General features: G+C 48.6%; 1 protein-coding gene and 1 non-coding gene across 3 annotated transcripts; one reads left to right on the top strand and one right to left on the bottom strand.

Annotated features, from left to right (window-relative positions):
* Window positions 1-34,469: 34,469 nt before the first annotated feature.
* On the top strand, window positions 34,470-34,542 carry TRNAG-UCC (transfer RNA glycine (anticodon UCC)). Its single transcript has one exon. It is a non-coding gene; the product is annotated as a tRNA-Gly (tRNA).
* A 9,248-nt stretch (window positions 34,543-43,790) lies between these two features.
* Window positions 43,791-135,881, bottom strand: SCARB1 (scavenger receptor class B member 1). 2 transcript variants are annotated; one of them, XM_061384545.1, is made up of 13 exons: window positions 135,537-135,881; window positions 87,066-87,223; window positions 84,006-84,147; window positions 79,910-80,113; window positions 77,406-77,501; window positions 74,698-74,813; window positions 71,832-71,998; window positions 65,022-65,140; window positions 59,487-59,560; window positions 54,642-54,693; window positions 53,630-53,776; window positions 49,608-49,736; window positions 44,648-44,737 (listed from the first exon to the last, which is right to left on the bottom strand). In XM_061384545.1, exons 1-12 carry the CDS (start codon window positions 135,660-135,662, stop codon window positions 49,608-49,610), a joined length of 1,530 nt encoding a protein of 509 aa, XP_061240529.1. In that variant the 5' UTR covers window positions 135,663-135,881; the 3' UTR covers window positions 44,648-44,737. The 2 variants fall into 2 exon arrangements, with proteins under 2 accessions (XP_061240530.1, XP_061240529.1); XM_061384546.1 differs by lacking the exon at window positions 49,608-49,736 and having other exon boundaries at window positions 43,791-44,737.
* Window positions 135,882-144,179: the final 8,298 nt, after the last annotated feature.

Here is a 144,179-nt window from a genome sequence, read left to right as displayed (position 1 = left end):
AGTTTAATTCCTCAAAGCCAGCAGGGAGGGGTTCATCTCACTACTGTCTGCTACTATAAGATAGATTTTTATGTAACATAACTATGGGAGTGACTACGTGTGCACGAGTGCTACGTTGCTTCCGTCATGTCAGACTCTTTGCAACGCTATGGACTGTAGTCCACTAGGCTCCTCTGTCCATGGGATTCTCCAGGCAAGAATACTGGAGTAGGTTGCCATGCCCTCCTCCAGGGGATCTTCCTGACCCAACGACTGAACCCAAGTCTCCTGTGTCTCCTGCATTGCAGGCAGATTATTTGCCACTAAGCCACCAGAGAAGCCCCAGCTGTGACTATACCTTTACTTTCTTTTTTCATCTATAACACAACCTGATCAAGACAATGTCCGTCTCATCACATTCACATCCCAGCAGTGGGAATCACATGAGGCATTCACGCCAGAGGAGGGATGATCTTGGGCCTATCTTAGAATTCTGCCTACCTCAGAGGACAAAGCTTTTCACAGAGGCCTGGCCTGATACAGATGCCAAACCTCAAGTCCCAGGAGGGTGCAGAGATGATCCCCGCCCACCCCTCACCAACAAAGGGTGGTGTCTACAGTCTCACTGGGAATTCTCCACTGGCCAATTTCGAGCAAGAGATTGCTAACTCTTCACCCTGCATGACCCAGACACTCTTGAGTAATCCAGGAGAGGTTAAGGAAGGCAGGGAGAAGCCAGGAGAAAGCCAGGCTGAGGAGAGCCTCAAGAGAGGTGGAGAAGGCAGCCAGCAGGAACCACCTGTGGAACCAGAGGGCAAAGGACCAGAGAAAAGTCATGTTAGGAGTTAGAATTAGATTCGGTTGCATGCAATAGAAAATCTATTTACTGAGCAGGGTGGGGATCTGCAGGGAATTCCTAGTGGCTGTCGCCTGTATACATATTAATAGAAAACAAAACCAGCTGCCCACAGAAAGTTACCTCCATTTTGCAGATTAAGAAACTGACACTCGGAGAGATTAAGTAACTTGCCCAGTGTCACACAGCAATGAAGTGGCAGAATTTGGGATTTGAACCCATTTGATTTGGCTGATTATTATTTAAAAAAAAAAATCAGCCAGTAAGTCCTAATTAATAGATCATGCAACCCTTGACACACTCTGAGTCAAACCAGGGGGTGAGCTGGCCCTCTATGAGCCCCTTCATTCTCAACAAACAGGCCAAAGTCCCAACTTTCCTCTGACAGGAACCCCTGGCAAACAAAGATGGGCAGCTCCCATGCCAGCAAGAAAAACCTCCAGAGGGGTCAGGCATCATGAGACCACAAATGGAAAAAGCCACATTTCTTTCTCCCACACCATCAACAGACCAAGGAAGATTTGCCGACAAGTTCAATCTCCTTTGAAGTCTGAGTCACGAGATGAAGATTCCATTCTAAAGCTCTGATATAGCAAAAACCATTGAGACTGCTGAAGCTTGAGCACACCAACCATCCAGGACCCTGGGGTTGGTTTGACAGTAATTGAGGATGGATCAAAGCTGGCCTGTGACTCAAGAATGATCCCACCCCGAGGAAGTCACAAGGCGGTGGCAACCAGCTCCTGAGAAAACAGAGGACCAGAGAAGTTAGGCCACCTACCTGAAAGCGCACAGCTCATGAGACAGAAAACTGGGAATTTTAAAACCCAGGTCTCCCAATGCCCCCCAGTGCTCTTTCCTCTTACTTTAGAACTAGGTGAGAATTTCCCCTCCTCTGTTGTAGTGAAAGGTTGCTATTTTTAGCTATATTGCATTAATTCCCATTTCTAGCAGGAGTAGAATCTGAATTTCCTTCACCTCCCTAACCTGATTCTCAGTTCAGGATGTTGCTGTGGGGCTCCACCCCCTCAAGGGGAGGAGCCTTGACCCACACCTGGCCAATCAGAGCATTGCTTGCCAGGTGATTGGCTCAGAGATGGGGAAGTGACCCAAACTGATCTAATCAGAATAATGACTTCTGCAGGAGTTACCAGGAAGAAAGTGTTCCATCTTTTCTGCTAGACTTGAAGCCAAGGCAGATGTGAGTTTAAGCAACATAGACTGATTATCTTACAGTTCTGGAGCTCAGACGTCTGAAATGAATCTCACCAGGCTAAAATCAAGGTGTCAGCTGGGCTGCGTTCTTTCTGGCAGTTCTAGGAGAGAATCCATGGCTTGCCTTTCCCAGCCCCTTCTAGAGGCTGCCCACATTCGGCGCCTCACATCCTCTTCCAGAAATGGCATCACTCCTATCTGATCACTACTTCCATAGAGTCACATCTCCTCTCTGTGATAGATTCTCCTTCCTCTCTTTCACTGAAAAGGACCCTTCTGATAACTCATGTGATATTCCAAGATAATCTGCCCATCTCAAGATCCTAAACTGAAACACATTTGCCAAGTTTCTTTTACCATGTAAAGTAAGAGTCACAGGTTCACTGAAATTAGGGCATGGACATCTTTGGCGGGGGTGGGGAGGAGTCCATTATTCAGCCTGCCACAGAAATCAAAACCATGAGTTCTGAGCTGGAAAGAAAGTAAATCCTGGTAAAGGTTTCTAGCCCCTGAGTCAAGCTGTACCTGACCTCTCAGTTACATGATGACTGTCACCTTTCCTTTGCCTTGAATGCCTTTCCTTTGTGCGTAACCAAGTTTGAGGTTTTTGCTTTGTTTTATCACTTGCAAACAGAGCCTGACTAATCCAATTCTCAACCCATAAGAATGTCACAATGAGTAATTACCAGTTCCCGCGTCTCTCTCACGTGAGGCTGAGATTCTTTGAGAGCAGAAACAATACCTTATTTAACTTTGCATCCTCAGACCTCGCAACAGCGCCCGGCCCGGAAGAGGTCCTGAACAAGCGTTTGTTGATTGAATAACAATTTGCTGATTGAACGACTGAATAAACACCCTCCCACGTGCCCTCTCTCAGCAGCCATCGCTAAAACACGAGGATGGAGAGAAGCCTCAGCAGAATTTTCCAGGGGTGAATTGCAGGCCAGTCATTTCCTCTCTGAGGGTGGCAGCTTCCTCAGAGAGAGGCCCTGGGAGTGACCCAGACAGAAGGCTTGGAGAAGGCCTGACCTTTGTGGGCAGCCAGCAGCCCTGCCATCCTGAGGCAGCAGTTCCAAATTAATCCCAGGATGGCAGCTGCAGTCCTCCACCGACAAATCTATCTGAGTCATTTCTGGTCAGGAAGCGCCTCGCTCTTAAATGAGAATCACAGCAGGTCCCTTTGGGCAGCCGGAAAAGACAGACTCCTCGTTTTCCAGGGCTGCAGGGCCGGCCGGCCAAGGCCTGGTAAGAAGGGTTTTCATGAAAGGAGGAGGGAAGATGAGAGAATAAAAACCTACCTGGCTCTGTCGTCAGAACTGAACCATGTTTTTTTTTAAACTGTTTTTAAACAATTCATTTGGCTGCAACAGGTCTTAGTTGTGGCACTCAGGATATAGTTCTCTCTGACCAAGGATTGAACCCTGGGCCCCCTACATTGGGAGCACAGAGTCCTAACCATTGAACCTCCAGGGAAGTCCCTGAGCTATCATTTTAATCAACAAAGCCCCTGCCATTTTTGTTCCCCCCACATAGTTCTGAGAAATGAGGTCTGAGGGAGTGATCCTTCCCTGTCCTGCACCCCCATGCCAGACACATCTGCCTGTTCCTTTCCCATCTCACTTTAGAGGGTATGGTTTATCCCTCTAAAGGAATTATGGTGAACTCTTTATGGTGAATTCCAAAGGGCAGGGCTCAGCCTTTGCCGCACCTGCACTGGGCCACGTACTCAGTTCATTGCGCACTGAAGTGTAGCAATAATGCAAGTCTTCGCACACGCTGTTCTTGGGACACTGTTCCCCACACTGGTTATGCCTTTGACTGGCTAACGTCTTCCACGGATGCTTGAAGTCTGAGACGATATGTCACATTTGTTTATTTAATCAATTGGGATTGATGCAAATAATTAATGACATGCAAATAATTAATGACGCTTAGGGCTTCCCTGGTGACTCAGTGGTAAAGAACTGGCCTGCCAATCCAGCAGACGTGGTTCAATCCCTGGGTCAGGAAGATCCCCTGGAGAAAAGAATGGCAACCCACTTCAGTATTCTTGCCTGGGAAATCCCATGGACAGAGGAGCCTGGTGGGCAAGAGCCCATGGGATCACAAAAGAGTGAGATGCACCTTAGCAGCCAAACAGCAACAACAATACAGCACTTAGGATGTACCAGACTCTGCTCTATCTATTAGAGATGTGCGTGACTTACTTAATCTTCACCACAAGTCTAAGAGACGAGAAAACTGGCACAATTGGTGAGTGGCAGACAGACAGAGCTGTCCACAGAGACTGACTATTCAACCCCTGAGCTGTACCAAGCTGAACCCAAGGCCAAGTGCTCTGCTGTGTCCGCCCCCAGCCCCCATCAGATCCTGTGCTCCATGAGGACAAGAACTGCCACATTCACCTCTGACCCCCCAGCACCGCCACTGGATAGATGCGTAAATACATAAGTAACTGAGTATGCAGTCAAGCTACGTGACCTTGGGCACTTAACCTTTGTATGCCTCAGTTTCGCCTTTGTGAAATGGGAAGGATGATAGCACCCACCTTGACAAGGATGGACCTGGGTATCTCCTCTTAAGAGGGGCTCTCGGAAGGAATTCAAACAAGAGACTGGGGGTTGGTCTCGATACACCTTCAAGTCTGTGATTGAGGTCACACCGACCATAGAGGCCCAGGGGTGATGTTGTAAATATTTAACAGGTTCGTCAGCCTGGGCACCTACCATCAGAATGAAACCAGTCATAAACTGCTCTCAGGACAGTGGACTGGCACGGATCCAGGTACGTATGCCCCCAGCCAGCTCTGACAGGTGGGTGCTTCGGCCTCCGACTAGCCCACACTTGCACTGGGACAAGCCAAGGGGATCTTACAGGAGCGGGAACAGTGCCCAGCATGAGTGAGTCACGGGGGCCCTTTGCAGATTCCAGGGGTGGCGGCCAAGCCTGGAAAAAAACTGGAGAGGGGACCACTCCACTCTCCACCCAGGTTATCCTCCCCGCACCCAGGGGAAGCTCTGAGACCTGTCTGACTCTGATCCCCGCTGAGATCTGGCTTCTCCCCTTGGCTTAGGCAGTGGAGTGTAAGTGGCAAGGGGAGCCCTGTTGGAGGGTGTCATCAATGGCTTGGGATTTAGACATCCAGGCTGAGGACTTACCTAGTGGTCCAGTGTTCAATTCAGGGGGTGCAGGTTCAATCCCTGGTCAGGGAGCTAAGCTCCCACACGTGGTGCGCACAGCCAAAGAAAAGTCCAGGCTGCGGGAATTCACCAAGCCAGGAGTTCCCCAGAGAACTGGGCTCAGAGAAAACTTACAAACCCATGTGTTTCTCTGATTCTGCTTGACAAGTATAAGATCACAGGATAACTCCTGGCAGCCCCCCGATCCTAAAGAAGCAAGATCTGGATCTCGTCAAATGATAGCCAGGAGTTCTCAAGCAGGCCAGAATGTTGTGGGCATCCTCTAACAGAGGAGCAACCTACTTTGGGGGTTAGGGGTCACATCTGCAAGCTGGCCTTAGTGGGCAGCCAAGTTCCCCTTACATACCCCCAGGGACGGGGCGCTCACTCCTTTCTGTGTTCCTGATTCAGGATTATGAATTGGTGTTCGCCTCTGCAGAGAGGACTCCAGCAACCACCTGTCTTCCCCGCACTGTTTACACAGATGCCAGTATATCTCTGTACTTCTGTCAAGTTCACCATACATCTTTGCTCAACCCCACAGTCATTAAAATCAGTCTGAAATTGCCAGAACCCCCCAGGCCCTGGGCCTCCTGGGGCTCTCCTTGTTCATGGAGGTTATATTCTAGAATGAGGAAGCAGACACTCCAAAATAACCAAAGAAATAAATCTATAATTACAAACTGTGATAAGTTCCATAGAGAGAAGTGGCAGGCAAAGGAGACAGGGGTTACTTATAAATATGACTTTAGACACCAACATTTTAGAATGTCCAGGATAATTCCTGGCTTTGAAGAATGAGATTTTTTTTTTTTTAGTTTTTTTGATGTGGACCATTTTTGAAGTCTTTATTGAAGTTGTTACAATATTGCTTCTGTTTTATGTTTTGCTTTTTTGGCTGTGAGGCACATGGGATCTTAGCTCCCCAATTAGGGATCAAACCCACACCCCCTGCATTGGAAGACGAAGTCTTAACCACCAGGGAAGTCCCTGGATCCCCTTGGATGTAAGCTATCACGTGCCTATGTTCTTAACACTGTTTTCTCTTTTTTTTCTTCTCCATTTTTCAGTTTTCTTTTCAGATTCAGTTAGTCTTTTTTCAAGTCATTTCCCTAGACGGAGACCTGGAAGTTATATTCTCTGAATCCTCGACTATTCTCCTTTTGCTGCAAAAGATGGAAAGTACTGAAATCACTGTGGATGGTGACTGCAGCCATGAAATTAAAAGACGCTTGCTCTTTGGAAAGAAAGCTATGACTAACTTAGCATACAACAAAGGTTCATATAGTCAAAACTATGGTTTTTCCAGTAACCATGTACAGATATGAGCATTGGATCATAAAGAAGGGTGAGGGCCAAAGAACTGATGCTTTTGAACTGTGGTGTTAGAGAAGACTCTTGAGAGTCCTTGGACTGCATGGAGATCAAACCAATCAATCCTAAAGAAAATTAACCCTGAATATTCATTGGAAGGACTGACAGTGAAGCTGAAGCTCCAATACTTTGGCCACTTGTTGGGAAGAGCTAACTCATTGGAAATGACCTTGATGCTGAGAAAGATTGAAGGCAAGAGGAGAAGGGGATGGCAGAGCATGAGATGGTTAGACAGCATCACCGACTCAATGGACATGAATTGGAGCCAACTCTGACAGACAGTGGAGGACAGAGGAGCCTGGCATGCTGCAGTCCATGGAGTCCTAAGAGTCGGACATGATTTAGTGACTGAATAACAACAACAAAGTTTGAAAACTGGATAGAAGATTCTTGAGTTTGCATCCCTTCTCTCTCTTCTCTGTAGATACTGTTCCACTGTCCTCTTTCCATAGCTTAGATGAAAATCCAATTCCAGTCTGTTTTTTTTTCCTTCGTGAATATCTTCTGCTTTCCCTTTGACACTTGTAAGATATTTAAGAATTTTACCAATTAGGGATCCCCACATAGGACTCTTATCTCATCAGACCAGTCTGGAACTCAGTGAGCCCTTTTTTGAAAAAATTATTAATTGCTTAACTTCTTTTGGCAATGTCCCCCAGCATTCGGGATCTTAATTCCCTGGCCAGGGATCAAACCTGCGTCACCTGCAGTGGAAGCACAGAGTCTCAGAAGACTCTTGAGAGTCCCTTGGACTGCAAGGAGATCAAACCAGTCAGTCATAAAGGAAATCACCCTTGAATATTTATTGGAAGGGCTGTTGCTGAAGCTGAAGCTCCAATACTTTGGCCACCTGATAAGAAAAGCCAACTCATTGGAAGAGATGATGTTAGGAAAGAGTGAAGGCAAAAGGAGAAGCAGGTAGCAGAGAATGAGATGGTTAGACAGCATCACTGGCTCAGTGGACATGAATCTGAGCAAACTCCAGGAGACAGTGGAGGGCTAGACCACTGTCCCAGGAATGAGGATTTTTGTCCCAAAAAATAAAGAAAGAAAAGTGGTAAGGAGAGAGGGAAGAAGAGGGAAGGAGAGGAAAGGAAAAAAAATAAGGAAAGGAGAAAGAAGAGATATTCAGTCCCCATAACTATAATCTAATCCAGGAATCAACCAACTACAGCTGTGAGCCAAATCCAGCCTGTTTTTGTGCGTCCTGAGAACTAAGAATGATCTTTTTACATTTTTAAAGGGTCATAAAAAAAATCAATCAAAACAAGAGACAAAGAACACATAACAGACCTTGTGGCACACAATGCCTGAAACATTTTCTGTTTGGCCCTTCACAGAAAAAGTCTGCCGCCTCTGAATCCTACCAGTTTCCGCTCCTGTGAAACGTTCCCAGCCTGGACCAGCTGGGAAAGGCAGAATGAAGGGACAGACCAGACAGCAGAGAATTTTCCATTTCTGCCCACGAGGCCAAGCACGATCCATCATAAACCTTTCAAAGCCAAGGCCCAGAAGGTTAAGTGATTTCTGCTCCAGCTCAGTGAGGCGAGGTCAGGGGCCGCGGGAAAATGGATGTCCTCACACACCAAACAGAAAGGAGTGGTCAGGCAGCCTCCGCCATTACCCATTCCTCACCAGCTTTTTAGAAAGCAAGGAAATTAATTTTCCCTGTTCTGCACATGGGGAGGTGGCATTTCTGTTTTAGGAAACAAAGGAAGACAAAAGGCCTAGTTATGAGTCAGGACTCTTCCTTCCAAGTGATAAAATCCCAATTCAGAAGGACTGAAGCAACAAAGAGAGTTTATTGGACCATGTTACTGAAAAGTCCAGGAGTTGCACAAGCTTCAGGCATAGCTGTATCTAGGGGCTCAAAATGGCACCATCTATATTCATTCCCTCCATTTCTTCTGGGTTGGTTTTGTTCTCAGGAAGGCTCTCCCCTCATGAGGCAAGATAACACCACCACATTCCTTCCCTTCCACTTGCCATCCCCAGCCAAAAGAGGTTCTGTCTTTGATGTTCCAGAACCGAATCTCACTGGACCCTATCTGGATCATGTGAACCCTCCCAACCAATGATTGTGGTTGAGGGATGGGATGATCTGATGGCCAAGTTTGGTCATGTGCTCCTTTGGGAGTGGTGAAAGGGATCAGCCAGCCCCACCTGAACCACAGCCAAGAGAGGTGAGAAGAGAATTATTTCCCCCAACAAGACTGGGGCCATTATCAGAAGGAGACACAGGTGCTGAACCTTCAAAACCAACTCCTGTCCCTACAGAAGCCAACTGATCTTTTTTCTTTTTAAGCCACACCACACGGCTTGTAGGATCTTAGTTCCAGGACCAGGGATCGAACCTGGGCCTTTGGCAGTGAAAGCAGTGAGTTCTAACCACTAGACTGCCAGGGGATTTTCCAGACTGATATTCGCAGGCCCCTTTGCTAAGTTTCACCACCACCCATATGATAGTTGAAACATATCCTGGAGGTAAAGTCAGTCTCTCAAGGAGACAAACCTGGTTGATGCGGGAGACAGGATTCTAATCTTAATCTGAGCCTGACTCATAACACCTACTGCCCACATGGACCATCATGCATCTCCAATCCTGTCCTTAAAAAGCCTAAGAAGCCTACACATAGTTGGTGTGCAGTAAATGCACATCATATCCAACCATTGTTAAGTGACTGCCTCCCCTCTAGACCATAAGATACCTGAGGGCAGAGACCATGTCTGCTTGTTCACCCCAGCATCCCACCACCTGCACATAGTAGGTGGTCCACAGACACTTGGCAAATCTATGCATACAGCCTTAGCATTTAGCACATAGTAGGTGTTCCATAAGTAGTTGGTGAATAAATGAATGAATCTCAATAGAAATCAAGCTGCCCGGCACTTCAAACATTTCCAGATCATTAATAGATGATCAGTGAACGAAATGGATGGGAATTAGCAAATTTAATTCTGGTGACCATTATATCTACTACTGTGAGCAAGAACCCTTTAGAAGACATGGATTAATCCTCAGAGTCAACAAAATGCAGTACTTAGGTGCAATCTCAGAAACAACAGAATGATCTCGGTTTGTTTCCAAGGCAAACCATTCAATGTCACAATAATCCAAATCTATACCCCAACCACTGATGCCAAAGAAGCTGAAGTTAACCAGTTATATGAAGACCTACAACACATTCTGGAACTAACACCCAAAAAAGATGTCGTTTTTATCATGGGGATTGGAATGCAAAAGTGAGAAGTCGAAATACCTGGAATAATGTGCAAGTTTGGCCTTGGAGTACAAAATGAAGCAGGTAAAAGCTAACAGAATTTTGCCAAGAAAACATGCTGGTCATAGCAAACTTCCTTTTACAACAACACAAGAGACGACTCTACACATGGACATTGTCAGATGGTCAATTCCAAAATCAGATTGATTGTATTTGGAGAAGCTCTAGACAGTTAACAAAAACAAGACCCAGAGCTGACTGTGACTCAGATCATAAGCTCCTTATTGCAAAATTCAGGCTTAAATTGAAGAAAGTAGGGAAAACCATTAAGCCATTCAGGTATGACCTAAATCAAATCCCTTATGATTATACAATGGAGATGATGAATAAATTTAAGGGATTAGATCTGGTAGACAGAGTGCCTTAAGAACCAGGGCCAGAGGTTCATGACATTGTACAGGAGGCAGTGACCAAAACTAACCCAAAGAAAGAGAAATGCAAGAAAGTGAAGTGTTTGTCTGAGGAGGCCTTATAAATAGTTGAGGAAAGAAGAGAAGCTAAAGGCAAGGGAGAAAGGGAAAAATATACCCAACTGAATGCAGAGTTCCAGAAAATAGCAAAGAGAGATAAGAAGGCCTTCTTAAATGAACAATGCAAAGATACAAAAGAAAACAATAGAATGGGAAAGACTAAAGATGTCTTCAAGAAAATTGGAGATATCAAGGGAAGATTTCATGGTAGGATAGGCACCAAAAAGGGAAGAAATGGTAAGGACCTAACAGAAGCAGAAAAGATAAAGAAGAGGTGGCAGGAATACACAGAACTATACAAGAAAGGTCTTAATGACCCGGATGACCACAATAGTGTGGTCACCACCTAGAGCCAGATGTCCTGGAGTATGAAGTCGAGTGGGTGAACTCTTACTATGAACAAAGTTAGTGGAGGTGACGAATTCTAGCTGAGCTATTTAAAATCCTAAAAGATGATGCTATTAAAGTATTGCACTCAATATGTCAGCAACTTTGGAAAAGTCAGTCCAGTTCAGTTGCTCAGTCATGTCTAACTCCGTGACCCCATGTACTGCAGCACATCAGGCCTCCCTGTCCATTACCAACTCCCGGAGCTTACTCAAACTCATGTCCATCGAGTAGGTGATGCCATCCAACCATCTCATTAGTGGCCACAGAGTTGGAAAAGGTCAGTTTTCATTCCAATCCCAAAGAAAGGCAAGGCCAAAGAATGTTCAAACTACCCTACAGTGGTGCTCATTTCACATGCTAGCAAGGTTATGCTCAAAACCCTTCAATCTAGGCTTCAGCAGTATGTGAACCAAGAACTTCCAGGTGTACAAGCTAGATTTAGAAAAGGCAGAGGAACGAGAGATCAAATTGACAACATTCATTGGATGGTGGAGAAACCAAAGAAATTTCAGGAAAACAGCTACTTCTGCTTCATTGACTAAGCTGAAGCCTTTGTGTGGATCACAACAAACTGTGGAAATTCTTAAAGAGATGGGAATACCAGACCTCCTTACCTGCCTCCTGAGAAATCTGTATGCAGGTCAAGAAGCAATAGTTAGAACTGGACATGGAACAACAGACTGGTTCCAAATTGGGAAAGGAGTACATCAAGGCTGTATATTGCCACCCTGCTTATTTGACTTATATGCAGAGTACATCATGCAAAATGAAGGGCTGGACAAGACACAAGCTGGAATCAAGATTGAAGGGAGAAATATCACAACCTCAGATATGAAGATGATAGCACTCTAATTCCAGAAAACAAGTGAAAGTCGCTCAGTCATGTCTTACCCTTTGTGACCCCATGGGCTGTATAGTCCATGGAATTCTCCAGGCCAGAATACTGGAGTAGGTAGTCTTTCCCTTCTCCAGGGGATCTTCCCTACCCAGAATCGAACCCAGGTCTCCCACATTGCAGGCGGATTCTTTACCAGCTGAGTTGCAAGGGAAGCCCAGAACTAAATCTTAATGAGGGTGAAAGAGGAGAGTGAAAAAGTTGGTTTAAAACTCAACATTAAAAGAACTAAAATCATGGTATCTGGTCTCATTACATCATGGGAAATAGAAGGGGAAAGTGTGGAAGCAGTGACAGATTTTATTTTCTCCGGCTCCAAAATCACTGCGGATGGTGACTGCAGCCATGATATTAAAATGCTTGTTCCTTGAAAGGAAAGCTATGTTAAACCTAGACAGGTATTAAAAAGCAGAGAAATCACTTTGCCAACAAAAGTCCAAATATAGTCAAAGTTATGGTTTGTCCAGCAGTCATTTACGGATGTGAGAGTTGGACCATAAGGAAGGCCTAGCGCCAAAGAATTGATGCTTTCAAACAGACTTAAGAATCCCTTGGACTGCAAGGAGATCAAACCAGTCAATTCTAAAGGAAATCAACCCTGAATATTCATTGAAAGGACAGATGCTGAAAGTCAAGCTCCAATACTTCGGCCACCTGATGCGAAGAGCTGACTCATTGAAAAAGACCCTAATTCTGGGAAAGATTGAAGGCAGGAGGAGAAGGGAATGAAAGAGGATGAGATGGTTGGATGGCATCACCAACTCAATGGACATGGATTTGAGCAGACTCTGGGAGATCATGGTAGACAGAGGAGCCTGGCATGCTGCATGCAGTCCATGGGATCGCAGAGTCGGACACAACTTAGCGACTGAACAACAACAACGGAGAGATGCAAGGACTTCCCTGATGGTCCAGAGGCTAAGACTCTGCACTCCCGATGCGGGACGCCTGGGCTCAGTCCCTGGTCAGGGGACTAGATCCTGCATGCCACAGTTAAGAGTTGGCATATGGCAACTAAAGATTTCGAATGCCGCAAGTGAGAAAATCCCTCCTGCCATTGCAAAGATGGAAGACCCTGCATGTCAAACCTAAGACCTCATGCACCCAAAACCATTAATTATTTTTAAAAAGATAGATACAGATAAGGAGATGAAGGAGAGGTGGGAAGGATGAATGAATGACAGTCTTCTAGAGTCTGGAACGCTCAGAGCAGAATCCATAGATCTTGTCCTAGACAATGAGAATGTCAAGGTTATTTGGAGAGCGTAACCAAGTTTTCATAGGGACGCTGAGTCTTTTCATAGGGACGCTGAGTCTTTGTGAGGCAGGAGAGGGGGTGGTGGGGCTGGTAGGAGGAAGCCAGGTCAGCCAAGACCCAGCCAACCGGCTGTGCCAAGGACACTGTGCCCCGGGCAGGGCCAGAGCCCCGCCCCATTGCCCCTGACCTTGCCTCATCCCACAATAGAGCATCCATTGTAAGTGGATAACTGGGTTCCGGCGTATCCCCTCCCCAGGCGGGGGGTGGAAGTGAAGGGAAATGCAATCTGTTTTCTATTTGTCACAGCTGCCAAGATGCCACTCCCTCCTCTACTGCCCACCCTCGCCCCGCTGTGTGACAGCCACTGTGACATTCCTTGGCCAGGGCTGAGTGTGGAATAGAGCTGCCGCCTGGGCCGACTACCCCAGGAGAAACGCGACAGAAACCTAAAAGCAGCCTAACAAGCCTCGTGGCCTTGGTTTGTATCCTGACCTATGGGGAGCTTAAATGTTACCCTAATGGGAGTCTCTCCATCCAAAGGAGGGAGTTCACATCTCCTTTTCTTTGTGGCTATGTGACCTTGAGCCAGCCACCTGACTTCTCTGTGCCACGGTTTCCTCAACTGTAAAAAGCAGGTGATGGTGATAATACTAGGAAAGACTGTAAGTTGTCTTGAATGTGTTCATCCATCAGGGTGCTGGGCGTTGTAATGTTTGGTAACTGCTGGTAGTCACTGGATTTACTGTTTAGGAAGTTGAAGCCTCCCTGTTTCAATTTAGTTTGCGAAGTTCAACATCTCTGACCCAGACCACTCGGGTGAGGGAGTAAAGGGCGAATAGCTCAGAGAGGGTCCTTCCTCTGTGTGAGCCCCAGGGCGCCACCTCCTTGCTCCACACACTTATATCCAGATTTAAGTGGGTGGATTGCATTGTATGTGAATTACGTCTCAATAAAATTGCTATTAAAAATAATAATTAGGGGGACTTACTTGGCGGTACAGCGGATAAGAATCCACCTGCCAATGTAGGAGACACGGGTTCGATACCTGGTCTGGGAAGAGTCCACACGCCGAGGAGCAACTAAGTCCATGTGCCACACCCACTGAGCCCACAAGCTGTAACTAGCTGTAGCCCACGTGCTACAACCACTGAGGCCCACATGCTCCAGGTTCTGTGCTCTGCAACTAGAGAAGCCACCACGATGAGAAATCCATGCACCACACCTAGAGAGCAGCCCCTGGTCACCACACCTTGAGAAAGCCCACGAGCAGCAACGAAGACCCAGTGTAACCCATAAAGAAATAAATAATAATGAGGGACTTACAGTCTATGGGGTCGCAAAGAGTTGGACACGACTGAGCGACTTCACTTTCACTTTCACTATCCCCAGTGCTCCAGTGGCTAAGACTCTGTGCCTCCACTGCAGGGGACGTGGGTTCAATTCCTGGTTAGGGAACTAAGATCTCACGTGCCACATGGTCAAAAATAGAAAATATTAATCATAATAATGAGAAAAATGTCACTAGTGTCAGAGTTGAGAAATTCTGCCATACACTGTTACTAAGATTCACCCTGTGCGGGCCTGGAATTGCTACCCGTTCATTTTCACTGCTGTATAATACTCCACAGTGTGAATACATGACACTGTAGTTGTCCTTCTTCCTGCCAATGAGTACTTGGGTTGGTTTCAGGTTTTGCCGCAGTGAACAGAGCTGCCGTGCACCTCCTTGTACCCATCACTCAGGGGGCACATGCGAGAGTTTCATTTTGGCGTGGATGTAAGAGAAAAATGACTAAGTCACGAGGAACGTATACCAGAAAATTCCAGCCATTTTATTATTTCTAACTCACGCCAGGCAGGCTTCTCCGGTGGCTCAGTGGTAAAGAATCCGTCTGCCCTCTTGCACTGTTGGTGAGAATGCAAACTGACACAGCAACTATGTAGAATAGTATGGAGATTCTTTAAAAAACAAAAAACTAGGAATAAAACTACCATATGACCCAGCAATCCCACTGCTGGGCATATACCCTAAGGAAACCAGAGTTGAACAAGATCCATGTACCCCAGTGTTCATTGCAACGTTATTTACAATAGCTAGGACATGGGCTAAACAGTCTACCTGTTTTCTCACCCATTTTCAAGAAAAAGACACTGAGGCTCAGAGAGGTGAATGAACTGGCCTGGCCCAGGATGAGCAGATCAGACATAAGCTGTCAGCCACACTTTCTACAGTGAACTCCCCTGCACGCCTGAGTGACAGGCTTCCCCAAGCTCCATGCTTCCAGCAGCATTGGGGGCGGGGAATGGGGGACTTGCACAGAAGCCACTTTGAATAATTCACCAGCCGCTCCCAGCTCAGCCTGGATACAGAGATGACAGCAGGAGACAACTTGTTTAGAAAACAGCCCACTGCTTCCGAGACATGCATATGGAAGAGCCTCCAAGAGGCTTCCCAGGCTGGGGCCTGCTGAACTTTCTAGATGGTGCTGGCAAACCCACATCACACATCACAGCCCTCTCCTCAGGCACCCAGAATCCACACGACAATCTCAACACAAATGTTCATCATAGCATTATTCACAATAGTCAAAAAGTTTGAGCAACCCAGATGTCCATATATAGATGAATAAACAGAATATGGTCCCTTCATACAATAGAACATCATTCAGCCATAGAAAGGAATGAGGCCCTGACACCTGCTACAATGTAGATGAACCTTGAAAACATGACGCTGAGTGAAAGAAACCAAACACAAAAGATCACATATCTGCAATCACATATCGCGTGATGCCACCACCCCCATGCCTCTCTCCTGTCCTGTGTCTTAACTCCAAACAGCACTTGCACACCAAGCAGAATAGGAGGGTGTAGCGGTGATGCCCATGGGGTCTGCTAACCTCATTCCAAATCCCGCTTTTACCACGACTTGCTGTGTGACCAGGGGACAGTGACTTGACATCTCTGAGCCCGTCTCCAATAAAATGGGGACATTGATGCAGGCGGTGGCATCATTGGTATACATCCCAAATCCGAGTCTGCAAGATGGAACCAATTTTACTTCTTTCTGATCTACATAGAGCCAATTCCAAGCCCATATCCTCCTAAGATGGTAAAATAGATAGATAGATGTAGATATATTCTCAGTCTCAAGATTGGAGTTCCTCCATGCTGGCTCATGTCAGAGACCAAATCTGAGAGTCCATCTGGCCACTGGCTCCCACTGAGAATCCAGGAGATCCAGGACGTGCAGCCTCTTCTGATGGGAAATTCTTCAGCATCCCTGTGGTGGGGATGGGGGGAGGGAGCTTGTCTGCACTAGGACCTCTTCACTCAGGGTGCCCTCTTCCTGGTACACAATGCAGCTTCTAGATTCTGACACCTCCCAAGAGCACTGCCACCAAATGAAGTCTCCAGGCCGGCCTCCCTGCTGCCAACTCCAGCCTGTGCAAATTTCCCGCCATCGCTCGCTCTCCCTCCAGAATCAGGGAGTTTTCAGCCAGTTCCAGGATGACTGCTGTCCTCCAGGAAGAGAACTTCCGCTGGGATCTGGCTGCTGAGCCAGAAACACCATCTTCCAGCCCCTCTTGCTCCCCTTTGAGGCCGAGCAGGAATGGTTTGTGTGGCTTGCACACCACTTGCTTAACAGGAAGTTGCCTGCCTCCACTTTTTCTCTCTCTCCCCATTTCTGAGAGCTGGCACATGGATCTGGTTTTGCTTCTGCTTCAGCCGTGCTTTGAGGGAGCATCCATAGCCTTTGTTGTTGTTCAGTCACTCAGTCGGGTCTGGCTCTTTGCGACCCCACGGACTGCAGCACGCCAGGCTTCCTGTCCTTCACTATCTCCCGGAGGTTTCTCAGACTCATGTCCATTGAGTCAGTGATGCCATCCAACCATCTCATCCCCTGTCACCCCCTTCTCTTCCTGCCCTCAGTCTTTCCCAGGATCAGGGTCTTTTCCAGTGAGTCAGCTCTTCACCATCAGGTGGCCAAAGTATTGGAGCCTCAGCTTCAGCATCAGTCCTCACAATGAATATTCAGGGTTGATTTCCTTTAGGACTGACTGGTTTGATCTCCTTGGCATCCAAGGGATTCTTGAGAGTCTTCACCAGCACCATAGTTTGAAAGCATCCGTTCTTCGATGCTCACCCTTCTTTATGGTCCAACTCTCACATCTGTACATGACTACTGGAGAAACCATAGTTTTGACTATATGGACTTTGTTGGCAAAGTGATGTCTCTGCTTTTTAATACACTGTCTAGGTTTGTCATAGGTTTTCTTCCAAGGAGCAAACGTCTTTTAATTTCATGGGGGCCGTCACCATCCACAGAACAAAACCGAAGGGTCTGGGACCCTGATGGCTGCAGAGCTGAGCCCCTAGCCCTCCTGGCATATCCCCTACCCTCAGACCTCTTACATCAGAGATATATAAACTTCAGTTTTGTTTTAATCTATGTGGGTTTTTTGAGGGGAATGGGGCCTATGTTACACAGGCTGAGCTTATATCCTAATACACAAAGTTTTCACAAAAGACTTGTGATGATTAATTTTACATGTCAATTTGACTGGACCATGGGCTGTGCAGATATTTGGTTAAATGTTATTCTGGGTGTGTCCATGAGGATATTTCCAGTGGAAATTGACATTTGAGTCAGTAGACTGAGTAAAGCAGATTGCCCTCCTCAATGTGGGTTCAGTTCAGTCAGTTCAGTCGCTCAGTCATGTCCGACTCTTTGTTACCCCACGGACTGCAGCATGCCAGGCTTCCCTGTCCTTCACCAACTCCCAGAGTTGCTCAAACTCATGTCCATTGAGTAGGTGATGCCATCCAACCATCTCATCCTCTGTCGTCCCCTTCTTCTCAATGTGGGTGGGCCTTGTTAAATCAGTTGAAGGCTTGAGTAGAACAAAAAGATGTGGAAGGGAGAATTCACTCTCTCTGCCTTATTGTCTTCAAGCTGGGACACTGATCTCCTGTCTTGGAACTCAGACTTGAGCTGGAACTCAAACCATCAGCTCTCCTGGGTGTCCTGCTTGCAGACGGCAGATTGTGAGACTTCTCAGCCTCCATTACCATGTGAACGAATTCTTTATAATACATCTCTTTGGACTTCCCTGGTGGTCCAGTGGTTAAGACTGTGCTCCCAACACAGGGGGCACGGGTTTGATCCCTAATCAGGGAACTAAGATCCTGCATGCCTCACAGCAAAGCCAGATGAAAAAAGAAAACTCTTTGTAAGTAGATAAATAGAGATGATAAGGATAGAAACACGCTATATCCTATTAGTCTCTGTCTCTAGAGAGCCCAGATTAATACAAAGCAAGTAAACTATCTTCCAGAAACTTCTACCCTCTGCTTGGGGGGAGAAACATAAATTAAGAAAATACAAAGGGCTGAAGTCTGTCTTGGAATCCAATGAAACAAAATTACAGGGTGAATAAATATGAATGAATAGCTCCATAAAGAGTCCTGCTCATTGTTAACAATATCATATATTTGAAAGTTGCTAAGACAGTAGATCTTAAAAGTTCTCATCACAAGAAATAAAAAGTTGTAACTATGTGAGGTGATGGATGTTAACGAAATTTACTGTGGGGAACATTTCACAATGTCTGTGTGTGTATGTGCGTGTGCTTCGTCACTCAGTCGTGTCCGACTCTTTGCAACCCCGTGGACTGTAGCCTGCCAGGCTCCTCTGTCCATGGAGTTCTCCAGGCAAGAATACTGGAGTGGGTAGCCATTCCCTTCTCCAGGGGATCTTCCCAACCCAAGGACTGAACCCAGGTCTCCTGTGTTGCAGGCAGATTCTTTACCATCTGAGCCGCCAGGGAAGCCCTTCACAATGTGTACATATATCAAATCATCATGGCATGTGCCTAAAACAAACACAGTGTTGCATGTCTATCATATTTCAGTGAAACTTGGGGAGAGGAGTTAAAATTTCAAATAAAGAATCCTGTCACAGTAATGCCTACTGTGGGGTTGGGGGTGGGGGTTGCTTGAAAGATGAAAGGGATCATGCCTGCACTCAGGGCAATTGGCTCATGAGGCCTGGCCCTCAGCTAGTACCCAGTAAGTGGCAATGACCCCTGGGGCACCAAGCACGTAGGATTCTGCCTTTGACGTTTTCCAGGGCATGTGATGTCCAGTACATCATTTCACAATTGCAACGAGTAATCATTGAACACTTGCTGTGGGCCAGGCACTGTGGTAGATTCTGGGGCTACAGTGGGGGTGGGTAAGAAATAGCTAGCCCCAGTTCTCTCTAAGCTATATTTGGGGCCCTTGAGAGATGCCAGCCTTAGGGGTTCTTAAATGTCAGGCTGCCCAGCTTTAATGTTCAGCAATAGACATGGAGGTTCACGGCAGATGGAGTGACATGGCAGAAACTGGGGGGGAGGGTGACGAAGCTGGCCAGAAAAAGCATAATGGATTAGACTCAGATAATTAGCATCTCCAGAAGGGAGAAGAAAATTCCTGACTTCTATGATAGCTCAGCAGAACAGCTTTCACTAATAAATACTAACCCTTCTGGCTTTCCAGCTAATAGTAAGGTCTCTCTTCTCCACTCCCACCACCCCACCAGGAGTTAAGCATGGCCACATGACTTGCCTGGACCAACTCAATATGAGTGGAAGTGATGTAAGTTGCTCATGGGAAGAATCTTTAAGAACCATTGCACGACTTCCCTGATGGCCCAGTGGTTAAGAATCCTCCTGCCAATGCAGGGGACATGGGTTCAATCCGTGGTCCGGGAGGATCTCATAAGCCCCGGAGCAACTAAGCCCATGTGCCACAACAAAGAGTAGCACCAACTCTCCACAACTAGAGAAAGCCCAGGCATAGCAACAAAGACTGAGCACAGCCAAAAACAAATAAATAAATTTGAAAAAACAAACCAACCAGTGCACAATTTCCCCCATGCCCAATGATGGTCATGCTGCAGATGGCACATTCCATTAATCTGACTCCCACAGTGAGGAGGTGTGGCAAAGAGTCACCAGCCAACCCACCATAGCCATGGAGCATCAGTGAGATACAAACTGGTTGTTTTAAGCCATGAGGTTTGGAGGGGGCTGTTTGTTACTGCAGCATAACTAAGATGATGCTGACACATACCTCTCCATTTCACAGATGGGGAAACAAAGTCTGGAAGAGGTCATGGACCTTACCCAAAGTCAAACTTGTGGGCACAGCCGAGACTCAAAGCCAGGCCTGCCCTTCACTGTGACCTTTCCAGACGTGGGGTGTCTCTGCTCTCAACAGATCCGGTCAAATCCCTCACTTCTAACCCCTTCGATTAAAGCCAATTTCAAGGTCTTCTGTTTTCTAAATAAACAGCCCTGATCATGTTCGTTAAAGGCCCTGTCTGCTCAGGCTGCTCATTTTATCAGAAGCCGCCAACAAGATAAATGGCCCTGTAACTTATTGTTCTGCTGCAAAGCACCTCACAGCCAGTGGCAGCACAGATGCCAGGAATAAATCACATCTGATCTTCTGAGAGTCAGGCCTAGCTCCCGCGAGGGATGTTGGAGACAGGGGAGTGGCCTGGAGCAGCTGCAGACTCTGGGGGACTTCACCAAGGACCACAGAGCTGCTGGGAGGTCTTCATCTGGACCCCAGAGGTCTGGGGTGAGCATCATTTTTTTTTTAATCTTCCCAGCATCTGTTTCCTCTTCTTAAAGTTTAATAGCAACACTTTTTCTTTAGAGAAAGTCCTCTCTCCTCCACTCTGAGTCCATATGGGTCAGGTGGGGTCATCACTCCCCTCCAGCCACAGAGAGTGAACATGAGATCTAGCCTTGGCTGTTCACAGCCCACGTCCTGTCGCTGCCATGAGTGGTTCACAGTGAGGATATACCCTGGGGTGATGGGACTTGATTTTCAGACTTTTGTTGAAATCCTCAGAAAAAGAGAAGTTCCCTTTTAACAGACATTGCTCACAGAAGGAATATCTTTTTCATTGAACTGTCTCTAGCTGCTACCACAATTCCACATGTGTAGTCGATGCTCGATAAACATGGGTTGAATGGGTGAGTAAGCAAGCTGGAGTCAAGATGGCAGGGTTCTTGTCTGGACTCAGCCACATCAACTCTGTAACCTCTAAACGCTCTCTTCACCTCTTTGTGCCTCAGTTTCCTAGACTATGGAATGAAGTTAATAATTACACTTACCAATTGGTTGTATTGGTTAGCTATTGCCACCAATATGCTGCATAACAAATAACCCCTAAATTCTGTGTCTTAAAACAACAATCATGCTTTATCATTCACACATCTGTCAGTTGCATCTTGGTGGGGGAGTTACCTGATCCAGAGTGGGGTTTGACTGGTTAGCTCTGCTCCACCAGAATTTCATTCTCTTGAATTAGCAGACTAATCCAGGGTGTTTGTCACACACCATGGCAAAGGTGCAGAAAAGCACAAAGCCTCTCAAGGGACAGGAGTAGCCCAGCATCACTTCCATTTCATTTTTTGGCCAAAGCAAGCCACACAAGTTGAAGTTCAGGGTCAACTCTATGGCAAAGAACATAGATGCAGGGAGAGGTGAAAAACGGAGCCCACGTGTGCATTCTCCCACACAGATGTGACCATTTTTGTTTACCTGTTTCCTTGTTCAAAGTCAGCTGCTCTACTGGAATATAACTTCCCCCAACATGTGGCTCTTAACTTGCTCTGCTCCGGGTGGTGGTGGTAGCTCCAGGCCCCTAGAACAGGGCCTGGGACTGCGTCAGTGTTCAGCAAACTTTTGTTGAAAAGCTGAGAGGATGTCCTCCTCTCCCTACGCTGTCACAAAGACTAAACCAGGTCAGAAACACAAGCAACACTCTGGGATTTATAGAAGCCCTCCCAGGGACTTTCCTGGTGATCTAGTGCCTAAGACTCTGCCTTCCAATGCAGGGGACATGGGTTCGATCCCTGGTTGGAAAACTAAGACCCCACATGTCCCAGGCCAACTAAGACCATATGCCATTGACTTCTGAGCCTGTGTGCCACAACTAGAGAGCCCATGCACTGCAACAAAGACACAGCACAGCCAAAAAAAAAAGAAGCAGTCCCAGGGTGGTGATTCTCACTCCACCTGCATGTTGAGTCTCCTCAGGGAACACGGGTAACTGTCCCATCTCTCCCCCTGATAAACAACAGAGTCAGGGCTCCAATTATGGGTGGGGGCGTCACACCCACCCTTGGTTAGTCTGTATCTCTCAGTCTGCCCTGGTGGTCCTGGAGAGGCCCCTCCACCTTAGATCAGGAAGTTCAGGTTCAACTCTGGGCTGAGAACACAGATCTCTCTGGGCTGAGAAGGAAGTGGCCCCAACAGCCCCAGGAGAGACAGCCCGCTGTGGCCTCGTGCTTGGCCCGGAGCCCCTGAGGCCACGGTGCCGCCCTGTGTGGTTTCCCTCCAGCCCTCCCTCCTGTCTGCTGGAAACAGCAAAGTCAAGGACCCTCTGCCCACTCTGGGTCTGCCCTCTCCTGGGGGAGCTGCCCGCCCCTCGTGTCCATCTGGCCCTCAGCACCTCCATCCCACCGGGCAGAATGGGCTCCCCCAAACCCCACACACCGGCAGCGTCTCCAGTCTGCCCCCGCGCTGCACACTTCAGCACAAAACCCTTCTCCAGGCCCAGCCCGAAAGAACCAAATGTTCCTCTATTATGCAAGCTCATTTCTCTCTTCCTGCTGGGCCCAAATTGCAATCTGCGCCAGGGGAAGAGAGGGAGACGGAGGCCTGAATTGGGGAGCTGAACAGCTCTGGCAGGAAACCTCTTCCCCACCACTATCCTGCCCAAGGCCCCAACCCCTTACCCTGTAGCAACACTGGCCCCCTCAGCCCCCCAGGTCTGAGCCCAACACCCCAGCAGAGGGGAGCTGTGTCAGTGCCTGTCACCCAGAATTAACACAGCTGTTCCTGGGGTCTGCCCAGGACAGATAACCCCTGGTTGTGTTCAGAAAGGGCAGAAAATCATCGCTTTGTTTGTTTTTGACAGCTCTGGGTCTTCGTTGCTGTGCTCAGCTTTCTCTAGTTGGGACAAGTAGAGGCTACTCTCTAGTTGAGGCTCACTGCAGTAGCTTCTCTGTTGCAGAGCATGGGCTCTAGAGCACATGGGCTCAGTAGCTGTGTCACACGAGCTCAGTTTCCCTGAGGCACGTGGAATCTTCCCGGACCAGGGATCGAACCCACGTCCCCTGCCTTGGCAGGCAGATTCTTAACCACTTGACCACCAGGGAAGTCCCAGAAAAGCATCACTACAAGCCGTCCACCAGGGCGGGGTCAAAAGCAGGATCTAGGGCAAGAACTTTGCATAAAACAACAGGTGGGTATTATTTACTCTGTGTCAGGCTCTTCTCTAAATACCTTCTCATGTAATCTTGCTCTCTGAATAGATGCTCATATTACTGCAATTTTGCAGAGGAGGAAACTGAGGCTCAGAAAGAGTGATTCAGCTGAGAAAACAGTTAGGAAGCAGCAGAGCTGGGATCCAAACCAAACAGTCAGGCCGCAGGATAAAGCTTGTCCAATCAACTGCTGCTCTGTAAATGTGTGGATCTTTGTTCCCAAAGGGTTTGCCCACCAGGCTAAAAGGCATACCACTTGTGGGACTTCCCTGGTGGTCCAGTGGTTGAGACTCCATGCTGCCAATGCAGGGAGTGAGGGGTTTGATCCCTGGTCAGGGAACTAAGATCCCACATGCCATGAAATGTGGACAAAAATAAATAAATAAATAATTTAAAAAGTCACACTACTTGTGATCCAGCCATCCCACTTCTGGGTATATAGCTGACCTTGAACGACATGGGTTTGAAATACACAAGTCCACTTATATGTCTGTTCTTTTTTTTTTCAATAAATGTATCATGTATACTGGGCTTCCCAGGGGGCGCTAGTGGTAAAGATCCCATTTGCCAATGCAGGAGACATAAGAGATGCGGGTTCGATCCCTGGGTCGGGAAGATCTCCTGGAGGAGGGCATGGCAGCCCACTCCAGTATTCCTGCCTGGAGAATCCCATGGACAGAGGAGCCTGGCGGGCTACCGTCCATGGGGTCACAAACAGACACGACGGAAGCAACTTACACGCACGCACCGTGTATACCACTAGGTTATTCAGTCTGAGGTTGACTGAATCCATGGATACAGGTTTGAATCTTAGATACAGAGAACTGACTGCAAAGTTATACTAAGATTTAAGACTGGGTGTGGGGGTCCACCCCTATCACCCCCACATTGTTCAATGGTCAACTGTATGCCCAAAAAGATTGAAAGCAGGGTTTTGAAAGATTAACTACACACCCATGGTCCTGGCAGCATTATTCACAATTGCCAAAAGGTGCAAGCAATCCAAATCTCCATCAATGGATGAGTGGATAAACAAAATGTGGTCTATCCATATAATGGAATATTATTCAGCCTTAACAGGGGGAGGAGATCCTGTCACACTAGAGCATGGATTCCTAAGTGAAATAATAAAAGCCAATCCCCAAAAGATAATTCCACTCCTATCAGGCCCTGGAGGAGTCAGATTCACAGAGATAGAAAATAAAAGAGTGGTTGCCAGGGCCTGAAGGAGGAGGAAGGGGAGGCAGGGTTGATCGGGTACAGAGTTCCAGTTTTGTGAGATGAACAGGTTCCCGCTTGCCCTCCTGCCCCTCTGCCCTCACCATGGGTCACGCCTGGGCTAGCCTTCTGGAGGAGACACATGTGACACAGAGCTCACCCAACAATCCCAGCTGAGGCTCCCCAAGATCAGCCAATAGCCACTGGCCCCTAGATGTGTGTCTGAGCCCAGCTGAGCCAGAAGAACCATGTCCACCCCAGCCAAGCCTAGCCCCAACCTCTGACCTGCAGACTCATGAGCCACATAAATTCTTACTGATGAAGGTCATCCATATTTGGGTGCATTGTTATGCATTTGTTATGCATTATTCTGCCAATAGGTGACTGATACAAACTCACGTAAAAGGCCTCTAGCCCTTCAGTCACTTATTCAGCTGCTTCAACACATAAGTACTAAGCCCCTATTCTGTATCCAGTAACAGAACAGCTGGCAAGTTCCTCTTGGAGACCATAGTTGAGAGAGGGGAGACAGACTATAATCCAAGTACTTCATTCTTGTTGTTCAGTCAGTCATGTCTGACTCTTTGAACGCCGTGGACTGCAGCATGCCAGGCTTCCCTGTCCTTCACTATCTCCTGGAGTTTGCTGAAACTCTTCTCCATTGAGTCAGTGACGCCATCCAGTCATCTCCTTCTCTGTCGCCCCCATCTCCTCCTGCCCTCAGTCTTTCCCAGCATCAGGGTCTTTTCCAGTGAGTTGGCTCTTCGCATTAGGTGGCCAATGTGCTTACAGTGGCATAATTAAGTGCTGTGAAGGGCCTAAGTATAGGGACTGTGGGAGAAGCACATGAGAAGGGCTTGGGAGGTCAGGGAAGGCTTCCTGGAAGAGGAGTTGTTGAAATGGAGGCCTGAAGAAGTAGGAGATGGCCAGGTGAGGGTTATGTTAAGGCAAGAGCAGAGAAGGGTGTCCCAGGCAGAAGGAACAAGAGTAAAGGCCCGGGCTGGTTGCGGAGACAGAGCCTGGCTGCTTGGGAGAAAGGCAGGAATGCTGAGGAAGCTGTGCTGGAGCCAATTCTGAGCAGGGACTTTATCCTGAGGGCCTGGGGCAGGGCTGTGGTGGCTGGGGTAGGGGGGGTGGGGATTTCAGCCATATTGCTGCGTGATCAGAAGTGCACTTAAGAAAGATCACTCAGGCAGCCGCGCGGAAGGGACGTTCACATGCAGTTAAACCCGGCAGTGAAGGCTGCCTGGAGAGTCAGAGGTCCCTGTGCCAAAATGTGGTGCAGATGGTGCCCGGATCATCAGGAGTCGCCAGCGCTCGGCTGTTTTAGCTGCCCATTGCCCGGGCTGGCTCCCTCTGGGGTAAACGCGATGCAGAAACTGAGGTTGTCCCCAGGGACGATGCCGAGTCAGAGAAGAGGCCTTCTGCCAAATGTCCGCCCTCTCCCCACCCAATCAGCAAGCCACCACCAGCTGCAGAAGATGCCCTGTCCAATCGGGAGCTAGGACACCCCCACAGGCCACCTCCAGTGCATCCTTGGGGAGTGAATTGGCTGATTCTGGGCAGAGACAGAGCAGCCAGAAGCCTCCCGCCAACCCCATCCCAATGTGGCCACCTGGCCCCGCCACGGGCACCCCTGCCCCAGCTGGCCTCCCCCCTGTACCGGCAAGATCCCACATCCGTCAAACACCGCCATCCGCTGGCATCCATCATCATCGGAGAAAAGAAATAAAGACGTTACCCTCTCGTGGTCCCAGGATTAATGTCCCTGCTGTGAAAACAAACGTCGCGTCTTCCCGCCAACATTTATTTTTGATAAATGCTGTGACTTTGCCTTGACATTTCGGAAGCAGCGGGAGACCATTACCCGGTGACAATGTTCTATTCCACTGACATTATCTCTTAATTATAATATGCAAGTAATGCTGAAAAAAATGGCCCATAAATAGCTCGTTTGGAGCTGCTGCATTCTCCTGTCGGGGAAACGCTGAAGGATTTCATTCAGCTCTTGCAAATGAGGAGAGACAAATGGATATGGGGGCTCTGTGTGTGTCCTGCCTCGTCAATGACAAAGCTCCCAGGGTGGCGGGAGGTGGCAGGGAGGTGACGATTTAAGGGCATCAGCTGGGCTTTCGCCTCCCCCCACTGCCCCCTCCCATCCATCTCCATCCCCCCAAATCAGAGGGCGCTTCACCTCATCACAATTAATAAGCCTTCAACTCTAGTCCTGCAAAACGATTTGCTATGTCACATAAAGGAGACAGGCAGTGCTTTTTTTTTTTTTTTTTCCCCAGGAAATTAATTCCGTTCAGGGGCAGGGAGGTCAAGGGAAGAGCTTCTGGAGGAAATCCCATTTTGCAACTCCTCTGGGTCCTCAAGAGCGGAAGAAACATCTGCCAAAGTTCAGAGTGAACAGGGTTCTCGGGGGGAGGGGTTGCTTGGGGACAGGGCAAGCAGAGGCTTTGAGATGGCTCAGGAAAGCAATCTGGACACCCTTTTGGAAGTAGTGGACAGTGGAGAGGGGTCAACCAAAAGTCAGAGTCATAACATTAACATTTATGCGAATCTGACACTTTGGGAGCAAGAGGGGCCAACTGAATTCACGCTTTGAAAGCCTCAGTGCTCCAAACCCAAACCGGTGAATACTCAAAGTCTAAACCAGTGGCTCTCAATCAGAAGTGATTTAGCTCCCCCGCTCTGGGTGGGGGGTCATTTGGCACAGTCTGGAAACCAAGGGCTGGACACTACTGGCATCCAGCGAGTAGAGACCAAGGATGCTGCCAAATGTCCTCCAATGACCAGAAAGGCCCCCACCACAGGGAATCATCCAGCCCAAAGGTCAACAGTGAGGCTTGTGAGAGGGGAAGGGGTTGGTGAGTTTGTTGGAGAAGGCAAAAGGCCTTGATGTGGTTGAGAAGAATCTAGAAATACTGCATAGTTGCCCACTTTGCGAAGAAGATATACAGATATGTAGCTTAAACACCCAGGGGTAGCCAGTCAAAGGATGGATTCCAACCTACAGTGAAAGCCTATCTGGGGACTTCCCTAGCGGTCCAGCGGTTAAGGCTCGCTGCGCAGCTTTTGCCAGCTCACTCAACCTCTCTCTGAGCCTCGGTTTCTTCATCTGTAACCTAGGGTGAATTCCTTCTTGTAGGAAGAATTTGTAGGAACAGATGAGCATAAGATAAAGCAAGCAAATGAAGAGGCACTTGGTGGTTGCTCCCTGGCAGCCCAGTGGTTGGGACTCTACCCTTCCACTGCAGGGGGCACAGTTTCGATCCCTGGCTGAGGAACTAAAATCCTGCTTGCTTCACAGCACACCCAAAAAAAAAGCCTATCCTGGAGTATAACCACAAAAACCACCCCTGTCTCAGTTAGGATTTCCCATCTGCCCTTTGAGAACATTATTATGTTTCCTCTTTATTTTACAGACCAGGAAGTAGAGTTCCTGGGGTAGGCTGCCCAGTCACAATAGCAGTTAGGGAGACAAAGGGGTCAGGGAAGAGGGTGGCCTGGGCTCAGAACCTGGCCTCATCCTTTGCCAGCTGGTCATGTTACATGAACAACTCGACCACTCAGGGCCTTTGTTTCCACATCTGTAAAATGGGCTCATAAACCCACCCCACGAGGTTGCCCCGGGAATGAGCTGGATAGCCCTTGCTGTGTGCTGTGCTTAGTCGCTGTCGTGTCCAACTCTTTGTGACCCTGTGGACTATAGCCCATCAGGCTCCTCTGTCCATGGGGATTTTCCAGGCAAGAATACTGGCATAGGTTGCCATGCCCTTCTCCAGGGAATCTTCCCAATCCAGGGATCGAACCCAGCTCTCCCATATTGCAGGTGGGTTCTTCTCCATCTAAGCCAAGAGGCAAGAATACTGGAGTGGGTAGCCTATCCTTTCACCAGAGGATCTTCCCAACCCAAGGTCTCCTGCCTTGCAGGCTGATTCTTTATCAGCTGAGTTACCAGGGAAGCCTGAGTTAGCCCTTAGATGTAAGGAAATAGAATCCAAACCCAGTGGCTTAAGGGATTTTAATCAAAGGAAGTATGGACAGAGATGTGGGCAATGCTGGGCAAGGGCACTGAGGTACCCAGGGGTGGGCACCAGTGCGAAACTGTTGCCAGAATAATAGGGGAAGGGGCTGAGGAAGAAATATTATGCCTGGAGGCAGGGGACTGACCAAGCCAGGCTCTGGGAATAAGGACGTGGACATCAGTGGCCAGGGGAGGGAGGGGCACAGTCTTCATTGTTACCATCCCCCATCTTCATTTGGTTTGCTTCCTGCTGTTCCACGCTGCTTCTCAAGAGAAAACCTGGAACATCGAGGGGTCACTTGCAAGGTGGCAGCAGAATGGAAATGAGGGACTGCCAGGCCGTGGGTCCACACACCACTGACGGGCTCTTCAGAATGTGTTCCGGAGTTCTGGACAGCCCTCGGCCAGCTTCAAGAAGTCTGTTCCAGGAGTTCAGGTTCAGTGCAAGGTTGCCGGCTCAGATGCCACCAGGGCACGTCAGCATTTATTGAGCGTGGCTGACCTGGGTAGTGACGTGGAGAATGAGTGTCCCTGCTCGGAGCAGCCACCACCCCGGGGGAAGGGGTGGGGACAGCTGCCAGGCAGGCATGAGGGCTCAGTGTGGCCAGATGCTCAGATTTTTGCGAAAGTAGCTGAAGTACAGATTTTTCCATGAAATCCCTTGATTTTTCAATATTGGCCACTAATTCAGGTTTTTCTTCCCCCTTCAAACACTGTGTAAGCCAAAGTCAACAAGTCTATAGGCCACTGGTTTGCACCCTCTGGTCTGGTCCACAGCCATTCCTCTCCTTTGGGAGATGATGTCACGCCTGCCTGGAGTTATCCTAGAGTTCACCCTGCTCAGGGTCACAGCCAGAGACACAGCCACGGCGCCTCCTGGCCAACGGGCTGCAGGGGACGTGCACCTGAAGCCTGGGGACCCTTCAGCTGTCCCTGACTCCTCCCTTTGCCCCCAGAGCTCTGCACCAAATCATTTCCACAGACACCCTAGGCCAGCTGGCCACATGGCTAAATCAGGTCCCTGAGCCTCGGCAGCCCCATCTGTATAATGGGCCTCTGTGGAGCCTTGTGAGTGTGGAGAGAGAGTCCAGATGGAGCACTTGGCAAGGCCTATCACAGTGGTTCTCAGTCGTCAGGGCAAAAATTATCAAAACCAAAAAGAACAATAAAAGATGGCCTTGGCTGGATTCTCCTGGAGAAAGGGGCCCAAGACTGTCTTGTCTGTATTTTCCTCTCGTTCCCAAGAATATCATGAGAGGTTAGCATAGGAACTGGGGTCAGAAGACCTGGGTTTGGATACCACCCACCCTATTACGTCGCTGTGCAGCTCTTGCCTGCTTACTCAACCTCTCTGAGTCTTGGTTACCTCACTTGTAATCTGGGGTGAATTTCTCCTTGTAGGAGAAATTTGTAGGGACTGAAAGCATAAGATAAGGCAAGCGCTGTGCTGTGCTTAGTCACTCAGTTGTGTCCAACTCTGTGCAACCCCATGGACTGTAGCCCATAAGGCTCCTCTGTCCATAGGGATTCTCTAGGCAGGAATACTGGAGTGGGTTGCCATGCCCTTCTCCAGGGGATCTTCCCAAAACAGGGATCAAACCCAGGTCTCCTGCATTGCAGGCAGATTTTCTACCACTGAGCCAACAGGGAAGAAAGCCAAACACTAAGTACATGAAAAGGCACTTGATGGGAATTCCCTTGTGATCCAGTTGTTGGGACTCTGCCCTTCCATTACAGTGGGCCCAGGTTCAATTCCTGGTCAGGGAACTAGGAATGTGATTTCAAAAAAAAAAATTAGTGTCCTTTCAGAAACTCCCCGCACCCTCTTTTCACCCACTTCCTGGTTTAGGTGTCGAAGGGAGCGGAGCTTGAACAGAAAGCTTTTACACCTTCAGGTTTTCTAAGATGTGCGGTGCCTTCCTCCCCAACCCGGGGCGGATGTGTCTTGTACCAGCTCTGTGTCTCCTGCTTCCCAGGGAAAGTCAACACTGACCTCTGCCCAAGGCCTGGCTGTTACTGACGTCACCGTGGGCAGGCTGCGGTGGCCTGGCCTGAAACGTTCATGATTGCCACAGCCTGCCTGCTACCTCCTCCAAACAGAGAGTTTGCCTGCCACCAATGCTATCTTCTCCCAGCCCCTGTTTGCCTGCCACCAATGGTATCTACAGGCCTGCTTTCGGTCATTCTGAGACCCGAGCCGATGGAGCACCCAAAAGCTCAGACATTGCCTGTCACCAGAGAGTATACAACCTCAGAGAGGTTAAGTGACCTCTCTTAGAGAAAAGGGAGATTCTCACCCCTGCAATTAAATGCTGCAGCCCAAGAAGTGATACAGTGATACTCTGCCCTCATCTCATCGGCCAGAGTGATCCCAACCAACCACGTGGGGTTGGAAATATTTTCCACCCAAATGCCCAGAAGGTGAAAGTTTAAAAGATCTGGTGTACAGACCACTAATGGCTACCACAGTCGTATTTTTGTTATCTCCATTTTTATAGATGAGGCTATCAAGGCTCAGAGAAGTTAAGTGACTTGCCTGAGATCACAAAGCTAAGAAATAGCAGATCTGGGATTTACACCCAGTTCTATCTAACTCTGGAAACTAATATATCAGCCATTACCACTTATAAACCCTGAAGTATGACCTGTTCAACCATAAATTTGTACCTAAGACAAACACATTCTGGGAGTTCCCTGGTGGCCTACTGGTTAGGATTCCAGGCTTTCACTGCCATGGGCCTGGGTTCAATCCCTGGTTGGGGAACTAAGATCCTATAAGCTACTTGGTGTGGCCAAAAATAAAAGTTAAAAAAAAACATATTCAGGGAATTAGGCTGATAAAAGACATCTTTCTGAGGGGCTTCCCTGGCGGTTCACACAGTAAAGAATCCACCTGCAATGCAGGTGACCAGGTTTGATCCCTGGGTCAGGAAAATCCCTTGGAGAAGGAAATGGCAGCCCACTCCAGTATTCTTGCCTGGAGAATCCCATGGACAGAGGATCCTCGTGGGCTACAGTCCATGGGGTCGCAAAGAGCTGGACACGATTGAGTGATTTAGCACGTACACGCAAGACACCTCTTTACACACCTCCAGAAAGGGGGGGCATATCACCACAGTCACTTATACTTAAATTACACAAATAACAAGCAAAGGCAAATACTGAGCAAAAACAAATAGACCAAGTCCTATTCAAGACACATTTGCTTCGGCCCACACAGTATTTTATTTAATTGGAATATGTTGCCAATAATTAAAAATCAGGAGATTTCACTTTTTAAAAAATTCTCTTGAAATTTAAAAAAAAAACAAGAACAACACTGAAAGACCTGGTAACAAGAGCCTGCATTCCCATCAGATCAGGCAATCATCAGCGTGACTGAAGACAAAGCCAGGTTCTCAGATGACAGAGAGGCAGCCTGGACTGGAGTCTGCAAGGCAAGGTGTCAAATAACCCAGAACCCCAGATACAAAATGACGCTCTCTTTAACTACAGGTGTAACAGCCTCACTTTCACACTTTAACGTAATTTCATCAAAGTCTTAGCAATAACGGTGTCATCTGTACTTTTAAAAAGTGTTGAGAAGGTGTCACTTTGGAAATGCATATACCCACTAGCTCTCTTGTGAAGTTTTGGGCAGATAAAACCTTCTACCACTAGCTACCCTACCACTCAGAGACCAAACACCAGGCCTTCTGGGCCTATTGACATTGCTGCCTGGTTCTGTGGGCATTTTAGTCAAGGCTATAGTTTTTCCAGTGGTCATGTATGGATGTGAGAGTTGGACTGTGAAGAAGGCTGAGCACCAAAGAATTGATGCTTTTGAACTGTGGTGTTGGAGAAGACTCTTGAGAGTCCCTTGGACTGCCAGGAGATCCAAACAGTCCATTCTGAAGGAGATCAGCCCTGGGATTTCTTTGGAAGGAATGATGCTAAAGCTGAAACTCCAGTACTTTGGCCACCTCATGTGAAGAGTTGACTCATTGGAAGAGACTCTGATGCTGGGAGGGATTGGGGGTAGGAGGAGAAGGGGACGACAGAGGATGAGATGGCTGAATGGCATCACTGACTTGATGGACGTGAGTCTGAGTGAACTCCGGGAGTTGGTGATGGACAGGAAGGCCTGGCGTGCTGCGATTCATGGAGTCACAGAGAGTCGGACACGACTGAGCGACTGAACTGAACTGAACTGAACTGGTGGCTCAGACAGTAAAGAGTCTGCCTGCGACTCAGGAGACCTGGGTTCGGCCCCTAGGTCGGGAAGATCCCCTGGAGAAGGGAACAACTATCCACTCCAGTAGTCTTGCCTTGAGAATTCCAAGGACGGAAGAGTCTGACAGGCTACAGTCCACAGGGTCCCAAAGAGTCAGACACGACTGAATGACTAACACTTCCACTGATCTACACATACCATTTAAAGAAGCTAGTTTTACACAGAAGATATCCATCCAGTGATTCACCTGGGAGAACGCCCTCACCATGTGTGACAGCAACGCCTCCTGGGGATGTATGGTTTCACAGCTCACCTCTACTAGACATTACAGATACTTAGGTAAACTGCATCCTGAATGTTTGATCCAAGAGTACTTTGTGACCCGTTTGACAGTCTTTTCAGGACTTCCCTGGAGGTCTAGTGGCTAAGATGTGCTTCTACTGCAGGGGGCAAGGGTTCAATCTCTGATCAGGGCACTAAGATCCTGTATGGCATGTAGCGCAGCCAAAGAAAGAAAGGAAAGTCCTCTGTGTGACCATCATGAGGACCTATGAAATCAATGCAACAGGAATTGGAGTGTCTTTTGGAGAGAGGAGAGCAGGGGCACCAAGGGGTCAAAGTGACTTGCCTGCAGAACACAGCATGTCAGGGCCTCTTTGCAAACAGCTCTGGCTTCCAAACCTCCCTGGCTGCCTAATCTCTAGGTCTGATATCATGGAAGAAACCATGTCCTTCCCCCAAACAGTTGCAGCTGCCACAGCCAGAGACCACAGGGGCTGGGTCACCACCCTGTGACCAGAGACTCTTCGTGTCTTCTCTGGGAGTTCCTGTCCCCTAAAATGGAAGAAATTCCAGCAGCCCAGGGAAGAGCAGATGGGGCGGGCCATGGGCACAGATGGAAGATGCCAGAGACCAGAGCAACGTTCCACAGTTCTGAGAACCTGCCACAGGCCGGGCCACCACAAGGATGCTTTCCACGCCACACTATTCCAGCCCATCTGCTGAGATGTCTTCCCCGGAGGAACGGAAGTCCCATTTCATCATGGAAGTTGAGGGGGTGGATGAGAGTCAGTGTGCAGAAATGTGCATCGTGACTGATGTTGCTCAAACATCTGTCACTTAAAGTTGAAAACAAATATCTCCATCTCAAAGGACCCCCTTCGTCTTCAGCTGAGGACCTCTGGATGTTGTCAAGTTTGCTGCGGCTCGGGCCTCATGGCCAAAGTGCCTGTGAGATCTGGGAACGTTCACAACTCCAGACTCCAAGACACGGCCACTTGGCCTTCACCCTCTGGGGAGGCATGCCAGGCCTGGAACCCTCAGAAGCTGGCACCCGAGCCCTGGGAGAGAACAGTCTGAGAAACAGCCCCCACTGAAGCAGTGGCCCTTAGCCCTCCCTCTGGCAAAAGTCCTGGGCGGCTTCCTCCAGTCTCCTCTGCCCTCCCTTTGCAGTCTTGTTGTGGGTGTGAGAGAGCCAAGCACTATTTTTAGCATGTTTATTCTTACTCTTCTCCTTCCCTCCCGTTCTCAACCTCTCTGGAACGAGCCTAGATGTTCCCCCGCTAAGGGTTTTTCTGGCATCACAGGGCATGTGCTGGTGTGCGGGACCTCTTTCTGGATGGAGCTGGGATTGAGTTGGGAGTAAACAAACTTTTCAATCTCAGATGCTCCAGAATCAGGACCCATCTGTATATTTGCTTGAAAATGACGTTCCTCAAAGCTGGTTTCCCCAGCATGATTTCCAGAAAGGACACAAGACAGCAGGAGTCTCTGGACTTCCCTGATGGTCCAATGGTTAAGACTACACACTTCCAATGTAGGGGACCCAGGTTCAATCCCTGCTCAGGGAAGTTCCACATGTCACACAGTGCAACCGAAAAAATAAATAAAATAAAAATAAAGATGCACATACCTTTAAAAGGGGCTTCCCTGGTGGCTCAGATGGTAAAGAATCTGCCCACAATGTTGGACACCTGGAGTCAATCAGTGGGTCAGGAAGATCCTCTGGAGAAGGGAATGGCTACCCACTTCAGTATTCTTGCCTGGAGGATTCCATGGACAGAGGAGCCTGGCGGGCTACAGTCCCTGGGGTCGCAAAGAGTTGGACCCAACTGAGCAACTGACACTTTCAATTTACTTTCATACCTTTAAAGGTGGGGCGTAGCGGGGGCAGTATTTTCCTGGTGATCCAGTGATTAAGACTCTGATCTTCCAATGCAGGGTTCCCAGGTTTGATCCCTGCTCAGAGAACTAAGATCCTGCATGCCACATGGTACCACCAAAAATATATATGTATACATATATTTTTTAATTAAAAAAGAGAGAGTAGGAGTCTCTGACAAACAACAGTCATGAGTCCTGGTTAACTGGACCACGAGGAGATGCTCTGGGTGACAGATGAGCACGCATGCCCTGGACCCAGCTACTGAGCCTAAAATCTGGACTCTGACACTTAGCAGCCATAAGACCTTGGGTGTTTACTTGTCCTCTCTGCACCTGTCTCATCTGTAAAAAGATGGTGATGATAAGAATGTTCACCTGGGTTATGAGGGAAATGAGACGCCCTCGTACGAAGAGTTTAAAGCAGGGCATGGTACATAGGAAGCATTCAGTTCATGTTAGCAGCAGCCTGTTTCAGGAGATGAAACCAGTCCACCAGAGCCCGGCTCTGGGCCAAGAGTCCCCAGCATCTGCGATTTGAGTGAGGCTCAGGCCCGTCTCTGGTGGGGCGGGGTGGGGCTGGGGGGGTGGTCAGCCATGAGGCCTGGAGCCACCAGGAGCCACTCTCCAGACCAGGTTGAAGGCACTGTCCTGGAACCCGGGCCACCCAGATTGAAAGAATCATAGTTATTACCCGTCAGCCAATCCGGCCCTCTGTGGACATTGCTAATTAATAACTTTACAGACCCTGTAACTTCACACGAGAATACTGCAGAGCATTTTTTATGTGTAGAAACTCTTAATATGTACAATGGAGAAACACAAGGAGCACAGGTTATGCAGCGCTGATCTGTCGATCTTTCTTCTTTTTTTTTTTTCCACTCTTGAATGAAAAAAAAAAAACAAAAACAAAAAACAAAAAACGGACGTGGCTCAGGCCCCTCTCGACTGCCAGAAAGGCCCAAGTTGAGCCCACGTCTTTGAATACATAACCAGGAGCTGCCCTTCAGAGGGCGGGCCCATGGCGCCCCCTGGTGGCCAACGTCTGCACTTCCAGCATCTGGCGGGGCCCTGGGCGGGCTCTGGGGCTTCAACACAAGGTGGGGATGGGAGAGAGAAGGGAGGGGTGCAGAGCGAGGCAGCTGGGCGTGCGCGGGCTCTGCACTCTGCCCTCCTTCAATCACATCTCTTACGTTCACCACTCCCCCATCATTCGTTCGTTTATTCCACAAAGCCTTTGCGCACCCACTTTCCTGCCAGGCACTGTGCCAGACTCCAGGAATACAGCTGGTACCCCCTACAGACCAAGTACATGCCCTCAGGAGCTTAGAGTCTAAGGAGGGAGGCAGAGCGTGATTAAATGCTTACACACACACAAAAAGATCAAACTGCAAGGGCAAGACCTTGAGAGTGAAGAGCCAAAGGCAGACGGCCTCCCCTCAAGGGATCACCCAGGAAGCAAAAAAGACGAAGTAAGGAATGTGTTTCAGTTTCCCCACTGGTAAATCCGGCCTGATTCTCCTGCCCCGGCCACTCCACGAGTGCTCTGAGTGTTCCATGGCAAGGGCAGGGGGGAAAGGGAGGTTTTATAAACTGTAGCGTGCCTCCTGCCACCTATCTCTTCACCCACCTGTGCCCCCACCGTAATTCCCCACACAGCCAATCAGCGATCACCTTGCTGCCCAGCTTAAAACGCTCCAATGACTCCCACTATACTTAAAATCCAAACTCCAGGGCCCTGCCGGATTTAGCCCCCGCCCAGTTCTACAGCCTCCTCTGCCTCTGTGTTGGGTACACTCCAGCCACGCCCCATTCATTTCCTGTCTGTCTGCTGCTACCTCAGGACCTTTGCACGTGCAGACCTTCTCGATTCTTAAAGGGCTCTTTTTCCTTCAAATCCTTTGGGAAACAGCATAAATAGCCCTTCTCAGAGCATATCTAAGTAGCACCCTTCTCATCTAAGTAGCACTCCTGCCCCCCCCCCCCCACAACAAACACTTCCTCTCCTCATGTCATCTGTTTTACTTCTTTCCTGGCACCTGTCACTTCTGGTGTTATCTTACTCACTTACTTGTTCACTGTTGCCCCCATTAGAATATAAACCACGGGGCAGGGACCTCTCCTGCTTTGTCCACCACCATACACACACACACACACACACACACAGTTTGTGATTGGCCTGGGTCTTCCTCGCTGGCTTTCTCTAGTCGCAGGCGAGCAGGGCTTCTCTTTGCAGAGCACAGGCTCTAGGGTGCAGGGACTCAGTAGTCGTGGTGCGTGTGCTTATTTGCCGCACAGCAGGTGGAATCTTCCCGACCAGGTGTCACACCTGTGTCCCCTGCATTGGCAGGTGGATTCTTATCTATTTACCGCTAGGGAAGCCCCCAACCGCTGTGTTTCTGAGGCAGATAGCACTGGTACTCTCACAGATCCAAACAGATCCCTTTTGACTGTTTCTGTGTTCCCCCTGGCTTCTGGGTACTTTCCCCCCAAAGCCCAGTGCCTGCTGGTCTTCCTTGAAAAACTACCCTCTCTGGCTGCTGGACCCCAGTTTGCCTTCCTGGGACACCCCTTGGCCAGGAGTCTCTGTGTCAGCATCTCCAAGCAAGACAACTCCCAATGTGTGTACTCAAGCACCTGACACACAGTTAGCACCCAGAAAATATTAGCTGAATGAATGTATCCATCTACATAGCCCTTTGAGAGAGACTCCCTCTCAGTGCCCGCCCAGTGCTCTGCACACAGTAGGTATCTAATAAATGCTTGCTGGAGGCTCAGTAGCTGAGATCTTTCACAATAGTCCTGGACCCTGTATGTTCACACATTCATTTCTATTCCACCTTCATAAGGCTTCTCAGGAATTCATAGAGCAACAATCTTTACTCACAAGGGCAGGAAACTCAAGGTTCAGAGAGGTTACAGTTCTCCAAGGCTGCCCAGCAACGGGTACAACTGAACTCGTGTGCGGGTGACCTGCCTCCAAGATCAGAGCCCTTTCCTCTTCATGTTAAGGAAGCATGAATATCCCATGAACCTAGTTTTATTTTAGGAGTCTCACTCTTGCTCAGAGGAAACTTGGAGGTCAAGACCCCTTTGAAAATCTGAAGAATATTAAGGAATCGCTTCCCAGAAAATATGGTTTTTCCAGTTGTCTTGTATGATGTGAGTTGGACCATAAAGAAGGCTCAGTGATGAAGAATTGATGCTTTTGAACTGTGGTGTTGGAGAAGACTCTTGAGAGTCCCTTGGACTACAAGGAGATCCAACCAGTCAATCCTAAAGGAAATCAACCCTGAATATTCATTGGAAGGACTGATGCTGAAGCTGAAACTCCAATACTTTGACCACCTGATGCAAAGAACTGACTCACTGGAAAAGACCCTGATGCTGGAAAAGATTGAAGGTAGGAGGAGAAGGGGACGACAGAGGATGAGATGGTTGGATGGCATCACCGACTCCATGGACATGAGTTTGAGCAAGCTCCAGGAGCTGGTGATGGACAGGGATGCCTGGCATGCTGCAGACCATGGGGTCACAGAGTCGGACACGACTGAGCGACTGAAACTGAGGCATAAAATGAAATTTCTGGAGGTTGCAAGTTTCTGAAGCCAGACTGTGACCTGCCGAGGTCCAGCCCCGGCTGATCCAGGGTATTCGAAGCAGGGATGGCGTCGGCGACCTATTTATTTATAAATATTTATCAAAGATATAAAGAGTAATAGAATGAGGATAGCTCAGTAGGAAAATTCAGTGGAGAAAAGAGGCTGAGTAGCTTGGTTTATGTGGGAGACCAATAAAACTTCAAGACAAGAAGTTTGCACCACTTACGTAGGCCGCAGGCGTCCTTCCGTTCTCCCGAAGGAGAGGAGACACTGAGGCCTCCCTGGTCAGATCTTAGAAGCCCAGGCATAATTAGCAAGCATGGTGGGTTCCGCGCTCCAGATGGAGACTCAGCCAGAATTTGAGAAAGAGAGCAACATGGGGAGACCAAGTTTCGGTGAACAAGGCCCGCACTTTATTTTCCACAGTAGTTTTTATACCTTAAGTTGTGCATAGAGGATAATGGGGGAAGGGGTGGAGTCATGCAAGGACAGCAGTTCCTGGTTCTACTCGAAGCCAGGCTTTCAAACTTATCATATGCAAAAGTTCAGGTGATTTACATCATCTTCTGGCCAGGAGGCCTGTTAACATTTTAAGAAACTTATTTTTCTCTAAAGGTGATTATTCCAAAGTCAGGCACCAGCCTCCAAAAAGCATTGGACAAAGCTGCATTCCTATAGGGCAAAGGTGAGGTGGGCTCAATCAAGAAAAGAATTAACTCAAGGGTCCAAGGTTATAAACATTGAGGCTACTACTTACATTTCTATACACCCATTGTATCAATCAATACACTGCCAAGGACACAGTAGGCAAGGAGTATGGAGACTTAGCAGCAAACATTGGCCCAATAAGTGAAAAACCCTTCACCAATACAATTTCTAATCAATCTTTTAACTACTCAAAGGAATCTGTGTTTAGACAGTTTAGAACATCTCCTGCCTCTCACAGTTGGGAGGCTCTGAACAATCACATCTGGCCGGAAAAACCTATTCAGGCAGGCTAGAGGATTGCCAAAGGAGTTTGTAGGTTAAACACTGTCACACCCAGGAATTATTAACTGGAGCTGTAAGCTAACTCTTTTTTCAGAGAGAGGTCATGGGGGACAGCCCCCCGTAAAGTCAGAGGTGTAGGTGAAAGCACAAAGCAGAAAGTAGGCAGACTCTGGTTTTGGGGGTAGATTCTCAAGAACTTCCAGGGGGACTCCTGAGGCTCGAGCCCGCCTTTGCGTAGGCCGAGCCTCCTTCCTCATGACCTTTGCCATGGGCGGAGCTCCTCACGCTGGCTCCTGGCAGTGATAGACTTCCAGCTGAGCTATTCCAGATCCTGAAAGATGATGCTGTGGAAAGTGCTGCACTCAATATGCAATATGCAGTCAATATGCAATATGCCGGCTCCCGGCAGTGACCCCTGCATTTCTCCCCTTTCATTGTAAGGAATTTAAGAGGTGATCTCAGCACCTCTGAGAATGAGAACCCAGACCTCCTAACCACCTGTGTGCGCAGCTCGCCCTCCAGTGGCCAAACCTGTAATTGCCCAGAAGCCCAGCATCACAGCCTGAAAAGGGGAAGGATTTTCCTATCAGCCTGCGAGAAGGGGATTGACCCTCCAGGTGGGGAAAAACCCAGTAAGGATTTAAACAAAAGATGAGTGTGGTGATAGTTTACATTTCAGGAGGGCCTCTCAGGGCTTGCTTGAGGAAGGGACCGCACAGGACAAGCGTGGTACCCAGATGGACCAGGCTGCCACAGCCTCCTCCAGGCGAGAGACCCCAGGGGCTCTGGAATTGGAGGGTTGAACGCAGGGTCCCCAGCCCTGAACCCACAAATCGGGTCCACCCGTTTTTTTGAGCTCCGCACTGACTTTGCCAAGAAGGTATTCTTCTTCTTCTTTTTTTAAATACTAGGAAAACCACCCTAATAGCTTCATTCTCAGTGTGTAGCAAACACTCCATAAATATTGGTTGAAAGAGTGACCATCTGAATGAGCAAAGGAATACATGGGAATGTGAGTAACCATCTTGGTTAAAACTAGTTTCTGGTGAGGTGGCAGGGCTTACATTACAGGCTCTCGGGGTTTAGGGACTCCAGTAACTGGGGTTAGGACTTCCAGTATTCTAGAACATTCTAGTATCGTCTAAGGTACAGACACAGCAACTCAGGAATCCCAAGCAGGGGGTTGAGGGGGGAGCTGAGTGAGCACAAGAGATCAGGGAGGCTTCCTGGAAGAGGGGACATGGCTGGAATTGAGTCTTTGATGATGGCCAGGACTGAGCCAGACACTTATTCCTCAGGCAGAGTGAGTGGTAAGAGGAGGAAGTGGAGGACACAATAAGGCACAGTATAGAGTTCCTGAATTAGGCAGGTCTGGTGGTACCCGGATGAACACCTTTAAGCTTTAATAGTTAAGTATTTTTTAATATATTTTCCGATTGTGGTGCTGTTGATGTACAATATTATGTAAGCTTTAGGTGTACAACACAGTGGTTCACAATTTTTAAAGGTTATATTCCATTTATAGTTATTATCAAATATTGGCTATATTATCAAATATTGGCTATATGTACAGTATATCGTTGCAGCTAGTTTTTTTATACATAATAGTTTGTACCTCCTAGCTCCCTAACCCTATCATGCCCCTCCCCCGCTTCCCTTTCCCCACTGGTAACCACTGGCTTGTTCTCCACATCTAAGAGTCTGTTTCTTTTTTGTTATATTCACTAGTTTGCTTTATTTTTTAGATTCCACGCAGTTACGTCTTTGTTGGTGGCTCAGAAAGTGAAGAGTCGGCCTGCAATGCAGGGGACCCGGGTTCGATCCCTGGGTCAGAAGCTCCCCTGGAGAAGGGAATGGCAACCCAACTCCAGTACTCTTGCCTGGAGAATTCCACAGACGAGGAGCCTGGCGGGCTAAGGTCCATGGGGTCGCAAAGGGTTGGACACGACTAAGCTACTAACAACAACAACAAGAAAAATGTAACTTGCCTGTTGGACCCACAAGTTCAGATAAAACTTTTTAAAAGAACAAATTTTTTTAAAGAAAATTTCTTTTAAGTCAAAAAGTGGATCAAATTGAAGAAAAATATTGTTAGCCAAGTCATATTGTAGGCGGGGTGGGGTTACAGTGTAAAGTGAGAGGGTAGGAATAAAGCCTGAGTCAAAGGCACTCCAAGAACTCCCGAGGCCCTGGCCGTGTTAAAGCCTGATGCCGTGTCTCTTAAGGTGGCCTCGAAGCCCATCCTCCCCCTGTGAGGCCAGAGGGCAATTCCTCTCTGAATCCTCAATGAAGTCAGTGGCTGGGTTTAAGGACCAAGCTTGTACCAAAAAAACAAATTAGCTTGAACTTTACCAAGATATTCAGAAGCAAGACGTTCACATAATGATATGCCTGGAGGCTAATTCACCTCTTCCATCCTGTGATCACTTGGGGACACACACACACACACACACACACACACACACGGCAGAATGGTTTGTGGAGACTGTCTCTTTTTTCCTTCATGAGCATGCAGGGCTGAACGCAAAAGTTGCAAGTGTCTGTGATGAGGCTTGGACACGGGGAAGTCAGCAGTCTTCTCAGTGGTCCTCAAACTCAAGCTGAGGAACACTTGTCACCTGTGAGTCTCCCCAGAAGCAGGCAGCAAGCTCTCTTCCCTGGGCCCCTTCACAAGCTCCTCACTCTGAAGCAGGCAGGTGCAGCCCTTCCCGGCCATTCAGCCCCCACCAGAGGCACACTCTCAAATACTGGTTTCGAGAACTGATCTAAAAGACTGTGTAACCCTTTTGCAAGTCGGTGGTTTCCACTTTGTAGCCTTCTACGAATGTGAAGAAAGGTCAGATGGAGGTGTCAGTTGATAGATCACTAAAAATACTTTTTGGATGATAGATCACCACCCTATTTTTGCCCATTACTCAGCAGTCTAAAAATTGAGTGAAGGACCTCCTGTATAGCATGAGGAACTCTGCTCAATACTCTTAATGATCTACATGGAAAAATAATTTGGGGAAAAAAAATGCGTGTATGTGTGTGTATAACTGAATCACTGTGCTGTACACCTGAAACTAACACAGCATTGCTAATCAACTGTGCTCTAATCTAAAATAAAAATACCCTCATCTTTTAAAAATAAAAAAATGTAAATAAAAGAATTGAGTGACTCTGCTATCAGAATATTCCTTCTACTTCCAGCTATTTATTCATGTAAACAAGGCTTCTCTGCACTTATGCAAAACAAGAATAGGATTGATGACAAAATTGGTCCCATTCTGGCAGTCGCAGTCATTCATGGATACATAAATTAGCTGAGAGTGAAGAGGAAACCACCATCTCATTAGCAAATGTACTTCCATGCAAATAAAAATCACAAAAAAATGTGATACCACTACAAATGATAATGATTTTTTAAAAACCCAGAAGTACCAAGGTATACCTAGATGGTGGGAATGTAGAACGGCGCAGCTACTGTGAAAAAGGTTAAACACAAACTTATGTGTTACCATGTGACCTAGCACTCTCATGCCTACCTATTTTCCTTAAGAGAAATGAAAATCGGGAATTCCCGGGTGGTCCAGTAGTTAGGACTCTGTGCTTCCCCTGCTGTGGGCCCCAGTTCAATCCCTGGTTGGGGAACTAAGATCACAAGAGCAAAAAAAAAAAAAAAAAAAAGGAAAAGAACAAATATATGTTCACACAAAAACCTGTATTTTCGTGTTTGTAGCAGCATTCTATGCATAATCACCAAAAACAGGACATATGTGAAATGTCCTTCAACTCACAAATGGTTGGAAACCTGTGGTACGTACCTATGAGGGAATTCTACTCAAAAATCAAAAGGTGGGTCAAAAGATGGGGTGGGGATAATGGTTCACATGGATGCTATTCTTTCTTAAGGGGAACTGAATTCATGCAGAATTTATATAAAATGTTAAATATACACAAGTTGGAATTCTTAAAACAGTGGAAAGGCAGGCCTGCAGCCCAGTCTCTGAGAGGCACTCATGGCAGTAACGAGAAATGAGATACTGGCTAAAAAGAGCCTGGGGCTTCCCAGATGGCGCTAGTGGTAAAGAACCCGCCTGCCAAAGCAGGGGATGCAAGAGATGCAGGTTCAATCCCTGGGTTGGGAAGACCTCCTGGAGGAGGAGATGGCAAGCCGCTCTAGTATTCTTGCCTGGGAAGCCCCATGGGCCAGAGGAGCCTGGCAGGCCACAGTCCATAGGATCGCACAGAGTCAGACACAACTGAAGTGACTTAGCACTCGAGAAGAGCCTAGAACTTCCAAAGGAACCGCACCCCCTCGCCAACCCAGCCTCCCATAAACAGGCTGTTACAGACTCAGGCAATCACTTTTTAAAAAGGTTTATTACTTCAATTGTGAATTATTTTTAAAAGATGATATTCAGTTTTTCTTCCAGTAGAAAAGAGACAGAGGCTTGTCCCAGAGACCAGGAGTCCCAGACAGATGGGTCTCCTGACCAGACACCCAGGCTGACGTCCCAGACGGAGCCTCTCTACCTCTGCCCTGGCACCTGGTAGCTGCAGACCTTGGTGGGGGGCAGCTCAGGGCACAGCTTCCTGCCACCCCAGTCAGGAAGTGACCAGCTCAGTATACAGGATGATGTCAGTTTAGGCTGGAGGGAAGGGACCCGCACACCCAAACCCATGATCCTGCAGGGGGTTTAGGATGCATCTCCGTTTCTGAGGCCCAGATGGCTGTCCAGTGGCTACAGCTTTGGTCCGGGCTGGGTGCTGAACCACAAAACCTTGCCCACCAGGTTCAGGCACAAGAAGTCAGCACTCCTAGGCTGGATTTGGGGACAGTGGCGGCCTCTCAGGGCAAATGCCCTGTCCTGCATGGATGAGCCACCAGGAAGGGGCTGCAGTGTTTCACAGATGGAGCGGGCCGCTGGGGAGAGGTGACGTGAGTCACTAAGAGCCTGGGCTAGGGGACCCCGTGCCCATAGCACCTACGGTCAGGCCTGTGGATTACTTGGAGAGAAGTTTCCAGAACAGCCCTTGTTGACCAGTCTTTCCCCCAAGTCTCTCAGCAGCGGCTCCATCCCTGAGTATCTGCACACACCTGTGCACACGTGTGGACACGTGCCAGGGGCATGTGTGTGTGTGTGTGTGTGTGCGCGTGCGTGCGTGCAATGTGCAGGAGGTGGGGGGCTCAGACTTTGGGACTGGTGGGCTGTCCACGGAGCGAGTCCTGAAGAAGCGGGGTGTAGGGGCTGGGAAGTTGGTCTGGCTGAGTGGCCAGACAGGGCTGGCTGATGGCATCTTTGGAACCCTGTGGAGAAAAGGCAGGGCACGCTGCATCACTAAGGCCGGCCACCAAGCCCCGCCCATGCCAAGCCCCGCCCACAACCCACCCCGCCCCTTCACATCCTCCACCAGAATGGAAACCCCCCTGGGAGTCCCCATCAGCAGTCCCCACCAATCAAGCCTGAGATGAGAAAAGACTGGAGTGACCTACAGACTCCTGGGCCGCAACTGCAAGGGTCTCCCCATCTCATGAAACACCATCCCGCCCTGCCCTCACCCCATTTTAGAGATGGGGAAACTGAGGTCCAAAGGGACTCGCCTAATACAGAGAAAAGGGCAGAGCAAGGTATTCAGGGCTTATATAAGCAATACTGTCGACACAGGAAAATTGGAAACCGCCTAAACGTCCACTGATATCATAATGCATCAAAAACATAGAGTCGCAAAGTGGTAGTCAACCTACACAGCTGTCACAAACAGAAAATCGAGAAAGGGAAAGCCAGCTGCAGAGTGATTCACATAGCATGTCCTCCAGAGATGTTTCAAAAACTGATCTGTTGCTCATGGATACAGATTTAGAAGGGGAAAACAGGCACACACCAAATTCCTAGAAATGACTGTCTTGGGATAGGGGGAGGGGCTGTGGGGCTTGGTGGGGTGGGGGCAAAGGGCACACAGTGAAATGGAGAACTGGGACAAGATGTGAACAATTAATGCTGCTGAGTCTGGGTGAGAGGGAACTCGGTGTCGTTCATCTAGCTTTACTTTTTTTTTTTAATTTCACAATTTAAGGAAATTTCATGAAATTAAAGAGACATGGATGGACCTAGAGCTGGTTATACAGAGTGAAGTAAGTCAGAGAGAAAAACAAATATCGTATATGAACGCATGTATGTAGAATCTAGAAAAAAAATGGAACAGATGAACGTATTTGCAGGGCAAGAATAGAGAAGCAGATGCAGGGAGCAGACATGCGGACCCAGGGGAAGGGGAGGGCGGGCCGAGCTGGGACACCAGGACCGATGTGGGCACTGCCATATGTAAAACAGATAGCCAGTGGGAAGCTGCTGCATAACACAGAGAGCTCAGTTCGGGGCTCTGTGCTGACCTAGACGGGTGAGATGGGGGTGTGGGAAGGAAGCTCAGGAGGGAGGGGATATATGCATGCATATAGATGAGTCACTTGGTTGTACAGCAGATACTGGCACAACATAGTAAAGCAATCATACTCCAACAAAAAAAAAAAAATTAAAGGTAAGCTGTGATAATAAAAACTGGGGTAACTTTTCATCCCCCTAAGCCTTCTATCTTCATTCGCCTTGAAGAATGGAGAGAGATGCCTTCTTGCCCAGCAGCTGTGGCTGGAAAACCCCCAAAACCCCTGCCCGCTTGGACCTTGCGCACAAAGCCCAGAGGTCTGCTTCACTGCGGGGTGGGGAAAAATCAAACTCCACTCTGGGCAGGACCAAGGGGAAGGTGAAACTCCCGGCTCCTCTCCTGTGGGACTGATCTCAGGCTACCCACACTGAGCCACATTCCAGCCAGGAGCAAGGAGGGGAGGTGGTGGGGGTATGGTGTCAGAACAAGACCAGTGCCCCCCGCTGACCCACACTCCCACATACAGGCAGCACGCGACAGTCGGGGTGGTGGGTGGAGGGCAGATTCTCAGCAATGTGGATCCAAAGAACTAAGACTGGAGACAGCCTCGCTCAAAAGTGATCAGTTCTAATGAGGTGGATGAAACTGGAGCCTATTATACAGAGTGAAGTAAGTCAGAAAGAAAAACACCAATACAGTATATTAACCCATATATATGTAATTTAGAAAGATGGTAACGATGACCCTATATGCAAGACAGCAAAAGAGACACAGATGTAAAGAACAGACTGTTGGACTCTGTGGGAGAAGGCAAGGGTGGGATGATTTGAGAGAATAGCACTGAAACATGTATACTATCATATGTGAAACAGATCGCCAGTCCAGGTTCAATGCATGAGGCAGGGTGCTCGGAGCTGGTGCACTGGGATGACCCTGAGAGATGGGATGGGGAGGGAGGTGGGAGGGAGGGTCAGGATGGGGAACACATGTACACCTATGGGTGATTCATGTGAATGTATGGCAAAACCCACCACAACACTGTAAAGTAATTAGCTTCCAATTAATTTTTTTTTTAAGTGAAAAGGGGAAACTGCTTTTTCAAGAAAGACACATGTAACAAACCCTCAAGGAAGCAGAACCTGAGACAGATTCCTCCTCCTCCTCCTGTTCCCTAACACTGTCCTTTAACTGAGGAATGAGGACTTGGAAATAATGAGACTCATAAGAAGGTAAGAAAGATCCAGGAACATGCCCTGCAGGGCTGCCTAGTACAGTTGTCCAGGTTGATCACTGTACAAAGGCACTCAGCCAAGGGGGCTATACATGGGTTGTATTCTGTGTTCTAAACCTTCAGTCCTAAAGCAGGCCATGTCTGCGCAGAGGGGCTGTATTTTTCTTACTCACATAAAGACATCTTTCTGGGCTAGCAGCTAAAGGCCACCCCATGCCCAAGTGCAAGGCAAGGTGTGGGATCTCCCCCAGGTGTTCAAAAAAGGTTAGAGGCTTCCCTGAAGGGATTCTAGGTCTTCTGGACCACTAGCAACTTCTCAGGTGCCTGCCTGGCCCCCTAAAACAGCATGAACAGGACACTGCCTTCCCCAAGCACACATGACTGGGGATAGGGGTCTCATCTGGGCTCAGCCTTCCAGAAGGCAAGGCAATAGAACCTCTTTAATCAAAAACTTCTCTGGGACTTCCCTGGTGGTCCATAAGACCATACTGCCAATGTAGGGGGCGCAGGTTCGATTCCTGGTCAGGGAACTAAGATCCCACATGCTGTGTGGTATGGGCAAAAGATTAAAAAAAAAAAAAAAAAGCCTTCCCTGATAACTTGAAGCTTGAATTCTGTTGGTAAAGTCAAGAGGAGACTCCAATGTTTGGTGTGGATTTTTTTTGGAGGGGGGCGGGGCAGGGAGTGGTGGGCAGGATATCCTGGCTGCGTCCAGGGAGGCATAGCCACAGGGCTGAGACCTCACAATCACCAGCTCTATCTTTGCTAAAAGCCAGTAACACCCTTCTAGGAAGACCTCACCCTTACACCCCCAGAACACGAAACAAGTTTCTGCAGAAGGGAATTTTGGCTGGAAGGGGGAGGGGTATCCAAGGGGCCAAACTGTACCTAAGAAGGCGTCCCAGAGGAATTCTGGGAGAGAGGAAGGAAAGCGGGGTACCCATCTCTGGCTAGGATGTCCTGCTCCCAAGCTCAGGAGGACACCCCCTTAACACTCAGCCCTGACGTGGTCGGGCTCTCTTATCCCCAGATCGGCAGGAGGAGCCCCCCAGAATCTGGCTGGGGACACAGCTGTCCCTCCCTTCTGCTCCTCGCAGGGACTGGCAGCGCCTGCCAGCAAACACACCCACGCCAGCACTTGGCGTGTTCCGTTTTCTCTCCTCCTCCAACCCTGGCAGTCGAAGCAAACTGGAGCAGCCAACTGGCCCCAAAGAGAAGGGCTGTCGACTCGTCCTCAGGCTTAGCTCTGAAGAAAGCTATTTAAACCCGGGCAGGCACAGCCCAAGAAGCTGGCGAGGGCGGCACATTTTTCAGAAACCAAAATAACAGCTATGATCAGAGGCACAACCATAGTGCGACTGACTCACTCCTGCCCAAACCCCAACAGTAGGGCTAAGAGCTCTGCCTGTCACCTCCCCTGGCTGGACTTAGCTCTCCTAAGACCTCAGACCTAAAGGAACACAGCCCAGAGGAAGGTGAACCCACAAGGCACCAGCCTACTTCTTCTGCAGGTAGGTTGTCAGATACAGGGAGGGCAGCTCGTTAAATGTGAATTTCAGGTAACCAACGAACAGGTTTTCAATATAAGCGTGTCCCGACAATTGCATGGGACACACTTAGGCAAAAAATCATTCACTGTTTACCTAAAATTCACATTTAACTGAGCATCTCTTTGCTGCTGTTATTTCTTGGGAGTTTTTTTGGTTTGTTTTTGCTCAATCTGGCAATCCTACCTTCAGACTGAGTCCTGGATATATACTGGGTGCCCAGGTGATGTCTAAATTGTTTCTTCCTTGGTCAGTCATCCCAGATTCACTTAAACCAATCTATATCAGGGACTTCCCTGGCAGTCCAGTGGCTAAGACTCCACGCCTCCAATACAGGGACGTGGGTTCGATTTCTGGTTGGGGAACTAAGATCCTACACTCCGCAGGGCGCAGCCAAAAATAAATAAATAGACCAATCTACTCATAATCCCCTTGGTTCGTGTGCGCTTAGTCGTGTCTAACTCTTTGCGGCCCCATGGACGGTAGCCCACCAGGCTCCTCTGTCCATGGGGTTTTCCCAGGCAAGAATGCTGGAGCAGGATGCCATTTCCTTCTTCAGGGGATCTTCCCAACCCAGGGATCAAACCCACGTCTCCTGCACTGGCAGGCGGATTCTTTACCACTGAGTCACCAGGGGATTAAAATAACACATTCCCGGGGCCTGTCCATGATTCTATTTCAGGAGGTTTAGAAGAATGTCCTCAGATCTTCATTTTTAGCAGACTTCCCCAGAAGAGTCAATTGCACCGGAAGTCTGAGAAGCAGCTGACCTAAACCTCGATCCTGCCTTTTTAAGACAAACTTGAAAATAAGACACCAGCCCTACTAATCGCCCTCCATCCCCTACCACATCTGGGATCACTCAGAATGTAAGAAGACAGCAAAGTACACATTTTCAGTCTGTAGACAGGTGAAGTGCAGGCTGAAGAGATGGATGAGATCCAAAGCCTTTAAGGGTGCCAGAGTTCTACTCACTACGGGAGGAGGTGGGGAGTGGGGGGGCATTACCTGGTACCCACCTACAGTCTTGCTTCTTGCAGTACAGTTCCCTTGGGAGCTGATGTCATCAGGAATTCAGAATAGGCCTGAACGGCCTCCTTATCCTTTGAGCCCTTTTTAAAACTAATCCAAAATAAATAGCATTTCTCCTAGAAGATAACCAAGCTAATTTATAGTTGCCGTCGCAGCTGAACACACACGGGTTTTATAGGTTTCTTCAATTTGCAGGGTTCTTCAAAAAGCAGAGGGTGGGGTACAGAACTTTCACGTCCAACCACCATTAATGATTTGCAGTTGGGAGATCTGGGAAGTGATAGTGCCCTTCACCCAAGACACGTACACCAGCATCTTCAGGAAACACATTTGGTCAGATGGGCAAACTAAAAAGGGTCTTTCGGCCTGAGAATTTAGGCCAAGTTGAGCAGGGCAGATGGGCTATGGTGCTCATGGCGGCTCGGCCTAGTCTCAGAGAGGTGAGCAAGTGGCATGTGGAGAATTTCATGCTGTACTGACTGAGCCAGCAGGTGGCATTTTAAATAGACCAGAAACAGAGGTGTTTCTGTTTAAAACAATTTTTTTTTCAAAAATGACTTGAACAAAAAAAACGTCTTTGAAGAGAAATTAAAATATGTTGAGTTTAACGACGTGCCATTCTTTTTTTTTTCCCCCAGGGGAAATATATAAAAACACAAAAGGCCTAACCCTTGCTAAACCAAAAATTACACGTGTTTGTCATTCAGCTGTGTCCAGCTCTTTGCGACCTCATAGACTGTAGCCTGCCAGGCTCCTCTGTCCAAAACACACAATGGGATAAATTTCATTGATTGAGCCTCCACTATAACCTGTGGGGAGGGAGCCTCACCATAATTAATAGAAAGGATGAATAATCTTATGGGACTTGGGGAACAAGGATGGGGGGTGAAGCAGGGAAGTGTTCACATCCTGCATCCTCAGTCTCCTCCCCCTTCCCCTTCTAATAGACCATTAGGAGAGAGACAGAGGGGACAGAGGGCGGGGGCTGTCTGGCCCCGCCCTCACCAGCTGCTTCCCCTGGCCACGTCCACCTCACCCCCACCCCCCGCCTATGTGGCTGTGTATGTCTTCACTCCTGGAAACGCACGGTGATGCTGGGCCTGGGGAGTCATCCACAGACTGGGGGCTAGGGCCTCTGGTCCCCTCTGTCCTCCAGCATAATTCATTCCAAACACCACTGGGAGTTCCCTTCTGCTCTGGCTGGGACAGTGACAGAGGACAGGGTCCCCAACGTTCATTGGGGGCTCAAGACACCAGAGGCCCTGGTACCCTCACATCAGTGCAAACCTTTTCCCCCGAAGGATGGGGAATTTGGAAGAGAAATGGTGATAAAGGTCTGAAAGCCCAGGTTAAGAGCCTGGAAAGGTTTAATATCGCCCCAGCTACCAACAAGCAAGCAAGCATGCAATCTGCCTCCGAGAAAAAGGCAAAAGAGAAAAGGCTGTTTGCCAAAGCTAAAGCAAGAAAGCGGGTGTTGCAGGTGGCCCGAGGGGGCAGCAGAGAAGCTGGGCAACCCCCCTCCGAGGCCCAGGCCTGGGGCTCCAGGAAAACTTGGAGGGGGGGGCCCCACAGGGGGGTTTCTGGTTCATGGATTCAATATGGCCTTGCAAGACTCTGCCACTGAGTGGTGTCCACTGTCTACCAGCTAGCTACTCACCCAAGTCCTCTGCCCTGGGGACCCTTGTCACCATGTGATGGCAGTAACCTGCCTAAAGCCCCCTGGTCTCCAGACCTCACATCCTATTCAGGTCTATACCCCCCAAACTGTGCAGTGTCCCCTCAAAATAAGCTGTGAAAGTGTCAGTTAATGCCATGAATGAATTCCTGAATGATGCCAAATCAGAAAGGGGTTTTCCTTGGGACTTCCATGGCAGTCCAGAGGTTAAGACTATGTGCTTCCACTGCAGGGGGCAGAGGTTCAATCCCTGGTTGGGGAACTAAGAGCCTGCATGCCCTGCCGCAAGGCAGAGGGAAAAAAAGACCAAGGAAGAAAGAAAAGAAAAAAAGAAAGGGGGTATTTGTTGTCCCCTGATCTTCTTCCAGACTTTGAATGGCAGATGCCCCAGGACTGGTTCTTCAGGGCTCTTGTTCCTGAATACTTGCTCCCATTCTGGTCCAAGCCAGAGTATCCTAGCTCACCTGGGCCTCCCCACTGGTCCCCCTGCTTCTGCTTTCTCATTGGAAGGTCTATTAATAGTTGCCACATGTCAACCGACCCAGTCACTCCTCTCCTTAAACCTATTATTGACCAGAGACGTATCAACATGTTTTTAGAGAGTGAATTAACATGTTTAAAAAAAAAAAAAACACGTTAATACAATTAACATCACCATGCGAAGTTGTTAGAGCTTAAAATTGATTAAGGGCTCATTATACAGCTTATGATTGTCATTATCACTCACGGTTTGCTTCATTAAGGTTTTTGTTCCAATCCTGTTTATATTATAAACGTAAAATTTTCCCCAAAATGACACATTGTGAAATTCTGAGTGAAGAATAATTTTTTGGTGAATTTTAGGCAGATACTTTCTCTGACTGTCTGCACAACATATATACTAGTGTCTCAGAAGACAGAACATAGTTCTGATTCAGACAATGTGAATATTAGACCAACAAAGAGACAAAAAACCTTAGTGATTGATTTTGATGCAGAAAGTGAAAACAGAACTCACGATGCTAGAGAATGCTCCTTTGTTTCTACAGAGGAGTGGGTTGAAGACAACATTTCATGAAAATGAGAAGACTGTACAGGTGTGTCAGGGGTAACTATTGATTGCAATAACCTACACACAGTCAAATAACAGAATTAATTTTTGGCTGGCCAAAATAAAAATCGCCGGCTACAGGCATTTGTTTCTGCAAAAATTCCCCAGTCAATAATGAGTTAAAAGCTTCCAGTCATCCCTTGGAATCAGTTCCAAGCCGCTCACCCTGAGTTACAGGGCCAGGAATGACCTACCTCTGCCTCTGAGATACCACCTCCCCTGCTGCGCCTACAGCCAATCTAGTGTGGCAGGATCCTCCAATACAGCCCCACCCATTCCTGCCTCAGGGCCTTTGCACTGGCCATTCCTCCACCTGCAGCAGTCTTTCCATGACTCTGTGCTGAGCATTCACATCTAAGCCTAAATTCAACCTCTTCAGAGAAACCTCTTCTGACATTATTGCTATCACTGTCCCCAACCTCCCTGGATACTGTGGCGCCCAGTCTAGCAGCCAAATGTGGCTGTGGAGGCTTTGAAATGGGGTGAGTCCCAATCAAGATCTGCTGTAAGTGTCAAATACACACCGATTCCAAAGACTGCACTCAAAAACATAATGCAAAAGTACTTAATTTTTTTATATTGATTGCAGATTGAAATGGTAATCTTTTGGATATATCCAGGTTAAATAAAAGATATGATTGAAATTAATTCCCTTTTACCTAACGTGGCTATTAGAACATTTAAATTTAAAATCACACATGTGGCTCGTGTGGTATCTGTCCTGGACAGCACTGCCCTGAGCCCATCACATTCTCTATCATCTTTATCATTGGTGAAATCACTTCTTCTGTTTAGTTACTTGACTCCCACCTGTCTTTCCAACTAGAATGCTGGTCCCCGCATGCCCATCAACAGGAACTGTCTTGTTCACTGTTGTACGCGCTGTACCTGCCAGAACCTGGCAGCCAGCAGCTGCTGACTAGATGAACAAACCATTCGAGTACCAGGTCTCATGATCCAAAACCACTGCGGTGCCTCTAAAGTTGGGCCCCCTAGCCTCCCAGAACAGGCAGAGAAGTGGTAACAGAAGGTGCAGGAAAGGCAAGGATGCAGTGATGGATGGCTCCCCAGCCCAAGTAGAGACCTAGGACTGCTGCTCGAAGTGGGTGCAGGCTGAGGGTGCAGGCTGTGTCCATGGGCACAGCAGGAAGGGACAGTTGGGGAATCTGATTTAAGCCCCTCCTTCCCCCAAGGAGGCAAGCAAGGGACCACTCAGCCCAGGCCATGCTCTGACCACTACTTACTTGGCTCCGGATTTGGTAGATGATGGGGATGAGCAGTAGGACGCAGCCCAGGGCAAGGAGCACATACTGGGCATAGTGTAGCACTTTGGGCATCAACACCAGCTGGATATAGAACGTCTCAAGGGTCTCACCCTCCATTGCTCCACTCTGGGGAAGAAGGACAAACAGATCGACTAGGGCCACATGCTATAAGCTGAGGGTGCAGATGCCACTCTATCCCTTCCCCATCCCATGACCACTGGCCAAAGCATGCCATTAGCCAGCCTCTATGTCCTCCAGGGCCACACAACAGGACTATATTTCCCAGACTCCCTTGCAGCTAGGCAGGCCCATGTGACTTCTTCTGGCCAATGGGATGTGGGCACAAGGATGTTACAATTTCCACGCCTGGCTCCCATGTGATTCTCTCCATCTCTTTGCCAATTTACTGAATGGAAATGGATTCTGAGGATCTCCGAAAGGTCAGGACCAAACGATGGAAGGAGCCCAGATGTCCCCAAATGTCTGCATGGAGCAGAGCTCCACCTCCCCCCTCCATCAGACTGTGATGTGAGCAGGAAGCGAATTTGACATTTGGAGACTGTCTGTTCCGGCTGTTAGCTCACCCTGAATTAAAATGAACTAAGCCAGAAGGAATCTTGAAAAGCTGGGAGAAAAGGAAGTTCAATAAAAAGCTGACACACTGAAAACGAACTTCCCTTCATCTTTGGAGAAGTGGTCACATGCATTAGCAAAATTATTTTATACCCTGACCAGGGACTTTACAATCTCAGGCAGCTTCGTCTTTCTCATCTCAAGTGAGCCTTTCAGTCCAGTGGCGTGATTGACATAAGGTGCTTGGAGAGGGCGAAATTTCTAATAGACTGTTCTGCATCACAGAGTCCAGCCACCCAGTCCCGCCTCCCCACCACACACAGCCTCTTGCCTCAAATGCCCACATCAGCTCCTCACTGAGGCATCAGACACCATGACCACAGGTACCTGATACCCAGGGAGAGGGAGGCAGCCTTACCTCTTCGAACCACATTAGCGGCAGGACCACTGGCTGGATGTTCCCAGTTTGTCTGGAAATAAGGGAGATCAAGCAAGTGAGAAGTTTTGTCAGGGTGCCTCAGGTCAGACAGCTCTGGACCTGTGATTCTACAACGACTATATCGGCGTGGTCTTGAGGAATGGGTATCTCCTGACGGGAAGCAACCTGACAATCTGACAATATCTTTTTAAATGAAAACTTCATGTCTTCTATGTGGTAGGTGCTGCCAGGGACCTAGCTGATGTGCATTTCTTCCTCTTTGAAACAGAATGCCAGTTTTTTGCAGGATGGCAATGTACCCAGCTAACAAACAATGTGGTTTATGCTGATCCCCTGCTTTCCTTCAGGGAGTCTGGAATTTGGGTGCATACCAGGCAGAAAGCGCCGATGTGACCAGCCCCCAGTAAACATCCCCTGGGAAGAGTTTCTACTGGGCATCCCTGGTAGGGGACACTTCACACATATCACAACTCATCACTGGGAGGAGGAAACATGTCCTATGTGACTCCCCTAAGAGAGAGCTCTAGAAGCCTCTGTCTGGTTCCCCCAGACTTCACCCTGTGAGCCTGTCCCCTTTGCTGGTTATGTTTTGAATATTTTCTATATAATAAATCACAGCCGAGTCTTCCCAGTGAATCATCGAACCTGAGAGTGGTCCTGGGAACCCCCGACACAGTCAGTTACCAACAAGCTGTGTGACCTCGGGCATGCCCCTTACCCTCTCTGTGCTTCCTCTGAAAAATGGGGATTATAATGAATTCCCCACAGGGTTCTAGTGAGGACTGAATGTGGATACATGAAAAATACCCAGCATATAGAAAGTGTTCAGTGTTTATTACTGTTGTCTAGTTGTTAAATGGCTTTCCAGGTGGGTGGTTCCATGGTAAAGAATTTGCCTGCCAGTACAGGAGACTCAGGAGACACAGGTTTAACCCTTGGGTTGGGAAGATCCCCTGGAAGAGGAAATGGCAATACATTCCAGTACTCTTGCCTGGAAAACTGCATGGACAGAGGAACCTGGAGGGTTAAAGTCCACAGTGTTCTAAAGAGTCAGACATGACCTAGCGACTGAGCATGCAGCTGTTAAATGCCAGGAAACAAGAGAACAAACAAATATTCCGTAACTTCACCTTCCTGAGTCTGCTTAAAGAAGGCACAGCTGGAGGGGAGATGGAACCCACTAGGGGGACAGGCACTAGAGTCGGCACAAAAGGCCCAAATCCTCAATCACAATTCTCAAAGATCACTTATTAAGGAGAGTGCTGGGTAGTGAAATGAATTTACACAGTATCACCTGCAGAGGAGACAGACATGGAAAACATTCTAGAAATACAAGGGGGGTCCACCTTCACTTTGGCCTCTTTCATCTGAGTTTCTAAGAACTGATGTCAATTAAATGCACAGACCGTGCAACCCTCGTGCCTCTATCTTGTGACCAAACAGCACAGAAGTTCCTCGGAGAAGTCACAGCTTGATGGCTCTGTTTCTGGAACAGCTGTGTTTCTAGACTTTGCCCACACTGGTTCCTCAACAGCCCTCAGGGATGTTGATAAACACCATCTTTGAGACCACCACCCCAGCCCACAGCAGCTCTGAACAGCTGGGGACACAGAGCCCCAGAGAGATCAAAGTAGCAGTGTGTGGCCACCAACAAGTAGAATCCAGCCACCCAGAGAGACTGACCGCTGGCTTGGGCAACATTTGTCAGAATGAACTCTCAACAGGTGAAACTGAGGTGTTAAAATCCAGATTCTGAAACCTGCGTTTGCAAATGCATCGGATGTGGCCACACTGAGCCCGAGGCCCCTGGTGCTCTACAGAGACTGGCCCTTGGCCCGTCCCCACCCAGCCTGTCCGGTTCCTCTGTCCTAGTCACCTGCCCGCCCTGAGCATGAAGTTAGCAGACCAGGCATTGAGTGATGGGGGGCCCTCCGGAACTCCAGCCTGAGCAGCAGACGCCTAAGGCCCAACATGGGGCTGTCTCACCAGCCACAAACACTTCAGGAACAAACTCTCTGAGCAGACTCAAAAGGTAAAGATGGAAAGCTTGGACTTGTTGGCGGTCCAGTGGTTAAGAATCCACCGGCCAAAGCAGGCGACACAGGTTCAATCCCTGGTCGGGAACATTCCACTTGCTGTCGAGCAACTAAGCCAGCACACCACAACTACTGAGTCTGCCCTCTAGAGCCCGAACTCTACAACAAGCTAAGTGACTGCAACGAGAAGCCTGTGCACCTCAACGAGACAGCAACGAAGACTTAGCAAAGCCAAAAAAATTAAAAACTAATTAATTGAATTAAAAAAAAAAAAAAAAGCCAGCAGAGGAGTGCAGATGAGCTATACGAATGATCCCCAGTGCACTCAAAGTGTTATTATTCTTTCCAGCTGAAAGACATCTCACAAAGCCAAACAGATGCTCACATTCCTGCAGCCCAGGAATCTTTCTGAAGGATTTTTTTTTTTTTTTAATGGAACTATTTCAAACACACTAAGTACAGACCCTGACAGAACAACCAATCAGCATGCTCCCTCACCCGGCTCTATCCTGAATGAGTGAGTGAAAGTTGCTCAGTTGTGTCCAACTCTTTGCCATCCCATGGACTGTAGCCCACCAGGCTCTCTGTCCATGGAATTCTCCAGGCCAGAATACTGGAGTGAGTTGCCATTTCCTACTCCAGGAGATCTTCCTAACCCAGGGATCGAACCCGGGTCTCCAGCATTGCAGGCAAGATTCATTCCCATCTGAGCCACCAGCTCTGTGCTATAGTGATGTTATAGCAAGAGTTGGCGAAGACATGGAGATGCTGGCACCCTCCCACGCTGCTGGTGGGAGTGTGAAATAGTGTAGCCGCCCTGGATAACAGTCTGACGGTTCCTCAAACGGTTAAACATAGGGCCACCAGAGGACCCAGCAATTCTGCTGTAAGATATCTATCTACCCAAGAGAAATGAAAACATACATCCACATACTCAGGCATAAATATTCAGAGCAGGACTTCTCTGGTGGTCCAGTGGTTAAGAATCTGCCTGCCAATGCCGGGGACCCAGGTCCCATCCCTGGTCCAGGAAGACTTGACGTGCCAAGGGGCAACTAAGCCGGTACACCCCAACTACTGAGCCTGTGAGCCTAGAGCCTGTCCTCCACAACAAGAGAAGCCACCGCAACGAGAAGTCTGTGCAACGCAACCAGAGAGTAGCCCCTGCCCGCTGCAACCAGAGAAAGCCTGAACACAGTAATAAAGACGTAGCACAGCCAAAAACGAAAGACACAAACTTTTTTAAAGATTTAGAGCAGCATTATTCATAATGGCCAAAGAGCAGAAACAGCCCAAATGTCTATCAGTTGATGAATAAAAGCACGGTCTTGCCAGGCAATGGCATATTATTCAGCAGTAAGATGGACTGAAGTGCTGACACCTGCTACAACATGGATGAGCCCTGAGAACCCCAGGCTAAGTGAAAGAAGCCAGTCACATACAACTCTGTTCAGATAAGATGGCCCAAATGGGTAAATCCAGAGAAATGGTAAGTAAATTAAGGGTTGCCTGAGGCTGAGGGAAGTGGGGAGTGACGGCTAATGGTACAGGGTTTCTTCTGTGGGTTGATGGAAAAGTTTCAAAATGGACTGTGGTGATGTCGTCCAACTCTGTGAATATCCTACTGCACTGTATGTTCTTAAAGGGTGAGTTTGGTACCGTGTGAATTAAATCTTGATGAAGCTGTTACTGGAAAAACAAAAAAACAGAAAAAGAAAACCTGTGCTTAAAAAATTTCTCCTGTCTACCATATGACCCAGCAAGCCCACTCTTGGGTATATACCCAGAGAAAACCGTAATTCAAAAAGATACATGCACCCCAGTGCTCACTGCAGCCAAGACACAGAAGCAACCCAAATGTTCGTCAATAGAAGAATGGATAAAGATGTGCTGTGTGTGTGTGTGTGTGTGTGTGTGTGTGTGTGTGTATATATATATATATATATATATATATATATATATATATATATATATATTGGAATATTACTCAGTCATAAAAAGGAATGAAATTGTGCAGTTTGCAGAGACACGGATGGGCCTAGAGACAGTCACACAGAATGAAATAAGAAAGAGAAACACAAATGTTGTATATTAACACTTATATATGGAATCTAAAAAGATGGGACAGATGAATCTATTTGAAAAGCAGAAACAGAGACACAAACATTAGAGAACAAACGTATGGATTCCAAGGAAGGAAGGGAGCTGGAATCAGTTGGGAGATTGGGATTGACATAAATACAATGGATACTATGTGTAAAATAGATAACTAGTGAGAACCTGCTTTACAGCGCAGGGAACTGTACTCAGTGCTCCATGGCGACCTGAACGGGAAGGAAACCCAAGGAAGAGGGGATGAATGCACACACAGAGCTGAGTCACTCTGCTGTAGGGCAGAAACAAAGCAACATCGTAAGGCAACTACACTGCAATTAAAAACATAAAAAAACACCTCTCCCCCCTCAGGTGAATGGTCTCACTAGAGAATGAGGTTGGCCAAGTTTCCATTTTCAAACACGGTTTTAATTTTTGCTACCCTGTCAAGGGAGAAACAGCTTGGATAGAATATTCTGACTAACGGGGGACAAACGTCAACAGAGAAAAGGCAAGGGTGTCAGGATGTGGTCTGGACTCAGCTCAGAGCTAAGATTCTCCTTAGGAGTTCAAGGGGCAGGGACCAAATCCCACATCCCTCCCCAGACTTGAGTTCCCAAGAACAAGGCCAGAGTCTCCCTGAGTCCCCGATCTGTCAACCGCAAGGCAGCCCCTGCTCACAGACCCCACTCACCCGATGCCTTTCACAGACTTAACGAAGAGGCTCAGCTGCAGTTTCACAGAGCAGTTCATGGGGATTCCGGTGACCTGCGGCAACAAGCACAGTGAGGGACTAGCCCTTCCTGAACCCCCAGGAATCCCTTCTAATCCCCCTCTCCCTGGTCCCATTCAAGAAGGTGCATGTCCCAGGTGAAGTGCCCATCTGCTGGGGTCTCCTCTACCCACTCTAACCCCTGATGGGTAAAAACATATTCCCCAAATGGCTCTTATGTCCACAACGTTGAGGGAACCCCTCCAGAGAACCAGACTATCTCTGGATGGGAAAAAATAATCCTTTCCATCTTTCCACTCATACAAGGCATTCCTGAGTACAGAAGGATATTTCTCAGTCATTGCCTCTCCCTCCAGCCTCCAAATAAAATAGATTTGCACGTTGATAAAGTCACTATCTTCTCCAACCCCCCACCCCTCTCCATTCCCTCCTGCCAGCATCTGAAAGAGAAAGTCTGAATCAGGAAGCATGCCTGGTCCCTACTGTTTACTCCCTCAGTCGTGTCCGACTCTCTGTGACCCCGTGGACTATAGCCCACCAGCCTCCTCTGTCCATGGGATTTTCCAGGCAAGAATACTGGAGTGGGTTGCCATTTCCTTCTCCGGGGGAATCTTCCCCACCCAGGGATCAAACGCGCTTCTCCTGCATTGACAGGAGGATTCTTTACCACTGAGCCACCGGGTAAACGTGGCTGGTCCCTAGTGCCTCTGAAATACATTTTCATGGAATCTCTATTTCAACAGAGCTCATGCCAAGGGCAGGCGATGATATTTCACAGAGAGTTTAGTGATACTTTTTCTTTATGTTTAATTTTATGTTAACCTTCTTAGAGAAAATCTTTTTCCTTTTGTTTTTTTTTTTTTGGCTCCACTGCACAGCTTGCAGAATCTTAGCTCCCCGACCATAGATCGAACCCCAGGCCACCACAGCAAAAGGGTGGAGTCCTAACCACTGGACTGCCAGTGAACTCTCCATTTGGAGAGAATTTTTTTTTTTTTGGCTTTGGGATCTTAGTTCCCTGACCAGGGATCAAACCTGTGCCCCTGTATTAGAAGCGCAGAATCTTAACCACTGGACTGTCAGGGAAGTCCTGGAGAAATTTTTAATTTCCAATTTGAAAGCTTCCTTTGTACAGGATTTTTTTTTTTTAATGAGATCTTGTTTTTTAAGCAGTAAGTCAATAACGGGAGAAGTGACACACATCTAGAACCAAAAACCAGGAAGGTGGTACCAGAATGGTGTCAGGAAATGAGACTGGAGGGACTTTCCTCGTGGTCCAGGGGTTAAGAAACTGCCTTGCAATGCAGGCGACACGGGTTTGATCCCTGGTGGGGGAACTAAGATCCCACATGCCTCGGGGTGACTGAACCCTCGTGCCACAGCTACTGAGCCCGTGCCACAACTAGAGAATCTGTGTACCATGAAGGACCACGTGATGCACCCAAGACCCAATGCAGCCAAATAAATTTTTTTAAAGAAAGGAAATGAGAATGGAAAGGAATCTAGGTTTGAGGACAGACTGCTGCTTCTCAGCTGAGACTCTTTCTCATCTGAAAAGTGGAGACAGCTCTGCCCACCTCGTAGGGTTTCTGCAAGGGCAAAGTCAGGGATGCAAGACAGCCACACTCAGGGCCATAAACGCTGCGTCGTTATCACAGACACCAGTGGGAACAGGCATTATCTTCTAGCATAGCCCAGCATCCTGAGGTCTTCTGGGGCCCCAGGGCACAGAGGAACTGGCCAAAGGCCATGCTGCCATGACCGGGGAGAGTTTGAACTTGAGAACCTGGCAGGATGTGAGTGAGATCCCCCATGTGTGAAAAAGCGTTCATCCGGTGGGCCTGAGGCTGCCCTCCTGGCATGGTGGCCCCTGTTTGGCCTCTGGGATCCTGGATTTCAGGGGGCTCCCATCTCTCCCTGACAGATAAGAGGGGCTCCCTGGGCCTAGAGGGTTTGTAAAACAGGTTAGTTTATGCTGACACCTGCTTTCCTTCCTGGAGTCTGGAGTCCGTGCCAGGCAGAGGGTGCCCGCAATAAACACCCTGGGCGCTGAGTCCTGACTGAGCGTCCCTGGCTGAGGACACCTCACACGGGGAGCGAAGTGTGCCCTGTGTGATGCCCCAGGAGAAGGCTCTGGGAGCCTGTGCCTGGTCCCCGCAGACTTCACCCGCCGTGCCTTCCCCCTTTACTGACTGTGCTTTCTGTCCTTCACCGTGACACATCACAGAAGTGAGTGTGACTACCTGCTGGGTCCTGGGAATTCTTCTAGCAAATCCTCCAATTTGAGGGTGATCCTGTAGACCCCGACACATCCTGCTCTCCAGACTCTACATGCTGAGGTCTCTGCTCGGGCCACTTCCTTCCCCAGGAAATATGTCTCCTTCCCTCCCTGGCTGTCCCTCCAGCTGCTGTCTGGCCACCTCTTCTTGAGCAAAGCCCTGCCTCTCCCCCTCATCCCAACCCCACAGAACAGATACTTGCCCCATGAGCCCACATCTGTCAGGGGTTTCCCTCCCCCAGTTTCCGGAGCAGAAAAGCAGGCCACAGAGAAGCCGCTGCCAGGAGGCATTCTGTTTTCAAAGCTAATGAGAACAGAAATCAGCAGATCCACCCCCATGCTCATCCTCCCCAAATCAACAACAAATCCGAGGCCACTTCCTCTCCCTGTCTGCCTCCAGCCTGAAATGAGAACTAGGAGAAGACTACTTCTGCATCTGCTGATTCACTGCTGCAAAATAACTCTTTGCATCTCTCCAGCCTCCCAGACTTAACTTGCTCTCTCAATGTGGGGGAGAAAAAGAAAGTCCATACGCTAAAATGAAAGTCACCAGTGAGAACAGAGAAAAGTCAGCAGAGAGAAAAAAAGGAATAGAGAGAGAGAAGCCGTGAAATGAATGAACTAAAAACGAACGTGGAAAACCATTTGTTAGATTTCTAATAAAAGCCTTTGTTTTTTCTTTCGGCCATACCGCATGGCACCTGGAATCTTAGTTCCCTGACCAGGGATCAAGCCTGTGTCGCTTGCATTGGGAGTGCAGAGCCTTAACCAAAGGACCACCAGGGAAGTCCCTAATAAAAGCCTTTTAAAAACTGGTTAAAAGTTTAAGACAATATGGAAAAGCCTTAACATGTCTAACAATAAAGACTGAATTTAATCTAGAACATGTAATAGAATCATATTAATTATGATCAACTTAATTCATTAATACCCACTTCATCAACTGAATATTAATACAGGACAGAAGGTAGTGGGCATTAAAAGACCTGTTTGTATAGTCAATACTTTAAATTAAGTAACTGTAAGTGTAGTATAAACTTTAAAAATTGTGAATCACTGTATTATACACTGGGGCTTCCCAGGAGACTCAATGGTAAAGAATCTGCCTGCCAATGCAGAAGACCCAGGTTGGATCCCCGGGTCAGGAAGATCCCCTGGAGAAGGAAACGGGAACCCACTCCAGTGTTCTTGCCTGGAAAATCGCATGGACAGAGGAGCCTGGCAGACTACAGTCCATGGGGCCGCACATTCAGACACGACTGAAGCAACTGAGCACAAGCACTTATTATACACTTGTCATATGAATAATACGGTCTATTAATTATACTTCAGTTTTTTTAAAAGGTTACATCCTCGAGGGTTCCAACTATATGACATTCTGGAAAAGGCAGAACTATAGAGATACAAAAGATCAGCTGCTGCCAAGGGTTTGATGGGAGTGAATGTAGAAGGTAGTCGGGGGATAAATGGATAGAACACACGGGATTCTGAAGGCAGTGAAACCATTCTTAGGAGACTGAATGGTGGATACAGGTCATCATGCATTTGTCAAAACCCATAAACCTGAACAACACAGAGTGAAGCCTAGCGTAAGCTACTGACGTTAGTTAATAACAACATTCATTCATCCATTGTAACAAACTTGGTGCCAGGGGAAAACGAGGTCTAGGAACTCTGTATTTTCTGCTCAGTTTATCTGTAGGCCTAAAACTAATCTAAAAAACAAAACAAAAACAAAGTGGGGACTTCCCTGGAGGTTCAGTGGTTAAGACTCCGTACTTCCACTGCAGGGGGCAAGGGTTTGATCCCTGGTCAAGGGAACTAAGATCCGACGCGGTATGGTCAAACAAAAAACAAAACAACATCAAAAAACAAAGTATATTATTTTTTAAAAGACAGACATATGCAAATGATACTCAGGTTTAAAGAAAAAACATTTTGAAATAAAAAAAAATTTTTAATTAAAAAAGAAGACCTATGTTTGAATTCAGCCTTATCCCTTGCTTACTCTCAACCACTAGGATCTCAGTAAATCAAACCCATGTTTACTGAGATATAAGTACTTCTGTGCTAACCGCTAGAATTCAAGCAATTAACAGGACAGAACAGCTCTTTCCCTGATGGAGCCAAGAACCCCATTTACTAGCTGGAGCACTTAACCTCTTTGGGCTGCAGTTTACCCATCTGTAAAATGGGAATGGCAATGCCCACCTCCCCGACTATTATGAAAATTAAATGAGTTGGTGCATGTGGATGAATAGGATTATGTCTGGAGCATAATGAGCATTCTAGAAATATGAATGTGAAGTGTGTGCAGTCATGGCTGACTTCACTAACCCAGATTTATTTTATTTTATTAATTTGGCCAAGCCATATAATTTTCGGGATCTTCATTCCCCAAACAGGGATTGAAGACACACCCTCGGCAGCGAAGGCATGGAGTCCTAACCACTGGAATTCCCTAACCAGGGAATTCCCAGTCTGGATTTTTAGTGAAAAAAGAAGAGAGAGCTAGAAGGTGGAGTGCTAGGGGCTGTGGGTTGAGTCAGTGGCTAAGAAAATCTGAGTAGTACACCAAGGAAAACAGCATGAAAAAGCATCAAGGAGAAGAGCTTCCAAAAAGGCCTATGGAGGGAGACCACGAATGTCCACTCCAGAAACAGAAACCCAAAGAATTTTTTTAACTAACGATAAAGCCACCAAGTCCAAAAGGGCAAATTTGCAGTGAATGGAGGCCCTAAGAGAAGAAGCAACAGGGTAAAGACATGCCCAAGGGAGGGTCACGTGTGCAGGTCTGATATGCTCCTGGTCCCTGTTTGTAGACAAAACATCACACAGGACAAATTCCCCCGAACCCAGTTTATCTGCAAGACGTGCCAGGTTCTTGTCGGTATCTAAAGATCTTTATGGTATGTTGGCACAGCCAGAGGGCTGCCTCTGGCTAATTTACAGGTTGATAACTCCTAATTAATTTACTGTATTATGATCTTTTTATAGAGACAGTTCCCTTATAAAGAGATAATAAAGTCCTTGCACTATGGAGTCGGGGCAAACTTTGATGACTTGATAGCCTAGAAGCTATCAATGCCAAAGGAACCCAGGCTTCCCATCCCCACCCTGGAACAGCCTGGTACCTGGCAGGGAGAGGAGAAAGTTGAGTGCGCTCCAAACAGAAATTCCCCCCACCCCCACCCACAGGCTGACAGGCAGGGGCTCACCGGGTGGATGTCCAGGAACAAGGAATGTTCTTTTGGGTTAGGATGGAGGCCAGACACTGCCTCTGCCAGGACTGGGTCAGCGTTGTAGAAGTGAGGATGGGAGAGAAACAAGGGCGCATCTGGAAAGCAAAGGGGCAGAGAGGGGGTGTCAGACAAAGGCAGCACGTTTGCACATCCAGAGACCTGCTCACGTCATGCCCTGAGCTGGGTGAAGGGAGGCACAGGCGACGAAAACACAGCCACTGCCCGCAGTGCACCCACTCGTGATGATGACAAGATGCAAACAGCAGTAACTAGACAGAACTCATTCGGTGTGTGATTATTTACCAAGCACCCAAGAGGCGCCAGGAACTGGAACCCACCCAGCAAGGGACAAGCTCGGTGCCATAGGAATGGTAAAGGAGGAGAAATCAAAGCAAGGAGAAGATGCTGGCTCAAAGATGCCGGCAGAGGAGTTCAGGGGATGGCATTCCAGGTGAAGGGACGGCAGAGGTGAATGCAAGGAGGTGAGGAAACGCACAGTGAGTATGGAGCAGACAGTGCCTGGAAGGAATGATGGAAACTGAGGATAGAAAGACTTGAACTTGGGTGAGAGGAAGGGCCTCTGGATTGCCAAGCCAAGCAGCCTGGACTGTCTTCGGCAGGCAATACAATGATCAGAGTTGTTCGGGTGTGCACACCTCAGGTCTCCCTAACGTCCACGGGAGGGGAGAAGACACACCTGCTTCGTTCCTTCTCTCCCAGCAGCTGGTCTGTGGGATGAAGGCCAGTGTGTGAGAACAGACCCTGACTCGGATCCCTCCGAGTGAGGAATTCACACCCAGATACCTGAAGCTGAACCTCTCCGTCAACCGACCGAGAGAGGCAAACACCAGGGCATCCTCATGTGCTCAGGACAACAGACAAGCCTGACGGACAGTGAGTCAAGGAGGAAAAGAATAAGCCTCCCCCAGAAACCGGCAAAGGTCAAGAATGGGCAAATCACAGAGACAGAGCACAGCCGGCAGTGACAGGGGCCGGGAAGAGCAAAGATGGGGAGTGCTAAGGGGCACTGGGGCTCCTCTGGGGTTGATGAGAACGCTCTGGAACTAGACCGCGGCGGACGCTGCACAACATTTTGAATGTACTAAACGTCACCGAATCGTAAACTTTAAAATGGTTAACTGGATATTACAGGAACTTCACCATGATGCGAAAAAAAAGAAAGAACAAAACTCACAAGGTCTCGTCCCCTAAAACCAGCAGCCCATCAACTGCCAGCCAAGTGACCCACATTCCTGTTTGTGTGTGCCTGGCAACCTCAAATGTCTAGGTTCTTTCTGCTTTTCTTAGCAAAGCCAAGCACCGGTTTAAAATAAAAGCTGGGGTTTCACTGCTGTCTGACTTCATTTTTCCCAGAGTCCTTTCCCATCCATTGTCTTCAAGTTTCTCAACATTAATTTATTCTTCCCAGTATCTCTCTGATGTGTTGCCATATCCGGATACCCCCTGCACTGTTACATAATGTGCTTCTTTGAAGCAGCTGCTACTGCTTTATTTCAACAGCTATATTTTAAAGATGCTTGCTATCTGAGGCATAACTGGTAAACACCTGATGGAATTAGAAAATAAATACAGGAATAAATACAATGTGAACAAATGAATGCTGTAGATTCTATCCAGAGACTGTTACCTGCATGAAAAGAAGAGTCTGGCACCCTCAGACTTGCTTTTTCTCTGTCAAAAAGGACACATGAGTGTTAGAAAGGCACTCAAGCCCTCTTAGCACCAACACTTTCTCCTGGAGATAGTCAGGAGGAGAAAAAGAATGGAAAACAGAAGCCGTATCTCACCCTATCTGCGCGCCTGCACACACTCAATTGTGTCTGACTCTGTGATCCCGTGGACTGTAGCCCACCAGGCTCCTCTATCCATGAGATTTTCCAGGCAAGAATACTGGAGCAGGTGGCCATTTCCTTCTCCAGGAGATCTTCCTGAGCCAAGGACCGAACCCTCCCCTCTTGCATCTCCTGCATTGGCAGGTGGGTTCTTTACCAGTTGAGCCACCCCAGAAGACCCCCTCGCACCATGTAAGTCAATTTTATTTAAAGCTGCCTCCTTGAACCTTTGGGGTCTTGGGCACCACCAAGGACAAGGTTTCACAATTTGAAAAACCTTGCTTCCCATTCTCCCATCTCTACCATGAGAGGAAATCAACGGAGCAAACACACGAGGAACGCCTCCCCCTCGGTAAGGGAAGCAGTCACTGAGCCAGGCCCTAGAAGATGATGAACCTCAAACAAGCTCCATCACGCCTGCAAGGCTCGGGGGAGACTGAGATGGGCTAGACCAATTTGCCATCACCTGCTCTTGCTTCAGCTTGCTTGGTTTTTTAATAGTATGTACACATGTACATGTTTTTTCTATTTTATTTCCAAACAGATTGAGAGAGACAACGCCCAGGTAATAAGTGGTAATTAATTTATAGCTTTATGACACATCTAACCAGACCTAATTGCCCAGGATCACCATGGATTACAATTAAGGGGCTCCAGTGAGCAAGTTTCAGGACCTTACACAGCACGGAGGTTGGAGGAGAGACAGTTTTCTGAGTCCAAGAACTCCTCAAGGCCCAGAAAGGGAAATGAGTGGGTATTTCTTATCTTCAGATAAAATACCACAGAAATACACACACAAGTGCACCCAAAAACATGTATGAGAACATTCCTAGCGCTACTAAAGTAATGGTCAATGAGCAGAATCTTATTGGATGCCCATGAACAGTACAAGAGGTAAGGAAATGGAAGTGCGGTCCCACTGAAATACTATACAGCAATGAAAAGAGCTCTCACAACAATGGGGACGGACTTCACCAATTCGAAAATGGGTGAAAGAAGCCAGAAGTAGAGAACAAGAAATACATGCTTTATGACTCCATTTACATAAAGACCAAAGGCAGGCAAAGCCGTGGTGCTGGAAGTGAGGCCAGCGGCTGAGAGGATCACTCCTGCTCTTTCTCCATCCCTTTGTGGACTTTCAAAGTGCGTATATCAGTTGGGTATCTTTCTTGTATATATTATTTCAATGTAAAAGAAAAAATTGTATTTACATAATGCATACGTAATTCCCTTGCACTTCTGAAGTTCTTTTGGCACACGTGCTAAGATGAGGCAGTGTAATTCTCAAGCCTAGCCCTTGGCAGTGGATGGATATGTTGTTTGTGCCTGCCCCGTATGCACCATCTCCTAGAACCCAGGCTTCAATTAAGCCCCTCCCCTACTTTCAGCCTCTTGCCATGTGGGTGCTGGCTCCACTCACTGGAACCAGGGGCTGAGCACCTGCTACAGCCTGCCCAATCTGCATAGCCCACCCTTGGCCACTGATTGGCTCACAGCCAGTCATGTGATATAAGCCAGCCCAATCAGAGCAAACTCTGGGACTTTTGCTGGACTACAGAGGAGCCACAGAACCCTTTTCTGCTGGGAGGAGGTGAGCCTGGACCCTGGAGCCAAAAGCCTCCCTGGCAATGAAACCAGTCCAGAGGAAAATCGAGCTGGCCCATGGCAAAAGGCAGCTTTGGACCACAGCTGAGCTCTGGAGCCATGCCTAATACAAAGATAAACCAAGAAGTGCCCTTTTCGGCCTAATCAGGCTGGTATAGCATCTGCCACTTGCTATGGCAACTGTGTAGCACACAGCCTACCAGGTCTCTGCACTGTCAGCTCACCTACAAGCAGAAATTCCCATAGACACCAGTGAAGAAAGAAGCAAACAGAGGAAAAGGGCAGGAGGGCCAGAAACGGCCATGCCAGAAATGGGCACTTCCAGGTCCCAGCTTCAAACATGAAGTACCTCATTCTGCCTGAACTTGGGGAAACCGTCCAACCTGCTGACAGTCCCTCCTCCAAACCCTCCTGCAAACAACCCCTCCCAAATCCCCATCTCCAGCTGACAACGTGGCTCTAATCAAACAGGCCCCAAAAGACAAGACCTAGAAAGATGAGGAATGGCTTCTTGTCCTACCAGCCCTATGAGCTCAGTCACACCCCAGCCTTGAGCCTCAATTTCCTAAGTAAGATACACTCACACATCCCTACGTTTACACACTGCGTGAGTCCCCACTACATACCGAGCACAATTCTAGAAGCTGAGGACACAGACCTGCCTACAGTGTTTACCGTCCAGTGGAGACACTTTCAGTGATTTCAGGGGGTGATGAGCACCAGGATGATAATAAAGGGTGAAAGACAGAGTATTTGGGAGGTGGGGTGGGGAGAGCAACTTTAGAGTGGCAAATCAGAGCAGGCCTGCTGGAGGAGGTGCCATTGGAATAGACCAGGAGGAGGTGAGGGAAAGACCCATAGAGATCTACAGCAGCCTGGGGAATAGCTGACACAAAAGCCCTGAGGCAGGACCAAACTAGATATATCTTAGAAAGAGGGCAAAGGCAGTGGGGCTAAAGAATAGTTAAGGGGAAAGTACGGGAAGAAATCACATTAGAGAGACCAGCAGAGGCCACATCCCGACAACAGTGGGCCCCCTGTAAGGACTTCGCTCTACACGCATGGGTTGGACATTTAAAGAAAACGGTTGGGTTGCCAGTCAGAGTCTCGGAAAGGCCCCCTGGGCGGCTGGCTGGAACCATGTCCAATAGAACTTCCTATGATAATGAAAATATTCTCTTTCTGTACTGTTCATCCCATAGGACAGTCATTCGACTCAGCACATGAAGGTGGGGACCATCTGAAATATGGCCAATGCAATAAGGCACTGCTTTTTTAATTTGATTTCAATCAAACCAATTTCAATTTATTGATTTCTTTTTTTTTTTTTTCTGGCCATGTCATGTCATATGCAGGATCTTAGTTCCCCGACCAGGAATCGAACCCACACCCCTTGGAGTGGAAGCCTTAACCACCGGGCCACCAGGGAAGTCACCGATTTCAATTTAAATAGCCACATAAGGGGAACACACTGCGAATTCTGAGAAATGGGTGGCACAGAGGGTAGCCACAATGCAAGAGGAAGGCCAACTGAAGGGCCCTGGACCATGAGGCAGCAGGAAGACAGGAAGGACTCAGGAATTAATTTGAAGGCCGGGCTTGCCAGTGACCTGGATGAGGGTCAGGATAGGGAGATTGCGCTGACATCCAAGTCTCCACAGTAAGCACATGAGGCGGGGTGCCTCGAGGACTGGCACACAACCAGAAAACACTGACGATGCTAGAGGACAATGCGGCAGCGCCAGCGGCCACACCCAAGCCCGTAACTGCACGCCACTGAACAAGTTTTTTTTAATTAATTATCTTTTGTGGTTTTTTGGCCATGCCATGCGACAGGCATGCTGGATCTTAGTTTCCTGATCAAGGATCGAACCTGAGCCCCCTGCAGCGGAAGTGCGGAGCCTTAACCACTGGACAGCCAGGGAAGTCCGACGCTGAACAAGATTTCACGGAACTCAGGCCGTTGCCAGCTTCCTTTCCTCCCCAGATGAGGGGAAAGGTCCTCCCTACGATGCCTCATTTTTAAGCTACCTATCATGGCCGGGGAGGCAGAATGATGCCCTTCCCAAAGATGTCTGCTTCCTAAGCCCTAGGACCTGTGGATTACAAGGGTCACAAAGGGAATTAGGCTACAGGAGGGGTGAGGGCTGCCAATCAGCCTAAAATAGGAGTGTGGCCTAGATTGTCCAGGTAGGCCAGATAGAGTCTCCAGGGCCCTTAAAACTGGAAAAAGGAAGCACAAATGTATCAGAAAAAGAAATGTGACCACAGGAGTGGGATCAGAGAGCTCTGATGTTGCTGGTTTTGAAGATGGAGGAAGGGAACCCTGAGCGAGGAATTCTAGGGGTCTCTGGAAGCTGGAAGCAGTGACAGATTTTCTTTTCTGGGGCTCCAAGTCACTGCGGATGGTGACTGCAGCCTTGCAATTAAGAGATGCTTGCCCCTTGGAAGCAAAGCTATGACAAACCTAGACAAGGTATTAAAAAGCAGAGACATCACTTTGCCAACAAAGGTCCATCTAGTCAAAGCTATGGTTTTTCCAGTAGTCATGTACGGATGGACCATCCACACATGAGAGTTGGACCATAAAGGCGGCTGAGTGCTGAAGAATTGATGCTTTGGAAGTGTGGTGCTGGAGAAGACTTTTGAGAGTCCCTTCGAATGCAAGGAGATCAAATTAGTCAATAATGAAGGAAATCAGTCCTGAATATTCATTGGAAGGACTGATGCTGAAGCTCCAATACTTTGGCCACCTGATGTGAAGAGCTGACTCACTGGAAAATACCCTGATGCTGGGAAAGATTGAGGGCAGGAGGAGAAGTGGGTGGCAGAGGATAAGATGGTTAGATACCATCACCGACTCAATGGACATGAATTAGAGAAAACTCCGGGAGACAGCAAAGCACAGAGGAGACTGGAGTGCTGCAGTCCATGAGGTTGCAAAGAGTCCGACACAACTGAGTGACTTAACAACAAAAACTAGAAGCTGAAAAAGGCAAGGAAACAGAGACACCCCTTCTACCTCCAGAAAGGAATGCAGCCTGCTGACACCTGGCTCTTAGCATGGGGAGGCCTGTGTCGGACTTCTAAACCACAGGAGTCCTTAAGATCGTAAACCTGTGCTATTCCAGGCCACCAAGTTTGTGGGAATTTATTACGACAGCAACAGATACACATGGCACATTTTTTTTTTTGAGTTATCTTCCTGGCCCCTCACTATCTCTGGACTAATGGAATTATCAAAGGTACAGAGGCCAGGCATTAAAGAGACAGACAAGCCCCCCGGCACGGGCCCCACCTCCCGCCCTCCCACAGGGACGACACGTACTGAACCTGCAGGTGCTGACGTTTTGGATTCCGGACTCCCGGCAGGGGCAGAAGCCCTCGTTGGGCGGGTAGACGGACCCGTTGGCAAATAAGGTGCTGGGAGCCACGAAGCGAAAGGTGGGGATGCCTCCAAACACCCCCTGCTCCTTGTAGACGAGCTTCATGGACCTGCAGGGACAGATGATGTAGGATGACATCCCAGCAGGCGGTGACCGGAACTGGGTGGCCTGAGTAAACTCACTCCCCACAGGCATGGCCACCCCCGTTCCCCCGCCTCGTCCCAGTTTGCTCCGTCTCTCCCTGGCAAATTACAACAACCTCCTTATGTGTCTCCCTGCCTCCACCACCTACACCAATCCATTCTCCACAAGCTTTAAAACAAGGACAAAATATATCACAACAACCCCGCATAAGACTGCAACTACTTCCAGTCTAGAATAAAATCCAACGTCATCACCATGGCCACAGGCTTCTATAGGATTCAGCCCCTGCTAACTGGAGAAGACTCTTGAGAGTCCTTTGGACTGCAAGGAGATCAAATCAGTCAATCCTAAAGGAAATCCACCCTGAATATTCACTGGAAGGACTGATGCTGAAGCTGAAGCTCCAATACTTCAGCCACCTGATGCAAACAGCTGACTCACTGGAAAAGACCCTGATGCTGGGAAAGATTGAAAGCAAAAGGAGAAGGGGGCCGCAGAGGATGAGATGGTTTCACAGCATCACTGATTCAATGGACATGAATGTGAACAAACTCTGGGAGATAGTGGAGGACAGAGGAACCTAGCGTGCCGCAGTCCGTGGGGTCGCAAAGAGTCGGACACAACTTTAGCAACTGAACAATAACCCGGCAACACCATGTACTGCACCCCAGGGGCCTCCTGGCCATTCTTCCCACATGCTCCCTCCTGCCCCAGGGCCTTTGTACCTGCTGCTCCCAGTGCCTGGAATGTTCCTCCCTCTTATTCCCACATCAGACTTCAGTTCTTCACTCAGGTCCCGTTTCTGCTGTCACCTCCGCAGGGAGCAGCACCATCACCCACCCCCATTCACCCTCTTTCCGTTCACCTGGCCTTATTGCTCAAAGGCACTTCTAAACTTGAACATGGCCTGTGGATGAGAACCAGCCCACCTGTCCTATCCACGGGGTCCACTCAGCATACATGGCCTTGGAGCCCTTGAAATGGGGCCAGTCCAAGTTGGGATGTGGCTATGTCAAATACACTCCAGATTCCTATGGCTTGATACCTCCAAACAATTGGGTAAACAATTGAAAACAGCTCTTCAATATTTTTCTCTCTCTCTTTTTTTTTTTTTTTTTGCCACACTGCACAGTTTGTGGAACTTCCCTGGCCAGGGACAGAACCCATGCCCCCTGCAGTGGAAGTGTGGAGTCTCAACCACTGGACGCCCAGGCAAGTCCGTCTTTAGTATTGTACATTTGTTTACCCACTGTGACATGATACCATTTTGGATCTCCTGGGTCCAATAAAACATCATTAAAATGACTTTACCTGATTTTTCCTTAATGCAGCCATTAGGAAATTTAAAATTGTGGATGGGACTTGTATTATATTTTTATTGGAGAGTGTCACCCTAGACAATAGTATCAGGTCAATGCTAAATTTTCTCATTATGGTGGTTTGAGGTAGTTACATAAGGAAATGCCCTTGTTTTTAGAAAACACCCACTGAAGTATTTAGGTGTCCAACATACTCTCAAAGGGTCCAGAAAAAATATACAGAGAGAACAGAGGGAGGGAAGGAGAGAGAGAGGGAGAGAGAGAAGTCAGGAGGATAAAGCTGATGGGGCAAAAGAAACAATCAGGAAAACTGGAGAAGGGAATGCAGAGAAACAGCTTCCCTCGTGGCTCCGCGGTAAAGAATCCGCCTGCCAAGCAGGAAATGCAGGAGACGAGGGTTCCGTCTCTGGGTCGGGAAGATCCCCTGGAGAAGGAAATGGCAACCCACTCCAGTACTGTTGCCTGGAGAATCCCATGGACAGAGGAGCCTGGCAGGCTACAGTCCACGGGGTGACAAAAGAATCAAACACGACTTAGCGACATTTTAAACAACAGCAAATGCAGAGAAAACTGCACTTTCTGGGAACACTTCTCTAAGTTGAAATTTCTAATTTCAGGAAGTGAACACACACAGAACAGAAACACCTCCACTCTCTGACCCTCCCCTGCAGGTCCATGGGCCTGAGTCCCCTGCCAGGACACAACCCCCAGGGACCAAGGACCCGGCCATCCTGTCTCTGCAGGGACCCCAGTGCCTCTCGCAGACAGGGCTGTGTCAAGATCTGCTAGGGTGGCAGGTGAGTCTCTTGAATTCACATCAGTGAAATCCCAAGCAAAGGATTTTTCCAGAGTGGCCTCAACAGAGGAGCCGAGGACAGGGAAACACCCAGAGAACGGCTCTAGGAGCCGCTGTCTCTTCTCATCCCTCTGCCGGGGCCACTGGAATTGTTTAGCCCCAAGCTGACCTCCGAGGCTGTACTCTGGAAAGTGGAGGGGCTGCAAGAGAGGCATCCGGGCCTCTCAGCACCCAACTGGAAACAGGGCAGCTGGCCCAGGGAGCCCATCGTTGCCTTATTCCACGGCCCCTTGCCATCTTGCCCATTTTCTGTCCATCACCACCACCAAGCCCCAACAACCGCCAGCAGCCTCCCTGGGCCTTGCAAAAGCACCACCAGTTGGAGTTCGGCTCTTCATGGAGCAGCCAAAGAGAATTCAAGCGGGCGCCAGGGGCCAGTGGACATGCAGAAGAGCCAGGCGCTTTCCAAGCACACGCCACAAGCCACTTGGTTCAGCTCTGAGCATCCACAAAGCAGAAGGAGGCCCTGTCACACATCAGGGCGATTACCGGCAGGCCTCAGGGCTGTAAAATTCCAGCGAGGATTCAGGGGTCATAAATGGTGCCCACATCTGCCCGGAAGTTCCGTTAATCATGTTGCACTGATCGGAATGCCAATAGTTGACCTGTGGGGAAGCATTTAAACACAGCCTCTTAGTCAAGCAAGAACTCATAAAGACTTGGACACTGCCCACGTGACTTGGAGCTCCAACTTCACACACCATGTGAAGTCACCACCCAATTGAGAGAAGCCAGTCCTCCTGGATAGACGTCCTGGTGCAAGGAGATCAGGCTGTGTAGACAGACAGCCAGAGAGACTATCGATGGCAGCTCCCCATTCCCTGACCGTGCGTCCCTGAACGTACAACTTTGCTGGGGACTCAGTAACTTCATCTGTAAAGCGGACCTGTCACTCACACCTCCAAGGAGCACAGTGAGCGGGAGAGACAGACATCATCGCCTCTCAGACAGGAAGTGGGCAGACACGTCATCAAAACAGTCAAGTGAGAAGGTAGTTCCATAAGTAAAATATTTAAAATCATAATGGTCGCTACCAGGAGATTACAAAAACCGTAGTTGCTTCTGGAGAGTGACACTCGGACAGAAAAAAAAAAAACTTCTCACTTTTTACCCATCTGTCCCAGTAGAAGGTTTTTAAGCATATGTTCATATGTGCGTATGTGTGTATGTGTGTGTGTGTATATATGTACATCATATTGGGCCTCCCTGGTGGCTCAGTGGCAAGGAATCCACCTGCCAATGCAGGAGACACAGGTTTGATCCCTGGGTCGGGAAGATCCTCTGGAGAAGGAATTGACAACCCACTCAGGTATTCTTGCCTGGGAAATCCAATGGACAGAGGAGCCTGGTGGGTACAATCCATGGGGTCGCAAAAGAATTGACATGACTTAGAGACTACACAACAACCACATACATATACACACACACATATTTTGGCCACACCATGCTGCATGTGGGATCTTAATTCCCCGACCAGAGACTGAACCCGGGCCCCCTGTAGTGGAAGCTCAGAGTCCTAACCACTGGACCACCTGAGAAGTCCCTGTACATTTTTATCTTGAGAAAGCAAGCCAAAGAGAATTCCCACAGTGTCCATTCAGAATGGTTATTACTGGTTGCGATGGTAATCCTGTCAGTCCGGGCCCTGATGGGGGATAATCTGTCCCCAGCCCTCAGCCCAGAGGATAATCTATTACAGCCCTCTCTGCAACCGTCACCCTGATGAGCGTTTGGAAGGTGTGGGCACCACCACCACATAATCATTTTCATGAGAAATGCTGAAAGGCCACTCAGGTGAAAAAAGCAAGTTGCAAAACAATGCACACAGTATGATTTCATTCTGCTCCTAGAAGAAAAAAAAAAAAATCGCACCTCAAATGGATAAAAATACACAGGAAGAATATACCCAATACTGATAACTGTGGGTTTCCTCTGTAGTTCGGGTGGGAATGGGGCTGGGCGTGTGAAGACATACAAAGTGCACTTTATATCTGTCTCTATTATTTTATTTTTTAATGTGAATGTCTTCCTGTGTTTCTAGTGCAATTTTTTTTTTTACTCAATCTTTTAGTACAAAGGATGGCTGTATCTTCAGTGTAATATTTTTGAAGCATTCTTGTAAGTGAAGCACCAAAGGAAAGAAACAATGGGGTCCCTAGCATACAGTAGGTGCTAAATAAATGATATGCCCCACCCACCCACTGGGAACCAAGAACTAGTTTTCCTTTTGTTTCGTTTTGGCCACGCCTTGCTGCAAGTGGACAGAACTTCCCCCAGGAGGGATCGAACCCACCTCTGCTGCAGTGGAAGGGCAGAATCTTAACCACCGGGCCGCCAGGAAAGTCCTAGCTGAGGCTTTGCTTGCTTGCTCAATCCTGTCTGACTCTTTGCAACCTCATGGACTGCAGCACACTAGGCTCCTTTGTCCATGGGATTTTTCAAACAAGAAAGAATACTGGAGTGGGATTGCATTTCCTCCTCCAGGGATCTCCTACTTGGCAGGCGCGTTGTTTACCACTAAGCCACCTAGAAAGTCCTGCTGCTGCTGCTAAGTCACTTCAGTCGTGTCCGACTCTGTGCGACCCCATAGTCGGCAGCCCACCAGGCTCCCTCGTCTCTGGGATTCTCCAGGCAAGAACACTGGAGTGGGTTGCCATTTCCTTCTCCAATGCATGAAAGTGAAAGTGAAGTCGCTCAGTTGTACCCAACTCTTAGCGACCCCATGGACTGCAGCCTACCAGGCTCCTCCATCCATGGGATTTTCCAGGCAAGAGTACTGGAGTGGGGTGCCATTGCCTTCTCTAGTTGAGCCTTAAACACAGATAAGGTCTGGGACTCAAGAGCATCTCCCCTACAGATGCAATCCCCTCCTCTGTTTTGTTTCTTTAACTGAAGCATAGCTGATTTATAATGTTGTGTTAGTTTCAGGCGTACAGCAAAGTGATTCCACTTTACATACACATGTATCTATTCTTTTTCAGATTCTTTTCCCATTTAGGTTATTAAGGAATATTGAGCAGCACTCCCTGTGCTACACAGGAGATCCTCGTTGGTTGTCTGTTTTAAATATAGCAGTGTGTACACGTCAATCCCAAACTCCTGTTTTAAGAGGAAGAAGGTGCTCTGGGCGGTGGATCCCAGCCCTTGCCACCCCCATCTGGTCCCTGCACAGGATGGCTGTCACCTCTTGCCCTCACCTTGCTGACTCCATTCCACTTGTCCACGAGATGGATCCTGCTGAAGTTTTTGACCCCTGTGAACACGGTGAAGAGGCCAGAATCGGAGTTGTTGAGCTGCAGACAACAGCAGAGAATGACATCTTTAAGCCCCAGGATGGAGGTAAAGGACATGGGGAGTCAATACTCAGGCCCACCCACAGGCTGCTCCCCCTTCACCCAGAGAACAGGGGCCTCATTGTCTTGTTCACCGCTGCAAGTCCAGCACTGGGGGAGTCGAGAGGAGGAGGACTTGAGGGCTTTCTAGGAGGGACACTCCTCTGAACACCACATCCGTCCTAGAAAACGTCCCATTTTCCCTTCCTAACTCCAGGAAAGTCTGGTTCTCCTCTCAGGTGAACGGTAGGGTCACCCCATCCCATTCACCAAATTACAAGAAAGCATGGCCACGTGACCTCTTCGATCAGTGAAAAAGGAGAGAAAGGATAATGTCACTTCCGGGTGGGAGCTTTAAGAGCTGATCATGCACATGTCACTGTGCTTTCTATCACTGCTATCGAGACCAGAGAAGCATGTATCCAGCAGAAGCCTCCCTCAGCCTGGGTCCCTGAGTGACCACAAAGAGCAGAGGAGCCCTGGTCACCCACACTAGACCTGGCATACAAGTAAGAAATTAACCTTTGCTATTCTAAGCCATGGAGATCTGGGGGCTGCTTAACCCGGCCTATCCTGAAACATACAGGCAAAGAGAACTTGATGTTTATCAAGTTCTTTCCAGACAGAAAGTCCAGGCTTTGGCACCCTGAGGGAATTTCTTAGAAAAAGATTTCTAATTCAAAGCAAAACTGTGCAAAGCACACACAAAAAAATCAGTGGCCGCTGGGTAAAATTTAGAAAGCACCCTTTTACTTCTGAGGATGCCGTATAATGTAAGGTACAGCACCCGTGAGGAACTCAGTAGGGGTTGTTTACCGGCCAAATAGCTACATTGATTACTGACTGGGTAAGCCAACAGGGCCTAAGTTCAAAGCCTACTCTAGCTTCCTGATATCAGTGTGCCCTGTCATTTGTCCATTCAGAGCTTTAAGAGCCCAAACTTCAGCCAGTATAAAGAGACAGTAACAGACACCACTACAAAGAGACACTGGGAGTGTTAAAAGACCTAATGTGTAAAAACTGTTCAGGATAGTGCCTAAGAAATAGTAACATCTCCAAATGCTAGCCTTTATTTTTATTATTGCTGTTATTATTATTAATAAATGCTCACCCAAAATAATACTATCATAATAATTATAACCAAGTGTATCAGAGACTTCTAGTTACTCCCCAGAGTCCATTCTCCCCTTTCTCCTTCATATCAAAACCCAAACCTTACTCAGAGCATCAACACACTAGCTGTAAGTTAACATTTTCCAGCTTCCCTTGCAGCTAAGTGTAGCCACAGGTCTAGTTCTGGCTAACGGAAAACAAGTGGAAATTGGTTTTCTCCGTCCCAAAGAGGGAAACAGCCAGGGCATGTTGCTTTGTCCTCAACTCCCCCGACTGCCCCTGAATCCCCTACCACTTCTTCCTTCCTGCTGCTACCTGGAAAGTGAGTGTGATAGCTGGTGCCCCAGCAGCCTCTTGGACCATGCAGTAATCTTGAGTATGGAAACCACACTCTAAGGTGGGGAGAGCAGAGTAGTAAAATTCTAGATCCCTGAAGAGTGGGAAGCCACCACACCAACACTGCTGGGCTATTGCTTTGGAATTTCCACTATACCTAGTCAAAAATAGTTTATAAGCATGTGACTCAATCTCTAATAACTTTCATTTGTTTACCAGTTTACAGTTTGCTTTGACAAGAATCATGTCACTTACCTTAAACCTGTCAACTTACCCACACACCCAGAACCTGTCATCCTGCTCAAAAATGTACTGAGCAGCGATCACATGCCTATAACTGAATCATGATTTCTCCCTCCTACTACCCCCAACACCAGATCAGCAGAGCCCCAAAAGGAAACTCAGGCTGGAGCAACTCAGAGGGCTGTTTACAATCTGTGATTGAGGGAGCCAAGGTCAGGGATCAGAGGTCAGGGATCCAACTCTACATCAGATCATGACTCAGGATCCCAATCACTGACACCACTAGGTTATGAGGGATCACGATTAAGATAAAGCAGGCAACTCAGAGCAAAGCAATAGTTGGCATTTTTGACCTGCCTCCCCAGCAGCCATTCCCCTTTCTTCCAGCACCAACCTCCAACCATCTAAGCTCAGCCCCAGTCACATCATTTGAGCCTGGATCAAGCTGTGCCTGAATCTCCCTACAGTTTTCAGTTATATGAACCAATAAATCAATAAATAGAATTTAACTGAAACTGGCTTTGGCTTAAGCCAGTTTCAGTTAGGTTTTCTGTCACTGACAACCCACAGCTCCTGGGGCCTCTGCCAGCTCCAAAAGCAAGCTGGTAACTGGTTTCCAGGCTGTGTCAGTGGGGGACAAGACAGCGGCCCTGAACTTCTCACTGGGCCACACTTACCTCAGCAAATAAGCCGAACTTGCCCTTGAAGGGGAGCGAGTTTGGGAAGTACTGATTGATGAGGTGGATTAAGGGGTCATCATAGCCCCACATGATCTCGCCAACAGTGCGGTTCATGAAGGCACGCTGGCCAAGCGTGCTGAACGCCAAGGTCATCATCAGCTTCAAGAGCCCGGGCCTGTTCTCCATCATCATTGACGCACTCTGCAGAGCCAGGGGACACCACAGGTTAGAGGCTAGACACAGCTTGTCTGCCCTCCCTGGACCTCAAGCCAAGCTTCAAGGCACAGCCATCCCGGGACGTGGTCAGGCCTAGAAGGATCCCTGCAGTGGGCATCTGGGGCATCCGGAACCATCCCCTGATCCTTCAGTAACAGGACCACCTGTGCTCTCGGGTTCAGGCCGACTTAACTCCACCCCGAGCCCCAGAGGCAGTCGTGTGCCTTAGCCCTGGTTAATCAGAAACCTTCCTCTCTCTGGCTTCAGTGATTGGTCTGGGAATATGTATGCAGCCCCATCAGAACCAACAAGCCACAAGGAGCAAACCAGCTGGGGTTATGGGGTAGAGAGGGAAGGTGGCTCTGGCTGCCTTTGAACGTGGTGTGTGTAAGACTGCAGCCACCCTGAGGAGTGGATCTACCAGAACATGGAACCGACACAAATCTGGGCAACCTCATTTGCACTCTGGATCAAGCCACACCTGAAACCAGGCCAACTCCTGCCCTTTCAGTAACATGAGCCCATAAATGCCCTTTTTACTTACGCCAATTTAGAGTACCTTTCACTGTCACCTTATAGGCAAAGAATCTTAATGCAGACTGTACTCTACTTCCTTAGCATCTCCCTTCCAAACTCCAAGAGCCCCAAGCACCAGTTCTACCTAGTATCTGGGTGCTTAGAATATGGGTGAATTTATTTTCGAATTTTTGTTTTCCTCTGGAGATACCATCTTGGCACTTGGTTTACTTTTTAAAGGTGCCTCATCCAATGACTGTGTGGATCACAATAAACTGGAAAATTCTGAAAGAGATGGGAATACCAGACCACCTGACCTGCCTCTTGAGAAATCTGTATGCAGGTCAGGAAGCAACAGTTAGAACTGGACATGGAACAACAGACTGTTCCAAATAGGAAAAGAAGTATGTCAAGGCTGTATATTATCATCCTGCTTATTTAACTTATATGCAGAGTACATCATGAGAAACGCTGGACTGGAAGAAACACAAGCTGGAATCAAGATTGTCGGGAGAAATATCAATAACCTCAGATATGCAGATGACACCACCCTTATGGCAGAAAGTGAAGAGGAACTCAAAAGCCTCTTGATGAAAGTGAAAGTGGAGAGCGAAAAAGTTGGCTTAAAGCTCAACGTTCAGAAAACGAAGATCATGGCATCCGGTCCCATCACTTCATGGGAAATAGATGGGGAAAGAGTGGAAGCAGTGTCAGACTTTATTTTTCTAGGCTCCAAAATCACTGCAGATGGTGACTGCAGCCATGAAATTAAAAGACGCTTACTCCTTGGAAGGAAAGTTATGACCAACCTAGATAGCATATTGAAAAGCAGAGACATTACTTTGCCAACAAAGGTCCATCTATTCAAGGCTATAGTTTTTCCTGTGGTCATGTATGGATGTGAGAGTTGGACTGTGAAGAAGGCTGAGCGCCGAAGAATTGATGCTTTTGAACTGTGGTGTTGAAGAAGACTCTTGAAAGTCCCTTGGACTGCAAGGAGATCTAACCAGTCCATTCTGAAGGAGATCAGCCCTGAGATTTCTTTGGAAGGAATGATGCTGAAGCTGCAACTCCAGTACTTTGGCCACCTCATGCAAAGAATTGACTCATTGGAAAAGACTCTGATGAGACCGTATGAAAAACATGAAAATTATATGAAACTCACATTTCAGTATATCCACGAAATAGGTCTCTTGGCATATAGCCACGCCCACTCATTTGTTTTTGTCTTGGGCTTCTTTTGCATTTTAAAAATATTTATTTATTTATTTGGCTGCTTCAAGTCTTAGTTGAGGCATGCAGGATCCTTCATTACAGCATATAACCAGGCGCCATCCCTGACCAGGGGTCGAACCCAGGCCGCCTATATTGGGAGCTCGGAGCCTTAGCCACTGGACCACCAGGGAAGCCCCTGCTTTTGCATTATAATGGCAGATTTGAACAGCTGCAACAGAGAACATCTAGCCCTCAAAGCCTAAAACATCTGTTATCTGGCCCTTTATAGAAAAAGCCCAGCTGGTCAAGGCATGTACAAGCACGTGTGTAAGTGAGTGTGTGCATGCATGCAAGTATTTCTCCTTCAGAAACAGTAAGTAGGGGCACTATGCTTGTGTTCGATTTTCCTTAGTTAGACATAACTAAGAGACTGCTTCACGACACCCTCTGCAGCCCTGCCTCCTTTTGCTGGATGTATACTAATCCACTGCTCGTCTGCAGTAGATATCACAACATAACTCCCCATGATGATCAGTAGATGTTTGCTCTGAAAACGTTGCTGAAATAAACATCCTTGAGAACAAACATCTTTGCCCACATGTGTTATTCTACCAAGAGGACACATTCCTACCTATGGAAACTTCTGAAGTCAGGGGCACATGCAATTTACATCGAAAATCACTTCAATTTAAGTTGAAAATTACCTTCCAACAGCTCATACCAGTTCCGTTCCTAACGACAGTGTCTGTTCCCACAAACGCTCCTACGCCCTGGGCATTTATCACACAGTCTTTGCCAACCTAATTGGTGGGGGAAAGTGACTTCACTGCCTAAACACGCACATCTGACTCTGAGGGAGGCAGCAGCAAGGCTTCAGGCTGTATTTATCTGAGCTTTCATCCTGTCCACCCAACAGACTTCGCAGGTGCATTCACATCTGATCCTGAGCCCAGCCTGGGGCCAGCCCCGGGGCACACAGCTGCTGACCCTCAACTGGGTGGACAGAGGATTGAATGGGAGGCTGAGTGCCACAGAGTGGCAGCCTCATAGACCAAACTAGTTTCAAAACCCTAACCTGCTACCTGCTAGTTGAGTGACTTTAGATAAGTCACCTAACCTCTCTGTTCTTCAGTTTTCCTCTTCTACAAACAGAAAATAATAGTACCTAATGATCGTGGGATTGCTGACAAGTAAACAGGTAGTATGTGTGAAGCCTGACACACTAGTTCTAACACGTAGTGTCAGCAAGATGCTCACACAGCAGACCTGAGACAGTTCTCTCTAGAAAGGCCTGGCCCTTGCTGGCGTCTGAGATCCTGATGTTAGGAGGGCTCCCACCGCTTCCTAACTGATAAGAGGGGTTCACTGTGCCTGGACTGTACCACCTGCTTTCCTGGAACGCAGATCCGTGCCAGGCAGAGGGCGTCTCCGTGACAAGCCCCCAATAAATACCCACTAGGCGCTGAGTCTCTGTAGTGAGCATTCCTGGTAGGGGAGACCTACCTGTGTGTGGTCATAAATCACCGCTCAAGGAATGAAGCGTGACTCCCCTGGGAGGTGGCTCTGGAAGCCTGCGTCTGGTCACCATCCCACGTGCCCTTTCCCTCTGTGGATTCTCTTCTGCCTCCTTCCACTCTACCAAACTACAGCCAAGAGCACAACCATATACGCCGGGTCCTGCGAGCGCTACGAATGAGTCAGTGAACCTGGGGGTGGTCTTGGGGGCCCCGGCACACATGGCAGGCAGGCAGTAAGCCCAGCTACTTCTGTGACTCTTACCTGCAGAGAATGGACATCCTGTCCACAATCTCCCTCCAAACACCACAGACAAGCACACAGCACCCCCATTCAGCTTCCCACAAGTACTCCCTTTTGGAGAGTCTAGATTTGTATTTGTTGTTGTTGCACACGATTAGGGGTTTAACCCGCGTACCCCTGCAGTGGAAGTCTTAACCACTGGACTACCAGGGAAGTCCCTAGATTTGCAGATTGAAAAGGGAAAAGCCATGACTTTGACCAATGCTCCCAACCAGAGACCAAGGTGCACCCAGGAAGCCCGCCGAGTCAACCCAGGAGCCACCGATTGAGCCCTCAAGGGACCGCCCAGTGCAAGGGGCAGGCGGAGAGACGACCAGGGGTATCTCACCAAGACCAGGATGTTGGGCATGACGATGTAGTCGCTCTCCTGGCCGCGGGACTTATCCGGCTGGAACTGGTAGCTGCGGTACTCCAGGAAGGACACCGTGTCATTGTTGTTGAAGGTGATGTTGCTCTTGTGCCTGAACTCCCTGTGGGGGAGGAAGCTGGTGGGTCAGCTGCCAGGAGCCCGGGGGCCCCTCGGCTGTCTGTCTGCCAAGCTTGACTGCCTCCTACACGTCTGTTCCACCACCCACCCACTGTGGTATGTGCTTAGTCGCCTCTTTGTGACCCCAAGGACTGTATGTAGCCCTCCAGGATCCTCTTAAAGTGAAAGTATTAGTCACTCAGTTGTGTCCGACTCTTCAGGACCCCATGGACTGGGGCCTGCCAGGCTTCTCTGTCCATGGGATCTTCCAGGCAAAAATACTGGATTAGGTTGCCATTTCCTTCTCCAGGGGATCTTCCTGAGCCAGGGATCGAAGCCGGGTCTCCTGGGTCTCCTGCATCGGCAGGCGGATTCTTTACCACTGAGCCACCTGGGAAGCCCACCTACTGCAGGACAAGCACAGAAGCCTCTTGTCACCAAATCCCATATGCTCCCTCCCCCTGGGCAAGCTGCCACCATCCCTCCGTCCCTCATCACCCTCCCCCTGGGCATCCTAGCTTTTCTGAGGGAGGCGGCGAGGATGGTGGGTAGGAATATGCACTCTGAAGACAGAAGGTAGGGGGCCCGAATCCTGTCTCCATCACTTACTACTCAAGCCTGTTTTCCCATGTTTAAAATGGGAGTAATGGGATTTCCCTGGCAGTCCGTGGTTAAGACTGCATGCTTCCGCTGCAGGGAGCATGGGTTCAATCCCTTGATGGGGAGCTAAGATCCTGCATACCACGAGGTACAGCCAAGGAAAAAAAATAAAATGGGAGTAATAAGCAGACTTATGTCATTAGGTCCCTACTTGTGAGAATTGAGTGAGCTAATGCATGTCAAGCAACTAAAACGATTGCCTAATGCACAGAGAAAAGCATGTATCAGCTGCAGTTTTTATTGCTGTTATTCTCTTTATTCCATCATGCTCTGCAATCCATTCTCTGCAGAGCATCCAGAAGAATCTTTGAAAAGGGGAAATCAGATCACGTCATCCTCTCCCCCAAACCCTCCTTTGCACACAGGATAAAACTGAGCTCCTTCTGTGGGCTCCAGGGTCCTCACCATCCGGCCCCGTCCAACTCTCAGGTCTCCTCTCTCCCACTCACTCTCCCCTCGCTCCTAACACACCAGCCACACACGCCTTCTCCCCTCCTAGACTACCTTCCCGCCTCAGGCCCTTCGCACCCGCTGCTTTCTGTCCAGGACTCACTTCCCCCCAGATCCTCACACTGCAGTGCCCGCTTCTCACCATCTGGGTCTAGGGAAGTGTCCCCCTTTGTCAAGGTCCTCCCTGACCCTGCAGTTAGACCAGCCCCCGCCAAGCCCTGCCTCCAGCACTCTCCACGGCTTGACCTGCTTTGTTGGCACCACGCTTATGCTGCTGGGTTTCCCCTCATCTGTTCACTTGTTCATTCTCTCCCGATGGGAATGTCAGCTCTGTAAGGCAGGGGCTCTTGTCTGCCTTTAACAGTGAACTGGCACAGTGTCTGGCATACAGGAGATGTTCAGTACTTCATAAAGGCTTATGAAATGAAGAGATAAGTAAGAACTTTGGCAAACCAGGCTCAGCTTCGATGCAGAAGTCTTTATGAGCTAAGCCAGGATTGCAGTTTCCTGAGGGCAGAATGGGCAGCACCAGAAATTGGGTCTTGTATTCCAGGGAGCCCCTTCCCCAATGTCCCTGTGGAGTCTGTGATGCAGGTTGGCACCTGGCAGCTCTTCTGGAGCCTTGTGGCAGAGCATCTCTTGGAAAACTGCTCCAGCCAATGCCAGGCAGCCCAGTAGCCACTGGAGAGCTTCACCCTCCCAAAGAAAATGATCAAATGAAAAAGTTGTGACAGCTGTGGTCATAAAGAAAGACAGCAGGACCCTGTGGGGCCCTCCCAGGTAAAAATCCTTTTCCGTGTCCCCAGTTTTTGTGTAGGGAATACACTTCATTCAGCCTCTTTGACCTTCCCTGAGTTCCAGGGGGCAGATTCAAAGAGTTGTTTATCAGGGGAGGGAGGGGACGCAGAAGCAAAGGAGGGGCAGTCAGGAAAAAATAGTGCAGCCTTGGGGCAGGGTCCTGGCTCCTCCTCAAGGGATACACAGAACAGTATCTCTGAGTTCTTCTGCAGGAACTAAGGCCCCCACCAAGGTGGAGGATGGTACCCTCTGCCAAGCAGAAGACTCCCAGAACACCTCCCTGTTAACTGCACCACCAACCAATCAGAACAAAGTTTTGCACACAGTGGAAGAAGATAAAGGCCCTGACCTTTTCTCCAAAAGATTCTCCCTTTAAAAACTTTCATGGTTGAGCAGAATCTTTAGAGTTGGTTTTTGGACGTGAATCCGCCTTCTCCCCACATTGCTGGCCTCCTAAATAAAGCAATCTTTCCTTTCCAACCAGCACTTGCCTTTTTTTTTTTTTTTTTTAAACTTTTTGGCCACACCTCGAAGTTCCTGTCTTAGTTCCTTGACCAGGGATCAAACCTGCGTTCCCTACAGTGGAAGTGCTCATTCTTAGCTGTTGGACTGCCAGGGAAATCCCAACACTTGCCTTTTGAGTGGCAAGCAGCCAAACTCAGGTAATGATAATGTGTTAATAACTAACATTTACTGATCACTTACTGCATGCCAGGCACTGTGCTGGGCTCCACATAAGCTCATCCAATCCTCATAACCACTCCACCATGGATACGGTCATCCCCATTTTACAGAAGGGGACATTGCAGGACAGGAAAGCAAAGGCCCTTGCCCATAGTCAGAGACCTGCTGAGTGGCAAAGCCAGGCAGCCATTCCCAAGTCTCAAGCACTGGAGCACCGGATTGGAGCAAGCAGATTGGCCCTGAATGAGCCCTTCTGCAAGGGGCCTCAGTTTCCTCATCTGTAAAATGGGGTGATGACCTGAGTCCCAGCCCAACCCCCTCCATCCTCACCTGTACACATAAGGCCCGTGCTCCTGCACCTGTGGCTTCTGGCCTTGGATGATCCCCTCAGGGTTGACGATGTTGAAAAAGTAGACAGAGAGGTAGAAGGGGACAGGGATTTCCTTCCACATGTTGAAAGACAGGCTGTTGGGGTCGATGCGCACATTCTGTGGGGGACGAGACAAACAAGCTCATGAGGAAGAGGGCCAGGACCCCCACCCACCCACCTGCCCTACCACAAGGCTCCAAAAGGGCTGCTTGGTGCCAGCCTGCATCACAGACTCCACGGGGTCATTGAGGAAGGGGCTCCCTGGAGATGTTCTAGGAGCAGGAGGAGGTGGGAAAGCTGTTGACACATGCTGCTCCAGAGTTGACATATGACATAATTAATGTTAATAGTTGATATTATTTGTATGCATTATTTTTAAATGTGTTATAATAACAACAGCCTGATCAAGAGACTGGGAGGTGGCCACTGCTCAACCACAGCTCATGACACCTGGTGGGAACTGAGCTCCGTGTGTCAAATTCATCATTCATTCATTCACTCATTCATTTAACACACATTTTGAAAAACTGAAGTATAGTTGATTTACAATGTTTCAGGTGTACAGCAAAATATTCAATTTTATATATATATATATTCTTTTTCAGATTCTTTTCCACTATAGGTTATTATAAGATATTGAATATAGTTCCTTGTGCTATATAGTAAGTCCTTGTTGTTTATCTACTTATATATAGTTGTGTGTATCTGTTAATTCCTAATTTATCCCTCCCCCTTCCCCTTTGGTAACCCTAAGTTTGTTCTCCATGTCAATACACATTTACTGAACACCTACGACATGCCAGACCCTCTTTTAACAGCTGGTGTTAGAAAAGCGAACAAGACAAACCCAGATCTCTAACTTCACGGGGCTTTTATTCCAGTAGAGGAAAGACAGGTCATCAACAATTAGGGTACAACATGTGGTGTATGAAAGGACATAGTGAAAACACAGCAGGGACTGGGAGGAGGACTGCAATTTTAAACAGAGGAGCCAGGCAGGTGAAAATGTAAGGAAAAACAAAGCAAAAAAAACTAAACCAAAATTAAAAACTAAAGGCACTGGAGGGATTTAGTGGTGGTGGGTAATTTCATGCATAAGATACAGCCTGTGCAAAGGCCCTGGGGCTGGGAGAACTGAGACAGAGCAATGGGGAACAGCCAGGAGGCCAGTGTGGTGGGGAGCAGAGCCTGTGAGTGGGAGGGCAGGAGATGAGAACAAGAGCAATTTTCGATGAAAAGCCAGAAATACAGAAATTTATGTGCTGTGCTCTTGTGCTAAGTTGCTTTGGTCATGTCTGACTCTTTGTGACCCTATGAACTGTAGCCTGCCAGGCTCCTCTGTCCATGGGATTCTCCAGGCAAGAATACTGGAGTGGGTTGTCATTTCCTCCTCCAGGGGATCTTCCCCGACCCAGGAGTCAAATCCGTGTCTTCTGTGTCTGCTGCACTGGCAGGCAGGTTCTTTATCACTAGCGCCATATGAACTATAAATCTCCAGGTTTATAAAGCTTGGCAAAAACCCCTTGTCACCTAACCCCGCTCCCAACCTGACCAGCCCATCAGGTAGTTGCTCCATGTTGCAAAGCCAAGTGTCTGGAACAGCTTGCGTCACCTTCACTTTTTCTTTGAATGTGGCCTCCCAGGACAAGGACAGCCACTCCCACTGTCCCCAGACTGTCCCAGAACCGGTGGGCAGGGGCTCTGGAGAAGGAAGAAGACTGGAGCTGGCCAGTCAGGCCCAGCCCCATGTCCCTAACTGGTAGATTTTGGGAAGAAGTGGATTTGGAGAGAGTCAGACCTGAGGGCAAGTTGGCCAGCCCTGAACCTCAGTTTTCCCATCTGTGCAATGGGGCCAGTGACTCTGTAACCTCAACTGTGCTTCATTTGATCTACATGGCACTTCAATGAAGAAAAGTTGAACTCATTGTCAAGAACAACAACAAAAAAAATGATTTAACATAAAACCTGGATTTCGAAGTTCTCTTGAAAATATCAGATCAGAGACTTGCCTTAGGGTGTAACAATCCTTTATTGATGAACACATCTTCCTACCAGCTACAAGAGTCACAAGGATCATTTTTTTTTAAGGTTTTTAAAATTTATTTATTTATCTTTGGCTGCGTTGAGTCTTCACTGTTGCATGCAGACTTTCTCTAGTTGCAGGGAGCAGGGGCTACTTTCTAGTTGCAGCGGTCAGATTTCAGTAGTTGTAGCACGCAGGCTCAGTATTTGTGGTCCACAGGCTCAGCTGCCCCACAGCATGTAGACTCTTCCCAGACCAGGGATCAAACCCACATCCCCTGTACTGGCAGGCATATTCTTAACCGCTGAACCACCAGGGAAATCCAGGATCATTTTTATAACCTGAGCATCGAGTACATGCAAATAAAGGTGACGAGAAAATGTGGTTTGTACAAAGCAACACACAAATGAGCGTTTCCTTGCTGAAGAGGGTGTGGAGAAAAAGGAACCCTCCTACAATCTTGGTGGAGATGTAAACTGGTGCAGTCACTATGGAGAACAGTATTGAAATTCCTCAAAAAACTAAAAATAAAATTACCATATGATCCTGCAATCCCACTCCCGGGCATACATCTGGACAAAACTCATTCGAAAAGATACATGCACCCCAATGTTCACTGCAGCACTATTTACAATAGCCAAGACATGGAAATTACCTAAGTGTCTACTCACAGATGAATGGATAAAGAAGTTATGGCATATATACAATGGAATATTCTCACCATAGAAAAGATGAAATAATGCCATTTGTGGCAATGTGGATCAAACTAGAGATTGTCACACTAAGTGAAGTAAGTCAGACAAAGAAAGACAAATATCCTATGATATCACATGAGGAATCTTAAAATATGATACAAATGAACTTATTTGTAAGACAGAAACAGACTCATAGACACAGAAAACAAGCTTATAGGTGCCAGGGAGGAAGGGTGGGGACAGGTATATATTAGGAGGTTGGGATTAACACACAGACACTACTGCATACAAATTGCTGTGCTGTACACTGGAAACTCACATAACACTGTAAATCAACTTTATACCAATACAAAATTAAAAAAAAAAAAACACAAGCATTTCCCAGGGATTGCCTGTGTGTCAGGTGCTGTTCTAGGCTCGTCACATCATTGTCACCTCCCCAACCAACACCATGACCCCTCGAACCAAGAGGGTCATGGCCCTCACCTTCAACAAAGGCAGCAGCTGCAACTCCCTTCTGGGCCCCGAGGTCCCTGGGGCTCAGGTTTTTCCAGCTCCTCCCAAATTATGTGAGCTGCCAGAAATCCAGATGTTTCTATGGCATCTCCCGATTGTTTCAAGAGCAACACGGTATTATTCAAAATCAACACACCCGGGAAGCAGATGGCGCATCTTCAGGCCACGGCTGGACCCCAGGAGACCCCTTTGTCACACTTGCCAGAGCACCTCACCCAGACCATCTCCCAGAGCGGAGGACCTCTCCGTGTCACAGGCAGGGACGCTGGGGCCCGGCGAGGCTGTGTGGCTCCTCTCCAGCCCCGCCACCCGCCCCCTCAGCACGGGCTTGGTGAATGAGGTGAATGCTTGCCCCGTCATGTCCGACTCTTTGCAACCCCATGGACTGGGGCCCGCCAGGCTCCTCTGTCCGTGCGATTTCCCAGGCAAGAGTACTGGAGTGGGTTGCCATTTCCTCCTCTAGGGGATCTTCCTGACCCAGAGATCGAGCCTGCATCTTCTGTGTCTCCTGCATTGCAGGCAGTTTCTCTACCACTTGAGCCACTGAGGAAGCCAAGAAAGTGGAATTCCGACCTCAGCCTGGAAGTTGTTGGTGGGTTTGGGGGTCGGATGGAAACCTTCAAATTTTAATACGAAGGAACAAAGACAGGCCCACAGGCGGAGGCAGTCTGTCGTGCCCTCTCTCCATCCCCTCATCCACAGAACAGCGGTCAGAAGAAAACACATCAACCCAGTTTCCTTCTTTTTACATGTTTGTAATAAAACACATAAGCTCTAACCTCTTAGCAAATATTTAAATATACAATGCAGTGGGTTTTCTATTTTTTGCTGTGCTTGTCAGACCATAGTTCCCCAACCAGGGACCAAACCTGGGCCCTGGGCAGTGAGAGCACAGAATCCTAACCACTGGACCGCCAGGGAGCTCCCTACCATGTGGCACTGCTAACTCTGGGCACTATACAGATCTTTTATTCATCATGACTAATAATAATATTATATAATGTTGGAAATATAATTGTAAAAGACCCTGATGCTGCGAAAGATTGAAGGCAGGAGCAGAAGGGGACGACAGAGGATGAGATGGTTGGATGGCATCATCGACTCAATGGACAGGAGTTTGAGCAAACTGCGGGAGATAGTGAAGGACAGGGAAGCCTGGCGTGCTGCAGTCCACGGTGTTGCAAAGAGACAGACACAATTTAGCGACTGAACAACAACCATAAATAAAAAGGAAGGAAGGAAACTTTCAGAGGTGATGGACATGTTTAAACGTAGATTGTGGTGATGGCTTCACTTCTCTGTAAACTCATCCGGTTGTATACATGCTTAGTCGCTCAGTCGTGTACGATTCTTTGCAACCCCATGCACTACAGCCCGCCAGGCTCTTCTGTCCATGGGATTTCCCAGGCAAGAATACTGGAGTGGGTTGCCATTTCTTTCTCCAGGGCCTCTTCCTGACCCAGGGATTGAACCCCACGTCTTGTGTCTCCTGCATTGCAGGCGGATTCCTTACCCGCTGAGCCATTAGGGAAGTTGTATAATTATATACATACAACTAATTTATTATGTTAATCATACAGCAGTAAAGTGGCTTAAAATTAAAACAAAAAACAGTTTCCAGTTCCTGCCTCCCTCCCCCAGCCCTGTTTTTAAGCAAAGGTACAGTGACCCAGAGAAGCCTGGAGAAGCCTTTGAAATTCCGGAATTCTGCTGTGCTTTCCTAATCTCCTGGTCTTCCCACCTAATTCAGGGATAAATCAAGGTCGAATCAATGAATCACCAGATGAAGGCTTACGTTTCTCTCTTCAACAGAAGGGGCTGTGGGGTTCTGGGGCTCCACTCCGTTCGTGGGTACTCACTCACAGGGAATCTCCCATGAGCCAGCTTTGCCTTATGGATACGTTTTTAATCCTTTCTGTGCCTCAGTTTCCTCATCCATAAAATGGGTGCAATGATAGCATCCATCTCATAGGTCTGGTGTGAGGTTTAAATGCCTTTGTAAAATGCTTAGAACAGGGGCAAGTAGAGCCTAGGGACCCAGCAGGTCAGCCAAGCAGTCACCTGGCACAAAGTGACCAGCCCTTCCCCCTCCCCCATTGCTGCCCCACCTCTGGTGGGGGTTGGACTTTGCACCGCTTACAATCAGAGGGATAACTTTCTTTCCGTCACACTGGACCAGAAGCATTAGGACCAGGCAGCTGATTAGATAACAGTGCGCAGGCCAAGCTCACGGCCTTTTGCCCAACATAGCTGATTCTATCCCTGCCCCCACCCCCCAAGGTCAAAGATCACAGCCCACACACAAAGACCAAGAGAAAAAGCCAAGGTGATCCCTTCCTGGACGCAGCTCCCTCTTATCCAACCAGATTCTCTGAGCTCATTCTGGACAGGCAAGAGGGCTGCCTGGAAGAGAGGGCATGTGAAAGAAAGAGTTGGGCTTTGTCATGAAAAAAAGACGAGGAGGGTGTTACTGGCAGGGGACACAGCCTGTGCAAAAGCTAGGTGGCTTCTAAGAACGTGATCTACCTTAAAGTCCACCAATCCCAAATATGCTTTTAAAACAACTCAAATGTTCACGATGGATAAACCAACTCTGTGTATCTATACAACGGAATAGATAGATAAAAAGGAGAACCGATGCTTTCAAATTATGGTGCTAGAGGAGACTCTTGAGAGACTCTTTGCAACCCTATGGACTGTAGCCCTCCAGGCACCTCTGTCCATGGGATTCTGCAGGCAAGAACACTGGAGTGGGTTGCCATGCAGGGACTGAACCTGCATCTTTTACGTCTCCTGCTTGGCAGGCAGGTTCTTTACCACTAGAGTGACCTGCGAAGCCCTGTAAAGAGAATCATACAAGTCTTCAAATGTACCCATAATTCTCTATTTCTTGAAAACAAGCAGAGATACAAAAGACCATAAACGTCTCCTTTTACTTAGCAAAATATTTTTGAGGTCCTGATCATTAATCTTTTTAAAGCGTAGTTTGCTGACTCTGTTGTTGTTGTCTTAATGTGTTTGCTCCAGTCTCAGTTGCAGCATGGGTGATCTTTTAGGTGCGGCACGCGAACTCTTAGGTGTGGCACGTAGGACCTAGTGCCCTGACCAGGGATCAAACCCAGGCCCCCTGCAATGAGAGCAAGGTATCTTGGCCAACGAGGAAGTCCCAGTTTGTTGACTTTTATCAAATACACATACCTCACCTGTCTGGCAACAAGAAATGGGACATTTTCATCACGCCTTGCTTAAAAGGATGCGTATGAGCCTTTCTGTGCTCCTGGCAGCATTATCTATAAGAGCCAAAAGGTGGATGTGACCCAAGTGTCCACTGACAGATGAATGGATGAATGTAATGTGCTGTAGCCAAGGTTATTCAGCCTTAGGAAGAAAAGGGAATTCTCATCTGTGCTACATCATAAGGGAACTTTTAAAACATTACTAGAGGCAATAAGACAGTAGAAAAAAACACGTATTATACGATTCCATTTGTGTGAAGTGTCTAGAACAGGCAAGGGAGTTCCCTGGCAGGCTAGTGGTTAGGATTCCAGGCTTTCAGGGCTGTGGCCTGGGTTCAATTCCAAGTCAGGAAACTGAGATCCCATAAGCTGTGCAAGATGGTTAAAAAAAAAAAAAAATAGGCAAATCTATAGGGACAGATCTATAGAAGAAGATTCTGGAGAGTCCCTTGGAATGCAAGGAGATCAAACCAGTCCATCCTAAAGGAAATCAAGCCTGAATATTCATTGGAAGGACTAATGCTGAAGCTGAAACTCCAATACTTGGGCCACCTGATGTGAAGAACTGACTCATTGGAAAAGACCCTGATGTTGGGAAAGATTGAAGGCAGGAGGAGAAGGGGACAACAGAGGATGAGGTGGTTGGATGCCATTACCGACTCCATGGACATGAGTTTGAGCAAGTTCCGGGAGTTGGTGAAGAACAGGGGAGCCTGGCATGCTGCGGTCCATGGGGTCGAAAAGAGTCGAACTGAACTGAACTGAACTGATAGGCGCAGAAAACTGAACTGAACTGAACTGATAGGCACAGAAAACAGTCTGGGAGTTGCCAGGGGAGCATGGGGAGTGACTCCTTAATAGCTACAGGGTTTCCTTTTGGGGTGATGAAAATATTCTGGAACTAGACATGTGGGTAATGGTTATACAACATTGTGAATGTCCTAAATGTCACTCAATCGTATGGTTTTTAATGGTTTAAATGGTGAGTTTTTTATTAACTGAAACTTGAAAAAAGAAAGTGAAAGTGAAAATTGCTCAGTTGTGTCCAACTCTTTGGGATCCCATGGACTACTCCAGGCCAGAATGCTGGAGTGAGTAGCCTTTCCCTTCTCCAGGGTATCTTCCCAACTCTGGGATCAAACCCAGGTCTCCCACACTGCAGGAGGATTCTTTACCAGCTGAGCCACAAGGGAAGTCCAAGAATACTGGGTGGGTACCTTAGCCCTTCTCCAAGGGATCTTCCCAACCCAGGAATAGAACCAGGGTCTCCTGCATTGCAGGCAGATTCTTTACCAACTGCAAAATCAGGGAAGCCTTGACACAACTTTAAAAAAAGAAAAAAAAAAGACTAACTGCAAATTAAAACAAGATCACTTCCCAAAAGATGGACACAAATTAAGTCACCTGAGAAAAACAAGCCCAGGAAAAGGTGTGGGGAGACAGAGATGCCCAAGAATGTGAGCACACCGCCCCCGCCTTCGTGACTCTACGGTGCCCTGCTTGGCACACTGGCTTTCAGACACTGCTGACCCCGCCCAGGATCACTGCCTGCACACATTGGGTGACGGAAACAAGCTTCAGGAACGAACTCCCGCCTTTCCAGCACAATGCTACTTACACTCCCAAAGGATTATCCGCTACTCAGATATTCTCTCCTCGTCTGTTTTGTTCTTACAGTGCTGGTCGACACTCACGCCAGTCATCTCGCATCCCAAGATAGGATCGCATGCAGCCCAGAGCTGGACAACTGTGCCCTACAGATTCCCACATGCGTACAAGATGGCTGAAAAACAATCACTGAAGGACTTGCCTGGTGGTCTAGTGGTTAAAATTCCATGCTTCTAATGTATGGGTTCGATTCCTGGTTGGGGAACTAAGATCCCACATGCTTTGTGGCAGACAGAAACCTGAGTGAAAAAAAGACAAGCTGCAGAAAGATAACAGTCACTATGGCCTGTTCATGGAATCACCGACTCAATGGATATGAGTCTGAGCAAACTCTGGGAGATGGTGAAGGACAGGGAAGCCTGCAGTCCATGGGGTCGCAGAGTCGGACACGACTGAGTGACTGAACAACAACTGCCTATTCACATGAATTTTTCAAACACGCAAAATACCATGAAACATTTTATTTAAGTTGCCAGCACAGTGTTGGCCTAGAAGCCAACCGGCCTGGTCCCTGTGGCCTCTCCAGATCCGACATCCTGCCGTGTCCCTGTTACTCAGCCAGCCATGCTGGCCTCCTTGCCATCCCTTGTACAAGTAGGCACAGCCCTGCCCCAGGACCTCTGCATAGGCTGTTCTCTCTGCCCTCAATGTTTCTCATGAGGTAGCAGCATAGCCAAATCTCTCATCCTTCTTAATCTTTCCTCACATGCCTCCTCTCAGGAAGACACACCCTATCTACCCTCAAATCCCTGAACCCCCTAACCTGCTCTATGTTTTCCAGAGTCATTGTTACCTTCTGGCATACTTATAATTAATTATGTCTACTGTTCTTCATCTGTCTCTCCTGTTAGATCATAAAGCCACCAGGACCAGATCCTCAGTTGCTTTATTCACTGATGGATCTCCCAGGCCTGGAACAGAGGTTGGCACCCAGCAGGCACTCAGCAATATGAGCTCAGGAACAAACAGAATCAGAGTAGAAATGTCTAGGGAGCAGCTATCTGCCTTCTCCTTTGTGTATGTTTTAAAAAGCTTGTACTTAAGGTACTACAAAGTAGGGGTTGGGGGCAGGGGTGGCACACTACGAGGTTTGCAGTATCTTAGTTCCCTGATCAGGGATTGAACCCAGGCCCTCAGCAGTGGAAGTGCAGTCTCAACCACTGGACCACTAGAGAAATCTCTCAATTAAGTAAATCTTAAATATTACAATGCTAAAGGAAATCAACCCTGAATATTCACTGGAAGGACTTATGCTGAAGCTAAAGCTCCAATACTTTGGCACCTGATACGAAGAACAGACTCATTGGAAAAGACCCTGATGCTGGGAAAGATTGAGGGCAGGAGGAGAATGGTATGACAGAGGACGAGATGGTTGGATGGCATCACCGACTCAATGGACATGAGTTTGAGCAAACTCTGGGAGATGGTGAAAGACAGGAAAGCCCACTGTGCTGCAGTCCATGGGGTTGCAAAGAGTCAGACACAACTGAATGACTGACCAACAGCAAACATTATAATTTTAATTAAAATGTGATCTGCAACTTCACTGGCCAGGCCGCAGCCTTGAGACTGGGGTGAATGGATGCTGAGACTCAGATCAGCAGTGGTCCACCTCCAACAGCTCCCATTTCCTTTCTGGGTGGGGCAGTAAAGACCCTGCCTAGAGGGGGTGCGGAGCAGATGTCCTGAGGCCCAGGGGCAGAGAAGTGGGACCCCAGACCAGTCTTCTGCTTCACAGAGAGGCCCACAGAAGGCAGGGGAAAGGCCCAGGCTTCACGTAACTGTCCCTCCAAGGAACTCAGGCCAGCCAGGCAGGCCTCCAGCACAAGCCTGGGATGAGCTTGGAGTAGAGAAGCAAGCAGAGGCTGAGAGGGGCCCCACAACTCCAGGGGCCTCTGTCCTCACCCCTGGGAGTCAGCAGCCAGATCACAGGATCTCTGCTCACAGACGCCAGGAAAGCATCTCTCAAGGGGTCACTGGGGCCAGGAAGTCTGCGAGCCCGGTTAAACCAGCCACCAGGAAACCTCCCCTTGCCCATCTCCAGAGCGGTAAGGCTCCTTGGGCTGCTGTAACAAAGCCACACTCTGGATGACTTAAAACATCTATCTTCTCTCACCTCTAGAGGCTAGAAGTCCGGAATTGAGGTGTGGGCTCCTTCTGAAGGTTCCAGGGGATGAGCCTAACTTGCTCCTCCAGCCCCTGGTGGTCTCAGGCATTCCTTGGCTTGTAGCCACCTCCCTCCAATCTCTGCCTCCATCATCGCATCCCCCTCCTCTCTGTGTGTCCTCTTCCTATAAAGACATTCCTGGTGGACTTAGGGTCCATCTGATCCATACTTTCATCACATCTGCAAAGACCCTATTTCCAAATAAGATCACATTCGCCAGTAATGGGAGTTAGGACTTGGACATACTTTTTTTTGGGGGGGTGGGGCAGGGGGAGACCCTGCTCAGCCCAATCCAGGGAGAAAAAGCCAGGGCAAAGCTGAGTGATCAGGGTGTTGATTGAACCACAAGTGCCTACTGCCTCCCGTTGCACTCTTCTATGCTCCCAGGATGACTCTGACTGCCAATTCCAAAACCCCACTCTCCAGGTGCCACCTCCTCCAGGAAGCCTTCAGGGAACTACCTAAGATGAGCCTGCTCTGATCTAATTAAGACCTGGGTCATTCCATGGACAGTCACCCCATTCCATGCTAGATGCTATATTCTGAATTTACAGATAGATGAACAAGGGACTTCCTTGGTGGACCAATGGCTAAGAATTCTTGCTCGCAAGACAGAGGATGCCGTTTCGATCCCTGGTCAGGGAACTAAGATCCCACATGCCGAGCGGCAGTTAAGCCCTTCGTGCCGCAACTACTGAAGTCTGTGTACCACAACTAGAGTCTGTGCATTGCAACAAAAGATCCCACATGACGCAAGGAAGATCTTGCATGCCGCAACTAAGACCCAAAACAGCCATAAATAAGTAAATGTTTTTAAAAAATAAAGATAAATGAATAAGATGGGGTCCCTGAGAAGCTGGGGAAGGGCAGGGAAGCCAGAGAATCCTATCCACTATCTGTACAGCACTGGTCTGGTAACAAAACACTTCCGTCTACCTTGCCTCATTGTATTCTCAAAGACCCATTGAACAGACACAGACACTGAGGCCTGAGGGCCAAATATCACCTGAGGTCACAGGTGCAGGAAGAGACTGAGCCCCTGGTTTTGCATCAACATGCAGGCCTGTATCCTCATGTTTCTCTCCCACTGGGCTCGGAGCACACAGGACAGGAGTTTCACAAATTAATCATTAATCTGATCTGCCCAATGAATTGCAAAACGCAATCCTGCCCCCACCGGTAACAGGAAACACACCTCTAATAACCAGATGAGCCAAGACTCTGATTCACCTGTACGAGGCCGGGTTCTGGGACGAGACCAGACTCTTCCCGCTCCAGCCAGTCACTCTCTACCTCCTGGATCCCAGGATCCAGAGACACCCCCAGCCCCATAGGGCTCATTTTGTTGTCATTGTTCAGTTGTAGGGTCGTATCCTACTCTTTGCGACCCCATGGACTGCGGCACTCCAATCTCCCAGAGTTTGCTCAAACTCATGTCCATTGAGTCAGTGATGCCATCTAACCATCTCGTCCTCTGTCGCCTCCTTCTCCTCCTGCCCTCAATCTCTCCCAGCATCAGGGTCTTTTCCAATGAGTTGGCTCAACTCAGGGAAGACTGTAGTGTGGGCTGATTCAGTCTGGATTTGGGAATGCCATACCCTTGACTAAAGTTCTGACTTCCTTTGATTTTAAAGGCAAGAAGAATTAAAGAAAAAAAAAAAAAAAACAGGAAACCCAAGCACGTTGCTAAAACAGCAGAATGAGTTGCTTAAGCTAAGAAGTTGAGTCATGCTTGACTCCTCCACTTCTCTCCCACCCAAAAACCATCCATCAGGAAGTCTTGGCTGCTCTTGCTCTAAGACACACCCAAAATCCATCCACTTTTTTCCAACACCACCCCTGGCCCCTAGCATCATTTGCTTAGACCAATGCAGTCATCTCTTCACTGGTTCTCTCATGTTTGCCTTTGTCCCTAGGCTGTTCCCCACACAGATCAGAGCTACTGGTTTAAAAGGTATATCTGATCATGGCATCTTCCTGCTCAAACACCTCCCACAGCTCCCTACTTATCTAGGGATTAAATCCCAACCTCTAACAGTGACCTACAAAGTCTCACACCCTCTGGCTCCCTGCAGCTACACTAATCGCAGCTCCCTTTACAGTCCACCTTGCTCACTCTGATCCAGCCACATTGGCCTCACTGTTCCTGAGCCCACCAGCCAAGATTCTGGGCCTGGTAGGCATAGGGCTTATGCATTGACCGTTTGCTCCTCCAAGGGCAATCTTCTCTCCAAGGTCCACATAGGTGATCCCTTCATTTCTCAAGTCTAAAGTCACCTTCTCAATGAGGCCTTCCATCAACAATATTTGCTGGTTTCTCACTGCATGTCAGGCTCTTTTCTAGGTCCTGGGGACTATAGTAGTAAATGAAATGGACAAAGAGACTATCCTTTCTAAAGCAGTCCTTCCCCCATCACATCCCATCCATCACCTGTTTTGTCTGCCCAGCATTATCAACATCAGCAATTCCTATGTATTTGTTGACAAGTCCCCCTTCCTACTGCCTGGAATGCAGTCATGATAGATTGAGCTACAGCAGCCACCCTGGGTCATGAGGCAGCCTTGAGAATGGAAGCCACACACAAAGGATGGTAAAGAAGAAAGATAGGAAACACAATCCCATGACTTCATGGAGTCACCCCAACATCCCTAGGCAGTGAGTCCTCAGAGAAAGGTCCATTCGACTCACAAAGAGATCCTATACCATATACCAAAAGGGCTAACGAGAAAAAGACCGACAGATGTCAGCAAGGATGTGGAGCCACCAGAATGCACACTGGTGAAAGTGCAGTTTGGTACAGTCAGTACAGAAAATGATGTGGCAGTGTCTCCTGAAGCTAAATAACACACATGTCCACAAATGAGTGACAAATGGCATGTTCATACAGTGGGACATCACCCAAGCAAAGAAAAGGAATGGACACAGATGACCTAAACGAGCACATCGATGACCAACAGAAACTCGACGCCCACTGATGTGATATTCCAGGGAATGGGCAACGGTAGTCTCTGGTGCTAGAGGCGGGGGTTGCAGCACCTTGGGATGACAGCTGACATGGAGGGATTCAGGACAGCCTTCCACAGGTGAGCGTGCCAAACACACATCCACGTAATTCCTCGACCTCTACACCTAAGGTTGTACACTTTCCTGCACTGATGCTAAATCTAGAATTTTTTTTTTTTTTTCAGCCTCGCCACTCAGCTTGCAGGATCTTAGTTTCAGGACCAGGGATCAAACTCATGTGCCCTGCAGTGGAAGTATAGAGCCCTAACCACTGGACTGCCAGGGAATTTAGATTTTTTTAATGAAAAAAAATTAAAGCAAAAGAAATTTTAATATAAAGGGTGAGGGCTTTTGAGCTGTTTAGCACTCCCTCAAGAGGCACCTCAGCCCACAAAAGCTCAACAGGGAGACTGTATCCTGTCAAATCTGACCTCTGAAGCTCTCAGGCTGCCTCTGGGAGACCAGCAAGGAGACCACTGGAGACCCAGAAGGAAGGGGGGTCTGGAGGCCCTCCCTACAAGCAAGGGGACCCAGCTCTATGTCTACAGTCAGCCACTCCCCATCTCCTAACTTCCTGCCCTTCTCCATCTACCAGAACTTTCTGTGCCCTGGTTTCCTCACCTGTAAACAGGGTTTGGAAACAGGGAGGACCAAGCTCAACTGGGGAGTCATATTGACATAATGAGATGAGCACAGCACTGAGCCTCTGTGCTCTTCCTGCCCAAACCCAGAACCACAATCTAATCACAAGAGGAACATCAGACAAATCCCCATGGAAAGGCATCCGACCAAACCCCTAACTAGTGCTCTTCAAAATCATCCAGGTCACCAAAACCAACAACACCTGAGAAACAGGCACAGCCAAGAGAGCCTAAGGAAACACAACGACTAAGTGTGGCATGGTGTCTGGACGGGATCCTAGGAGGGAAAAAAGGAGATGAAGGACTTCTCTGGAGGTCCAGCGGTTAAGACCCTATGCTTCCACTGCAGGGGGCGCAGTTTCGATCCTTGGCCAGGAAACTAAGATCCCACATGCCTCGAGGTGCAGCCAAAAACAATTGTTTTAAAGGGAAAAGATAAAGGAGATGAGATAGGAACTAAGGAAACCCCAACAAAGTGCTGACAACAGTTTATACTAATGGATCACCACTAATGGACTACACTAATTAAAGATGTTAACAATAGGGGAAGCCAAGTGTGGGAAACGAGGGCGCCCTCCGTATTGTCTCTTCCATTTTTCTGTAAATCTAAAACTGTTTTAAAAATAGGAAGCTATCAAGACACACAGGGCTCCATGAGGGTCACACCAGTGCCTGGCTGAGTTATATCAGAGCTGAGAAGCAAAGGAAAAACGCGAGCCCCAGTAATGCTCCAGAACAGTAAATTCATTGAGAAAATAGTGAAATGTTTAAAAGTAGATATATTAAAACAATATTGGGACTTCCCTGGTGGTCCACCGGTTAAGAAACCACCTTGCAATGCAAGGGAGCCCTGATCAGGGAGCGAAGATCTTACATGCCATGGAGAAACTAAGCCTGTGTGCACGGCAACTAGAGAAAGCCCACACACCACAACGAAGACGCAGCATAAAAATAATAATAATAATAATAAATAAATAAAACATTAAGTTTAAATATTTTATTTAAACCCAAACCAGAATTTATTATAAATTTACCCCTGGCTTTTCTTTTTTTTTTTACTTCCCTAGCTTTAATGGAAGCAAATTCATTGCATTCAATTTCTATTGCCATGTAACAAATTATCAAACATGTACTGGCTTAAAATGTCACACATTTACTATCTAACGGCTTTGGAGGTCAGAAATCAAAAATAGGTCCCAGGTGGCACTCGTGGTAAAGAGCCCATCTGCCAGTGTGGGAGACCTAAGAGACATGGGTTCGATCCCTGGGTTGGGAAGATCCCCTGGAGAAGGAAATGGCAACCCACTTCAGTATTCTTGCCTGGAGAATTCCCATGGACAGAGGAGCCTAGAGGGCTATAGTCTATGGGGTCGCACAGAGTCGAACATAACTGAAGTGACTTAACAACGCACACACCATAACAGAGCTAAAATCAAGGTGTCTGCAGGGCTGGTTCCTCCTGGAGGCTTTCTAGGAGAATCCAGTCACCTAGCTTTTCCAGTTCCTAGAATCCGCCTGCATTCCTTGGCCCCCTTATCACTCCGACCTCAGCTTTCATCATCACATCCTTTCTGACTCCCCTGCCTCCCTCTTACAAGGACCCTTATGATGACGTTAGTCCCATCTAGATAATTCCGGACAATCTTCCCACCCTGAACTCCTTAATGTAATCACATCTACAAAGCCCCTTTTGTCACATGGGGGTAACGCATCCACAGGTCCTGGGATTAGAACTTCTTTGAGGGGCCATCATCCTGCTTCCCATACCCACTCAGACATGTGAGGCTTCCTCCCACACAGCCCCGTCCACACCCAGGAGCACCCCACTGCCGGGGCGGGGCGACCTTTGTTCCCCATGCGCCCCTTCCTTTCCAGGGCATCCTTGCCTGCAGCCACCAAGCAGGGACCCCGCCAGGACAAGGTGGACCAGCTCCCACTGCGGGAGGCCCACTGTCCTCCTAAAGTGCCCCTCCTTGTGTGAACTTCCTTAAAAGAAACAGACTGGGGGAGGGTTCCCTGGTGGCTCAGTGGTAAAGAATCTGCCTGCCAATGCAGGAGACACAGATTCAACCCCTGATCTGGGAGATTCCCACGTGCCGCAGAGCATGTAAGCCCGTGCACCACAACTACTGAGCCTGCGCTCCGGAGCCCGTGAGCCGAAACCACTGAACCCACATGCCCCAACTACTGAAGCCCAGGTGCCCTAGAACCTGAACTCCACAACAGGAGAAGTCACCGCAGGGAAAGAGTGATCCCCACTCACCACAAGTAGAGGAAAGCCCGTGCAACAACGAAGACCCAGCATAGCCAAAAATAGATAAATAAAATTATTAAAAAAAGAAACACGGGGCAGAACAAAGTCTGGGTGGATTTTCTTGCAAGTGCTGCAGTGGGGCGGGGTGGGGAGTGCCTTTGTTCTCAAAACTCAGGTCTGCGAGAAGCCCCTTTGGGGCCTCAGACAGGCCCCTTCCTCCTCCCAAATTCTAAGACCAAAACACAGCCTGGCCTGACAATGACACAGGGTGTCCATTGGAACAGGAACTGAGACACACCCCAAAGAACTCCACGAGCTGCACTGTCAGCCAGAAAGCTGAGGGCCTAAAAGCCAGCCTCCCCTCTCCCCAGGGCAGCATCAGAATTGGGGAGGGGGGTATCTCCCAAAGCAACCCTCCAAAAGCCAACAGGTTCCCACAGGACAGATTGGGGAGCAAAGGTCAGAGGACAGACAGACTCAGGGTTCTAAGGGTCTCAGGAAGCTTCCTGGCCGGGCAGGGCCCAAGTGACCACTGAGCCACAGTCCCTCAGCCCTGCAAAAGGGACCCAAAGGTGGGGGCCCAGGACATTTCTAAACAGCTGAAAAAGTTCATCATTTGGAAAATTCCTCACTATACCTTGGAATTCTTTTTGACGGAATAACAGCCTGGTGGCAGCTTCAAAGGCACGGGTCCTTTGCTTTACATCATTGTTTACCATGCGCCTGTTTGAGCAGTGGTTCTCAAAGTGTGGTCCCTGGACCAGCAACATCACCTGGGAACCTGACAGAAATCCTGATTCTCAGGTCCGTCTCAAATCTGCCGACTCAGCATCTCTGGGGAAGGGACTCAGATATCTGTGCTTTAACAAGCCCTCCTGGGACTCCTGCCACATGAGACAGTTAGAGAACCAGTGTCAGAGACTAAGATGAACTGATGTCAGATACTTGCTTCAGAATAAAAATACTTGCGGTACAGATGAAAGAGGAAGGCGGGACTCGATGTCTATTAAAGCAGGCGAAGGGCACGTGGCAATCTTGCTGTGCTCTTTTTTTAAATGCACATTTGAAATTTTCATAACACATTCTTTTAAACCAGTTAAAATTTGCAACCCCTACCGCACCCCCAGAGAAACAGATCTGTCTTCCTGAAGCCAACTCCACAAACTGTCAGATTTGGCCACTGGATGAGTTTGGGATCACACTGTACTTCAAAATACTTGAATTTGTTGATAACATCTTAAAAATGGCAGGTACGTTCTGGATTTCCAGCTTCTTCTAAAAAACCGGGAGGTGTGCTGGCTCTGGGTCTGCATCCCCACGTAGCCTAGCATGCTGAGCTAAGGAGCAGCTGCTCCTGGCACAGGACTTGCAATCCGAATCACCACAGGCTCCATGGCTCCCTAAGACCTCACACCAGGCTGCTTTACTCACTGGCATTGTCAGCATGGCCCTTCCAGGGATCTGAGTTTGTAAGCCCTGACCTACAATAACACAGGATGAGAATATGGTATTCATTCATTCCAACTCTGCCTAAGCATCTACTATGCTCACAACTGGTCCTCAAGTGTCATGGGGAAGCAAAGTTCATCAGACAGAGCTGAGCAGGGATTAGGAAAATGACAGGTTATTCACAAATGATTCAGACACACAATAGGAAGAGCTCAGCTCATTAAGCATATCTACTGGCACTGGAACATCATTTAACACTGGCAGGAGTGGGACTTCCCTGGCGGCCCAGCGGTTAGGACTCCACACTTCCACTACAGGGAGTACAGTTTCGATCACTGGTTGAGGAACTAAGAACCCGCATGCCACGTGATGTGGCCAAAGAAACAAAACATTGGCAGGACTGTCAATAGGCTGGCATGCTGTTGGGGAATCAGCTACTAAAGCAAACTCTGGTACGAGTGATGATACACTCTGGTATACACTCTGGGATACTACTGGGGAATCAGCTACTAAAGCAAACGTCCATGCCCAACACCCCAGTAATCCCATTCCTGGGTATTCGCTAAGAGAAATGAAAATCCACGTCCACACAAATGCTCCCAGCAGTTCTACTCCTGGTAGCCTCCAAACCAGAAACAACCCAATTATTAACCAGGACATCACTGTATATTCACACAATGGTATATTTACACAGCAGTGAGGAAGAACAGCCACATGCAATGTGGGTCTATCTCACAAGCCTAATGTTGAGCAAAGAAGCCAGACAATATCAGTACCCACTGTGTGATTCCATTTTGATAAAGTACAAAACCAGGTAAAACTAAGCTATGCTGGAAGAAGTCAGGGTAGCAGTCACCCTTGGGGCTGGGTGGCAAAGGAGTGGGGAGCACCAGGGGATTCTAAGATGCTGCTGGTTACTTGAGGATGTTCAGTTGTGAAAGTTCTGCCTGTCTGATATGATGATGCCAGCATTTACTGGGTACCAGGCTCAAAGGTCACCTTTATCCCCTTCTCCCACAAAACAAATCCTGACTTGCTTCCAGTATTGGGCACAAAGCCTTAAATCTCAGAGAAGATGGCCCCCGACTGTAGTACAGGCCCATGAGCCTGTCTAGCTTCTGAGAAAAAAAAAAAAAAATCCTCTTGCAATAAGAGGAAGAACTGAACAGAGCTCTCCCGTTGTACCATCCCTCTTTCTGGCTTTGAGTGATGTGTGTGACAGTGTGATGTCTGGCACTATGGCAGTCATCATGAGATTATGAGGGCAAGGCTCAGAAAGTCACATGGACACTGACCCAGTGCCCTGAAATAACTGAACTGCTGAATAAATCTGGAAACATCCACCACCTCCAGTCTCTCCCGAAGCACAATAATAAAGCTCCCTATTATACCAGCGACTTGGAAGCAGGTTTTCTGTTGCTTCAGCCCAAAGGATTCCATCTGAAGCAATGCTTTCATTTAAATCTGACAGTCCATGAGGCAGGTACCATTATCTGCTCTGTTTTGTTGATGAGAAAACTGAGGCACCCAGAGACTAAACCACTTACTTGCCCCCAAGGGCACAAACCCAGTAGTGACAGAGGGTCCTCAACTCTAGTCTGCACCCAGAGCCTGGGCCCTAACATTCTACTGCCTTGGTAAAGGCTCATCGTAGGTGTGGATGGGAAAGGATCACAGGGGAGGGAGAAGACTGCTGAAACACACACGCAGTTCCGATTCTATGACCCCAGGGGAATCAGGCACAATCTCATCCTCCACCGACTACACCACCATGATGGGAACTCCAGGCAGTGCAACTGGCCCTGCTCTTTAAGACAAGCACAATTTCCCCCAGGACTGACTTCAGCCCCACTTTCTCCACATAAGTCAGGCAGAGGATAGCCCTTCCTTCAAACATTCCAATTTCACCCCAATAAGAAAGTGGGCAATTTCTCAAGCATGAAACAATTCAGCAAACTACAGCCTGTGGGCCACATCTGGCCTGGTGCCTGTTTCTGGGCATCCTGGGAGCTAACAATGGTTTTACATTTTTATTTTTTAACTTTCTATTTTATATTGGAGTACAGCCGATTAACAATGTTGTGATAATTTCAGGTGGACAGCCAAAGGATTCAGTCATACATGTACATGTATCCATTCTCCCCCAAACTCTCCTCCCAACCATACATTCTTAAATGTTTGAAGAAAAAAAAGAAACAAGAATACTTATTGGCAACACATGAAATTTACATGAAACTCACGAGTTGGTGTCCTCAAGCAAAGCTGTTGTGGCACTTAGACAAGCCCCCACTCAGGGATGTCTCAAGGATGTCCACATAGAGGACCATGTGGAGGTGAGAGGCTGAGACAGAACCTGTTTGGCCTCTAAAGTTGAAAAATATTTACTATTTGTCCTCTACCACTAATGTGGTAACCCCTGTCCCCTCCCCCTCAGTCGCCATGGAGACGTGAGTACCTCCCCTTCCTCCTCGGTGTCAGCGCCAAGAATCAAGTGACCAAGGACATGCACTGCTCTGAAGAATGCACCCGGGTGTAGAAAGGCCACACAACGATGGTTGCTAAATGAGGCTTCCTCCACTCACCCTGGCCCGGGTTCAAGAACGCATGGGGAAACTCACCAAGGTCTTGTAAGATGGCGCAATGGTGCTGTAAGCCTGGAAGAATCAGCGGCTCAGGGTTGCCTCCTTCAAAGACTTCATCTTTTGCAAGCAGCTGGGAATGCTGTAATCACCCTGGGGGCCGGGCAACCCGGTCTACCACCTACTGAACCCGATCCATGCCACCGGGATGAGGTTGGGGGGCAGGAAGGGGACAGGTACCAACCCTCTCTCAGGTTAAACTCTATCATGACTTTTTAAAATTGTGCTCCAGTACACATTAACATCGAATGTACCATCTTCACCATTTTTAAGTCTACAGCTCAGCAGCATGAAGTACATTTACATCATTGTGCAACTTCTCATCTTCCCCAACTGAAACTATATCCCCATCAGCGCCTGGTACCCTTTGTCTCTATGAGTCTGCCTCCCATGGGGACCTCCCATAAGTAGAATCAATCGTACAATATGTGTCTTTTCATGACTGGCTTATTTCACTCAGCACAATATCCTCAAAGTTCATCCATATTGTAGACTGCGTCAGAATTTCCTTCCTTTCTGAGGCTGAATCCCATTCCAAAATATGGATGAACCACATTCTGTTTATCCATCCATCTATGGAGGGACACGTGGATTGTTTTCACCTTTTGGCTATTGCAAATAATACTGCAATGAACATGGGTGTGTACCTAGCTCTTCAAGTCCCTGCTTTCAATTATTTTGAATATGTACCCCAGAGGTAAAATTGTTGCATCTGATGGCAATTCTATGTTTTCATTTTTTGAGGCACTGACTGCCAGACTTACCCCACAGTAGCTACACCATTTTACAATCCCTCCAACAGTGCACAAGAGCTTCAATCTCTCCACGTCCTGGCCAATCACTGTCATTTTTTTTTTACTAGCAGCCCTTCCATCAGGCATGAGGTGATCACTCACTGTGGTTAGGATTTGCATTTCCCCAATGATGAGTGATGCAGGGCGCTTCCTCCTATGCCTGTTGGTTATCTGTATATCTTCCTTGGAGAAATCTCTAAGTCCTTGGCCCATTTTCTAATTGGGTTCTTTTTTGGTGTGATTGAGTTCTCCTACCAAGACTGTAAGTCCAGATTTATGCCCCATACTTTCCATCTCCTTTTATATATATACTTACTTATTTATTTGGCTATACCAGATCTTAGCTGCGGCACACAGGATCTTTTTTTTAGATGTGGCATACAGACTGTTAGGTGGGGCTTCCCAAGTGGCTCAGTGGTAAAGAATCCGCCTGCCAATGCAGGAGACGCAGGAGACGTGGTTCAATCCCTGGGGCGGGAAGATATACTGCAGCAGGAAATGGCAACCCACTCCAGTATTCTGCCTGGAAAATCCGATGGACAGAGGAGCCTGGCGGTGGGGTGGCAGTCAATGGGGTGGCAGAGTCGGACATGGCTGAGCGACTGTGCACGCACACACAAAGACTCTTAGTTGCAGTACGTGGGATCTAGTTCCCTAACCAGGGATCAAACCCAGGCCCACTGCATGGGGGGCATGGAATCTGAGCCACTGGACCACCAGGGAAGTCCCTCCACCTGCTTTTGACCACCCTCCTGTATATTTCCATCTGGGAAAACAGCTCCACCATTCACGGAGTCCCTCAGATAGAAACTAAAGAGTTTGACTTCTCTTCTGCCCCCACACCGCAAGTCTCATCTGTCAGCACATGTGGCTGACTCTCCCTGCAAAAGGGATCTGGACTCTGTTCACTCCTTCCAATTACACTGCCTCCTCCCAAACTCCCCAGCCCTTCCCCCCACCCAACCCCCGCTTTCTATTCACAGCACCAGAGGGCTCTGTAACACGCATCAGATCATGGTCTCCCCTGCTCAGGAACACTGGCATCTCAAGGAACTGAAAACCATATCGAAACTCCTCCCCAGGTCCCACAAGCCCTCAGCCCGCCTCTCCCCTCTCACCACCCTCTCCCTGTCCCTGCTCCCCGAGCCCATGGCTTCCTCTTCCTCCAGTGTGGTAAGCAACCTCTCACATCCAGCCCTTTGTACTTGCTGTGCCCTCGGTCCACCCTGCTGTTCCTACGCCCAACTCCTCATCACCTCAACCAGCCCCTCCTCAGGGAGGCCCTCCCAACCACCCACCCAAAGGAGAAGGACCTGGCCTGAGGTGTCCATGACTGCAGCTCCCCTGCCCCGCACAATGCCCGGTTCACAGTACCGGCTCAGAAAACACGCACTAAAGTCCAAAACCACCAAAAGAGGATTCAAAAAACACCTCCCCACACTCACCCCACTTCCCCCGGGTTGAAAGGACATCGAAAGCCTCAGCTGGACTCTGCCCCAGCCTCCGGCCTTTCTCCCTCCCCCGCCAAGGACACAGGTGGCCGGGACTGCTGACAGCTCTGCCCCACTTATCTGGGTTCCCAGGCCGCACATCACAGCTGCCAGAGCCCAAGGGAACTTGGAGGTCAGTGATGTCATCCTCTTGCAAGACAGGACAGGGAGGACCAGGATGCTCCCAGGGACAGGGTCCAGCTCCAACCCCAGCCCAGACCTGTGGCCGCAGCCACCTCGGCTCCCACTTCCCCAGGCCACACTATTCCATGTGCCCTGCCACACACCCTTCTTTCCCATCCCCAGCACCACCACCCTCATCATCATCCCCACCACCACCCCCCGATCCCCACCACTCCCATCTTCCCACCCCCTCCACCACCCCCACCATCCCCTTGGCTCTCTGTAAGGGTGGGGAACACTCGAAAGCACTTTGCTCCCTGAATCCCGCAGAGAGCTCCATGCCGTGGACACTAGCATCATCTCATCTGACATTTGAGGAAACGGAGACTCAGGAAGATGAGATCACTGCCCAAGTATGGCCAGTTTTCTGAATCCTCACCCTCCCTATATATATACTGCCACATATACTATCAATAGAATGATAATTATAGTCATAAATTATATTTTTAAATTATTTTCATTATTCCCTCACTTAAGCAGGCAGAAAGCACAAGTACTGTCAGAGATACGGAAACCGAGATTTACAATGCACCTAAGGCCATAAGCAGTGCCAGAACCCTGAGGGGCTCTCAACTGCCCAGCTTCCCGCTACAACCAACGCTTCCATCACCCAGGACCCTGGACGACCTCCATGAACTAAGTCTGAATGTATTCCAAAAGAGGCTGGTGATTAACAGCTGGGCTTCCCTGGTGGCTCAGTGGTAGAAGAATTCACCTGCCAGTGCAGGAGACACGGGTTTGATCTGTGGGTCGGGAAGATCCCCTGTATATGGCAACCTGCTCCTGTATTCTTGCCTGGGAAAATCCCATGGACAGAGGAGCCTGGTGGGCTACAGTCCATGGGGTCACAAAGAGTCAGACACGACTGAGCATGCACGCATGCACATACAATTAACAGCTACAAGGCCAGCCTGATGCAGCCTCCTCACGGCTCACAACTGCAGCCAACAGCACTTACTCACTTCCCATTTATCAACCCACTTATCCCTCACAGCTATAACCCATGAGGCCAAGGCTATGATTATCCCCATTTTACAGAGGAGGAAATTGAGGCCTGGAAGGGCCAAGTCACTTCCCCACGGCCATGTAACTAGGATACATCAACCTGGCAAGAATGAGGCCTACCAAGGAACAGACCTCATCCAACAGGGACAGACCCTGGCCAATGGCTGCCGCGTAGAATTTCCAAACTGTCACCATTGCCTAGAAATCTAGATTTGTATCTATCATCGGCCCATCTTTAAACTTTAGTGACCAGTTTCATTTTTTTTAATAGCAGCATGGACCACACAAAACATCTCTCCAACCTGGTCTGAATTCTGGGAGAGGCTGGGCTGCAACCTTGGGACAAAAGTGAGGAGCTCAGGCACTGGTCCAAGTTCTGTCTACACCAGCTGTGTAACTTCAGGCAGGTGCCTCAGCCTCTCTGAGCCTCCATGACTCCAGCGGGAAAATAAACATTACTACAACTCAGAAGAGTTTGCTGCTGCTGCTGCTGCTGCTAAGTCGATTCAGTCGTGTCCGACTCTGTGAGACCCCATAGACAGCAGCCCACCAGGCTCCCCCGTCCCTGGGATTCTCCAGGCAAGAACACTGGAGTGGGTTGCCATTTCCTTCTCCAATGCATGAAAGTGAAGAGTGAAAGTGAAGTCGCTTAGTCGTGTCCGACTTTTAGTGACCCCATGGACTGCAGCCTACCAGGCTCCCCGTCCCTGGGATTCTCCAGGCAAGAACACTGGAGTGGGTTGCCATTTCCTTCTCCAATGCATGAAGGTGAAAAGTGAAAGTGAAATCGCTCAGTCATGTCCGATTCTTAGCGACCCCATGGACTGCAGCCTACCAGGCTCCTCTGTCCATGGGATTTTCCAGGCAAGAGTACTGGAGTGGGGTGCCATTGCCTTCTCAGAAGAGGTTATGAGGATCCAATGAACCTATACAATAGGCAGCCTGGTGCCTAGCGCACAGGAAGTTCTGCCCCAAAACCTGTGAATATGGAGACTTCCCTGGAGGTCCAGTGGTTAAGACTCCCAAACTCCCAATGCAGGGGGCCCAGGTTCAGTCTCTGGTTAGTGAACTAGACCCACATGCCACAACCAAAGATCCTGCATGCTGCAACTAAGAGATTCTGCGTTCCACAACAAAGACCTGGCACAGCCAAATTAATTTTTTTTTAATTGTGAACATGACTTTATTTGGAGACAAGGTCTTTTTTTTTTTTTGGCTGCATGCGCCATGCTGTATGTGGGATCTAGTTCCCTAACCTGGAACAGAACCTGTGCCCTCTGCATTGGAACACACAGTCTTAACCACTGGGCCACTAGGGAAATCCCAGAAAAAGATGTCTTTGCAGATGTAATTAAGGATCTCAAAATAAGATCATTCTGGATTACATGGGTGGACCTTAAATCCAATGATGAGTGTCCACAGTAGCAAAGACACAGAGGCAGACGCCATGGGAGATAAAGGCAGAGACCAGAGGGATGGGGACACAAGCCAAGGAGTGCCTGGAGTCACCAAAAGACACAAGGCTCCTTAGTGAGAGTATGGCCAACACCTCCACTGCAGACTTCTGGTCTCCAGAACTGAGAGAGAAGACATCTCTATTCTAAACCACCCATCTGTATGGGTCTCTCTGTTGGTCCAGTGGTTAAGACTCCACCTTCCAATGCAGGGGGTATGGGTTCAATCCCTGGTCAGGGAACTAAGATCCCACATGCCTTGAGGTGTGGCCAAAAAAGTAAAATAAAAGACATCTGTGATCATGTGTTACAGAAGTCCCAGGAAACACACTTGCCCTGAGAAAGTTCCAGAAGACAACATGGCCGTCACCAGCAGGAAGGTTTCTTCACAATGGATCCGGACCTGTGTCTTCCTTTGTCAGGTCCCAAGGAACGAGTTCTTTGGTCACAGTTTCAGCAGTAAATAGAGAAACAGCCCCAGCCTTTACAGCGCTCCGTATACAAAGCCCACAGCTTTGTACACACAGAAACAGGCCCTCAGCCCAGGAACAGGAGGGTGAGTTCCGGGCTAGAACAAAGGTCTCCAAGATACCCCCTTGGTGCCAAACCAAGGTGGAGAAAGGCAAGCGGGGTCCTGGTGGGTGGACCTGACGGGAAGATATCCTGCTCCCAGTGAACACAAACACTATTTGTCAGGAAGGAACTATTAACCCAAGTTGCCTTTGCAGCCAGGACCGCTGTGGGGCAAGGGAGCTATAACTTTTTATGTACTGCCTTTTCTTTCTTTTTTTTTTATTGCAGTTGTGACTCTTTTTCTGTATGCTTTCAATTTTTTTTTTTTTTTAAGAAACTTTAATCTTTATTTATCCTGTCTTAGGCCAGGCTATGCATGGCATGTGGGATCCTAGTTCCCCAATGAGGGATGGAACCTGTGACCCCTGCAATTGGGAGCTCAGGGTCATAACCAGTGGGCCACCAGGGAAGTCCCCACTTTCAATTTTTTTCACTGTGCCCCTATTTTATTTTCCTTATTTCTGGTGCCAGTGGGGGCTGTCTTGGCAAGAGCCGTCCTACCAAGCACGTCCCGTCCAGCTGTCTTAAGTGGCATGTCTTAAGCTGTCATGCCACATCCGAGGCCGCTCTACCTGTATTTTAGTTTGTGGGAGCTGAGAAAACCAGCTGCCAATTGCAGAGAGGACATTGACTTTCAGAAGAAAATCAAGTTCCTAGAGAATCCAAGAGCCAGGGCCTGGATTTGAACCTGGAGTTCTGCTGGTCCGAAGGTCGGACAAACACTTGGTTCTGGGTCGAACAGTATCCCCAAGAAGTCATGCCTAGCTGGAACCTCAGAAGGCAACACTGGAAAAGTGTCTCTGGAGATGTGAACAAGTTACTGATCTCCAGATGAGGTCCTCCTGGACTGAGGGTGGGTCCTAAATTCAGTGACAGATAAGAAAAGGCAGGGAGGGGACTTCCCTGGCAGTCCAGTGGTTAAGACTTCCACTGCAGGGGGCCTGGCTGTGATTCCTGGTAGGGGAACTAAGATCCTGCATGTACGCAGTGTAGCCCAATAAAAAAAGTGTGGCCAAAAGTCAAATAAAATTAGAGACAAGGACACAGAGGCATACAGAGGGGATGGCCACGTGAAGACAAAGCCCTCGGAAATAAAGACACACATGACAATTACACAGCAAGGTGACCACAGGACACCCTTAGCGGGAGGGGACCCCTATGCTGACCGCAGACAATAGCCCAGGGTACGTGGGGTCAGCTACAATCCCTCCCCATCCTGAATAAGGCTGAACTCTCCCACTGAGCCTCTACAGCTGAACAGATGCCCCTAGTATCCTCTGTCCTCTCCCTGCAGCTGACCTTGGTCACTGGGGACAAAAGATTTCTAATTAAACCAAGTCCAAATTCTGGGGTCTATCTCCAGTTTACTGTGTGTACCCCCCACGGGTCCCCCCAAACTCTGAGCCTCGACCCTGTACTCCCATTGGCTTACAAATGGAAGAAGGATTGAACACAACTTAGAAATGCAAAAGAAAACAACACCCATGGCAACCGCTGGCATTCTAGAAGGCCAGATGGTATCAGGTGCTGGAGGAGATGTGGGAGGGCATGGCAAGAACCCTTCTGGAAGGCACGTCTGATTACTCTGGCCCCCCTGCCTCCCCCTTCCCATGCGTGCCCTACAACCTGGCTGTCCCAGGCCCTGCACATCCCAAGGAAATACGTGAGAACTTTACGATGGGAAGTTCCAGGACGTTTGCTGCTTGGGGAGGTAGGAGTGGAAGGAACCAGACACCCGTCATAAAAGGAATAAATAAAATGAGAGGAATATAAACTCGGAAATCCAGGCATTAGAAGAAGCCATGGGCCAGACAAGAATACGTGGATAGATTTCCAGATGATGAAGGGACAAGAGCAGGGCTAAGAGCAGGAGTCGGGGACCAAGAAAGAGGTCTGCTCTCTTCCCAGGCTCTGGCAGCCCATGTGCTAGGCATAGGACCTGCCTGGCCATGCCCAGCTCAAAGCACTTGCCACCTATTAGCCCATTCGATCTTCATTTCAACCCTTTGGGAAGGCGTGGTTTGTACTATTTTATGGGAGTCTAACCAAACCCAGAGACTTGGGAAACCTGCCCCAGGTCACGCACAGGCAAAAGGCAGAGCCAGGACGGGCTTCCACACCTACCTTGCTCAAAACCGAGCTCCGGACCACTGTTCCAAGCAGACCCCCAGCACCACCTGTGGCACAAGGACATACATGTCCTATTTAAAGACATACCCCCCAGGGGATGGGTGCAGGGGCAGTGAGGGGTGAGACATGAGAAGGAGGAGGAGAAGAAGAAATATAAGGAGACAAATGGACTTCCCTGGTGGTCCAGTGGTTTAAGAATCTGCCCTGCAATGCAGGGAACATGGGTTCACCCCTGATCTGGGGAGATTCCACATGACTTGGGGCAACTAAGCCTATGCACCACAAGTACTGAGCCCGAGCGCTAGAACCCGGGAGCTGCAACTAATGAAGCCCGAGAGCCTAGAGCCTGTGCTTCACGAGAGAAGCCACCACAAGGAGAAGGCCAAGCACTAAAGAAAGCCCACGTGCAGCAACGAAGACCCAACACAGCCAAAAATAAAATATTTTTTTTTTAAAGGAGACAATATTTTCAAAGGGAAAATAAACATGTGTACACACAAATCCCCAGCAGCACCATTCACAGTGATCAAAAGGTGGAAATAACCAAAGTGTCCCTCACCGATAGATGGATAAACAGAATGTGTTTCATCCACACACAGTGAAATATGATTCAGCCATAAAAAGGAGTAAAGCGCTGACACAGGCTACAACCTGAAGAACCTTGGAAACATGATGCTGAGGGGAAGAAGCCTGGCACAAAGGGCCATGCAGTGTAGGTTTTCATTTAAAGGGAATGTCCAGAACGGATACATCCATAGAGACAGAAAGCAGACTAGTGACTGCCAGCGAACAGGGGAGTTGGAAGGAAGAAAGGATGGTGATAGAAACATTCTAGAAGCAGACAGAGGTGGTGGTTATACAACACCGTGAATGTGCTAACTGCCACTGAATGGATCACTTTAAATGATTCATTTTACGTTATGTGAATTTCACCTCTATACGTTATTAAATAAAAAGCCTGTAATGAAACGGAACACTGATTCGATCACTTCGGAAGTCTGGCACTTCCGGGAACCCGCAGGTTTGCCTCTTTTTGTGGACCCTAGAGGAAATCAGGCTCGTGCACTCCGAGGGCAAGGGCCAAGAGTGTTCATAACCTGGAGCTGGAGACGCTCGCACGATGGAGAAACCAGGACAGCCTCATGGAACATTTTACAGATATGAAGATGGGGCGTGGTTTATTGTAACAACATGGATGGGTCTCACAAACATAATGGGAAGCAAGAACAAGACAAAATTAAAAAAAAAAATACAGAGTATGTGTCTTATTCCATCAGGGCTGGGCTGCTGTAACAAAACATCACCGAATGGGTGGCTTATAAACAACATTTATTTCATAAGGCGGCAGGCTGGAAGTCTGGGATCAGGGTGCTAGCGTGGTCCGATGAGGGTGCTCTTCTGGCGTGCAGACTTCTCACTGTGTCCTCACATGGTGGAAGGGGTGAGGGAGCTCTCTAAGGTCTCTTTTATGAGGGCACTAATCCTATTCAGGAAGGCTCCATCCACTGTCATAACCAAATCACCTCCCAAAAGCCTGACCTCCCAATGCTATCACCGAGGGTATTAGGTTTCCAACATATGCATTTGGGGGGGCCAGGAAACACAAACATTCAGGCCATAATGAATGCTGCCCCATATCCATGTCTCTCTCACAAGTCATCAACCCAAAAGTTGAAGTCCAAAGTCTCATCTAACTATATAAATCAAAAATGAGTGAGGGGGGTGTGGGAGGGAGGTTGAAGAGGGAGGGGATATATGTATACATATAGCTGATTCACTTTATTGTACAGCAGAAACTAACACATATTGTAAAGGAATTATACTCCAATAAAAAAAAATTTTTAAAAAAATAAAATAAAATAAAACAGGTGAGACTCCAGCTGTGAACCTGTGAAATCACATATGTTATGTGCTTCCAAAATGCAGTGGTGAGATAGGCATAGGACAGGCACTCCCATTCCAAAGGGAGAAATAGGAAAAAAAAAAAAAGGGAACAGGTGCAAGGTGACCCCCAAACCTAATGGGGCGATCAACATATACTCCAAGGTTCAAGAAAAACCCATCCTTGGGCTGATGTTCTGTCTTCCAGACCCACTGTGGCTGTGGCTGGGCCCCCACAGCTCTGCGGGGGTAGCCACAGGCCTAAGGCTCTCCAGGTGATACTCGCACCCTGGTGGCTCCACCTACCTGGGTTTGTTGGGGGGGGCAGCCCGGGCCCCATGGCTCCACTGAGCAGAAGTCATCTGAAACGTGGGCAATGACCCCACTTTTGAGGAGGAAGCCCTGGTGATCTCTGAATGGCCTTCTGGTCCTTCCTCCCTCGTTTTAAACAGCATTTTCCCAGTCAAATAGCTCCCTAGTCCTGTCCTGAAAAATCTAAGAATCCCGACCTCCCACCTCATGCCTTCCGGTCTTCCCCTTCAGTCCAATCTGGCTATTTTCCTGCTCAGGTGGCAGATGTCTTGTTGACACACACACTAATCTTATCAAATTGTCATTAGCCACACCCTTGGTCTTCTCTTCCCAACAGGCAGTCTCCTTTTCTTGGTTTTTGTTTTCCAATACAGATAGGTTGAGACTTTTCCAAATTTTTAAAGATCAGATTCCCCTTTGAGTATCAATTCTATCTTTAAGTCCTGTCCTTCTGCTGGCATTTGATCATAAGCATTCCAGAGCTACTGTGCTTAGAACCAGCTGCAGGCAGGTAGCCACTTTCATCACCCACCAATTCTACCAAAAACGTTGCAACACAATCATAACTCAGCCAGGTCCTCTGCCATTTCACAACAAACATGGCCTTTCCCCCAATTTGCAAGTTCCTCTTTTTCACTTGAGATATCATCAAAGTGGCCTCACCAACATTTTGCTCACAGCCTCTTAGGTTTCTCTAACAAACCAGAGGCTTTCTCAACAACTCTCCTCTCTATCTGAACCCCCACGAGAATCACTTTATTCTTTTTTTAAAAAATATATATTTTCTTGGCCACACCACACAGCATGAGGGTGACATGTGGGAGCTTAGTTCCCCAACCAGGGATTGAACCCATGCCCCCTGCATTGAAAGCATGAGGTCATAACCACTGGACCACCAGGGAAGTTCTTAGAATTGCTTTTAATGATCTCTTCGTGGCAGTAATAGGCTTTTCCAGTAAGCACCTGAAGACTCTTCCAGCCTCTATTCATTGCCCAGATCCAAAGCCACTTCTGCGTTTTTAAGTGTATTACTGCAGAGCCCCTCCTGGAACCAATTTCTGTCTTAGTCCGTTTGGGTGGTTCTCACAAAATGCCATAGACCAGATGGCTTAAAAAAACAGGAGGCTGGAAGTCTGAGATCTTGGTTCGGTAAGGACCCTCTTCTGGGCTAGAGACTTTTACTGCGTCCTCACATTATGGAAGAGGCAAGGGAGTTCTCTGTGCGGCGGTGGCGGCGGGGGGCGGGCAGGGGGGTTCTCTAAAGGGCACTAATCCTATTCATGAGGGTTCCACCCTCATAAGCTAATCACCTCCCAAAGGCCTCACCTCCTAACTTCATCACTTTGGACATTAGGATTTCAAAGTATGAATTTTGAGAGAATACAGGAAGTCAGATCATAGCAGTAAGATTCCACTCATTTAAAGTTCACAATCAGATAAAGCTAATCCCAGTGTTTAGGGATGTAGACATCATAACATGATAAGAAGCCAAGCAAGCTTCTGCAGGGGCTTCTGGAGGGCAGATGAGGTTCTGCTTTTTTATCTGGAGATGATCACACTAATGCTTATCTTAGATATTTATTTAACATGTGTGTCTTAGACACTTACTTTCAAGTATATAATATTTCTTTTTTTTATCAGCCTTATTTTTAATTTTATTTAATTTAACTTTACAATATTGTATTGGTTTTGCCATATATCAAAATGAATCTGCCACAGGTATACATGTATTCCCCATTCTGAACCCTCCTCCCTCCTCCCTCCCCATACCATCCCTTTGGGTCGTCCCAGTGCACCAGCCCCAAGCATCCAGTATCGTGCATCGAACCTGGACTGGCGACTCGTTTCATAAATGATATTATACATATTTCAATGCCATTCTCCCAGTAATATTTCACAATAAAAAGAAAGGGGACTTCCCTGGTGGCCCAGTGGTTAAGAATCCGCCTTCCAATGCAGGGGACTCGGGTTCGATCCCAGGTCGGGGAACTAAGATCCCACACGCTTTCGGGCAACTAAGCCCATGCACTGCAACTACTGAGCCTGTGCTCTAGAGTCTGTGTGCCACAACAAGAGAAACGCAGAAAAAACAAAATTCAAAGTTGAAAATCCAAAGCAGGAGACTGCAGCAGATGGAATCCGCGGACCCTGGGAACAGGCAGTCGAAGGAAGTCCCGAGGCCTAGTTGGTCTTTCAAAGCTGCCAAGGGATTCCAGCGGCAGTGGGCTCTCAGCCGAGTAAATCCAGAGTGACCTGCATCTGCCAGCCAAGAGGCCAGATGGGGTCAGGGGGACCTGGCACAAGAACTTCTGTAAGGCTCAGAGGGACAGGCTGGGAAGACAAGAAGGCCCTCACCTGCCATCCCATCTCCACCAGGCAGGCTCTGGCACCCCAGAGTTGCAATGCCTTCCCAGGCCAGAGGATGAGGCGGCAACCCAGCCCACAAGGCATCATGTTTCCATGGTCCTGGGAGACGATGAGGGCTGGAGGGGAGCGGGCAGGCTGGCTGAGGGCGGCTGGAAGGATCCACACACCTGGGCGTGAGGGCAAGGAATCAGAGCTAAGGAAATTAGGAAGCAGATGGAGGAACAGCTGAAAGAGCCAAGGCCAGATGGAATCAGGGGCTTCTTCCAGTCCAACTGCTAAGCCGTTAAGTCGCTTCAGTCGTGTCCGACTCTGTGCGACCCCATAGACAGCAGCCCATGAGGCTCCCCCGTCCCTGGGATTCTCCAGGCAAGAACACTGGATTGGGTTGCCATTTCCTTCTCCAGTGCATGAAAGTGAAAAGTGAAAGTGAAGTCGCTCAGTCGTGTCTGACTCTTCGCGACCCCATGGACTGTGGCCCACCAGGCTCCTCCGTCCATGGGATTTTCCAGGCAAGAGTGCTGGAGAGGGGTGCCATTGCCTTCTCCGCTTCCAGTCCGTGGGGCGATTCAAACTCACCCGGGGGGGCCCAGGCTGGCTGCAGGAGGGGGCTGGCTGCCAAGCTGGGGGTGAGAGAGGAAAGTCCCGATATCCATCCCAACTCAGCCAGGAGGGCTCTACTCCCATCTGACTCAAACAAGGAGACTTTTGTGTAGGAATCTGTCAGAAGAAAACGTGCGTTCATGCAGAAAGAGACAAATCCAAATTGAAGGGCATCCTGCCAAAACACTGGCCTATCCCTTTATAAACACTAGTGTTGTGAAGGGTTCAGTAAAAAGAACAGGGCTGGAGGACTAGTCTGGATTAGAGGAGGAGAAAGAAACAAGGCAACCAGACACAGGACATGATTCAAACAATAAAGACAAAAAATTGTTGTAATAGTGCTCTTGGCACAGTAAGAGACTCTGAATGTCATCTGAGCATGAGATCAAAGAAGCAAACCAACACAAGCTTTCCTGAGTGTGACGGTGACTGGCGGTTACAAAAAAAAATATTTCTGTCCTAAGACACGCACGCTGCAGTGCTCCAGAGTGAGATGTCATCACGTTCACAAGCAACTCCCAGATGGTTTGGCCACGAGAGACAGAGAGTGCAAATGCTACAAATTGTCAGCATCAGTGGAGCTCGAGAGAAGGCTTACAGAAATTCACTGCACTGTGTTCACAACTTTCCCAAAACAAAAGTTTTCAAACTGAAACATCAGGGTGGGAAAAGAACACTACTGCTCATGGGAATGGCTGGTACAACCGTGGGATGTTCAGTCATCTAGATACCCACTGAGAGCTACCCAGGTGCCTGGGGAAAATTCAGAGAAGAGATGGAGTCAGAAAAGCAAGATGCTGGAAAGTGGGCATAGTGCAGTCCCATTTCGGTAAAGTGACCAACTAACTAATCCTACAATGGATGTGTGTATAAGGTTAATATGATGACAAGAGAAAAAACTCAGGTGACACTTGCCAAGCTGTTATTCTAAGTCAGGGGTCCCCAACCTTCAAGATCTAATGCCAGATGATCTGAGGTGGAGCTGATGTAAGAAAAACAGAAATAAAGTGCACAATAAACGTGATGCATTGAATCATCTCAAAACTATCCCCCTTACACCTGGGTCCCTGGAAAAAATGTCTTCCACAAAACCAGTCCCTGGTGCCAAAAAGGCTGGGCCCACGTTCTAAGCACGTCACACGTGCCCACACCCCATCTTCATAAGAGCCCTGTATAGGAGATACTTTCATTAATTCCATTTTACGGAGGAGGAAATAAGGCACAGAGAGGTTAAGTCACTTGTCCAAAGACATACAGCTAAGAAAGGGCAGAACCAGGATTTGAACCCAGGCTGCCTGGCTCCGAAGTCTACGCTCTTGGGTCCACCTAGCTCCTGGATGCCAAAACTCTGGCCAGACCCTAGAGAGAATCCTGGGGGTTTGAGAAGCCATGCCTGACCTTGATGATGACATGTCAACACTGCCTGCCAGCTCCCCCTGTTCCAGTCTGTCCCATGCTTCTCATTCAGGTGGAAGGTTCTCACTCGGGCACACAGGGCACTCTCTGTGTGCAAGGGGATGCTCCCAGAGACCCTGGCTGTCCAGGTGGGTCACTCCCACACCGACCTCCTCACTGTCCTAGGTGAAGAAGGGTATGTCCTAGGGTGTGGGACAAGGATCAACAAGGTTGTCAGGAGTTCATCCGGGGGACTGTTGATGACAGGTGTGCTGGTTCACAGAATATACCTGCTAGCTACAATGATTCCCGGTCAACTCCTCTGCATCTGTACCTGGGCAAGTTCTGATGAAGGTGAGAAACTTCGCTTATCTCTCTTCCACGCCACCCCCTCCAGTGCACACCAAGGTTGGCTCCCACCCGGGAAAGACAAAGCCTGCACTTTGGCACACCCCAGCCCTGACACTTCTCCCAGTTTACAACAAACACCTCCTCCCAATCCTGCTTCCAGGAGGTGGGTGGGCAGGCATACAGACCAGGACCCTGGGAACTTTCTACCTGAAAAACATTAGCTCATGACTTGGTTTCACAACCACTGGGCTTCTCCCAAGCCCTGCTCCCCCAGCCCATCTGATCACCCACTTTCCCTCCCCACTTGACAACAGTCTTCCCTGACAGTGCTCACTCCTAATTTGCTCTCTGGCCTGACTTAAATCCTAGCTCCCTCTGGGTTTTTGTTTCCTCAAAGAATAAAAGATGGAACTGAGTGCCAGATCTAACAATCTGAGTTTATGAAACATTCCCTGACAGAAACAATTAGCTGATCAGTTAGTTACCACCCTCTCAAGCAGTCCAAGGTAGAGACAAAGAAAATAATCTCTAACACTACAATAGGCAGAGGCAGTGGGAGGCAATGAGATGAAGTGAGAAAGCTATTCTGGAGAAAAGCATCCATCAACCATTTCTGCTGCCTGTCACCCTTTCCTCCTTCTCCTAACAGTCCTTCCCACCCTTTTCCTTTAGGGCACCACCCACCCCACCTCAGTCTCCCTGCTTTAGGGGGGAAAAAGGCCTCCTTCTCCAACTCCAAGGACGGGCATCTAATCCAAGGTTGACCAATCAGAGCAGTCCATTTCTCAAGCTACAGTGATTGGCTCAGGGATAAGCATATGAGACAAGCCCTGCCAATCAGAGCCCATGAGCCTTCATACTACAACTTTACCCGGCCACTGGGAAAATTCTCTAATTACCTCTGAAGGTCCCTCCATAAAGTTCCCTTTGGAGACTCATGGGGAAATTAAAAGCAACCAGTTTCTCCCCCATGTGGCGCAGGTGGCCATCTGAGCCCTAGGTTTAAAAATGAATGTTTAACTCTTGGATTGCATTCAGGCTGGATCCCTTACAGGACCCACAGGAGAAACAACAGGGCCACAGGAAGCTCCCTCCCCACCGCCTCTCTGCACCCTCCAGGCCAATACTGACCCAGTTGACTTGTGGTTTATTGAGTGCAGGTAAATGATTTTGCATGGTTGAGACGACATGAGATCCTATACGTACAGAGGAAGTACATATCACCAGCAAACTGGACCTGGGTCTCCCAACTCCAGCCTCACGTGGGCCATTTCTGCCCACGAGGACAAGAAACATAAACAATTCCACTTTAATGATGACCCAGGGCCTCAATGCAGTGGGAGGGAAATACCACCCCTCCCCCAATCCAAGCCACCCAGCTGAAGCCAAGATGCCAGCAGGAGGATCCCTTCTCCCTCTGGGAGGCAGAGTGAGGTGGCTCCAGGCCAGCCTCCACACCTCCCTGGGCCCCTGGGCCAAGACAGGTGCTGTTTTTTAACCTACCACCCCCAGATGGCCCCAGTGACAACTTTCATAAACCGATGTCCCTTCGAATTGGGGCAGAGGAGGGATCAATCAGAAGACACCAACGCTCAGCCAGGAAAAACACCCAGTCACTGGAGTCAGAGAGATATCTCTGGAATACAAGCAGGACTTGTTGAGATTCAGGTCCTGAATCCATGAACACACCACAAAGACCAGGCTCCCAGGTCCTCTCTGGTGCGGGAGATAGGACGGGAAGGAGGGGAAGAGCCAGCATTGAAGCCAAGGAGTCTGCCTTCCAAATCCATGAATTTGAAGATCCCGATTGGACTCCTCTCACTGGCTCGGCCTAAGGTCCCTTCCCAGCCAGGTCTCTGCCCTAGACCAGGGTTCCCAACCATGGGATACAGTCATGAACAAGACAGACGAGGCCCCTGTCCCGGGGAACCTCAACCAAGTGAACAGTATCATTCCAGAATGGTGACAGGTTAGAAGATAATAACATGGAATGCTTATAACACAGATAGGGTAGGTTCATAGGGTGGGGAGTGGGGGAGGAGAGGGGTAATCATCAAGAGTACCATTTGAGCTTAAAAATGAAAAGAATCCAGCATAAAAGTCAGGAGGAAAAAGGCTTCTGGGGAGAAGGAACAGTCTGTGCAAAGGCTCTGAGGCAGGAAAGAACATCTGTGCATGGGAGGAAAAGAAAAGCTCATGAGGCGAATTCTTTGGTTGTCCAGTGGTTAGGACTCCATGCTTTCACTGCCTAGGACCCAGGTTCGATCCCTGGTCGGGGAACTAAGATCCTGCAAGCTGCGTGGCGTAACCAAAAACAAAAAACAACAAGAAGAAAAGTCTGTGAGGCTACAACAGACAGAAGTGCAGGGAGTGGATGCAGGAAAGGGGCTCACAGGCCATGAGGAGCAAATGGGTTTCATACCACACCCAAGAAGGTTTTAATCAGTATTGTGAAATGATGCAATTTACATTATTTTTAAGAGCATAGGGGGACTTCCCTGGTGGTCCAATGAATAAGAATCCACCTGCCAATGCAGGGATCGTGGGTTCGATCCCTGGTCTGGGAAGATTCCACATGCCACATGGCAACTAAGCCTGTGGGCCACAACTACTGAAGCCCATGAGCCCTAGAGCCCAAGCCCCACAACAAGAGAAGCCACCTCAATGAGAAGCCGGTACGCTGCAACACCGCAGCTAGAGAGCAGCCCCCGCTCCCCGCAACTAGAGACAACCCTTGCAATGAGGACCCAGTACAGCCAGAAACAGATAAAGTACGTACATACATAAGTGCAGCTGGGCTTCCCTGGTGGTCTAGTGGTTAAGACAACATGCTTCCACTTCCAGGGGTGTAGGTTCAATCCCTAGTCAAGGAAGTTCCGCAGGCTGTGAGGTACAGCCAAAGAAAGAAAGAAATATCAAAAATAATCCCAAAGAAGACAAACAATAAAGAACATTCTACTGTGGCAGGGAAAATGGACAAGAGTGGCGTGAGTAGGAGCAGACGGCCCGGAGAGGGAGCTCCTGTAGTAGGTGAGAGATAGGACAGCTTCATGTGGAGTGGAGCCACACAGGGGGAGGGGAGCCCCCCACGTCACCATAGAGGGTGACAACTTGCCACTGGTCACGTACCTCCCTGTGAAACCACTCTCGTTTTCTAAACATCCATTCAGTAACTATTCGAGAACCTACCACTATGTGCTAGGCATCGTTCCAAGTGCTTGGGACACAGCAATGAACAAAACCCAAGGTCCCTGCCCTCATGGGCCTGACACTCTCATGGAGAGAAACAGACAATAAGCAATAAACAGGATACAAAGGTGAATTCTGCAGTATCTCAGCGGATGATGGGGCAACAGAAGAAAAACAGCAGGGTAAGGAAAGTTCGTAGCACCGGGGAAAGGGAAGAAAACTTGCAATATTCAAAAAGAGAAGGACTTCCCTGGTGGCCCCATGGTTAAGAATCCACACTTGCACTACAAGGGGCACAGGTTCGATCCCTGGTAGGGGAAGTAAGGTCCTCCCGCATGCTGCACAGTGAGACCAAAAAAAAAAAAAAAAGAAAGACATTCATGAGAAAGTGAGATCCGAACAAAGGCCTAAAGGAGGCAGGAGAGAGAATCACGCACACGTCACATCAGGGAAAGAGCTGTGGGCAAAGGGAAGAACTCAATAAGGCTGATGTGCCAGTTAGTCTGAGGAACAGCCAGCAGGGCCGGGTGCAAGGTCAAGCTGAAGGGGAGGACAGAAAGGGGTGAGGTTTGGATGGTACGGGCCTCAAGGGCCAACATAAGGCCTCACCTTGACTCGGAGGGGATGGTGTGGGCCCACTGCCGGGCTTTATTTAAGCAGAAGAGGCTGATGCTCTGATTGCAGATTTCATGGGATCCCTTTGGCTGCTGTGCTGAAAAACCTAGCCAGGGAGCAAAGGTGGACACGGAGATGTGCAGGAATCCAGGTGAAACTTGATGGTGCCTTGGACCAGGGTGGTGGCCCTGGGTGTGGAGAGAAGCTGGATTCTGGGTACATTTTTACTTTTGTGTTTTTCGGGTTATTTAGTATCTTACGTTTATCTGTTTATTTATTTAGCTGTTCCACATCTTAACTAGGGCACAGGGGATCTTTGATCTTCATTGCGGCATGAGGGACCTTTTTTTTTTTCTAAGTTGTAGCATGCGAAATCTCTTAATTGCAGCATGAGGGATCTTTTGTCCTGGAATGTGAACTTTAAAAGTTGCGCCCTGTGGGATCTAGCTCTCTGACCAGGGATCAAACCCGGGCCCCCTGCATTGACAGCGTGGAGTCTTAGCCACTAGACCACCAGGGAGGTCTCTCTGCATATATTTTGAAGATGAGGCCAAAAACAAAAGGTCCCACGTGGGAAGTGAGAGAATCAAGGCTGACTCCAAGGCTTTCGGCCGGGGGAGCTGGCAGATGGAGAAGCGATGGCCTGAGATGGGAACGTGGTGGGAGGAATGAAGTTCTGGGGCAGGGGCAGTGATGCGAAGTCAAGCACTGGCTAGAGTAAGCATGACTTGCCTTTGAACACCCGGGCTGAGATACAGAGCTGGCCACTGGATGCTCAAGGCTGGAGTTCAAGGGGAAAGGCCTGGGCCTAGGATATAAATTTGGGAGGGGCCCAGACAAAGATGGCATTAGACGTGTGAGATCGTGTGACCTCAGCCAGGAAAGGCTTTAGTGCAGGGACGTGCCAATGGCCAGCGGTCAGGGAGATAAGGAGACACCATCATCTGAGTTCAAGAGCAGCCCAAGAGACCACACATCAAAGCGTCTGGAGAGTCCTTCTAGCAGCTTCCAGAAAAGGTGGAAGGAACTTCACCCCAAATGCCAGGAAGCAAGCACAGGTTGGGCCACTCCTATTCCTTCCTCCTACCCAGCACGAAGCAATAAATCGGGGCACAGGAGGAAACGATGGGGTGGAGGTGGGGGAAGGAAGCCAGACAATGAAGCCAGCTGTGCCCAGGGTCACCAGGGGCCCGGACCTCTGGATTCAGGGAGGTTCTGAGCAGAATGACTCTGAGCTTCAAATGTGGGTCCCAGGCACCCCTGGACAGGCTGTAATTCGCCAGCTCCAGGGCCCCAGAGAGCCCCAAAGCCAAGAATGAGCTTTTTGGTGTTGGTTTTTGTTTCTCTTTGCATTTCAGCTCCCATGGCCCCTCCAAGGGCCAGTGGAGGCCAAGGTCACATCTGAACCAGCGGGTAGGAGATGAGGTACATAAAAGAACTTCTCCTTTTTTTTTTTTTTTGGCTGAGTCCTACCTGGAGTTGAATTCTTTGCACTCTAAATGTGTTTATGGGGACAAAGCTGCTGGATCTCTATGGCACAGAAGAGGGGTGGGGGGAAGGGGAGTAGATGCTCTAGTAACCAAATTCTCTAATTCTAAGATGATGAGCCAGAGAAGTCAGCCTTGTGGCTGAAACCTGCCTTGGGGGGGCCTCTCTGCCCAGGGGCCTCTCTGCTGCTGACCAAGCACATAGGATCATGCTTCCAGGCACCAAGATCCACAGTCACTGATGGAGCAGACGTGCCTGGGCCCAGGTTCCAGCAGAATAAAACTGCCCAAGGGAAAATGAAAATCTTCAACAAGGAAGTCCTTGACATCCACGCACTTCCATCCCGTTTGCTACATGTTGAAGTCATAACAGGATGATTCCAGATAGCCAAGCTTCTCTAAATTCTAGCTAACCACATGGGTCACAGAGAGAAGGCCTGGCAAGTATGAGTCATCCTAGGAAGGCTTGGGGAACATGTCATGAAATGGGAAAAGCCAGGCACACTGAACCCAGGTCTCCCACACTGCAGGCAGACTCTTTACCATCTGAGCCTCCAGGGAAGCCCTCCTGAGATCCCCTGGAGAAGGAAATGGCAATCCACTCCAGTACCCTTCCCTGGAAAATTCCAAAGACGAGGAGCCTGGCAGGCTACAGTCCACGGGGTCACAAGAGTCAGTCACGACTAAGCGACTTCACTTTTTCTTTCTTTATTTCTTTCTTTAGGTGCACTGAACACAGCCCCGGGCCAGGCCTCCAGAAAGCCAGACTGCAATACGACACATGGCCACGTGTGTGTATACACACCCCAACACGCTTGGAACACGTGTTACCATAGGTGTCCACATGTGTAACTATACGCCCAGCATGTGCCGACACACATGTGAACCCACGCATATACACATGGATAACAATAATACGTGTGAACCCACGTGTGCCAAGAACCAAGTGTGGGCACATGTCAATGTGTGTGTACACATGTGTTCATGAGCATACATACATATGCTATCACAAAGACACTGTGCCCCCATGCCAACACACAACATGAATGTGTGCATGCTTCAGCATATGGTCACACACAAGTGTGCGTGGGTGCGTGCCAACACATGTTCATGTGTCATACGTGTACTACCAGCACGCGTATACATACATCAACATGTATATGCAGCACACTCTCAAACACACACACTGGTGAAGCAAATCCATGAGAAGCAAAGAGGGAAACAAAAATAACTGACACTCAGGGAAACTAAAAATAGCCCATGTTTTTCAGCCCTGGCTCTGGAGTAGTGGAAGCCGCCCTCTCACACACCAGAGGGGTAGGAAGCCCCAGGCAGGAAAGAGGAAGAAAAACACAACAAAATTGGAACACACCTGCGACCCCACTGCCCCCTGAGAAGGGAGTGCATCCCCTGCGATCTGCGGCCACAGGTCAAGTCTACAGCCTTATCCTCCATGGCCAGAGGCAGCCAGATGCAGTCAGCCCTCAACACTTTGACACCCTCTGAGACACGACCCCTGGGGCTTTCTGGAGCCCCAGACAGGGGACAGGGAACAGAGCTGGCCAAGCAGACCCTGCAGGACAGCAGGGCCACCCTGAGAATCGCTGGGACCACAGGCAGCTTCCCTTGGCATTGGTGATTCTAGAGCCCACCCAGGCCTATCGGACAGCCATGGAGGGAAGGCGTCGGGAGGCACCCTGCACTCACAGTTTGAGGGAGGTGATGATCAGGAAAAAAGCCTGGGAAGGACCCCACCGCCCCACTGTGCAGGAAAAGGACAAGGGACGGTGGACCCAAGCAGAGACCCAAGCAGAGCAGGGGAAGGGTTTGCCCTGCCTCCAAACACCAAGTTGAGCTCTGAGGGATACGGAGAGTGGGGAAGAGGGGCCACAGGCAGCAGCCCACCCAGCTAGAATCTGGGGCTGCCGCTGCTGCGGTGCGGCCTGCGGCAAGTGTCTTTTCGGCTCTGTGCTTCCATTGCCCTCAATAAAAAAAGAGGAAGCTATTTAGATACTAAATGAAGCGAATGACTGCAAGTTAAACACCTAGAAGGGTATCTGGTGCTTAATCAGTGTCTACGATCGTTATCTCTCCCCAACCCCCACCTCTGAACTGACACAAGAAAGAAATCTGCCAGAGGGCGAAAAGCAACTGATGGCTTCCAGGTGGTTCCGTGGTAAAGAAATCACCTGTCAGTGCAGGTGACACAGGAGATGTGGGTTTAATCCCTGGGTCAAGAAGATCCCCTGAAGGACGAAACAGCAACTGGCTCCAGCATTCTTGCTGGAAAATTCCTATGGACAGAGGAGCCTGGTGGGCTACAGTCCATGGGGCCACCAAGAGTCACACACGACTGAGCACTTACGCCTTGGTGAGAAGCAACTGGGACACAGCATGGTGTCCTAAAGGTTCCCTGGGTGGCCCTTGCAGAGGGAGAGGGGGTAAAAATAGGGAGGCTAAGAGTGGGGGTGGGAAAAGGCCAAGGAAGAGCCCAACCTCAAAGCGCTCAGGGTCTGTTCATCCCACCATCCCATTGTGAACCCAAGTGCTGATCTGGTCCTGGGGTCACTACAGAGAGAGTGACAGGAGAGCCCCCACTCCTGCCCACGAGGGAGAAAGAAAATGCACAAATCAACATGTAACATAAGTGGGGGGTGGCTTTTAGGGATGTGAGAGGTGAGCTATGCAGATATCTGGGGGGCGAGCCTTCAGAGCGGTGGGGAAAGGAAGCCAGAGAGTTTGGTGGAACCAGGCTCAGTGGGCTCAAGGACACTGAAGACTGGACACTGTGGCAGGTGAGCAGGGGGGCCAAGGCAGGGGGTGCAGTGAAAGAGGCAACAGGAGCTGGATCATGGCAGGGAGGTCACCACACTGACCTTGGTATTCACTCAGAGTGAAATGGGGATACCTTAAAGGGCTGTGAGCAGAGAGGACACGTGATCAGGTTGTCTATGGAGACCAGAGATGAGACTACAGCATCAGTCCAAGTGGTGAATGGAGAAGGCCAGAGTGGCAAAGATATTGACAAGGTGTCAGAATGCAAATATGTTTTGAAGGTAATCCTAATAGATTTTGCTGATGGAGCAGATACAAGGATACCACAAAAGGCATCCAGGATAACCCAAGGTTTGTGCTTGAGGGAACAAATGGAGGTGTCATTTATTGAGCTGGGGACACAGGTGAGGGAAGAATTTGGCAGCTGGACAAATGAGTGGATAAAGCACCCAAGGCTGATTCCAACTATAAAACTTTAAAGATGGCAGAGAAGGAGCTTCCCTGGTAGTCCAGTGGCTTACAGTCTGAGTTCCCAATGCAGGGGGCCCAGGTTCGATCCCTGGTCAGAGAACTAGATCCCACATGCCACAACTAAAGATTTCACATGCTTCAACTAAGACCCGGCACAGCCAAAACAAATAAAATCTTTTTTTACAAAAGAGAGATTCGGTTTCCCACTTCCCCCACCCCCGGCCGTGGAGAAGGCTACCAGGTCCATCACTACACGCAGTGGCCCAGCAGATAAGCCCCTTCCCCTTGGCCCAGCAGGACCTCCCCTGGTGGACCAGAGACAGCCAGTAATTTGGGAATACATGCCCAGAGACCTAGCCCAGGGTTCCTGGTCCATACAAACAGAGAGGGCCACGCATGCCAGGCTCCATTCGAGGCTATGGATACAAGCATGCCCGTCCTCCTGGGATTTGCCTCAGACTATTTACACACACACACACACACACACACCAGCAAATTACTCTCTTAAGCTTTTGTTTCCCTAACTGTAGACGATGACAATGAGAGATGTGTCCCAGAATTCTCCCAGGACTAATTGAGATGATTGACATTTACCAAGATGCCTGGCACGTAGTCATCCTTGATTACACTCCTAAATGTGTTCAGTCTGAATACCTCTCATCCAACCCTCCCCACTAGCGGGGAGAAAGGAGAAGAAATGAGTCTTCTTCTCCCTCAAGGCCTCTCCCAGGGAGCTCCATCCACAGGTCCCCTCAGCTGTGAGCCTCCCACACTCTGTATTGAACTCATCTGGCCATTCTTTGGGGGAAAGCTATGGATTCATAACTAACCTTTAACTAAACACATAATACATGAATATATTCTCCTTGTTTAAAAAGAAAAAGTCTGGGGGTTTGTGGCTAAGACTCCACACTCCCAGTGCAGAAAACCCAGATTCAATCCCTGGTCAGAGAACTAGATCCCACAAGCCACAACTAAGAGTTTGCATGCCGAAACTAAAAAAGCTCTGCATGCTGCAACTGAAAAAAAAAAAAGATCCCATGGGCCAAAATTAAGACCTGGAGCAGACAAATTAATAATTAATTAATTATTAAAAAAAAAAGTATGAACTTCACAGATAAAGCATGTTTCCCCCCACCACACCCCCAGTTCCCTGAGTAACCACTTTTGTCAGTCTGGTGCACCCTTCCACACCTTTTTCGGTGCTTTTACAAGCACTGATAGAAATCTAGTAAAAATACAGAATTTCATGGAGTGTTTTTTTTTTTAACACAAAGAACCTTATGGCTTTTTTCAATTAGTCACATGTTCGTCCGCTTTGCTTTTCTGTGCCCAAATATATAAAGATCTTTCTCTATAATCTCTGCCCAGAAATCCACTGGATAAAAGACTTCTGCATTCCTTCCTATTCCCCTATTGAAGTGTAGACCCAGATTTGTGGTCAGGATTCCTGACCATAACTGCCATGAGCTGTGTGAACCCTGACATGTCTCTGGGCTTTGTATGCCTCAGTTTCCTTATCTGTAGGAAGGAAAAACACCACAACAGCTTACATGAGTGTGATAACCTTCAAATGGGAAAACGGGTACATCCAGGGTTACACACATGTCATCGCCTTTGCACTTCATCATCTTGACAGGAGGCAAACTAGATCTGATTCCTGCCTCAGAGCTGAAGACACAACCCCTGGCTCAGAGGTGAAGTACCTGGCCTGAGGTCCCCAGCAAGCAAAGGGCACGCCCAGGTCTGCAAACCCTGAGCTCTGGAAACTGACACCAGTTTCAAAACGGGTGCAACCCCATCAGCAACCTGAGAAATGTAAATTACACGCATCAGATTAACCCGCCAAAATTATTCAAGATGCTAATACACTGGTCATCACCAATAATGGCAGAGATGTGGGGGAGTGAGTAGTTTCATACTCTGGATGGAATTATAAATGCTCTTGATCTTCAGAAAGGTCATTAGGCTGTGACCAAATTCAAAATGGACAGACCTTCTGGTCTAGAGGTTTCTCTTCTAGAAATGCACCCAGTGGAAGTGGTGATCCACATACACAGAAATGTATGTATGAGAAAATTATCAGTCAGTGGAGAAACAGGTAAGTGTACAGTATTCAAAGAAATACTATGCAGCAGTGAAAATGTGACAGATATGGAAACATTTTCAAATGGTATCTGTGAATTGAAAAGCAAACTGCAGGCTGTTTAGACATAGTATAGTTCAATACGTGTAAGTATATATTACTATGTCTAAATACACATCCATGATGTGTATCTCTATAAAAGTCTTCTTACAAAGATAATCTGATGATAGTGGTACTCTCGAGAAGGGGAATAAAATGAGCGAGGGGAGAGACCCTGTTTTCCCTCAACTTGAATTTTTTTTTACAAACAAGAATGCATGTCCTGGGGCTTCCCTGGTGGCTCAGTGATGAAGAATCCACCTGCCAATGGCAGAGACACACAGTTTCGACCCCTGTTCCAGGAAGATCCCACATGCTGCAGAGCCACTAAGCCCGTGCACCACAACTACTGAGCCTGTGCTCTAGGGTCCAGGAATCGCAACTAGTGAGCCCACATGCCACAACTACTGAAGCCCGAGTGCCCTGGAGCCCCTGCTCCACAACAAGAGAAGTCACCACAATGAGAAGCCCGTGCACCGAAAAGAGGGGCCCCTGCTCGCCGCAACTAGAAAGAAGCCCTCACAGCAGTGAAGAGCCAGCACAGCCACAAAACAAATAAATAAAATTATATTTTAAAAAAGAAGAGAAATAGTTTCTCGGTTAAAAAAGAATGCATGTCTTTTATATACATGGACTTCTTTCATTAACCCCAAAGCATAAAACAGTAGAAATCAAAGCACAAGTCCTCCCATTCAAGTTGTACATGGACACGTGCAGCCAAAGCAAACACCAACAGGCCATCCCTTCCTCTCCTAATGTACTATTCACTCAGTCTCCTGAACACACACTCTTCTTCTGACGGAAGGCTCTTGGCCGGAGCTTCGCCTGAGCTGTCCAAGAAGCTGGCACGGGCTGGGCTCGCCTCCGTGTCTTCACACCACTCAGCCACAGACCAATCACCTTTGGGATATTTATGGTAGATGCTGGGTGACTCTCCCTCAAGTTTAAGCCTGGAAATCTTAGCTCCGGGACAACTGAGGACAGTGGTGCTTTCTTCTCTGGAAGCCCAGAGGAGGAATGAGAAATTAGGTAGGGCATGCATGTGCGCATGTACATTCACACAAACACATACACATCCTTCTGACTGCCATAAAAAGAAAACACCTGCATTAAGTCCAAGAAGGGCTGGGTTGACAAGATTCTTTATCAACTATAAATTCCACTCATTCCCCATCCCCCCACCCCCAAAGTAAGAGGCTCTTGCACAGGATCACGACAGGGTTCACCATGCATACAGACACGAGTGACCATCCCTCCAGGGTACACACAGCACAGAAACTACAAAATTGGCAGGCGTTTACAGCCGGCTTTCACTGAGATAAAGCTCTCACAGCTACTTTTTTTTTTTTTTTTCTTACAGCTACTTTGAAAAGCAAAGCAAAAACACCCATTGGCCGCCATGGGATAAAAAGAAGCAGTTCTGTTGCTCTGAGGTCTCCCCACAAAACTTTTTCCCGCCACTTCACAGGCAAAATTAAAAAACCACTAAGAGGAACTCAGAACTCAATGTCACCATTGGCCAGGACCTCCCTGCAATCAGATTACAGGACTTAATGGGACAAGATTTGAGAACAAAACAAAGGACATGCTGTGGCCAATATGACCCAGACAACCACTGGCCCAGAGACCTCGAGAAAAACCAGAAGGGTGTTGCTCCATCTTTAAAGCCAAAAAAATGGCAGCCGGGTCTAAGCAGATACAGCCTTCATTCATTCATTCATTCATTCGTCTCTCAAGCATCTTGCATTGGGCATGGGGCATGGACATGAAATGTGACCCAGTCCTCATTCTCAAGAAACTCGCCTAAAGCAGGGGGAAAGAGCAATCAATTAGCAAGTGACAAGAGCCACATCTTTATCCCAGCTCTGCATCTTGGCTGTATCTGGGAGGCGCCAAGGTGAGCCTCAGTTTCCCCTCTGAGCCCTGCAGGTGCTGTGGCCTTGGCCTCAAAGCCCTGAATGGTTTTAGCTTGAATGTGATACTCTGGAATCTGCCTGTCCTTTAGTAACTCCAGGCTCATTCAAACAGGCTGCCCAGACACCCAGGGCAGAGTCTGCCGGTCTGAAGGCCAGCCGACAGCCTTAATTTGTCTCCCTGGTTGAAAGGGCAGTGGTGTATAAGGTTAGGATCAGAGGAAAACCCTCAGGCTGTGGGCTCCTGAAAGACCCTGTTTATGCAGCCTTGGGCTTATTCCTGCCCATGCGTGGATCTGGGGAGTAAAGCAGCTTATCACTGCCAATCTACATCAGGAAGGCAGCGGCAGGGGAGGAGAGGGCAACCCATTCTGCCTTTAAAGAAGAGGTCTGCAAGGGGAGGTTTTGGAAGCAGGGACAAGTGGCGGCCTGGGCACCCATGTGAGCCTCACATGCACATGCTTGGAGGGTTCCTGTCCGCCTGCGCTCACAGGAAGCAAGCAAAGTGCAGTGCCAGTTCTACCAGACACCGTCAGAGGCTGCTGTACAGTAGGCAAGAAGCATGGAGTCTGCCCCAGGGCTTCTCCTGGCGGCATCAGAAACACGGCCACACTCCACGCCCGCCTTGGACCCCGAACCCTTCAGGTGAGGTCAGGCTCCCAGGTGGTCTCTCCTTCAGGCTTTCCCAACCCCAGTCCAGTGCCTCCAGCAGAAGGCCCTGGGGGGCCTCCTTGGCCCCCAAATTCAGCCTGCGTCCTGAGTCGGGGAGGTTCCTGGGAAAGATGGCCAACTGGCTTGCCTCATGCCCTCTGGTCTCTCCGGTGCTCAGGGGCCCGGGCCCAGGGCACGCGGATCCCGGCACCGGGTCGCCAGCCCGCCGGCTGCGCGCCTGGCCTTCCCGGGCGCCCAACGCCCTCCAGCCTCGGACGGTATCCCGCGCATGGGTCCCAGGCCAAGCCCCTCACCCACCTTGAGGACCTGCTGCTTGATGATTGAGGGCACCATCACGATCATGATAATGCCCAGCACGGCGAAGAGGAGCCCGATGAAACCCAGCGCCGCGGTCACCCGGCGCGCTCTAGAGAGGTTGCCCATGTCTGCGCGCCCCGGCGCCCGCGCGGTGCTCGCGGGGTTCCGCGCCTGTGGAGGGACCGAGACGGGGACGGAGGTGATAGAGGCAGCGACTCCGAGGACGAGGCCCGCAGAGCACGGAGGAGCGGCCCGGCAGGTGGCCAGCGGTTTTATGCGCCATCACCGGGGCGGACCGCCCCCCGGGACGCCCTGGGCACCGGGATTCGGGCCGGCGCGGGCGAGCATGGGCGAAGGGGCGGGGCCTAAGTTAGCAAGGGGCGTGCCCGAGGCGGGGCGCGGATCAGACGGTCCGACTGGGGCGGGGCCACCGCCGGGAATCCGGCCCCCGAGCTTCCGTTTCTGGCTGAGGGAGCCCTGGGGCCCTCGTGGCCCGCGTGCAAAGTTGGACCTGGCTCCCCTCCACCTCCTAACCCTTCCCCGCTTCCTCACTCCCACCTGCTCCCTGCTTATCCCTTTCCATGAGCACCCCCATCTTCTCCCTCCCCCGCATCTCTCTCCCCCTCCTCCCGCTGTCTCCCTCCTCCTCCTCCTCTCATTTCGCCCCTCCTCCCCTCCCACTTCCTCTGTCCTGACCGTCATCATTTTTGGTATTTAGTAGAAATTTCCCAACTCTTGCAGGAACTCCAGAGCTTCCCCCCCCAACCCCGCACCCACCTCTGCGTCCTCAGCTGGCCCCACCCCATCCCAGCCCCCCCCCCCACACACACACACACACGTGCACACACATTCTATTCCAGCCTCTTTCTCCCTGGAACAAGCCTAGCAGACTCCTGCCTCAGGACCTCATACTCCCCACAACTTGGAATTCTGTCCGCCCCCAACCCGCACCCAGATATCTGCCCCGCTTCTTCCTTCACGACTGCTGGGGCCATCTTATCGGAAAGGCCTTCCCAGCCACCCTGTGTGAAATAGAATAGCGTCAGCTCTCCCCTCACCCTTATCAAGGGGCGCCACCAGGCATGTGCCACATTCATTTGTTCTTGCATTGTGACCATCGCCAGGCCCTAAAATGCTACGGGGCAGCTCTCTGCCCCCACCCTCCCCTCTCAGTAGCTTGACGGCTGCCTGGCTAGGAATGTCTGCTCACAAGGAACAGTTTAGAATGAAGCGGTGAGGAGCCTTCTGGGAGCCAGGTTCTGTGCTAAAAGCCTTTCCCACACCGACTCCATTTTGCACATAAGCAAACAGGCACAGCAGGTTAGGTCAACAAATCCAAGTGTCTGCTTTCTAATGAACAGGAAGACAGAGGATGGGCAAGTGAGGAAATGAAGGATAGATTACTGACACCCCCTCCAAAATAGTAAAACATGGGCCTGTGCTCCCCTGCAGTCCTCCATGAGGCCCCCCCACCAACCTGCTCAGAGTGCCCGCAGCACCCCCACCCTGCACTGATCCTGGAACCCTGATGTAGGTCAGTCCCCTCATTGTCTAGTTGAGGGTCACGCGGGGATCCCCAACACCTGGGTAAGGCAGCCCAGTCCCTGAGGGCTCAGAATGAAATTCTTCTTCAACCCTGGCAGGAAGCAGCCTTCTCCCAGGCCCATCCTTAAGCAACAGCCTGGCCTGAGTCAGTATGTATCAAGCAGCTGCTGTGACTGCCTTGCCTAGCACTGTCTTCGCCTCGGGGGACCCAACATTGTCCAGGTTACCAGAAGCAGAGACCCAACCCCCGACCTAGATCAGGGTAGCTGGGGCAGAGGTGGCTGGATCAGGTGGCTGTGGTGTCATATGGAGACAGGCTCCAAGAAGTCCTTACTCTGGGGTTTCCTACCATAGGGTCCTGGGAAAAGTGGCTTGGCCCTTTCTGCACCTCAGTTCCTTCACCTATCAAATGGAGATAAGAAGAGCTTCTCTCCAGGATTTCCTTGGCAGTCCAGTGGTTAAGACTGCACCTTCCAGTGCTGGGGGCTGTGAGTTTGATCCCTGGTGGGGGAACTAAGATCTTATATGCCTCCCAACCAAAACATAAAACAGAAACAATATTGTAACAAATCCAATAAAGACTTTAAAAATGGTCCATATCAAAAGAATACTAAATACATAAATAAAAATAAAAGCCTCTCTTCAGGGGCTGTTGTGAGGATTAAATGAGTGGGAAGATGTAACAGGACATAGAACAGTGCCCCAAGATGAAAGCACCACAAAGCTAACTGTTCTTGTTACTGCTGCCCAGAGGTCCTAACTGTGCTGGCTTCTGCCCACCTTTTTGCCTGCATCTCCCAACCTCACCAGCTTGTTCTCTGTACCTCAGGCTCCTAGCCCTTCTTTCTGTTTCTTAAACAGCTTATTCCAGCCACAGGGCGTTTGCATAAGCTATTCCCTCTGCCTGCCCTTGCCCAGGTGTGACTCTTTCTCCTCCAGGTTTCACTTCAAACCTCACTCCTTAGAAAGACCTTCACTGTTGAATCTGTCCAAAATGAAACTCCCAACCCACCAGTCACTCTTTTTTTAAAATTTGTATTGGAGTATAACTGCTTTACAATGTTGTGCTGGTTTCTACTGAACAGCAAAGTCAATCAGCTGTACATATATGTATATCCCCTCTTCTGGATTTCCTTCCCATGTAGGTTTACCATCACTCTATCAACTCACCCCATTTTATCTGAAATTGTCTTCTTCATTTATTTGTTTGCCTCTTTCTCTCTCCAGCTCCCAAGAGAGACAAACTGGTCTGTTTTTGCTCATGGATGTATTCCCGGCACCTGGAACAATGCCTGACATCTCGTACATATTCATTAAAGGCTTGAAATAATTACTTCTTTAATTAATTGACCAATTCATTAATTAGTTAATATACTTGCCTTGAATTCTTTAAGGCCTTCAGCGGCCATCAGCTCTGGGGATTGCCTTATGTTTGCTGATTTTTGGAGTTCTTGGAAATTAATTAACTACAATCTGGGGTCTGTCCTCATCTTGACACCACCCTCTTCTTTGATACCCAGCTTGCCTCAGCAAGGACTGACTCGCCTTGACCATCTCACCCAATCTAACTTTCAAATCTTCAAGGTCCAAATGTACGTGACGCTTACCCAAGAGAGCCCCCAAGGCCGCAGCAAGAGTGTTTTCATGTCACGCCACACTGTCACTTGACAAGAGAAAGACAGAGATGAAAGGATATTTGAGACACGTGACCAGCCATGACCTTGCTAGGGGGTAGTCACATCCGATGGGGGGAGGTGGGCAGTGACCTAAGAAGTTGGAGAAAAGATGTTCCATCATGTTTCAGGGAAAGGCTTTGCCAGGACAAGGCAAGACAAAGATACAGGAGAAAAAGAAAGATAAAAGACAGTACAATATTATCAATCCTGAATATTCACAGGAAGGACTGATGCTGAAGCTGAAGCTCCAATACTTTGGCCACCTGATATGAAGAGCTGAATCATTGGAAAAGACCCTGATTCTGGGAAAGATTGAAGGCAGGAGGAGAAGGGGGTGACAGAGGAGGAGATGGTTGGATGGCAACATCAACTCAATGGACACGAGTTTGAGCGAGTTCTGGGAGATGGTGAAGGACAGGGAAGCCTGGCATGCTGAAGTCCATGGGGTTGCAAAGAGTTGGACATGACAGCAACTGAAAAACAGCAACAAAATATAATCAACATCGATTTCCGAGACATCCTGTAAACACCAAGTCAGACGATGTTCCTCCTTAGCTCAAAATCCTCCCATGAAGAAAAGACAGTTGGTGAGAGTGTCGACAAAGACATGGAGAAATTGAGACTCTCATACACTGCTTGTGGGATTGTGCAATGGCCCAGCCACTATGGAAAAGAGTCTGGAAATAGCTCTTCAAAAGACTAAGTAAAGGACTTCCCTAGTGGTTAAGAATCTGCCTGCCAATGCAGGGGACCAGGGTTTAATCCCTGGTCCAGGTGGATTCCACATGCCTCAGGGCAACTAAGCCCCTGGACTACAACTACTGAGCTTATGCCCTAGAGCCCAGGAACTGCAACTACTGAAACCCATGTGCCCTGGAGCCCGTGCTCCGCAACAAGAGAAACCACCAAGTAAGCCTGTGCGCCACAGCTAGAGAGTAGCCCCATTCGCTGCAATTAGAGAAACTTCGAGTGCAGCAGTGAAGACCGAGCACTGCCAAACATAAATTAATTAGTTTTCTAATAAAAGACTAAACACAGAATTACCATAAGTCCCATTGTTCCTCTGCTGGGGATACACAAGAGAAATGAAAACTGTGTCCACACAAAAATTTGCATACGTCAGCACTATTCACAATAGCTAAAAAGTGGAAACAACCCAAATATCCCCCAGCTGATGCACAAATAAATAAAATACGAAATATCCCACAATGGAATACTAGCATTAAATAATGAAGTGCTGACACAGGCTGCAACAAGGAATGAGTTTGGAAACATTACCCCAAGTGAAAGTGGCAGTTACTAAAGACCTGTACTTTGTGATTCCATTTCTGTGAAATGTCCAGGGTAGGCAAATCCATAGAGACAGAAAGCAGATTGGTGTTTGCCTGCGCTTGCAGGGGAGGGGAGGCGGGGCAGAAAAAACCAGGAGTGACTGCTAAGGATTCTTTTTGGGGTACTAGAACATTCTAGAATTGATTGTGGGGCTGGTGTACAGCTGTGTGAATACTAAATTCATTGACGTGTACACTTTCAATGAGTGAGTTGTATGTGATATGAACTATAGCATCATTGAAGTATGTGTCAATAAAGCTGTTACAAAGCAAACAACAACAGAAGTGTCCTATATTTCCCACCTCACTCAGAGTAAAAGTCAAAGTCCTTATCACAGCCCACAAGCTTACCCTCATCTCCCTGACCTCGCTTTCCCCTCTCCCTCAGCACAGACAAATAAATAAATAAATAAACCTACCTCTGCACCTGGGCTTCCCAGGCAGCGCTAAGGGTAAAGAAGCTGCTTCCCAATGCGGGAGACTAAGAGACTCATGTTCGATCCTTGGGTGGGGAAGATCCCCTAGAGAAGGGCATGGCGACCCACTCCAGTATTCTTGCCTGGAGAATCCCATGGACAGAGGAATCTAGCCAGCTACAGTCCATGGCGTCGCAAAGAGTCTGACAGGACTGAAGCAACTTAGCACACACGCACACACCTCTGCAGCCAGGTTGCATAGCTGGCTGGCTTTGGGCAAGTCACTTAATCTCTCTGTGCCCTGGCTTCTTCCTTATTTAGGCAGTACAGATCCTCTCAACAGTGCCCACTGCCTGCTGTGAGTTAATCCTGGTTACATGCTTAACATGGTGCCAGCAATACAGGGGATTAACACTCCGTGCAGGCTGTCACATGTTGTCTGCTCCACCCCAGCCCAGGTAGAATCATTAGTCCCCAGAGCAAAGCATGAGAAGTGTTGCTGGGAAGCTGAATGACTTGATTCAGAGAATCATAGCCAGTGAGTGGCAGAACTGGGATGGAACAAAGTTGCTTGGCTCCAGAGCCCAGATGTGAATTACTACTCTCTTTGCTGAAGAAAGAGTGGAGAGAGGGAAAAGAGGAAGTAGCTGGGTAGATGGTGGGAAGAGTGAGAGAAAGCACAGAGAAGAAAGAAAAAGCCAACCAGGAAACAAAAACTATCACTTTGGGCCACATCCTGAGCCTATGTCACTGCAGCACGTGGGATCTTCTTTGCAGGATGGGAACTCTCAGTGGCGGCACATGGGATCTAGCTCCCTGACCAGAGGTCGAGCCCCCGGGGGCATCCTTCACTGGGAGTGGGGAGTCTTAGCCACTGGACCATCAGGGAAGTCTATCACTCAGTTGATGAACACCTACTGTGAACACCTATTATGTGTCAGTCACTCTGTTAGTGACTAGGGACCCAGCAGTGAACATGACAAAGCTCCCTGGCCTTGTGGATCTTCTGTTCCAGGAGACAAGCAAGATCAGTAAATGGTAAACGTAATCACTGGTCAATTATATAACATGCCAGGGCTGCACTATTCAATATGATAGCCATTGACCATGCATGGTGACAGGGCACTCAAAATCATGTTTGCCCCAAGTGAGAGCTGCTATGTCCTTCATACACGCCAGGTCTCAAAGACTTACTGTGAAAGAAAGATCACAAAATATCTCAATATCTTTATAGTGATTACACAGTGAAATGACAACATTGAGATATGTTGGGCTAGATAAAAATATACTATAAAAATGAATTTTGCCTGTTTCTTTTTCCTTTTTAAAATGCACCTACTGGAATTCCCTAGTAGTCCAGTAGTCAGGACTCTGAGCTCACACTGCTCAGGGTCGGGTTTGATCCTTGGTCAAGGAACTAAGATCCCTCAGGCTACGCAGCATGGACAAAAAAAAAAAAAAAAAATATATATATATATATATACACACACACACACACACACATATATATGCAGCTACTAAACTTTTCTTAATATCATTTCTGTTGTATTGAACTGTGTTAGAGCATGATACAGGCTTTAGAAGGAAAAATACAAGATAAGTGCTCCCAGTGGGAAGGGTTGCAATTTAAAGGGAAGTGGTTGGGGGAGGACCTCTGTGAGATGACATTTGAGCAAAGACCTAAAGAAGTGCCGAAACGAGCCATGTAGATACCTGGGGAAATGTTTTTTCAGACCCTGGCAACAGTCAGTGCAAAGGTCCTGAGGAAGAAGTGTGTCTGGATAGATTTTCCTTAAGATGCTGATTTCTCATATTGTTGCAAATGACTTCTTAGGAGCTGTTTCTCTTCAGTAGGTGAAAATGACCCCTGCATTTTTTTTTCCACAATCTGAAAACACTTATTTAGAATTTAGGAAAGTAGACTATTATTGTATTTATCAATACAATAGGGCTGCAGGAATAGCAAACTGAAAAAACAAAGGAGGAGAGACACAATTCTATGGAATAATTAAGTAATGGCGGGGGGTGGTATGGGACAAGTCATTAAACGAATAACAAAACAGTTGAACCTCATGGAAGAATTCCCTTTTTCTAGGGCCCACACTCCTGTGATTCCTGCTCTCTGTTGTCTAATGAACACATCTGCTGTGTTTTGTTTTGATTTTTGCGGCTGCACTACCCCCACCAGGGATCAAACCCATGCCCCCTGCCGTGGAAGCTCAGATCCTTAACCACTGGACTGCTAGGGAAGTCCCACACCTGCTGTGTTTAAAGCAGCAGGAGATACAGTGGTAGTGTTTACAGACTCCCCATGCCACAGTGCACTCTTCAGAAGTAGTAGATGCCTGGTTGGCTTGACATTCTATTCGAGGATCCACAACGTGGTTCCTGCAGGTGGCGTGGTTACCAACCACAATAACCCAGGCTCAGAGCACTCCCATCTTCCCCTTTTGCACTTCAAAGTGTTTCTTGCCCAAGCTGATGCTGGTGTCACCCTGGGTATTCACATCCTTCACTGATGCCATTTTGGAAACACAAAGACTCTTGCAATTGTATGAATATTAATATTAGTGGAGGTCTCCAAACCACTGCCCCCCACATCCCCTAGGAGACTCAGTCAAGCCCCGCTTCCTGCAGAATCATCCCCTACCTTGGGCATCTCCAGACACCTTCCTTCTCAAAGAGCTGGCAGTTGAACTTGACCTTTGCCCCCGCCTCTCAGCACTTGAGGCATGCCTCCCTGGCAAGAGCTAAGCCTCCAACACAAAACCATCTTCCAGATCAAAGGTATAAGTGTGTGGGAGGGCTCAGCCAGATACCAGGGGCTAATAACTCTGCTCTGTTTCTGCCAGATTTCAAGAGAAGAGCCTTTGTCTGCTCCCACAGCCCACAACAGTTGGAGATGTGAGAATGGTTCCAGTCCTAGGACCCAGAAGGTTCCTCTGAGGTCACCTGGCCCTGCCGGACTGGCCCAGAGAAGGGATCTACATCCATCCATTCATTTACATAGCAAATATTCAGCCAGCACCCACTCTGTGCCAGGCCTACTGTGTACAAAGGGCTGGAACAGAACAATAAACAAGACAGTCTTCCCTCTGGCCTGGCCTTGCGTTTTAGTAGTGGGGAGAGATTTTAAAACAAAACAAAACATGCCTAAGCAAGTAAATAAGGATGTTGATGATGCTAAAGTGCCAATGGGACAAACAAATAAGGTAATAATACCACAGAGAAATGAGGGGGTGGAGGGGTGATACCAAAAGGATGAGACAGATCAGGGAGGATATTCTGGCGAAATAGCCAGCAAATGCAAAGGCCCTGTGGCAAGGAGATGTCCCATCTATGCAAGGATCAGATAAGCAGAGATGGCGCCATGGAGGGCTGGCCCCTCAGCACAGCCACCCAGTTTATATCTCTTGTCCCAGGATCATTACTGATAGCAGCCCCCTCTTACTCTCAAAGTCTGTGCAATAAATTTAGTTGTCATGTTTTTCTTAGGCAATTAGCCACGTAGGTCTCGTAGCAGGAGAGTAACTGACCTGATTTAGGTTTTAAAACATCTTTCAGGAATTCCTTGGTGGTCCAGTGGTTAGGACTTGGCACTTTCACTGCTGAGGGTGTGGATTTGATCCCTGGTCAGGTAACTAAGAGCCTGCAAGCCACACAACGCAGCCTATA

This window comes from Bos javanicus, chromosome 17 (assembly GCF_032452875.1).
Source record: "Bos javanicus breed banteng chromosome 17, ARS-OSU_banteng_1.0, whole genome shotgun sequence".
Lineage (NCBI taxonomy): Eukaryota > Metazoa > Chordata > Mammalia > Artiodactyla > Bovidae > Bos > Bos javanicus.
Note: the sequence above shows the minus strand (reverse complement) of the source record. Positions and strands in the feature narration are given on the sequence as shown.

Coding starts and splice junctions, on each gene's coding strand:
- SCARB1 (XM_061384545.1), bottom strand. CDS start 135,662: ATGGGCAACCTCTCTAGAGCGCGCCGGGTGACCGCGGCGCTGGGTTTC. Junction 65,141..71,831: donor CGTCAGCACCTGCAGGTTCA/GTACGTGTCGTC, acceptor TTTGCTTTCCAG/ATGCGCCCTTGTTTCTCTCC. Junction 54,694..59,486: donor AAGTCTGTGAAAGGCATCGG/GTGAGTGGGGTC, acceptor CCTTATTTCCAG/ACAAACTGGGAACATCCAGC.